General features: G+C 49.8%; 1 protein-coding gene across 1 annotated transcript; it reads right to left on the reverse strand.

The window, feature by feature from the left end:
* Positions 1 to 15,662: 15,662 nt before the first annotated feature.
* Positions 15,663 to 83,414, reverse strand: CDK18 (cyclin dependent kinase 18). Its single transcript, XM_077839177.1, has 16 exons — positions 83,373 to 83,414; positions 45,756 to 45,911; positions 32,550 to 32,695; positions 32,193 to 32,318; positions 29,519 to 29,575; positions 28,053 to 28,167; positions 26,966 to 27,060; positions 25,912 to 25,974; positions 23,722 to 23,845; positions 23,104 to 23,224; positions 22,562 to 22,659; positions 21,712 to 21,817; positions 21,125 to 21,167; positions 19,963 to 20,053; positions 18,431 to 18,508; positions 15,663 to 15,697 (listed from the first exon to the last, which is right to left on the reverse strand). The coding sequence occupies exons 2-16, from the start codon at positions 45,877 to 45,879 to the stop codon at positions 15,663 to 15,665; spliced, it is 1,422 nt and encodes a 473-aa protein (XP_077695303.1). The 5' UTR covers positions 45,880 to 45,911; positions 83,373 to 83,414.
* Positions 83,415 to 144,179: the final 60,765 nt, after the last annotated feature.

Genomic DNA, 144,179 nt, shown 5'->3' on the forward strand with positions numbered 1-144,179 from the left:
GTCAGTGGCAGAGCCAAAAATCGAATTGCACCCTAATGATTTATCCAACACTCACATTTTTTTTTACTAGGCAGGTCAGGTAACCTACCCATGTCACAGAGGAAGGGTGGTCAGAAGCTCTGGGTTCAGGTCCTGATTCTGCCACATCATAACTTTTCACTGTAGACAAAACTTTTCCTCTCTCTACCTTAGTTTCCCGATCTGTAAAATGGGGATAATGATTCTTATTGACAGCATGGAGGGAAGTTTGTCAGGATGTTTGTAAAAGGGCTGAGAAGAGAGATTTGAAAGCCAGAAGGGATTGTTAGACATGCATTGTCTGCTGTCTCAGTTACTTTTCTCTAGCCTTGCCTCACTCATATCCCTTCAGAACGCTGCTGTGCAGATCTTTTCTTAGCCTGTCTTGTTGACCATGTCACCTCTTCTTTAGCACATCAAACATAAGCTCCTTGTCCTCCATACCCTTCACAGCCTGTCTCCACCCTACTGCTCTTCTCTCCTCCACTATCAAAAGGTCCACTCCTGCCTCCTATTGGCCAATGAGCATCTGTCATCCACTTGTTACATTTTCAAACAAGCCCCTTTGTGCTTTGCTTTCGCTCATGGTGCCCTGCCCGCTTGGGAGGCGCTCCCGTAAACTGCCACACAGCTACCTCCTTATCCACCTTCAACTCCCTCCTTAAGATCCCCAAGAATGCTGATAAAAAATCTGACCACAGTTAGGCTGCTGGTGAACTGAGACCACTGTTTGTCATGCTGACCAATATAATCTCAAGGTTTTCTTGTACTTCCTGTTGGTCTGTATCTATCTGTTGTCTCTTGCTTTATGTTAGATGGTAAGCTCCATGGGGCAGGTCTTTTTGTTCTGTGTTTGTACAGCACCTGGCACAATAAATAAATAACAGTCTGACCACCTGTATAATGCAGGCTATTGAATTTCACCTGGTTATCCTGTATTCAGCCCCATGACTTGTGTTTGGCTAAAGCATCTCTTCCAGAAAGGCATCCCAGCTTGATCTGAAAACCTCAAGAGATGGAGAATCTACCACTTCCCGTGGTAGTCTGTTCCAGTGGTTAACCACCGCTCTGTTAAAAGTTTGTTATTTCTAGTTTGAAGTAGAATCATAGAATATTCGGGTTGGAAGAGACTTCAGGAGGTCATCTAGTCCAATCCCCTGCTCAAAGCAGGACCAACCCCAACTAAATCATCTCAGCCAGGGCTTTGGCAAGCTAGGCCTTAAAAACCTCTAAGGATGGAGATTCTACCACCTCCCTAGGTAACCCAGTCCAGTGCTTCACCACCCTCCTCATGAAATAGTTTTTCTTAATATATAACCTAGACCTATCCCACTGCAACTTGAGACCATTGCTTCTTGTTCTGTCATCTGGTACCACTGAGAACAGTCTAGATCCATCCTCTTTGGAACCCCCCTTCAGGTAGTTGAAGGTTGCTATCAAATCCCCCCTCACTCTTCTCTTCTGCCGACTAAATAACCCCAGTTCCCTCAGTCTCTCCTCATAAGTCATGTGCCTCAGCCCCCTAATCATTTTCACTGCCCTCTGCTGGACTCTCTCCAATTTGTCCACATCCCTTCTGTAGTGGGGGGCCCAAAACTGGACGCAATACTCCAGATGTGGCCCCACCAGTGCCGAATAGAGGGGAATAATCACTTCCCTCGATCTGCTGGCAATGCTCCTACTAATGCAGCCCAATATGCCGTTGGCCTTCTTGGCAACAAGGGCACACTGCTGACTCATATCTAGCTTCTCATCCACTGTAACCCCCAGGTCCTTTCTGCAGAACTGCCTCTCAGCCAATCGGTCCCCAGCCTGTAGCGGTGCATGGGATTCTTCCTTCCTAAGTGCAGGATTCTGCACTTTGGCTGCTTGTCAAGTATTAAGTTATAGCAATATTTTCCAAAGTTGCCAGTCATTTTACACACACTACGCAAACCCCGTGGGAAAAGCTTGGAGATTGTTTTCTGAGAGACCTGAAGTGACATAGTGCTTGGAAGAAGAAAAGCGCTATAGACATTTTTTGTATGGACGCTGAACTGGTATGAACAATGATGGATTTCAGCTATTTTGCTTTTAATCACACCAGATGGTGAATGAGGAAACAAATCTATTCGTTTTATATCTGTCCTGTATCTTACGCCAGGATCAGTTCTGTATTTGATCCAATTTTATTGAACCAGTGGACGGGGAGCTAGACTGGGCATGTGTTCTCTTCCCAGCTTTGAATTAGTGCACCACCTTAAGCAATGCCGTGCCTCAGTTTCTCCAGCTGGAAAATGGAGATAACAACCCTTTGGCGCTTCAAATGGAAAGCAATGTCTAAGCTCGGTGTCACGGTTAGCACATTTCAAATTCCAGCTACATCTGACATGGCCTTAGCAAGTAAGGATTTAAATACCAGCACTGGTCCTGGGAATGTCAGGCCATTTTAAGCAATACTGATAAGGGAGGTGACAGAAGATATGTTTGTAAAGGCTTGTCTGCATACGAACACACAAACCCCCTAGTGTCCCCAGTGGGCTGAGTCCCTGTACTGAGTAACTCATAGTACATATAATGGTAGCCCCAGGGCCTGCATCTAATAGCAGAACTAGTTTTACAAAGAGACACTTTCGCTGATTTTCAAATCCTGGGATCAATTTTGTACGGATAGTGAATGAACAGCCACGTTTCTAGGCCTGCTGCAAACTGCATGGTAAAACCAAGAATGAATTATTAATAGCAGCAGACCTACAGCCAACAACATTATCTGATGTTTGCTAACATGGCTCAAAGAGAGCTGAGTATTTAAGCAACATTGTCTCTTCACTTTCTGCTGCCCTCGGCCCCTCTTGTTTGGGGAGCATGAGGCATGAAAGCCTGTTTCAGCCTCCCCTATCCAGACATGGTCCTCTTTGTGGCGGATGGGGTGATGGCTGGCTTACTGTGACGGGCCATGGTTTGTCATGACTGTATTTTAATATAGCTCCAAGCAGGAAGCTGGCTGTCATCATTCAATCTAATATTGTTATGGTGCTGGTGCTGCTTCCCTCAGCCGAATCTCTGGAGGAGAGGGGAAATCACTGCTTACGTAAGGGGTTGATGAAGGCGGGGCTCTGTGGGGCAGTATGTTTCAGCTTTTCACTTGGGAAGACACCAGGGCAAACCGTGAAAACAAACAGCAGCGTTGGCTGGACTCTCCTCCCAGGCCCAGTTGCAGGATTGGTAGGTCTCTTGCTCACAAACCCAGCAGCAGTGGGACAGAACAGCCTGTCTTCAGACAGCGGAGTAGGGAGGGATGCCGCAGGTCAGGACATGGGGACTACTGGCAGAGCTGACTAGCGTCCCAGCACTGGGACAGAGACCCCGAATGGAGAAGCTCCTGCCAACACTGGCCAAAACATTCAGAAATGGCCAGTGGTTCGGGATGCCTGGCACTTGTTTTTTTTCAGAATTGCTGAGCGAGCATCGACGTCATCTGGAGTTGTGGGTTCCCAGCACAGTACCGCAGCCTGGGAACCACCCAGAATCACTGGCAACTTCTGAACATTCTGGCCACTCCAGGCAGCAGGTCCCAGCCCTCACCTGCCCGAGGACCAGCTGCAAGATAGGTGCCTCTGCAAGGGAGGGTGCTTGTTCACTCGGAGTTCCCATTAGCTTTTGGGCTCGGCTGAGGCCCAGCTCAGAAAAGGTATTTAAATACCAAATTCCTATTGAAATCAATGGGAGTTAGGTGCCTAAATACCTTTACGGATGAAGGCTGCAAGGCTTTGGGGCAGTACATCCTCAGGAGCAGGACTAGGGTGCTCACCGGGCATTCTACTTCCCGTCTGACGCTCCTGGCTGAGGAACCCTATCCCTCTTTATGAATTCACAGGCACAAGAGCATGTGGCCTGCAAAGCCTGTGCTTCTATGGGGTACAGCACGCCCTCCCCCAGCTCTGCTGCCCTTCCTTTGTCCTTTCCCTTCAACCCTTTTCAGGGATCCACAGATCCAGGCCCAGTCAGGGCCAATATCCTTGCAAGTACTCCTACACTGATGCATTGCGCCTGCAGCCAGATACAGTGGCACAGCGGGAAGAACAAGAGATGTGTGTGCTTCCCCCATGCCCACTGAGCGTGAACTTCAAACCCTTTCAACTTCTGCAATGGCCAACCTAAGAACCTTTAAGCGAATTTGTGTGGAAATGGAAACACCCAGCCAGAGTCATCGAAACTTAATGAGAAAAGACTTTGTGTTTCTTTTACCCACAATACAATGGAAACTCTCAAACAATGGGTCGAATTCCTCCAGAATGCACACGTTCGGTATCCGTGCTTGTACTCTGGGAATGAATGGTCATGGGCAGCTAGGACTGCCGCACGTTAATGTCATATTCTGGAGAAATTATCAGCCAGATTTTCAGAACAGTTCAGCACATTGGGTGCTAGACGCTCTGAAAATCTGGTCCAATTGTGGGTGCTGAGTACTTTGATGTCTGGCCCTAGATTATACCTTCCTGGTTAAAGGTAACACTAAAATCGTGGTCCGGTCATTAAAGATCCCATGACTCTTGTCTCCCGGCCATCCAATTTGAATAATTCCTCTCATCTAAATTCCCTCTGCAGTTTCAGATGCATTAAAAATTCTTCCTCATTTACCAACCTGAAACTGTTCTGCATTATTGCTTTGTGCTGTTAAAGAGCTACCATGCTCCTTCCCAGGGGTGGCTGCATTTTAATGGGGGGGGGGGAAGGGAAAATAGTCTCAATACCTCATTCAGGATGGTAAATATCATCCCCATTTTACAGATGGATAAACTGAGACACAGAGAGTGAAGTGGTTTGCTCAACCCATATGAACAGATCCTTGGTCAAGCTGGGTGGATCATGCTGTGTAGAATCACTGGCAGGCAGCTGTTTAGAAAATGGCATTTCTATCCCATGGGAAAGTCCAATGTTTCTATGTTTGTTTTCATCCCCAAAAGTCAAAATACCAAAAAGCTTGGGAAAATTCCAGTTCAGAAACATCAGAGTGAAACATTGCAACATCTTCAACCAAGACTAAACATTTTACTTTGAATTTTCCCAGTGACAAATCAGAAAATTTAGTCAAGATTAAACATTGTCCCTTGAAAACTAAATCCCATAGTTTGTCAGAAAAATTCCAGTGGGCTCTATTGGTGTGTTATCTGGGGATGGACAGCAGAAGATCGCACCCAAGGGGAGAGCCATCAGTTAAAAAAGGAAACAAAAATAGATCTGCTAATGAGGCTCAGCTCATTAGAAGAAGTCAGAGTTGTTTGGGTAACTCGTACACCAAACTCCCATTAGTCCCCCAGGGGAAAGACCCAGATTCAGGACCACATTCCAACAGTACCCTGCCAGCCACTGCCACAGCCGTGTGACTGGAGCAATTAGGAAACAAAGACAGAACAGAACCAGTTTGACAAACAAAACATCATCGTACAGCACCTGACCATGCGTCACACCTGTGTCAGCTGCAACCTTGTTTGAACATGAGTGAAGCTGGCTGGGCTCCAGTATGGGATCCCTCAGCACTGCACTGGGGACTGGGATTTCTTTTCAGCGGCATATTATAGTCCCCAAATTAGTCCAGGACCTGGGTCAAAACCCGGCCAGCAGTGGTGTTTAAAAACGGCTGTGGCTCACACAGCTCTGAGCGCCAGGAATAAGCACTGTTTAGTGGTCAGGGCTCCCAGGGCAATGGCAGCCAGGATACCTGGGTTCTAGTCCCAGTTCTGCCCTCTACTTGCAGGGTAGTCATGGGTGAGCCATATCTGTGCTTTGCCTCAGTTAAACCATCTCAGTTCATCACCCCCCTCACAGGGTTTTTGTGAGGCTTAGTGAACTATCTGGGAGGCGCTTTGAGATCCTCAGACAAGAGGGGCTCTGGAATTGCCTGTGGTTTCTATTGTGGGCAAGCCCCTCTATCCTTGTGTCTCAATCCAGGTTGGGTAAAGGCACCTGAAGCCTCACCCCACAGCAAAGCATTGTGTCTGACCTGAGCTTTCACCACGGGGAAAAAAACGGGAAGTCCTGCGACAATGCCTTGTACGAAAGGTTGCCTCTCCCACAGGGCCTATTGCATTTTTGAGTCTCTCTAGGAGGACCATGCAAAAGTAGAGATAAAGGAGAGAAACACAGTCACCTGTGCTAAGCAAAAACAAAGCAGGTCAGCTGCAAGGCTGTGGTCTCCAAGTGTCTGATCCAGGGATGATGAGATATGCTCCAGCTGGGAAAGCACCACATTTACTGCCTGCCCAGGCCCACTGCTCAGATATTAATGAAGGTAACACACCTCAAGGTAGGACAGCTCCGCACTGGGCATGAGCTAGCTCCAAGTGCCCTGAATGTGCACTGCTTTGCCTTGCTACAGCACCTCTAATCAGGGGAACTCTGTGCTTTACACACATCATGGACCCAATTCTCCGCTGCTATAAACTGGCACTGCTGTACAGATTTACACCAGTGGAGAATTTGGGCCAATTAATTCTCACACAGCCCCCCAGTGATGTGTCACTGTGTCCATTTGCAGCTCGGGGAACCTGATATGTCTAGCAACCTGAACGAGCAGCATATTTCTCTGCGGATGAACCCGGTACTCCTAGGTAACTAACAAATTGCTCTCCTCCCTTTAATCCGTATTCCTGCCAGGTGGTTTAGCTTGAAGTCTAGGGAACAAACATGTTAGCACGAAGTGGCACAAGATTATGGAGCAGGGGAAAGGTGAAAAAACAAAGGGTTCCAGGCCTGCATATCCTAGGAAATGAAATTATGGTGCTAAATTCCTGCAAATACATTGTCCTGTCCCTTTAAAGACCAGACGAATACAAGTAAAACAACAGTTCTCAAACTTCACTGCACTGCAACAGCCTTCTGACCACGAAAATTACTACATGACCCCAGGAGGGGGGACCAAAGCCTGAGCCTGCCCAGGCCCCACCACCCCAGGTGGGTGGGGGGCAAAGCCAAAGCCTGAGCCCCACTGCCTCGGGCAGGTGAGGGGCGAAGCTGAAGCCCAAGAGTTTCAGCCCTGGGTTGGGGGCCTGTAACCTGAGTCCCACTGCCCAGGGCTGAAGCCCAGGCCTGAGCCCGCCGCTCAGGGCTGAAGCCCTCGGGCTTTGGCCCTGGTCCCCTGTAAGTCTAATTCCAGCCCTGGCGACCCCATTAAAATAGGGTCCTGACCCACAGTTTGAGAACCCCTGCAGTAAAACTGTCTTCACATAGAGACCGGACAGCAAAGTGGCTCACCTTGGTTTTCTGCTCAGCTCTCATAGATCTTCCCTGTCCAAGTCAGCTCCAGGCAGCACAGTACAGGAAAATTAACCAATTACCCCCAGCTGGTCCAGCCCTCCAACTCCAGGCACTCAACGATCCTTTTTGACCAACAAAGTATTAACCTCTTCCCTGCCAACTCTTGGTGAGGTCCATCAGTGACCCACTATCAGATAGCAACATCTTTCAGGCCCTACACACTTGGGCCTGATCCTGTAGCTGGCACCAGGTGGCTGGGTCCTTAAACATGTGGGGAATCCCACTGATTTGAAGGCTATGTAGACTTGATCGCAGAATTGGGCCCTTGGTCTGGATTTAAACTGGGAACCTAAGGCCAGATCCTCCAAGTTATTTAGGTGCCTAAACATGTTTGAGGATCTGGGCCCTAGGACCAGATTTTCAAAGGTACTGAAGCACCTAAACACACAGATAGGCACCTAGGGGGATTTTCAAAAGCACCAAGCTACCACTGAAATCCTAGTTGTAAGGGGAAAAACTTCAACCAGCTCTAGTGAAGGGACTGCACTAGCCAACCTCACTGATTCAAAACTACACACCAAAGCAGACATTTAACCCTTCCAAACAGATAAAGCCCCAAACAAAACTACCATCTACTCAATAAAGTTTATTTTCCAATCTTGGCTTCATAGCATTCACAATACATTTGTAATATAAGCCTTAGCAAGAAAACAAACACATTCTCAAAACAGTCCATGGCATATCTGAAATACAAAAATTGCAGGATCTTTATAAAACATTCCGACACAAGGATACCATCTTTTATTTATTTTTGTACCTTTCGATTAATTCCAGAGAAACTTTCCATACAAAAAATCATTGCAGCTTTTGGAATAAACCTTTAAAATGATTCCTTTTAAAATTCATCTTCTGTTTTTACAATAATAGTTAAATATATTATTTGTATTTGCAAATGAATCACACCAGAGAACATTCACAGTATGGGTACCCTTGGTGGCTGGCGCACATGGGTGTGTGTATTTCCCCTTCCAGGAAAAGCAAGATGCTGAGGACGAAGAAGGTGATGAATAAACCAGAAAGCGGGCTTCTTACTATTTGCACCTGTTAACACAGGACACCACTAGCAAGAAATTCTGAAGGGACAGCAAGGTGCATTCAACAACAAGACTCAAGAGTACAGGAGAAGAACAGGTAAAGTACAGCTAAAGCAATATTTTCAGGCAAAGATCCGTGGCTCTTGGCACGAGGGGCCTTGTTAGTTTCAACCCCAATTCGCACAAAGACCGAACTGCATGTGTTGAACCCCCTGGGCGAATATTTTGCTCTGAGTTAGACCAGTGTAAATCCAGACTTTAGCAGAGGGATGCCAGATTTGCACTGGTGAAACTGAGCAGACTCTGGCCAGCTAGGGCTAGAAAATGGTGGTAGTGTGGGGTGCGATGGTTTCAGTTCTCTGGGGACTTCACCTCCCTGGGGGCTGTGCAGGCCCCTCGGGATTAAGATGTTAGAGGCATAGCAGCATGCCTACTGAAGGCAATGGGAGACTTTCCACAGACCTCAGTGAGCAGTGGATCAGGCCCTATGGACTGAGAGATCTCACTAGGAGCCAGTTGGTTGAACTGATATGAATTATGCTGTAGCATTTGGTTATGGCCTGGTTCTAGGACTCCACTGAGGATGCTCCCCTTGAGTAGGGATCACTCCAATGAGTGAGGTTTGCAGGCATCAAAAATTTGCAGCTGCACCTGACATGGGATCTTCCTATCAGAGGCCACAGTGACAGTGTCCTAATTAAGATAAAGGGATCTATTTCTGCTTTCAGTTCCACCAGTGTAATACCCACATGAGAGCAGAATCAAACCCATGGGGGTCCTGGACTCCACTCCACACGCAGATATTAAGGCACAAAGCCCACTGAGATGCGAATCTGTAGGGCTCAGCCATTTCCACCTTCCTGCTGTTTCTCCACCTGTCTGCTTTTACCCCGAGCCTTAGTGACTCAAGGTTCTTGCATCACTGGGGCCTTGTCCTCATTCAAAAATGAGGCTGTTAGAACATGACCTTGAAGAGGCATATTAACTAAAGTGATGTTAAATACACCTTTGCAGTCAGTGCAGACAGAAATCTGTGTGTGTTAATATATGGTGCCAGCTGGACCCCTAGGTTTAACCCCAACCAGCTGGTCTGATCTTAAGCACCATTTCCCCCTACAAGATGACATGGACTGCAAAGTCATGTTAAACATTGTGTTAGTTAAATCAACTCCTCAAGATCATGTTCTAACAATGACCTCATTTCTGAGTGAAGCCAAGTCATGAGAAAACACACACACAGCTCGGAAGCAAGGAGAAAATGGTTCCTCTAATTATCCACCTTAAAGGAGAGGGAGCAAAATGCTTATTTCCTCGTTACCATGAGAACAGACACACTGCAGTTTTGCTATTTAAAATCGCAACAAAAATCTGCAAATGTGTCAAGCCAGGAAAGGTGCATGGGGAGTCGGAAATAAAATGACAAAGTTTTATTGTTGCCCTGTAACACAGACGTTGTTATTGACACGAGCGTTCTCGGCATTACTGGAGCTAGAGATCAGCTGTTGGGACGGAAGAATACAGCGTTTTAAAGGAGTACTACCTAGATTTGAAAGAAAAATCCAACTCACATTTTTTCTAGAGCTGGTCAAGAAACTTAAAGAAGTCTACCAAAAAACCAAGAAATTAAAAAAAAAATGTGCAGAAAAGTTTCCTTGAAATTCCAGTTGTTGGAAAAATTTCAACCACACTGAAGGCTGGTCAAAACACACTCAAACCTGTGAACATTAAAAAAATAAAACCATACCAACCTCCAGTTTTTCAACCAGCTCTACTTTTAATTCCATGTATGTGCTTCATCAGGCGATATTAGACTGATCAGTTTCACTTCCTGGTCTTAGTGCTGTTGTTCTGGAGAATGTTTAAATCCACCAATTTAAATGTATTGAGTTAATGAAAGTCATGGCCATTTTTCTATTAGGTTTTATAAAAAGCATTTTTAAATGCGGGGGAGGTCCTATTATTAGCCAAGGTGGCCAGAGATGCAACCTCATGTTCTGGGTGTTCCTAAACCTCCAACTGCCAGAAGCCAGGATTGGACGACAGGGGACGGATCACTCAAAATTGCCCTGTTCTGTTCATTCCCTCTGAAGCATCTGGCTTTGGCCAGTGTCAGAGACAGGACTGTGGGCTAGATGGACCCATGGTCTGACCCAGTATAGCTGTTCTTATGTCCTTTTAATTCTACTTGCTGGCCATGAGGGGGGGAAAGGTTCACATATCACTGGGGATAGAGCAGGTTTCGGGTAAGACTCTCTCCAAGCCTTGCCTGAACTGGCTGTCAGACTGGGACAGAGCTAAACGAAACCCAGTTTCCAGCAAGGAACTACTTGTGCTCACAAACCTAATACTGGATTAGCCTTGAAGACAGAGCTGGATCAGCCTTGAAGTGTGCCAGCTCATGGCAATACCATATTACAGTATAATGCAAGCTTCTTGTCAAACAGACGAGGTAGGTCAGCGATTCCTGGCTGAATCTCTATTCTAGTTCTTGAATCTATGAAATTATCAATTGCATTTGCCATCTCCCTTCTGCAAACAGCTCAGCTGCACCAAGCAATTACCAAATAATGCCCATGAAACTCTAGGAAACAAAATACAACCAATGCTTCAGCCTTGAAAACATTCAAATTAATGCAACACTCTACATACACAGTGGAACAGAACTGGATTCATTTGCCATAGGAGACAGAGCTGAATGCTCAGCAGATGCAAATCTGCAGAGGGGCCAGATTTATAAACATATTGTGGCACCTAAGCATGCGGATAGGTGCCTAGTTGGATTTACCAGCGAGTTGGATACTTATCGCCTACTGGCTTTCAATGGGAGTTTGGCACCTAACCTGCTTAGAAGCTTTTGTAAACCCCAGTAGGAGCCTATCTGCCTCTTCAGGCACCTAAATACCATTGTATATCTGGCCCTAGCTCCACTGGCTTCAGTGGGGCTATGGCAATTTACATTTGCTCCAGATCTGACCAGTGTCCTCATGCCACTGTACTAAAAGCTTCTGCTCCGATGTAGGTGTCTGGAAGGCATTTACCGGCAGAGCATGTGCAGGAACCCAGAGATCACACAACTAGGACTCAGCCTGCCAAGCCCTGCCAGGGAGTGAGTCCTGGGGGCTTATAAATCAAACCCTGCTCAGAGGGCTGCCAAATATTTACATGCGCTATCGCTCTCCTGAATAGGAATAATGCAAAAAGAAAAGGAGTCCTTGTGGCACCTTAGAGACTAAAACATTTATTTGAGCATAAGCTTTTGTGCTACTCTGAAACCTGTCATTATGCAAGGAATAATGCAGTGGAACAAAAGGTGTTATCTTAAACTCACCCTGATAGCAGCTCAATAGGCTAATAAATAACAGTATCCCGCCCAAGAGATCTCCTTCAGGAAGGGTGTGTGGGGGAACGGACAGAGCTACGCAGGAGTAAAGAGCATACATATCACAGGCTTGGAGATAACTTTCTCGTTCACTGGAGAAAACAGTCCCGGCTGCACGGTCACGGTCATTCGATACCCTTCTGTCCCAGTCTGCAGCCCTGGATGACTCCACTCGTCGGTGACATTGCCTCCCTTGCTCTCCTCTCCCTAGTAGTTCCATGGTGGGCCTCTCTCGAGTGGACAGTGGTGGGGAAAGGGGCAGGCTTCCAGAGGCACTGAACACCCACTGATTCAGCTTAAGCCAACAGGCGCCTCAGATGCTCAGCAACACCTTTGAAAATCAGCCCTATTGGCACTGGCGTGGGAGGCAGGGTACGCACTATGCTGACGTGTTTGTCCATGAGACTGGTGGCGCTCTCCAGAGACCAAGTGCCTGCTACTGATGCCAGGTAAGGGAGCTCTCCTTTAGCATCAGTGCGAGAAGCCTGTGTTGTTAGAGCCAAAAGACTAAGGGGGATGGATGAGCTGACTTAATAACATCTTTTCCCACCTTTAATTTCTTTGATTCTATTGACCCTACCAAGCCACTGGCCCTCGCTCCCCTGTAAGCCTTCTTAAAGTCTGGTCTGTCCTTTATCTGAAGATCTGGTCCCTAGGCTTGGAAGGATTTAAGCTGAGTCAGACAGGGCCTGATTTTCAGAGGCACTGTGCACTTCCGACAAAAGTTAATTTCAGTGGGCGCTGCGGGTGCTCAGAAAACAGACTGCAAGCACCAGTAGACCACTGTTTCCTCTTCTGCCCCAAAGTCAATGAAAACATCGCTGTCGTTAACAGTGTAACAAATCGTTAGCTGCCCCAGAACCTCACTATGTTGGACATCAAGAATTTCTAGGGCAACTTCTACAGGATGGAACTAGACCTGCCTACCTGGGCTTCATAGGTTCTATACTCAGAAAGTTCAGTGGGGATCCCCCTTTTGCTCAGGTGGCAGGAGCCTGTGACTTTGGAGCAGGAAGCGCTGAGTTCTATCCTTGCTGTGGCCAGGAAATTCCAAACAGACTTCAAGCACAGAATTGTAGCAATTGTGATTCAGAGATGGCCACAGATGTTACAACATAACTGATCATGACTTACATGACTAGATGAGTCCTCAGAGCCTGGGGCTGATGAGAGCAGGAAGAACACAGACAAGGTATGTAGGAGAATAAGCAAGAGACATTGGCACTGGGTATGAGTGCTCTACATTCCAGTGATGAGGAGCATTGTCCCAGGCTAGTGATGGACTTGGCCCTATAACTCACAAGGGGGCAGATGGATTAGGTCCATATTCACCCCTAGGCTGGGACATTACTGGACCCAATTTAGCACAGCTCCTTAAACAAGTGCCTAACTTGTAACACGTGAGTAGGCCCACTAACATCAATGGGATTACTCAGGTGCTTAAAACTGAGCCAACACTTAAGTCCCTTGCTGAATCAGAGCCCACAGGAGAAGTTTCATCGATGGGGTAAACAGTCAATTGAGTTACTCACCCACAAATAGAGGTGTCTGCAATGGAAAGAGTAAGCCCATGGCACAGATTCCTGCTCTACCTAGGAAATGCTCATGCAAAAAGCTTTGTTAAGGGATAGCTAAAGGGGAACAGGGGTTAAAACTTACTCTAGCTAACACCAACCAAATATTGTAAACCTTCCTCTTACACGTCAAAAGAAAACCCCTGATACAGCTGACACAGAGAACACTTTTTCTATGTGCATGCAGAAAGGCTGGCCGCATCACTCACGTGCGACCCAGTGAAGTGCTGAATGCGTTAATGGATGGAAACAAAGTGTTTTCCCCAACTTGCTGTATACTGGACACACACCGAAAGAAACCTACCAGGGATGGGCAAATCTCAAACAATACAGAGGTCTGGATGCTTATCTGGGATGAGCCTAACTTGGTCCAACCTGCTTTGGTGTCTAGAGTGGGCTGGGAATCTCATGGGGATGATCAAGCTGAGCATTTAGAGTCTGACCTGCATTGGAACCTTGGATCCAAACCTCCTCAAGCTTTGGGAAAGTTCAGATCCAGGCCCATTTCTAACTTATGCTTTGCCTCACAGTGAGGCAGCTAATGATTATTAGCCCCATTTGACAGATGAGGAAACTGAGGCACAGAAGAGTGCCATCATCTGCCCAAGGCTACTCGGTGTGTGAGTGGGAGAGTCTGGATTAGAACTCAGGACTTCCTGCCTACCAGTCCCACAGCCAGTCTACCAGCCCATGATCCATGCTCTCTAGAGCAATGCCCCATCATTTCCTGGTGCTAGCTGGGCCATGATGGGTATCGGAGAGGATGAGGTAGCCGGACGGGGAATGAAAACTTAAAAAAATAAATAAAAAAATCCCCAAATCAACCAACCAATCAAAAAATTCTGACAAATTTTTCAAACTTCAAAAAAAAAAAAAAAGTTTCAGGTTTGGTTTGAGCTTTGGAGGAAGGTTTGAGCAGGTCCTTCTTGTACCAGAACTGATTGAGCACGGCCTGGGAATAGAGGGGGAGGAACCTATGCAAAGCACACAAAGCACTTGAGTCCCATTGAGTGCAGTAGGTGTGCAATACACGGGGCGAAACCAATATGCTCAGTCCTAGGGAACCGGGTAGGTCGTGAAAGGTGGGTCTGTTTTCTGCTTAATAGGGTGTGTTGTGTTTGAGTTGGGTCATGATCCTGCAGCCTTGCAGAGGTAGGGTCGGCTCCTTTGCACGCCCACCACAAAGGTGGAATGACGCAACATTGTGCATTCACAGCTCATTTGCACCAACAGGTGAAACTACCTGTGCTTGTTCACCTTTTGCGGTGAGCTCAAAGATGGGCCCAACTGGCTGGACAATTTGCTGCAATTCCAGAGCCGCACGCTGGGAAATGGGTCCTTTTCCTAGTGGGAACGCACCTTTCCGCGCAAGGCAGATTAGAAACACAGCATGATTTTGATGTAGGAAACGGGACTTCACTGGTTTCTCGCTAAATCAGAGGGGCTGGGAACTGCTGCAAAACAGGTGTCAGAGCTTAGAAAATAAACTTGTGCGGGGGGGTGGGGGGGGCGGGTTGTTGGGGAAACTGAGGGGATCAGAGGAATCCAGCTAATCTGCATTTTCCCCTTAACAGCCTCTTTCCTCTGCACCTCCTGGGGCTGCCGTTCAGGCAATCCCAGGAACTGTGCATGAGACTCAAATTATGGGGTGGGGAAGAGGGATCCCTGGTTGATAACCATGGGGGGAGGGGCTGAAGGGGAGCGCTCCCTCGTTAAATGTTTCCGTCCCAACTCAATGTCTGATGTCAGGAAGCCCTGGATGGGGCTCACCGTAGGGCGCCCCCTGCTGGTGAGAGCATGTCCTTCATTCAGTGCAAAGCGTCTTGCCAGGTCTGACTTCCCCACCGGTGGGCATAGCAGGGTGCCCAAGCAGAGGCATGCCGTGCATTCACAGAAATGTCTTCTGCGATATGACCACCCAGCTGTCTGCCAATCCTTGGAGATTCTGCCCTCTGCCTGCAGCGCCCCTATTCACTCCAGATCACCGCCCTGTCCTGCAGCAAACAGGACTGTAACAAGGCCGGCACACAAGTCTCCTGAGTTCAGGGCTACTCCCAGGGTAGCTAGTCACTAGTTAAAGTACCTTACCCGGGTATAGAACGCAGTAGTTTACTCTTGGTGGTGTCACATGAAAAATGAGCAACTGGGGGCAGAGCTCCTTTGACAAGAACTACTGGTGGGATGACTGGTGTCAGAAGTGGGATTCTGGGGGGCAGACAGAGGGCACCCCATGGTAGAGGGGCGTTCCAGTATCTTCCTGTTAGAGTCAGCAATTCTGTGGATGGGTCCTGTGGGAGCATGAAGTCCTCTCCTTTCTCAGTGCTTTGATCTCCATGGTGACAAAGGGAACAAGAGCCAGGTTTAAAATATACTCTGTCTCCTGCTTTTCCCTCGGGCTGGAAGAGTAAAAGAGAGAGAGAGAGAGAGACAAAGACAGAGATCAGAAAGGCTAGAACAGGGGTGGACAAACTTTTTGGTCCGAGGGCCAAATCGGGGTGCAAAACTGTATGGAGGGCCGGGAAGGAAAGGCTGTGCCTCCCCAAACAGCCTGGTCCCCGCCCCCTATCCGCCCCCTCCCACTTCCCGCCCCCTGACTGCCCCCCTCAGAACCTCTGACCCATTCAACCCCCCTGTTCCTTGTCCCCTGACCGCCCCCTCCAGAGACCCCTGCCCCTAACCACCCCCCCCGGGACCCCACCCCCTATCTAATCCTCCCGCTCCCTGTCCCCTGACTGCCCCAATGCCTATCCACACCCCCACCCCTAGACAGGCCCCCTGGGACCCCACCCCCTATCCAATCCCCCCTGTTCCCTGTCCCCTGACCCCCCCTGAACCTCTGCCCTACCCAACCGCTCCCTGCTCCCTGTCCCCTGACTGCCCCCTGGGACCCCCTGCCCCATATCCAAGCCCCCGGCCCTGGCCCCCTTACCATGCCGCTGAGAGCAGATTGTCTGGAGCCGCGCCGCCCGGCCGGAACCAGACGTGCTGCCCTGCAAGCATGCGCAGTCCGGCAGCTCAGAGTGCTGCCCGCATGGCGAGCTGAGGCTGCGGGGGAGGGGGAACAGCCGGCCAGGAGCTCAGGGGCCAGGCAGGACTGTCCCGTGGGCCATAGTTTGCCCAACTCTGGACTAGAACAGAGATGCTTCTTGATGATATAACCCACTACCAGTCTGGTGCAATGTCTCCTTCTAGTGGCTAAGTCATGTGGAAAAATGTATGAGTCCGCTACAACCTTTGAGCCAAGGAAACAGAGTCTGGAGACCATGCAGCGTGGTTCAGGCCAAGACTGATCCCTGACATAACTGCATCCAAACCAGTGGACTTACGCCAGGGGGCCACTGGCCCCATTGTGCTTTTCTGGACACAGCTGAATATTAACAAATGTGTCAATAATATGAAGCTGGAGAAGAAGGGCCCCGCGTGTCAGGCTTTGGAGCCGAACTTGCCCTAAGCTCAGGGATGTTGTGATCTGATGTGTTTAGTTTGGTCCAGGGTCAGCCACAACATCTGAATCTTGATCCAAACTTCCCTGGTCATGAGCGCCCTAATCCAGGGTTCTGGTTTGGTCCACGACAAAGATCTGGATCTGAATCTTCTAAGGTGGGGTGTTGGGGAGCTAGGCCTGGGAGCTGTGTCTGGCGTGCTCAGTGGGTACCGTATTGCTTTTCTTCTGTGGAACTCCAAGTGCCAGCCTGAGAACCCACCCACTCCTGATATGGCAGGTCAGTAAATCTCCAGACGGGACATGACTTGTCCCTAAAGTCACACAGCAGGGCAGTGGCAGAGTTGGGAACAGAACGCAGGAGTCCTGACGCTTAGTCATGACACCATAATTAGGCCCAATCATTTCCCCTCACTAATAACCTCCTCCCAATCAGCTAGGGGACTCTGAGGTGTGTTCACCTGCATATGGGGAAGAGGATGGGGAGAGGCTGCTTTGAGGCATTTCCCACTAATCCAAACAGACTTTCCCCTGACATTAATCTGAGAAACAAACAATGGGACCCGCCTGGCTGCTTGGAAGAGAAGGTCACCGCAGCGCGGCGTACACATCACCCGCATGGCACTGCCTGGACCGTGTGGAAAGGCTGGCAGGATACCAGGTGCTTGAGGCGTTGCACATGGATGCAGTCCAGTGTTATCACTGCAGTGGGCATCAGCGTGATCACACCAGCGCGGGGCAGGCCAGGATCTCCCAAGGCCAGCAGGAGACAGGATCGGAGCGTGGGAGGCAGAGCTCCCCACACCGGCCTTGCTGCTTCTAGTGTCTGTCTCCACTGGGCTGGGGGCGTAATTGCCAGCTGAGGCAGACATCCCCTGTGATGGAGCCGGTGTGCGAAAACCAGCGGTGTAGCCGCGGAGGCAGGACGGGCTAGCCGCCCCATTACGTACCTACGGTTTCAGACAGGACTGGGCCCTAAGCTAATAGCGCCCCCTGCTGCCCATGTGGCTGAAGCACAGGTACGTCTGCCCGAGCTGGGACTCACCCCTCCCACTCCAGTGTGGGCAAAGCCTTGTCGTCTCACGGGGCCGCCCACAGGGGAGGGACTAGCTCTTGTGGGGAAAGCACAGCACTGACTCTGGAGACCTGGGGCCTGATTCAGCTCTCACTCACACTGGTGTCAATCTGCAGTAACTCTGCAGCCGATCGTGGTGTAAAACTGGTGTAAGCGAGAGGAGGAGCGGGCCCTTGAATTCTAGACCCACAGACCCAATGGGCCTGGGCACCTGCTGCCTGGCACCTCATGTTGTTATTCATGCTAGAGGGAAGTGGGTGTGAAACACAGCCACTGGTGAGGGCTCAGGGTTCTGACCTGGCAGTGTTTTACACCGGGAAGTAAATGACTCCCAAAGATGCAATGCAGTGGAGAATTAGGTTCACTGTGTGACCTTGGACAAGTTCCCTCTCTGTGCCTTAGTTTCCCCCATTTGTAAAGCAGGGATAGGACACTATCTCCCTCCTGGGGGGCTGTGCGGCTAATTGCACATGTGCTTGTTCTGCGCTTTGGGATCCTCAGATGGAAGGTGCTGCCGGAGAGCATGGTACCTTCCAGCTCTGAGCATTTCTAGAGTGCCTCTCCTCCCATGGGGCCCAGATTAGGGCTCTGTGCCCCACTGCAGCGTCCTACCTGACTGCTGAAAGGCTGAACCTCGGTAGCCAGGGTCCTTTTGAAGCTGTATTTCTTTCAGAGAGAAGATGGAGGCATCTGGGTGAAGGGAAAGAGAGAAGTTGAGAGTTAATGCAACTGGCTGGATGAGCTGCAATCTGAGCTTCCATAGGAAGCCAAACACCAATGAACCCTCAGAGCTTCTCCCATGGTGCTGACTCTGCGGCTCCCATGAATTCTTCATTTTGTCATGCCCAGATCCCCCACCCCACAGCACCCACAGGCCCAGAATTCCCCTGCCCCGATAGTGCCCAGAGTCCCCAGATAACTCACACTGTGGTGTCCCTGGACCCACAATTCCCCTCCCTAATATGCCACAGCTTCAAGCCGCCTGAGTACCTGGCTCCCTTTCTCTAATCGGGCACAGAGCCACGGAATGGGGCTCTCTAAAGAGCCGTGCTTAAGCACAATCCTTCGGGTGTTAATAAGGCTCTGCCTTTGCCTGTTAGGCCTACCGCCTGCTGTGGGGCAGGACGACTCAGCAGCTTCTCGTTCACACAGGAGCGGTGCCCCGTGCGCTCTGTCCTGATCGGCTTGGAACTGGGCAGCTAATGGGAATGTTTCCTGTGGGAATTTTTCACAGAAAAAATGCTCATTTGAAGTTTTCCCATAGGAAACCACAGTTTTCCCACGGGAAACATTTCAGAAATAAAGGAAGTGAGAAAACCTGCAAAACTCCCACTTTCTGACTGTCTTCCAACTTGTGCCAGTTGGAAAAGAGTCAGAAAGGGTTGAAAGTGTCTCTAACACTCTGAAAGGAATGCTCTTCTTGACCTTCTCCCTGGTTTTGTCAGGGGGAAAAGCAGGTTCCTCACACTAGCAACATGAACAATTTCAAAAATACTAAAAAAAACCTCTTCCCCCACCAGACATTTTTAATTTAGAAACTTTTTCAGACAACGAAAAACACTGTCAAAACAGAGATTTTTTCCACAAAAAAATTCATTTTTGATGAAACCTGGTTCTTTACCAGCTCCCCTCAGCACCTTCCCCGGGCCCTGACGTGAGACGTGCTCCCTGCCTGCCTAGTGCAGGACTGAGCCCGAATGCGGGGACGAGGGAGCCTAGATACATAGCCTGGCTGGGCCCAGTGCCCCTGGGTGCAGCATAGCCAAAGCACTAGACTGGAATTAGGAGACCTGGGTCCTCTTCTTGGCTCTGCCACGGGCCTGCTTGGGCAAGAAATTTCCTCTCTGTGTGCCTTGGTTTCCCTATCTGTACAAAGGGGATAACAATCCTGACCTTCTTTGTAAAGTGCTCTGAACCTACTAAGTATTGTTATTATTACGTGTCCGAATCTAGCTTAATACCGACGAGGGGACTTCACAGAGGCGCATGACTCAGACCACGGGGTTTTTCAGCAATGGGCAGGCGGGGGGAGGCTGTGCTACTTCCCAAAGGGTGTCAGTAAGAAATGTAACAACTGGCTGGGCAGCCCCTGAAGTGCTGTGTCCTGCCCTTGGACAGCCCAACAGGATAATCTGTGTGCTCACTGTCAGGGAGGAGCTGGACTCGGTCCCCCAGCGCCTTGAAGTAAGGGTGTCGCAGGGCCTCTTCCGCGGAGATCCGGCATTTGGCTTCGTACTGTAAAAACCACAGAAAACGGCGTGTAGGGCGACATAAGCTCTGAGTGTGTGCGTGAACGATGACATAGGCAGTGTGGGTGTGTGCAGGTGTTTACCTGTGCTCTGTGTGTGTCACCACATAGAGTGTGTGTGTTTGCGTGTTAGGTTCTGTGGGAGAAGAGAAGACGGGGAAGGGAAGGTGGAGACAAGCTCCCCAATTTTCAATCAGGGCCCCTAGGTAGGGTGTCCAAATCCCATGCTGGGGCACCTACGTGGGCACTGGGGAGTAATGCCGTGATGGAAATGGCATTCGTTTCTGGTCAGCAGCAGCTGCAGGGCAGCATTGTGTTTCTGGGCAAATCCAGGAAAGTGGAACCAGGAACTTGGCAGCAGAGAAAAGGTGAGCGACCAGATAACGCAGGTGAGATGCTGGGTTGGAGTTCGGGAGTTCCACTGACTTTAAATACAGGGACAAATGGGCTCGTCTCTAAAAGCTGAAGGGAAGGTAATGACAAGGGCTCTGATCAAGGAGGACATGAACCAGGAGAAGAAGGTAGAAGGACTTGTCCAGCCACAGAGGAGAGTTCAGGAGAGTTTCTGAGTGAACTCAGGGCAGTTAGCGGGTTGAAGTAATGGGAGTGGGTTGGTACTAAGCTCTACTGAGACCTTGGTGTTAGGGTCAGAGAAATGGCTTAGTTGGATCCATAACCCCTTGCCACTGCTCTATGGCACGAGGGCCTGATCCAGTGCCCAGGAAACTCTCTAGAGGACTCCAAAGGCCGCATGATCAGACACGAACATGCCTTCGTCAAGGCGGACGATAGCAGGACATATCCCAGTTGGCTCCTCCGATAGAAGCCCCTCCCTGTGTGCTTCCCAATGAAAAGCCTTGATCCCAAGTTAGCATCAGGTCGGCTGTTGTGTATGCAGTGTTCCCAGCTGCAGCTGGCCAGGCCCCATGTCCCAGCCCCCCCGAAGAGAAGGACGATGATAGGTAGCCAGGAAGGAAGACAGCAGCCCCGGAGCCCCATGGTGGCAGGTCCACCCAAGACATCCCCCTGCAGTCTGGCTAGACGGTCAGGCCACTTACCAGGAGGAGGCTCATCAGCAAGTCGATCCCTTCTGTGTCCAGCCTGAGAAAAGAAGGAGACTGTAACCACACCCCAGAGACTCTACACTGCTCAGGATCTCACTGCAGGGCGGTGAGAGCACAATGGGGGACAGTGCCTTGCCCTGCACATCTGGTGGGCGGGGTTCCAAGTCTTAATTGGCACCCCTTATAGAGTGACCAGACGTCCCAGTATTATCAGGACCGTCCCGATATTAGGAGCTTTGTCTTGTATAGGACCCTATTAGCCCCCTATTATTCACACTTGCTATCTGGTGTGGTGGCAGTCTCAGCAGAAAGGATGGAATAAGCCCAGCAGATGGGTACTTATCTGCGAGCCCCTGGAGGGGCATCCTTCCAGGGCAAGTTGTTTGCACATTAGCAGGGCACAGTGGAGGAGGCCTGCTCTGGTGCTGGCTTCACCCGCACCTGTTCTGGAGATTGGCGGAGATCCTTAAAATCCAGGGCTATCAGTCTAGCCCCTACCCCAACACTCATTGCCCTAGTCTCCCATTTGTGAATAGCCTGAAACCACAGTGCAAGTGTGGGTCTCTGCTCAAGGGAGATACCTGGGTGCATGATTTATCAAGGGCTGGGCTTGGTACCGGGTGAAATGATAACCCTTAAACTCCTCGTTGGATGTGATTCCAGGCCAGGAGTCTTCTGTAGGGGTGCCTGGGGGAGAAAGGCAGGTTTACACACATCACCCTGTGCATGGGCTATGGAAAGTTGCTCTTAACGACACTAGATGACACTAGAGAGAATAGCTCCCTGTGGAAAAGCCCCACTGTCTCTAGTAAAAAACAATGGCTATTCTATAGGTGGTGTGAACCATCCTCTGGAACTGAATAGAGAATTCTCTCTCTGTTACCAAATTCTACAAGAAGATTATAAAACCTTATAGAAAGGATCTGATTCTCCAGTACAATGGTTCTCAACCTTTCCAGACTACTGTACCCCTTTCAGTCTGATTTGTCTTGTGTATCCCAAGTTTCACCTCAATTAAAAACTACTAGCTTACAAAATCAGACATAAAAACACAAAAGTGTCACAGCACATTGGATCTGAAACATTGCTGACTTTCTCATTTTTAACATATTGTACTTACAGCTCAGTGGACAGTACATAGAGCAGTAGAAACAAGTCATTGTCTGCATGAAATGTTAGTGTGTACTGACTTCACTAGCGCTTTTTATGTAGCCTGTTGTAAAACTTGGCAAATATTTAGATGAATTGATGTACCCCCTGGAAGACCTCTGCCTACCCTGGTTGAGAACCACTGCTCTCATAAATCCTACCAGATTTACAGGATGGGAGTTAAAGGCCAGCCTAGCAGCACCAGGGAGGTTACAGTTTTCCCTCTCTGCTTAGCCAGCCACCCCCCTCTCGTGGAGACAAGGGAGAATGCAGAAGACTCACCAAGAAGCTTGAAGATTAAATGGAGCTCTTCTTTCACAGTGGAGCCTGGGAACATGGGCCGTCCCGTGACCATTTCGTAGTGTATGCAGCCCACACCCCTAAAGGAGCAGCAGAGACACTGGAATTAGAGATGGGAAAGCCGTCCTAGTCCGTCCCTGCCCTGTGTCCAACGTAGCCTGGTTTCTTCCAGTTCCAGCCCTTGGATGAGGCTCCCACCAGTTCCCTTGGAAGAGACATCAGTACCCAGAGCTACCACACTATTATTACAGCTAACCATGCACACAGCGCCGCACGTGTTCACGTGACACAGCGCCCCTGCTCCAAAGAGCTTGTGCCCTCCGAGATGCAGGACACGGCACAGAAACCGAAGCAGGCGGCAGCCCAGTGTTATTGTTGAACATTATTTAACTGGGCAGCAGGGTGCCCGGTGCTGTACAGACATACGGAGGACAATGAATTCCCCTGCCCCGAGAGCTTGGAATCTTAATGTGGGACTCTGATGGAGCCGTCCCACCCCGCCCTGCATGCAGATGCCAGCTCACCACATATCGATGGGTGTGGAGTACACAGTCGATCCCAGCAGGACATCGGGGGGCCGATACCACAGAGTGACCACCTCGTTGGAATATGTTTTCGTGGGGATTGATTTGGCTCTGGCTAGACCTAGGGACGAAAGGGATGTTAGCAAGACGGCTCCTGTTGTGTTTTGCGGCAGCAGTGCGCCCATCCCAGGGAGCTGCACGGCCAGGTTTGCAAAACAATTCAGCTCCCATCTAGGCACCTAAATGCAGCAAGACAGATTTGGAGCTGCCCGTCTGACAATCTGGCCCACTGCATTTAGGAGCTTAAATGGGAGCTGTTAGGTGCTGAAGCCGTGTTCCCAGAGGAGTCCTGCCCCCCTGCATTCCCAGACCAAGCCCGGCCCCTAACCTGTGCGCCTCAGAGGACAGGCACCAAGCTGAAACCTAGCTAAGTGAGCAAGCAGTTTCCATACAGAGGTGACCAAAGCACCAGCTTGAGAAGTGCAAGCAAGCTTGTGTCTGGGGCTGTCCCTGCCCGATGCTGCTCTGCAGCTCCAGGGATTGCATAACCGCTGTTGTCTGCACAGCCCGAACCTGGTCCAACCCAGGCCAGTGCTGTTCTCTCTCTGCCCTACTCACCGAAGTCAGCCAGCTTTAGCTCTCCCCTTTCGTTGATGAGCAGGTTCTGCGGTTTGAGGTCTCGATGCAGGATCTTGCTCTTGTGGCAGTAGGACAGGCCGCGGAGCAGCTGGAACAGGAAAATCTTGGGGGGAGGGGAGCAGAAGGGGTGAGAGCAGAGGGAAAGCAGGGTTTGGCATGTTGTTCAGCACGGAGCAGGGACAAGCAGAACCTGCAATGGGCTTGGGACCCTTCAGTGTGGATATAAATGCGAGCTGTAACAGTAATGATCACTAGCTGTAACGGGGAATAAAAATCACAGTGGACAGCTCTGGATTGATTTCAGACTTTGTACAGGTGCCACCCCTGGATGGAGCAATGTGCAAAGCCAGCACTGATGCGTCTCCAGCCTGGAGCACAAGAATAAGGGCCAGATTCACACCCACGCTAAGGCCCCTTTACACCAATGTGGCAGCGTACAGAGGCCTTAACATGGCTGCAGATTACACTGACTTCTAAATTACATTCATGTCCACTGTAAGGCCCCTCTACACAGCCAGGGCCTCTTTACACAGTCTGGCTTTCAGTGTGTCAATGCAAATCTGACCCGACGAATACATCTCCACTGCGTGGCCATGAGTCTCAGGGCCTGGCTCGACAGACTCAGACACGAGCTAAAAGTAGCCTCAGAGCTGTTCCGGCTCAGCCTGGGGCTCGGCCTCTCCCCTCCTCCGGCTTCGGAGCCCACGCTCCAGCCTGAGCCAGAACCGATACCTGGCTGCTTTTAACTCTGTAGCAGGAGCCCCGTGAACCCAAGTCTGCACACCCAAGCTCTGAGACTCACGGCCAGGGCCTTTTTATTTTTTTGGCAGCATAGCATGAGATCCTCTCTCTCTTTGACTCATTGGCAGAGCTTGCAAAGGCCGGGCGCTCCACTGGATGAAAAGCGTTTTGAGAGCTACTGATGAAAAGCACTCAGTAAGAGCTGGGTATAATTATTATGATCATTATTATTGATGGTATTTCTGTGTTTGTCTGGAACTTCCCTCTGCCACATGCAACCAATTCCAAACGTTCAGGGAATGTTCTAGGCATCCAGGGGCAGAACTTTACCGATTTTAGGGAAAACCGGAAGGGGGGAAATGAGGGATGCACAGCAACCCGGACATCTGTTTAGCGCGGCCACAGCTTCAAGCACCTCTGCAATTGTTTACAGATTAAATAACTGAATTGATGGCCCCTCCTATTGCTGCCCAGCATAACAATAGCCCTGCTCATCCTCCCAAGACAGTCTAACATGCTGACATCCTGAATAACTTCCCTCCCAGACAAAATTCAATGGTGGTGAGGAATGGGAGGCCCACACCTTTCCTGGTGGGAGGAGGGAAACCGGGGGACCTGATATGGTGAGGGATACACAGAGCCCTGAGGTGGGAATGTGAGGAAGGGGCGCAGACAGAGTCCATAACATGGGTGGGGGGAAGAATGGGGAACTCTGGTATGGTGGAGGGGACATGTGGGGCACACAGAACTCCTGGTGGGGGGAGATGAAGGAGTAGTTGCAGGGAGGCCCTGAAATAGAGGGGACTGGAGGGATGCAAGGAGCTCTTGGGGTGTTCAGTCAGCTCGGTCTCCAGAAGTTATGAAGTGTGCCCGCCCTCCCTCCCCCCAGTGTAGCTGCATTCTGTCCTTAATTAAGTCAGTTTCCTCATTTGCCACCAGACTAACACCAAACACCCCACTCTGCTAGGAACTGGACAAGGGGCGGAGTGTCTGTCTCGGGAACTTTCTAAAATCCGTTGACAAGGTCCTGCAGTAAGATGCTAGGAAGGAAATGAAATCGCCCTCGGATGAACGGTAATACAGACAACTAGTAAAACTACTGATTAATGGTTGAGGAAAGGGGATGAACAGCGTTTACAGATGACACCAACTTATTCAGGTTAGTCCAGGCCAGAGAAAATGGTGAGGAACTTCAGAGGCGTCTAACAATGCTAAGTGAATGGGCAGTGCGATGGCAGATTAATTCACTGTTGAGAAGAACATGATAATGCACACTGGATCGGATAAACTGAATAATCTGAGTGTGAATGTCTGAGTCCCCAACGACTGCAATGCAGCTTGCTTCAGTTCCCTGGGTCTTCAACATGGCCACCATAGAGCATCCCTTGAGAGTTTGTAAACCCCTTCCACAAGATAGTGGTCTCGTACCTTCACGTTGTGCATATTCATCAGGTTCCCGCAGTTATCCAGATATTGCTTTAGGTCACTGTCCTGCAATGACAAGCACATCCCGAAGGAACCTTCTAAGTGACCATGAATAATCATGTGCCCAGCAAGTTACTGACAACACATGGCGATGGTCAAGCTGAGCCTGGTGAGTGAGGTTTAACAAGGGCTGGGTGGCTAAATCTCACAGATAATTTTAACACGCCCTGAAACCTTTTTCACAGATTTACAGAGGTTATGGTCAGAAAGAACCATTACGATCATCCCAAACCCTCCCCCAAGTGGCTAGGGGGAATGGGTGGAGATGGAGGGCTAGGAAAACTTTGCCTCCCTCATTTCAAACACAAGTGAACAGGCTTGATACAGCAACCTCTGGGTGAAATTCTATGGCCCACGTTACACAGGAGCTCAGAGCAGACAATTGTTATTAGAAGTGAATAAATATTTTGTTAATTAAAAAAAACTGAGTGAAATCTCTGACTGGACATATTGAAGAGACCAGGCCTATCTATCAAATGTTAATATTGTGTGGGTGTTGTAATGATGCTCACTCTGCAATGTGGTAACTCCCTGGTTGGTACACAGAGCGATCTGATGTTTATATTCCTGCATAATGTCTCTTTAAACAAAATCTCATTGTTGTAATGTTGATTGTTTTGTATCTGATATTTACATGGCAAGGATTTATAAACCCTTCTATATACTTCTACAGAAACAGATAGTAATGTAAAAAAAATCAGGGAAATAGCTGATGAAATTACTGTGAAATGTTCCCTTTTTTGACCTATTACAAAGCAGGTCAGGGAATTCTCGAAGTCTGGAAATTTTCAGAATTTTGAAAAACAAAAAAATGTTGTTCCCCGTGATTCTCTCTGCTATTTTTTCTCTTTTGTTGCAACCAGCAGTTCTCATCATTCCATGAACCATTCCTGTGTCTGGAAGGAGCCCCCACCCCTCCCTCAGCAGGAGAAAAGCTGGGTGTCCAGACTGCCCCAGCACAAGACCAAGTGCCCAGGCAAGCAGCCCATGGACTCACCAGGTACTCAAAGACAAGGGTGAGGGAGCGCTCCGTGTGGATGAAATCATGGAGGGTCACAATGTTTGCATGTTTCAGGTTCTTCAGCAGGGAAACTGCAAGGCAAGAAGAAGACAGCGCTAGCCATGAGGACCCATTGGCGGCAAACTTTGTCATGAGGGGTGGCAACCTGCCCAGGCAGGGCTGATGGGTCCCAACATCTGTTCCTCATGGACCGGGTCAGTGTTTTGCAGATGGAAGAGTCAGTCCTTCAGGACTGAGTGGGTTTGGATTGGCTGGCTGAGCTGCCCATCAAGCCCTAAGGGAAGTCTGATTCGCTACTAACTTTCTATTGCAGGCAGCGTCCTCCTTTTCACACAGTCATGGGTGCTCTCCGGAAGCGACGGCATGTCCCAGCAGCTCCTGACCTAGGTGGAGGGGCCAGGGGGCTCTGCGCGCTGTCCTTGCTTGCAGGCACTGCCCCTGCAGCTCCCATTGGCTGCAGTTCCCAACCAATGGGAGCTGTGGAGCAGGAGCTCATGGCAGGGGCAGCACGTGGAGCCCCCTGGCATTCCCTCCCACTGGAGCTGCAGGGACACATGGAGTTGGGTAGGGAGCCTGCCAGCCCTCCCAACCCTCCCTGCCTGAGCACCAGCAGGGTGAGACCGCCCGGCCCCCATTCCCAGGACCAGCAGGGGTCCTGGACCGCGTGCCGCCACCTGGACCACCCCCAGCACCAGGGGCGCCCCCAGACCACCCCCCAGACCACCTGCAGCCCCTTTGCTCAATATTTAGTCAGGGGTATATAGTACAAGTTATGGACAGGTCACAGGCTGTGAATTTTTGTTTACTGCAAATGACCTGTCCAGGACTTTTACTAAAAACACCTGTGACTAAAACATAGCCTTAATTATGGGCTCATTTGAATCATAGAAATGTCAGGTTGGAAGGGATCTTGAGAAGGCATCAAGTTTAGCCCCATGCACTGAGGCAGCGCCATCTGGTAAGCGGATATAAATTGCTACCCTTTATACTCACGAGTTCCAGAGCTGTGGTCCATCCCTGTGTGTGTTGCCTTTTAGCACAAAAAGCATCTACTGCCCCTTACCCTCCCTTATAGCTGTGCAGGGTGCTCCTTCTTCATGCTCCAGGCGGATCTCCTTCAGAGCGACCAGGTTCCCAGTTAGCTTGCTGCGCCCCTTGAAGACAGTGGCATAGGTGCCCTGTGGGAAAGGGACAGAGAAATGCAGCTCATGAACTCACACTTGGATGACATGTGAGCAGGGCTGCTAAGGGGAGCACCTGACACCCTGCATGTACCACAAACCAATGTCCATGGGAGCCTTTTATCTTTGGATGGAAGGGATTGAAAAACAAGGGCAGGATAATTTTACAACACACTGGTGAGCAATGCAACTGTGCACACTGGCATAGGTGCCCTGTGGGAAAGGGACAGAGAAATGCAGCTCATGAACTCACACTTGGATGACATGTGAGCAGGGCTGCTAAGGGGAGCACCTGACACCCTGCATGTACCACAAACCAATGTCCATGGGAGCCTTTTATCTTTGGATGGAAGGGATTGAAAAACAAGGGCAGGATAATTTTACAACCACTGGTAGCAATGCAACTGTGCACACTGGCTAAATCCCTCTCCAGTGGCTGGTTAACGTAGAACGTAATAACCTACTACTGCTACCATCTAATGGAGCTGCTCCTTTAACTCAAGTGGGAGAGACCTATGCTGTCGATCCCGGCTGACGAAAGGTGGTCGGGATTGTTACATACAGTAAGATATTCATAGGACTCAATGTCATACTTTGGTAACCCAGTGGATCAGGTGGTAATTTCCCCTCCTGTAAATACAGTATTACCTTGCACAATTTAACACCTTTTGTAAACCCAGAGTTTTGGGAGGGGAGTCTGTGTTTTGGGCTTAAACCTTGAAGGCCAGATTTTCAAGGCTGGAGCTCAGAAGGCAACCTCTTAATTTGTCAGCATGGAAAATACAATCCTGCATTTAGAGTAGCCATCTAAGCAGCCAGATAACCTTTTGCCTGTTTAACCAAGGGCTTTGTGGGTGCATCTTAGGCACCATTCTTTGAAAATGGCCCTTTAAGAGTTTAGTTTGAGAGGGTGGGAATGATCTACTGGCGCGAGAACAATCCTGGGTAGCATGAACATCTGAGTTCTACACTGATTCCCTCTGTAGCCTTAGGCAAATCACTTAACCTCTCTGCCACTGTAAAATGAGAACAACACTTAACTACCCAAGACAGGGGGTGGGGCGGGGTTGTACAGAGTGTTTGTAAATTGCTTTGAAGATAAAAAGCCTGATCCAAAGCCCCTGAAAGTCAACTTCAAGATTCCTGTCAGCTTCAATGGTCTTTCGACTGGGCCCAAAAGAACTCTGCAAGTGCTACGTTTGAGTATTTCTTGTTACTTTTAACTCACACTGGGCCAGGACCAAACTCCCATATGCTGAGGAAGTTTGGCTCTGGGTTTGTCCTTTGCAGCTTGGGCTCTGTTCTTAACTTCATCTACAATGTTGAGTTGATTTCACGTTCTCCTTACCTCCCCCAGTTTTTCCAATTTAACATAGGTTTCCAGCTTCCCAAATCCGATGTCCGACTGCAAAGAAAAGGGAAGAACATCAGCAGGAAATATCCTTCCCGAGGAAAGATTAGCCCTGCGGCTGAAGGTCACATCAAGGAGGCTGGGCAGTATGAGCTTTGGGGGGAGATAAATCAAGGCAGGTAGCAGTTCTAGATACACAATGTTTATTGCTATCTGCAGGGGAGAGCAGCCAGGCAGCCAATCAATCACAGGGAAACCACAACTGACTGGTTGCTTAAAAGAAACAAATGATACCTGCTTTCTCCTTCCATGGAACTATGACGCAAGCTATTAACTTCATCACTGCGCTAAGTGTCTTCTTCTGCAAAATGACTGTGGCTTGAAATATTGCCCTCCACTGCTCCTATCGCTACGATTCCATGATCATTCTGTCCATCTGTCCCTTCCTCACCCGTCAGCCTGGTATTTGAGAAGTTAAGTCTGAATTTAAACATGAGCTTTTTTTTTTTTTTTAATGCAGTGATGCCGCTTTCATCAAAGACACCTACCCTAGGATCACATCAAGTAGGCAGCCCCTTCCTTGTGCTAAAAGTCAATTCCTACATATCTGATCTTCAGTAGAATGCCATTCCTTGATCACAGATACTTTTCAAACCAACCAGGAAAGAGACATTTCCTATTTGCAATGGTCACTCTTTCAAGTTATACTGAGAGATACACTATTACAGACACAACCACGGTAAGGGTAGTCTTGCGGTTAAGGCACTGGATGGAGACTCGGGAGACCTGGGTTGAGTTCCTACCACAGACTCTTTGTGTGACCGTCAGCAAGTCTGTTAACCTCTCTGTGCCTCAGTTTCCCAATGGGAAAATGACACCGCCTTTGTCTATTTAGATTTTAAACTTTTTGGGGGAGGGACTATCTCTGAGGCGTGGTCTACATTATAACGTTAAGTTGACCTAACTACATTGCTCAGGGCTGTGAAAAATTTCGCTCCCCATGCGATGTGGCTAAGCCAATCTAAGCCCCAGTGTACATACTGCTAGGTCGACGAAAGAATCCCATGGATAGGTGTTCCTGTGACATAACTAGCATGTCTCTCTCACACACCTGGTACGTGTTTACGTACAGGACAGTCACAAACACAACTCTTATCTCAGGGAAGTTCAGTGGGTTTCCACTTTTTGATATGTACCATAATAATCACTACAACACATGCCATATACATCTCTCCATCAGTAGGCGGTCCTAGAGAGACAGCTGTCACTCGACAGGGAGTTTTGGAACAGTGCAGTCACCATCCACGGAGCAGAGAAATAGTTTGTCATCGTCTACCAGAATAAAGAACATCATGGTCGTCTGATTGGAGTTGGACAGGAAAATGGTGGGTGAATTTTAAACCGGTGGCAAGTCCTGGAGACTATTCATCTACGGGCTGCAGCAGGGACACAATCCCCCTTACAAGTGGGATCCGGGAGGAACCGACCTACTACAGAACGGAGGTCAGTCTCTCTGGCTTCTCTGCCATTTTCCCTGCATTTTCCTCCCTGCATTTTCCAATCAGCACCCTTTCCATCCACTCATTTTACACAAGCCACCAAAACACAGAGGAGGGAAACTTACAGTCTAGCTGCTGACACGAGGTGGGTTTGAACTAGGGACTTGTGAGGTCAATGGTGTCAGTAGCTTCACTACCACTCCCCTGAACAATCTGCCTCCCACAGGAGCAGCGACATCAGTCTATTTTGCACCGTTGGTGGACCTAATACCGTGACTGTTGGAATGTGAGGGAGGCTGGACATGATCTGACAGCCTACGAATGGCACACTGCCACGTGGAGAGTTTTACAGAAACACTCATTATTCATTGACAGGGTTATTAATATTTATAGCACACTCGCTTCACCCAGGTATATGTTATTCAATAGACACAAGAGACTGCACAAGTAGGTGTGTGCTGTCAGTACACCAGCTTACACCATTCTTCCCACTTGGGGCTAGATATCTGTCCAAGGCTTGCCAAGGCCTTGGACCCAGTGACTGGGCAACACTGAGTGTTCCTGGTGCCTAGGAAGCATGCTGGCATATTCGTAAATAAGGCACCGTGTTGTAGTCATCATGCATGCTAATGCTGTGCTATACAGAAAGTGAAACTCCGAAATTAGTACGAAGACTAATTCATTATTTTCCAGCGTTCGCATTTTAACGAGAAGCGGCGGCCGCCAGTAGGTGCTTCTTAAATGCCAAGTGGCTTTCAGTCCCCATCCTTTCAAAGAATCAAACCTTAGTGTGGGCACGTGGGAGTGTACGAATGTGAGGGGCAGGCGTGGGGAGTTACACAGCTGGGTGTGGGCACATGTGGCGCAGGGGATTTGCACTGCACATGGACATGGGATTTGCACACATAGGTGCGAGGACTGACGCAAGTGTAGGCATGAGTGTGTGATGGTTTACGCTTGTGGTTGTGTGCAATAGCGATTTACTTGCATCAGTGTGTACACGTGGAGATGTGCACGTGTGGGAACGTGGGTGGATGGGCATTCACATGGGAATTTGCACACGAGTGCATGAGGATTTAAACACATAGCAGTGAGCAGTGGGATACGTGCACAGTGTGGTGGGCCTGACACAATTCCCCCCAGACCCAGACCCCCTGAGCTGAGGGACTCACGAGGGAAGCCCGTCGAGACATCCTGCTGAAGGTCTTGGGGAACTCTGGATTGTCCATCTGCAGCTTGTGCAGGAACTCCGGGGGCAGACGGATGTCCACGGGCAGGGAGAGCCGCTTGCTGACATCCTGCAGACAGGGCCAGCACAGAGTTAGTGTCTAAAGCACCTGACGCAGCTGAGAATCTTAAGCAGACATTCAGGGAGCAGTGCCTGACAGCTACTCACCTCAGCCTACATACTCCCCATGCCCCCCACCCCACGTCCTAGACAACTGCCTCCCACCTATGAGAACCACGGAGCTCCTCACCATGCACCTCCTCCTCACCCCACCACAGGTGCAGCCCCACCCAGTACTTGCCTCCATGGAGAAGCGGCGCTGATTGCTCCTTCGGTAGCACACAGCTTTCGGGGACTGGCCTTCCACCGCCGAGGGGGAAATGGAGGTTGGCTCTGCCCGGAAACCTCTGCCCAGGTGGCCCAGCTGCAGGTGCCCTTGTGCCAGGTCTGATGAGAGAGGAAGCAGAGACAGAGTGGATAGACTGGATGGCACCAAAAGGCCACTATTAATCAATACAAGGGACAATCACATTCCACTGATGAGTCTGAGTACAGGATGGGGAGCGAGGTGACTCCTGGACACTGATCCGTGCCCTAACACCGACCCCCTCTGTGGCCTTGGGCAAGTCCCTTCACCTTTTTGCAGCTCAGGTTTCCCTTCCAAAACACTGGGCCAACACTGCTACATCCCTGGGGGAGCTTGCAGGAGCTAATGTGTGTTTGCAAAGTGAATAGAAGTGCTAAGGATTTCTACTAACTATAGCACCTCTGCTGTTACAACTGAGGTGGTGCCTAGGGGCCCCAGTCAGGGAGCAGGGCTCCACTGTGCTAGGCACTGTATACACATGGATTGAAAAGACTGTTCCCTGCCCCACAGAGCTTGCAGTCTCAGGGGCAGGCTGTGATAGCCTTTCAGTACTAATTGCTAGTGCTTTACTCCCACTGTACAGATGAGGAGAACTGAAGCCCTGGGAGACGAAGTGACTTGCCCGAGGTCCTGCAGCAGGCCACTGGCAGAGCTAGGAATAGAACTGTGGTCTCCTGAGTCCCAGTCCAGTGCTTTATGCGGGAGGAAACACTACTTAGCACCCTACCCTACATGGAGCACCACCTGCTTCAACGAGGCCTACTCCTCACCACGAGCAAGGCTTTCTCTCTCTGGCGCTGAGCAGCTTCGGCTCATGTCACAAGCAGTATCATCATCATTATTCACTCCCAGGGACCTGAACGATTCTGAGCAAAGGGCCTATGGGATTAAAGGGGGGCAGACAGAGTGTCCTTTACTGCACAATAAAACCAGCAGACTCCTGAGGAAGGTACGAGTTCCCCAGCCCCAGCCCGTTACGTCTCAGCAGATTACGTAGTCCTGGGAAATGGTCCTAAAACACAGCAGCCCTCTTGAAGGCTGAAGAGATTCCGAATAATAACCCTTCTCTTAGGATTACAAGTCTGAAGCATCATCAAGTCCCAGGCGCCATGAAAGAAGCAGGAAATCAGAACAAAATAAGCCACAAAGCTCCCTCAGGACTCCAGTTTTAGGCTTGCACTTAATTCCTCCTTGGTCTGCAATTAATGTCTGGTTGCTAGGAAGCTCTGGAGCGCAGGGACCCAGACCCTGGCTCAGTAAAACGTTTAACGAGTTCAACACAGGTCACCAGAATCCCTGTGAGATGGATTCTCCAAATTCACAGGGGCATTATTTCCAAGAGAGCCATTCAAAACAAGGCCTCTGCTAATTAGATGTTTCTGAATGAAGTTTGGCTATTTAAAGAGGAGTCAAAACCGTCCTGCGAGGATTAGTGGAAGAAATTTGACTCCCTTACAAAAGACTTTCAGCAGACACATGACAATGTCTTCAGGCCCTTCCACAGTGAGGGCATGGATACAACACAAGGCGACTGTCTTTGGCACAGACAGCCTTTCACACAAGCCAGTCATTGATACAGAACTCAGCTCGCTGAGGAAACAGAGAGAGGGAGAAGAGAGGGGAAGAAAGGTCTGCACATTAGGTGACAGAGTTGATAGGAGAGTCGGACAGAGAGATACCAGGGTTCTATTCCCTGCTCTGTCCTTGACCTGCTGTGTGACCAATTCCCTCTCTGGGCCTCTGCATCCCCCCTACGCTTTGTTTACTTGGAGTGTACTGTCTTTGGGGCAGGGGCTGTCTCTCACTACGTGCATGTACAGCCCCTAACACAATGGGTCCCTGACCTCAGTTCGAGTCCCTAGGTTCTACTATCATACAATTAACAATAGTAACTTCCCACCAGCGTGAGTAATGGGTGCACAAGCCAGCCACAGGGATTGTCACCTTTAGCAAGAAGGAGCTGCAAGTGATCTTGGCATTTTAACAGATCAAGAAGAACAAAGAGGCCAGAAATGGGGGACCTGCTGTTCAAGCGTAAATGCCCTCTTCACAGACACAGCTTCCTTTCTGACCCGGTTCTTGAACTCCTCCAGCAGCCCAGCCCAAGCTCTCTAGCTGTTTAAGGATCCATTTCTTTCAGCCCAGGAAAATATTACAGCCCACAGCCTGTGACATGGACCCATGCCCCCCTTCGCTGGAAAAAGCTAGTGAAGAACAACTGTGCCCACTACTAATGGAAACAGTCAGGGTCTCCTTCAGAGAGACACACCTCCCAAACCCCTTGAAAAATGCCATAGTTGGCCCAATCCTCAAGAAGCCATCACACAACCCTGAAGATCTCTCGAACTACCCTCCCGTCACCCACCTCCCATTCCTAGGCAAAATAACTGAGCAAGTAGTAATCATCAAACTCCAGCAGCATGCAACGTCAGCCATGAACCTAGATGTCTCCCCATCAGAAGCCAGGGCACAGCCGAGACAGTTCTGGTGGCACTAGAAGACAACCTTCTTGTGGTCATGGACCATGGAGGTGAGATCCCAATGCTCGCAACGCTGGACCTCTCTGCAGCCTCTGACACAGTGGAACACAAGATACTGCTAACCTGTCTACATGACATGGCAGGAACAAGGACGCCAACTGTTCTTTGGCAGCAGAGCTCAGAGAGGGGTGACAGGTGACTGCTGCCACCAGAGACTTCACTACTGCTACTGATTTTACCTGGCAGGCGCCCAGATACTACAGGTACGGGTGGCAGCATAAAACCAACGAAACAGATCCATCCATCAACCTCCTTAACAACATTTTCCTGGGCCCAGACACACTGCCTTGGCCACTGTTAAAGCCTTTGCGGATGGGGCTTAGTTACATCACTCTGGAATAGGCTCAAGGGTTGGTTTCAACAACAGTTATAAAAAAAAAAAAAAAAAGACCGTGTCCCAAGCTCACCCTGCTTTCTTGGGGTTTTCCCTTATTCTTAAGAACAAAGCACATCCCTCAGCCCAAGCTTCCTCCTGAGGTTAGCCCTTCCTTTGTTTTTCGCCCTGCAGGGCCTCTGTCCCTTCCCTACTTCTCTCTGCTTTATGAGAGAGACACTCCAAGGTTTTTGTATTCCTTGGTTGAAGCTAGTAGGACGCACCTGGTCTGGCTGCTCGTGTGAATCAGCAGAAGAGCTCTGCGTTTCTATGCAGGGATCTACTGCCCTCTGACAGTTATCCTTAAGAGCCATTAGTGAATTTCACACCAGGGTTCAAATTCCAAACACCCTCACGTTGAGATCTGAGGTTTCAGCCTGGGCTCACCATTAATACTGATTATTATTACACTGCAATTTACCCTCTGCACAGGATAAACTGTTGACGCGACAAACACCAGGGTCAGTGCTGCGGGGGGTGGGATGAAGGGGCATGGCCATTAAGAGCACAGAGCACCACAGCATTAGGAAAATGCTATACATCAAGAGCAGGCACTGGCAAGCTGCTCCCTTCCCTGGGAGCTCCACTGGTTGTTTGCAGCATGAGTCAGGGAGACATCTCATGACCTGCCATGGTGTATCAGCCACAAGATCCCTCCCCTGTGAGCCCGGGGAACTACGAGTGTCCGGAAAGTGTCCTGCCATGCAAAGATGCCCTAACTCCCCTTAATATCTTCTTGCTGCTGCCACTGCTGCTGGGGGGCTGCATGTCACCACACTGGCCCTCTAACATGGTGCCAAGTGGTACTGAATCACAAATGTTTCTGCAGGGGCCCGGGTTCCACCAAACCGCTCCCTGTGTCTCCACAGGCTGAAGGCAGCTAGCTGCTCCAGGCTGAGAGTGTCTTGTCAACAGAAGTCATTGGAAAGCATTTGCCTGGCAAGCATTTTGTAATGCAGATGGAACAGGTCCACAACCACTATGCTACTGCAGCGTAAGGAGACTGTGGGCTTTCTCTCTCTCTGTTGTGCTGCATGACAGGGAAGCTTCACCTGCCAAGGAGTTCTCTGTACCAAGGGATATGGTAAATTGTCCATCGCTTGCAGTTTACATCAAGATTGAATGCCTTGTTTAAAGAGATGCCCCACGTCAACCACAAGTTACTGGTCCAGACGCAGGAATTACCAGGTGAAATTCTCTGGCCTGTGTTATGTAGGAGGTCAGGCTAGATAATCAGAACAGTCCCTTCTGGCCTTAACATCTAGCAATCTGTAGTCCACAGAAACAGAGCTGGGCCCAAACCCAATGGGGCTCTACCTAAACCCCCTCCCCCGATCTGAACGTGTGGCTTGCTCCTAGTACTAGAATGGGCCAAACTAGCACCCCAAATCCAAACGACCTGACATTAGGAGAAGTTAAGCTTCAGATTCAGGTTTTGATTCTGACCATAGCCAAAGTTGGAAGGAACAGGGGGGAGTTCAGATCTGGGTTCTAGTTCAGGACCCTCTGTATTAAACCGACTAACTGCTGAACCCACCGGGGATGTAACACTCGAAGTTACAGTGCCCACCCATACATAATAACTCAGCAAGAGAAGGCTAAATGTCAGCAGGAGAGTTCCTGACCAAAATACACTCGGCTCAGCTGCCCAGGGCACGTCCCTCGGCCATCCTCCTGCTGAGACACCGTTAGCCGAGAGCTGCACAGAAACAGCCCTCTGCTATTTCTAACGCGGCTTTCACTGCATTGACTTCAATCTACTTGGACAGCTCACCGCTGGGTATCAGCAAGAGAGCTACATTTGGAGGGCACTGATCAGAGCAGAGCACAGCCAAGGCTGGCTTCACTAGCCCATCTCCCGGATGAGATGCAGCAGACGAACGACCCGAAGAGAGAATGGCTTTGGGCAAATGTGGTTCCCTGCCACTGTCACTGGTGTAATAAGGGTGCCCAAGGGTTCAAGGGATTCTCGGCTCTTGTCTGGCCTCTGTCTGTTAGGATTCCTAATCAGAACCCACCATGAGGTGTGGAAGCACCTGAAGTGGTGCTGATTTGCATAAGTCTACTCAGGGGGATGAAGGTACCAAGAGACCCTTCCTCCCAAGTCCATCCAGAGGGACTTGGTTTCCATCTCACGCCCGAGTCCTTGCAAGTGAAGGGGACTGTCCCAGAAGGAAGCAGCCGGACCATTGTTGCATTCAGACTGTAGGGCCAGGAGGCTGCCTTAATCCAGCTCTGTTGTAGGATCCGCACGAATGCATGCCTGGGCAGTGGGCACTTGGCCACAGAGACACCACAGGTCATCAGCCAGGCTTGGGCCTGGGCTCTGAACACCTGGGCCCTACTGTTTCAGTTAAAAGAGAACTCCTGTTTCGGTCAGCAAGCGGCAGATCGCATTTGTCAGGGTACGTCTATACTGCAATAAAACACCCGTGGCTGGCCTGTGTTAGCTGATGCTGGCTCATTGCGGGGATATAAAATTGCAGTGTAGACATCTGGGCTTGGGTTTAAGCCCAGAGCTCGGGCTCTAGCCCGACCATCTACATTGCAGTTTTATAGCTCTGCAACCGGAGCCCCACAAGCCTGAGCCAGCTGACATAGGCTAGCCCTGGGTGCTTTACAGCAGTGCAGACATACATTTAGAGTCCCCGGGGCAGTCACTGAGGCAGGGGTGTTGAACATATGGCTTGCAGGTCGGACCTAACCTGCGCAATGTATCTATGTGGCCTGTGTGACATGCTCAGGGTCTCCAGGATCCAGGTAAGTTTCTATCCCCCATGGTTGAGAAGAAAACCTTCCAAATGGGAAGCGAGTGTAAAGTGACACACTGAAATCTGCCTGAGTCTGCAGATACCTGATACAACAGCTCTCTGGTGTGTGAGCTGCCCAGTTCCCCACTGATTTCACTGGAGTGACAACTCTAAAGCTCACTACAATGTCAAGAGGAACTATTTCCCGGATGGTCATTCAAGCAGAAGGAATGAGAAAGAAGGTGGGAGGGTGGGAAGGCCATGGGAAGGTGTGAATTGCAGCACGGAAGGAAGGACACGGAAAAGGAAGAGCAGAGAAGACTCACAGAGACAGGGGAAGAGGGAGAGAAAGAGAGAAAAGAGGATGGGGAAGGAAGAGAGCCGACTGCAGGAGCATTGGGCTAAAAGGGAGCAGATTTTGTCCTGGGGAGGGGCTGCACATGACGGCAAAGGACAGCGTCCTTTAAAATGCGGTTACTTCATCAAGGCTGCATTCGCCCCTTGCTCTCTGCGCAAACCGCCCACTGAAATTAGCGCGGGATCTGCCACGGATTGAGCCAAGTGTGACGACCTGGATCTGAATCTCAGCCCGCAGACCCTGCAATGAAGGCTGGAGTCTGGCCCTCTCCAAATGCCCCTGGGCTAGACAAAGTGGGTCACATGCACGCAGCCACTCCCTCCACCCCGAGGTGCCTGTGCAGCGTGGAAGTGAACTGCAGCCATAGGGAAAGGGGACGCTCCAACAGGGACATTTGCGGGCTCACCACCCTGCCTGGGTGTTGGTTGAAGATGATGTCAGGCTCTGGGTGAGTGAAAGCCAGGGCCGGTTTGATTCCGCTCTGCTTTTCATGTGGATTACAGCGGGCCCCGACATCCGGAGAATAATGAGGCTGCCTAGGATATCAAAGCAAATTAAAGCGAGACGGCAGACACTGCAGCTGCCTTAGACGAGTCTCTCTCTCTCTTTTTATAAATACATTTAAACATTGCCTCTGCCAAAACAAGCTTTGATCTCCCGGGGAAAGGGGCCAAAACCCTCCACTGCTTGCTTGAGTTACAACTTTTAATTACCTCGCTAAGTGTGAACTCTCCTCTTAAATCTCCATTAAGCTTGCAAGGCTGAGCCCCACTCAGATCTTGGATCATTCAGCCTCTTTCCACCCTCGATACATTGTTTCTTGGGAGGCAAGGCAAAGCAAAGGCCAGGTTTGCCTCTGATTAATGCCACTGCAAATCAGGAGTGACTCTGGATTTGCAACCAGAATGACAAGGCTTTCAGCCACGCGGGTAGCTGCGCTGTGCTAACCATGATTCTGACTTACACCAGTGCGGCATGATTTGTGCACAGTAAAAACCCGGGCCTGATTCCGTCCTGCTTTATATCTTGTGTTTCCATTTACAATGCAATGTGGGGTAAAGCCTGGTAGCCTGTTACATTCACTTTGCACTGGTGTACCTCACTGCACCAGGTGTAGGACAATGGGGAATCAGGCTCCCAGTGCAAACAAAATCCCACTAAAAGAACAGGAGTACTTGTGGCACCTTAGAGACTAACAAATTTTATTAATAATAAATTGGTTAGTCTCTAAGGTGCCACAAGTCCTCCTGTTCTTTTTGCGGATACAGACTAACACGGCTGCTCCTCTGAAACCTGTCAAAATCCCACTGCGATTAACTCCCAGGGGTAAGTAGCTGGAGAGGGAGAGAGCCGCCTAGCCACAGCCCTGTGTATAGCACTTAGCATTTTACAAATGTTAACTCAGCCTCACAACCCCACTGTGCATCACGCACATTGGATAGAGAGGGAAACTGGGGCACAGAGAGGTAAAGGGACATGCCCAAGGGCACACAAGAAGTCAAGCGTCAAAGCTAGGATTGGAAGCAAGGAGTTCCTGGCCGCCACTCTGCTCAGCCAGTGGGCTATATCATGCAGCACATGGATGCACGAACTGTTTCCTAGACTCCTTCCAGCCCCTCACCCCCATGTTCCCTCCCTTGCTTTTTTAACAACAGATAAATATTTTGCAACTGCATGCTCCTAAGCCGCTGAGGAAACAGGATTTGCTGCAGACATGGGGCCTTTGCAGCTGAGGGCTCCTGAGGGTCAGATACAAGCTGGCACCGAGACAGAGAGAAGGGGGGTGTCTCCTCTCTGAATCCTCATCTGAGCCACAAAGGTATCAGCTTGGCTGCATGGTGGCTTAAGGAGGATAGGAGTCTACAAGCAGCTGAAGTGTGCAAGGGCCACACAGAAGGGAATTATTTAAGGTGGTACAAAGGGGTTTAAAGCAGCCGGATTTTTAGACATGCTGAGCACCCCCAAATCCGATAAAAGCCAATGGGAGATGCAGGGGCTCAGCACCTCTGAAAACAAGGTCAACAATAACAGGGAGGACTCTGAGGAAAAAGGGGAAGCTTAAGTTGAATAGCAGGAACAGCTTCCAGAGGGTGAGATCTCCTAGACCGGGCAAGCCCATTGCTTGGGACACTGAATCTAGACTGGACAATGCACAAGGAACACAATGGGGGCAGGTTATCCCATAACTACAGGGTTCTCGCACCTTCCTCTACGGCAGCTGGTGCTGGCAACTGTCAGAGACAAGAGGCTGGGCGGGATGGACTCTAGGAGTTGCTGTGTTCCTATGAACACTGTGGGGCGTGGAGTGCATAACCCGATGGGTCTCTTCCACCTCTGAGTTCCATGACTGGGGGTGCCTGGAATGTCAAAGCCCCCGATATGGGAGTGAAGCAGCACCAGCATCAGGACAGAGACGTTTCAGGTGCGGCTTCTGCAGGACACAGAGGACTCACTATCTCATCATGCGTATATACCCAACTGCCCCCTCCCCTCCAGACTGTGAAATTCCCCGGGAACCACTGTACCTAGCCAGGGAGCTGTTTGCTTTTAGTTCTTGCCTCATCAGCCTCCGTGCGCAGCCTGAGCGAGGGAGAGAGACACTGGGATTTCATTTCCCATCACACAGGGCATGGTCCTGGGAGAATTTCACCCCAGGCAAGGAGGACCCTTCTGCCCCAAGACTAAGGGTAGCCCAGCTCTGTCTGGGCTACTGACTGTACTGAGAAAGAGCCCCTTGGCATCTTTCTGCCCCGGCATTTCATTAAATATCAGGGGTTCAAGCCTCAGCTATAGCTCACATTGGGAAGCAATGTGCCTCTAAGCCACTCTCTGTCTCCTCTGCTCCTGGGGCGGGGGCTGGGGGCCAAACTGGACCAAGTGAGGCCTGCTCCAGTTTACATTGGCTGGGATGGTCTCCTAGGGACCACTCTGCTGGATCGGGATGGACGGCGTGCACTGCACTCTGGCTTCTGTCACAGCCCCTCCAGCCCCCAGATGGGCCTGATACACCTCCAGTGCCAGGAGGAGTTGGCGTAAAGCTGGCTACACCGGCTGTACACCAGGCAAAGAATCCCCCATGCCAGCCCTTCAGGGCAGCTTGGGGGTCACACCAAGTGACCTTTAAGGGCCCTATGTTGCTTTTCACACCCTTGTTTTTGTTCTCTTCGGCCTTTCCCACAGCTGCTCTAGCAGGGCAGCAATGTTAGAAGCGCTCACACAGCCAGAGCATGGGTGTTTTTAATGGCTATAGGGCCAGGTTTCCCAAAGAGCTCAGGGCCAGACTTCCCAGGACTTAGCACCCACAGCTGGGGCTGGATTTTCCAAACAACTGGGCTCTCATTTAGGCCCCTAAATCAAAGCCAGATTCCCAAGCACTCAGCACGCCCGTTGCTTTCCTTACGATGCTCATGGCTGGATTTTCACAAGAGCTCAGCATCTAACTCACACCCAATGCGCTGAGTGCTTTTGAAAATCAGGCCCATGTCGCCTAACATCGCTCAGGGCCAGTCCAGGCAATAGGGAGGCAAAGCTGTTAGCAGCCTGTCTACACAAGTGCTATCCAGCTGTAAGCCCTAGTCCCCTGCAGGCTGCCATACGTGGGTCTCTCTTTGGTTGTTGAGTGAGTGGGCAGGTGCCTGGTGGTGGTGGTGGCCTGCTATAAAGGAGGTCAGAGCAGTTGATCTTGTGGTCCCCTCTGGCTTTAAACTCTCTGGGTATGTCTACACTGCAATACAAGCCCTGCGGCACTGAGTCTCAGAGCTTGGGTCAATTGATAAGTGATATGGCTCATAATAAAGGAAAACACCAGCGCTGAGATGGTAACACCCCCCCTTTAGGCTGCAGCATTCATTGGTTAAGTGACAGGTTATTGGGGGGGCCCCCCGCCCCCCACAGGATTTGCCATTCTACCTCTGTGTCTATCAGTTCCAATAACCTGCTGTCAGCAGCGGCCGAGGCTGGGAAAAATAATTAAATAATCCCCACGGCCAGCTCTGCAGCGCGATGAAAGGAAAATGATTTCCTGATCCCTGCAATGATTAGCTTTCTCCACGGTGCATGAAATTTGATTCCCTGCACGTGTTGTCCTTGAGCACACGTTCACCTGAGGAGACGCCAACGCACCCTGTTTTCAGGCCTGCCACGCAGAACGGGCAGAGAGAGCCCAGGAGGCTCGTTCAGAAATGCGGGCAGCAGGAATATTTAAACTGCACCATACGGGACAGTATCAAAAGGACACACCCGGTAATGGTTGGGCCTGGGCCGCACAGGGGGAAGCTTGGAGGAGTGACTGAAGCACAAGACCCAACATCATGATTTTGGGGTTCTGGTCCCAGCTCTGCCACTGACTCGCTGCATGACCATAGGCAAGTCCCTGCTCCATTCTGTGCAGCAATTTCTCCATCTGTAGAATCAGGATAATGAGAACGACCTCACAGAAGGCTTAGTGCATCCAGGTTTGTAAAACAGGGCCAGACATTTGCCAATGGTGCAGCTGCATGCAGCCAGCTGTATTAGCGCCCACAAGCTTCCCAGTCTCCCCTTAGAGAGATGAACTTGGGGAGCAAACCCGGCTCGATTCCCTTCCAGAAGAAAGCAAACCAACCCCTTTCCTGATGAACCCCAACCTGCAGTAACCATGGCCTCCTCCCTGATCCAAAGACCATTGAAATCTGTAGAAAGGTGTCCTTTGCCATCAGTGAGCTGTGGATCAAGCCCACACAGTGCTAGACAGCCTGGTACATCTGTATGCAGCATTCCCCTGCTGAGCCCGCCCCTGCCAATGCTGGATGGCACAATGCTGTGGGCAGGGAGCTCTGAGCAGCAAGGGGTTTATTAAATGCCATCCGTGCAGGGTTGAAGAGACACTTCAGACAAATGCAGCTGTCAGGCTGCTTAATAAATAACATCCGCAGCTTTCAGGGGAAGGAGATTAAGGGCAGCACAGAGGTGACTTCATAGGCTTGTTTACAATCTGTGAGAAACTTAATCAAGAGATCTCAGGCCAGAAGGAGCAGGCTGTATGGGAGTGAGGGAATGAAGCCGACGGAATGACGCAGAACTGGGGACAGTGGAGATGGGCACCATATCTGGGCTGTACCGCATGGGAAGGGCACAGGCTGCAGGGTGAGGAATTTACCACATACCATGGGAAGCAAACTGTAGCCTGGTGCCAGGCTCTTCTGCCTCTAACAGGGGGAAGGAAATACAGACAGGGCCTGCTACTGGGGGCTTCTGTTTCCTAGGGGGGCAGAAACACATCCCTGGGCCTGGTACTACGTTCTCCTGCCACATAGGGGACACAGACATATCCCTGGACTTGTACTAGGTTCTCCTGCCATGTAGGGGACAGAGACACCCCCCGGGCCTGGTTCAGGGATCCTCAAGAAGGTGAAAAGGAGTACTTGTGCAGTGGGAGCTAACTGTTTAATATTATAAAAAGAAAAGGAGGACTTGTGGCACCTTAGAGACTAACAAATTTATTTGAGCATAAGCTTTCGTGAGCTACAGTGAAAAATGTGTCCATTTTACAGTGTAAAATGTTTCCATTTTACAGTGGAAAATACAGTGGGGAGATTTTATATACACAGAGAACATGAAACAATGGGTGTTACCATACACACTGTAACAAGAGTGATCAGGTAAGGTGAGCTACCCATTGTTTTATGTTCTCTATGTATATAAATCTCCCCACTGTATTTTCCACTGAATGCATCCGATGAAGTGAGCTGTAGCTCACGAAAGCTTATGCTCAAATAAATTGGTTAGTCTTAAAGGTGCCACAAGTCCTCCTTTTCTTTTTGCGGATACAGACTAACACGGCTGCTACTCTGAAACCTGTCAAGAAGGTGACAGACTCAAGGCCCATGAAAGGGAGACAACTGCGTACTCAGCTCTGCCCTCGCTCCTATTCCATCCAGGTCACACGGGGAGAGGTGCTGACCAGCAGGGGTGGGCAGAACAAGTGGGCTGCTGCAGACTTTGGTTTGAAAAGTGAAGGGGAGGGGGCCAGGCACAAGCAGGCCTGAGAACTCATAAAGTAGCGGCCTTGTTATATGGCAGAGCCTGGGTTTGGTGCACACTGATAACGAGCCAAGGGCCAGAGAGCCCAGGGCTGATGTCCCCTGAGGAAGGTGCAGCCAGCTGCTGCTGTCAGCACCCAGCACTTTGTTAGCCTCGCACCGTTTCATTCCGGTAGCTTTCATGCCTGTAATTAAGGGTTTGTTCCTAATTATAGCCCCGTCAGCTTGCCAGGGTGGGGGGAGCAAACAGGCACCATGGCTTCTTCTGAGCATCGAGTGTGGCTGCTTGCTAAGGGGGGGTGCAGGTGCCGGCAGCTTGATGCAAGCGAAGGGATGCAATCTGTTCGCAGCGGCGGGCACTGCCGAGGGGCAGGGAGCTGGGCCAAGGAGGAAAGAAAGCCATCTCTAGAACGGGCTGCTGGGTCTCTTCTACACTTAGGTTAGAGAACAGACGGCTGGATGGAGGAGCCAGGTGATTACTTTAGGGTCTCAGCCTTGATTTTTTTTTTTTTAAAGGACGTTTCTAGCTGTTGTAGTTGCAGAGAAAGGCGTAAATGAGTGAAATGAGGAAGCGGTGTGTGGCTGAGTTTGCAGAAAGCCTGAGACAATTGCTGTGAGGAGAGAGAACTGCTGTGCATGTGAACAAAGCCTGAGCCCTGCCAAAGAGCCTGAGCCAATTGCTACTATTTCTGGGCAAGGAGAAGGGGGCCCCATGCTTTAACAAAGCGCAGGCCTTAAGCAGAAGAGCTGCTTCCTCCCCCACTTTTTGCTCTGGTCTTTAATGTGTATTGAGATGTAAAAATAATAATGCTTTGTTCTTTAACAGCACTTTCTACCCACGGCGCTCCCCATAAAGGAATGAATGTTGGGGAGGTATTACCCCTGTTTCACAGATGGGGAAACTGAGGCACAGAGTGGCCAGGGACTCGCCCAAGGTCACACACACTATTTGTGCTGCTTTTCTGGGCCCATTTGAGACAGTTAAAGGTCAAGTGGAGAGAAATCCTGACCCTGCACCAACTATCTGTGCCTGGAGGGAACCCTGGCCAAATCTGGACTGGTTTCCCCTGCTGGCACAATGAACCTGCCGGCCTCTCACCTTCATTCTTCTTGTTGTTGAGCTGGTTGAACTGCTCTGTGAACTCGGCTAGTGACTCCTCGATGGTCTCTGTCCGGGGAACGGAGAGGGAAAACCGCCGCTTGAAGTTTTTCATCTTGTTCATTGTATCCTGTGCTGCGGCAAAATGGCAGGGCCCTGAAAGGAAGGGGAAAGCAAGGAGAGTAGGCTGAAGGCCTTGGATTGCACGCAGGACCCGCCGCTTGGGGCTGCAGCCAGACGCACAGGGCCTGATTTGCAGAGGTGTTGGGCACCTGCAGCACTGACTGACTGGACTTGAGAGCACTCGGTGAAAATCAGGCCCGAGATACAGTCTGTGCTCCTGATGAGTTTACCAACAGGAGGCCTGATCCAGGGCTCACTGAAATCACTAGGAGCCTTTCTCTTGAACTCAGCAGGCCTTGGGTCAGACCCAAACCACTGATCCTATCATGAGATCCTCGCGGACGAACCCATGTGCCTATGCACAGCCCGACTGACTTCAGTGGGACTTGGCCTGGCTGCAGGGGTCTGTCCGGACGGCTCAGCTTGCAGGATCGGGGCCTAAGCGTGAATCCTCAATGCTAAGCCAAAGGAATGATTGCCTCTGCCTCCCTTCTTGGTGCTGCCTCACGGCAGTGAAGAGCAAATGCCTAAAATACTGACCCCCTCTTGCGCGCAGCACTGTCAGCTCGGCTGAGATGTGCTGCGAAGCCACTTGTGACTGAGCAGGGTAATTAGGATGGATTGTGGCACCTGTCTAATAACGTGAGACGAAGCAGCAGAATTCCACAGGGAATAACCACCACAGGCCAGTTCTACCTGTCAGCCTCAGCAGCTGCAGAACAGAATCAGGCCGGATCTGAAGGGTCTGGGAGTAGCTGGGGGACATGACCCAGACCCAGTGGATCTACGTTTGCCGGGTTTATTCCCGCGGAGCTGTACAGGGAGTGCATTGGACAAAGCAGGCAATAGGTGCTAGATGATAGCCTGTTCTCCTCCCCTCGCCCCCTGGCGTGGCAGCAGCGTGCCGACCTCAGTCACACTCTTTCCCCCTTAGCAAGTGAACGAGTCAGCGAAGGTATCGTTTGCACTACGAACACCCCTTCATTAGGGAACAGCCTGACACCTAGCAATGCTCTCCACTGTAGCCCATCATCAAACAGTTGTCAGACTGTAACAACTCTCGATTGATGCCAACCTCGACTGAATTCGAACCTGTGACCTAGCGATGAAAGGCTCCAGACTCTTTCCTGCATCTAACAAGCGCATTCAGGACTTCGCAAACCCTCCTACCATGACGTGCTCCTAAGCAGGGACTGTCAGGAGTGTGATCCCTTTGAGACAAGCACAGGCTCTGGAATAGGACCATGTTCATTTTCATTCACAGCCTGAGGTGCATTTGAACCCAAAACTCAAGAGGAGAAGCCTGTCCCCATTGATGTCAATGGGAGTTTTACCATTAGCTTCAGTGGGGACACAATTTTGCCCCATGTATTCTGGGGTTGGGCAGGAGCCTGCCCCAGCTCCCTGTGTGTACAATTAAAGCAGCCTTGGGGTTGCTCTTTTATATGTTCAGCTTCCCTGTGGGCCCTGGGAAGCAAATTGCCATAGATGCAGGGCACTCCAGCTACGCCCCTTGTGTGTCCTCTGTGCTGGGAGGAGGCCAGCATAGAGCCCTGAGGCCAGTGTGAAACCAGCCGGGGAGGCCCCAGTACACAGGATATTCTCAGGGTATGCCTTCCACCTGCTCCAAGGCCCCTTTCTGTTGTGAGAGCAGCATATGGGGCCTTACTGTAAGTCAGGGAACCAGGCCCCTTGTGTTTTCATTAGTTAACTGTGGTCTAACAGGCCCCCGATGGTTGCCTTTTCATTGTTCATTATCATGTGTGCCCAGGGACTGTGTTCTAGACACCTAAATACAGAAATATCGAAATAAATACATAGTCTCGCTCTGGCCTGCAACATGCTTGGACTCCCAGTCCTGGCTGGAAAGGGTGAGGCTCTGGTGTGGGGGAGAAAAGGAAGGAAAGAAAGACTGAGCATATAAAGAGAAAGAAGATCTAACTCCCACAGAGAAGAAAAGGAAAATCCTCTAAGCTTCCAGGCCGGTGTCTCTCCAGTTTCTATACTCTGCCTTTGCCAAAGAGACTTTCTGGGGCACCAGCGAACTCCCAAAGGGAGACAGGACAGAGGTTCTGACTGGGAGGAGACCCCTGAGATCGAGTAGAAGAAGTGAGGTGCTGAGAGCTCACCGTTCATTTACAGTCTCTTGACTAATTCAAATCCTGTATGGCCATGGAAATCCTCTTAGCCAGAGATCTGATTAAAGAATAAAACCCTTAAATGAGGAAAACCCCCAAGGGACAAAGAGCGAAGTTCATTGTTTCTCTGGCTGGCTAAATGAACACGTGCAGGGCACGGCTGCAACATTCTTAATTCCCAGTGCTTACAAGCAACTGCACTGGGTGCTGCAGCTTCCGTCCCTCAGCAATGCAGACAGGGCCCCAGCTCAGCAATGCAGACAGGGCCTGGCTGAGGAGCCGCTCACATTCTGCGCTTGGTGTTTGAAAACAGATGGGATGCATTCTGGTTACAGTAATTGTCTGGGGTGATAGTTTTAGGAAAAGGGTAACGCTCCTGAAACTGACAGGACAACAGCTGTGCCCTAAGCTAAACCTCATAAAGCTAAACCCCTGCACAGTTCTGCCAATGCCCCTTATTTCTGACCTGCTGCCCCCCGCCCTGCCATTTCTGTCCTGGACTCCCCCCACAGCTCTGCCAAAGCCCCTCAATCCTGGACAGCCCCCAGCTATTCCAGTCCCAGGTTGCCCACCCACAGAGATCAGCTGATGCCCTTCAATCCTGACCCATAGCACCTCCCACCCCCGCACTATTCCAGTCCTGGGTTCTCCCCAGACAGAAATCAGCTGATGCCTTTCAGTGGCAACTTGCAGCTCCCTACTAATCCAGCACTGCCACCCCCACCCCACTCTGCCAGTCCTCCTGTGCAGCCCCTCTACTCTTCCAGCCCTGAGCAGGTACTTTGCTTTACTATGGTCCAGCTGCAGCATGGTCCATGAAAGCGATGGAGCGATGAGGTGTGCTGGCAGGAGGGGGAAGGCTGCTGCCCAATCAATGAACCCTTCACCATAATGACCGGACAGAATCCCACTGACCCGGAACAGCCTGCCTCCTGCCTCCAGCCAGAGCTGGCGGTGCCCACTCCGCCCACCCTCCAACTGCGAGAGAAGCTATTTTTTCTTTTCTTTTTTTGCACAGCAGCGGAGTAAACGTAGCGGCTGTTGTTTAACAAGAAGGGGGGAAATAATCAATGGCTCAGCAGCACTTGGCAGCTACCCCCTGCTGGCCACAAGGCACTGGAAGGCAAAGCCATTGATCGGGCTCCCTCCCTGTTGCCCAGTGGCTATTTCACTCTGACCCTCACGGCCATGTGCCCTAGCAGGGGGCGGGACTGTAGCAGCTCTGGGACTGACTGCTTCAGCTCTGTGTCTTTCTTGCCAGCTGCCAGTCCACGGGATGGGGGGGAGATGCAGGGAAAGCCACATCAGGGTCCTGCTACCTTAGCACCTCTCTCTATATCACACCCACACTGCCCTAGTAGGCTGTGGGACAAGAGGCTGAAGTCAGATCCTCCATGTGCTTTGTCTCTGACTGCCTTGGGCCTTGTCTCCTGGCCCTGATGTTGATTGGAAGGGTGGTGGCTGTGCTGAGGGAATGTGGGGGCCTGAAAGGGACCCCCCCCAATGACGGGGAAGGAGGAATACCTTGGGCTCAGATGAGCTGCCCCTCCACCAGGCCCTTGTACCTGGCAGGGGACTGCCATTCAGGAGCACTGCATTCCTTTAAAGTCACTCATCCTGCAGCACAGAAGGAATATGAAAGGGCGTATCAGCCGCTGGCTCCCAGTTCACTGAATGCTACTTCAGGGGGTTCTGCCCCACACCTCAACCCCGTCTGGATCTTCAAAGAGGGAAGGGGTCTGCTGTGTTGCTGTCTGCTGGTAGCTCATTCCCTCCCCTGGCCGCCCCGTGATATCAGCACAAACAAACGGTGATCACATTCCAGACTGATGGGATCAGACACCACATCCAGGGAGCTAATGCATTGTGTCGCTGTGGCAACCAGCACACTTGGGTTGAAACGCTTGCATCTGAAACCTTAACAGATCATCTGCAGGGTCATCAGCCGCTGTCGCACCAGTGCCCACGGATCCCGGACCCAGCCTCCCAACGCTGATGCAATCTCTCACATTCAGCGCCTGGGAACCCCGGGAATTAGCCTTAGCTAAGGCTGCGCTCACCCAGATTTCCTGCAAACCCACTTCTCCGCACATCCCCCAGCCTAGCAAACCTCTCCATCTACAGACAAAAGGCCGACCGCAGCACGAGCACATTTGGAATCACAGCAGACAACTGGGTGGCTTGGGGGGTTGGGAACAGGGGAGGCAGGGGGCGTCCTCTTAATCCCACTATTTAATAAGGCCCGGCAGAGTGGTGACCAATATTTACTATCCTCTGAAGGCCTGAGTGATGAATCAGGCTGAGATCTCGCTCCATCTCGCAAGCCAAGCAAGATCTAACCTGAGCACATTAGACAGTGCCATTCGTGTCACGTGCATCAATGGACCTAAATGGATCCGATGTATCTCACTCCAGCTCTGTACACTCACTCCTGCTGTTAAAGCAGCACTGGGGGAAGCTACCAAGCTTTTGTGCCATGTGCCCATGCTGGGCTGCATCGACTGGGGCTCTAGTCGACAGACAGCGGATGGGAGAACTCTTGGGAAAATCCATCCCTGCATCCATGCCGGAATAGGAGGTGTTCTCTCCAAAGTAATGTTCAGCCACACCCCAGCAGGAGAAGCGGTCTTTCAACTGAGGCAGCAAGCAGGGTTCCTGACCATGTGATGGCCTGGCACTCTTTGAAAGACTAAGGGTATGTTGACACTTCGAGCTGCAGGGTAACTTCTGGCTCATGTAAACATACTCGTGCTAGCTCTGACCAAGTTAGTGCACTAAAAACAGAAAGGTGGCCATGGGGGCATAAGCAGCATGGGGGTTAGCTACCCCGAGTATGTATCTGTCCAAGATGCTAGGCACATACTTGGGTGGCTAACTCCTCCCGCAGCTCGCATTGGCGCAGCTACTTTTCATTAGCTGGATCAGAGCTAACGAGGGTATGTCTACATAGCTGGACATTACACTTTCCATCTCCAGTGTAGACCCTAAGAGGTTCTAACCCCAATTCCAATATGGGCAATTACATTCTTCCTTCCACCCTTGCACCCACTTTGAACTAACTGCAGTTTTCTTCTTCCCTTCCTGTCCTAAACGATTGTATAGCATGCTGTGAAACAGCTGCCGCATTTTGCTGCTGGATGCTGCCGAGGTGATTGCATCTCAGTAGCTAGGGCCAAATACACAGCATGTAAAGTGCTTTGGCATCCACAGCGCGATGAGAACAACAGATATCATTACTGTCATATTATTATGGGTAATGATGTGTTAAGGAAGATTACACACTAGCAGCACCAGACACTGCAATTACTTTGCTTCAAATCCTCCTGAAAGATGTCACTTGAAAATGACAGTCCTCGCTTCATTTCGCAGAGCAGGTAAAAGCATAGTGCAAGACTCCCCCAAGTCTAACAAGGTATGTCTACACTACGGTGCGCTATGGTATGTCTATGGTATGTCTACACTGCCTCCCAGCCCGCAGACAGACTCGTACTAGCGGAGCTCGATCTAGCTGTGTGGATATTCTGGTTCAAGCTGGGGATCAGGCTCTCAAGCCTAGGGGGTCAGGCAGGCTTCAGGGCCTGAGCCAGACCGTCCACACTGCTATCGTTAACACGCTAGCACCAGTCTGTCTACCTCAGCCCAACCCTGGAGAGCTTCAAAAGTGACTTAGGGTATGTGTACGCTGCAGTCAGAGGTGTGACTTCAGCACGTGTGATGTGTAGACGTACCCCAGCTCACTGTGGTCTAGCTAGCTGGGATACCCACAGCAGTGAAGCCGTGGCGATACAGGAAGTGGTACGGGCTGTGCAACCCCACCCAGGACCCTGGGAATGGACCTGAGCGGACAGCCCACGCTGCTGCAGCTTCACTTCTGTTGTTACTGGAGCTAGCTGGATGAAAACTAGCTGGGGTGTGTCCAGACATGCCGCAGTCGCACCTCTGATTTCAGTGTAGACAGACCCCCTTGAGCACCCAACGGGAGACATTTTAAAAGGGTCTGATTTCGAGAGTGGACGCTCAGCAATTTCTGACCCTCTTTCAACCCCTCGTTGGCAAAACTGCTCGAAACTGTTTTTGATGAACCAGTTTTTTATGGGAAAATGCAGTTTAGTCGAAAGAACGTTTCCATTTTGATGAAATTTTAGCTGGGAAGCTGTCAGAGCAAATCATTTTGACTTTCTCCTTTTGTTTATAATTGAAATGTTTCATTTATAAAGTAAAAGTGTTTTGTTTCGACCCGTTTCATTCCAACTTTTATATTATAATCATATTATATTTCAGATTACAGATCTATATTTTCTTTTATGTTATAACGTATTGACATTCTCAAAATGAAACATGTCAACATTATTGAAACTAAAAGTTTCAACGTTTCTGAATTGACATTTTTCAGAATTGCCAGGCTGTGAAAAAATTCCGACTTTTCAGCATGAACACAAATGTCGAAACTTTGGAGTTTCCCATGGAACAGAGACTGATTTCTGAGCAGCTTTGCTCCTTGGCCTCTCCGCTCAGATTGCCAATGATGGGGGTAGTTTTGTGGTCCGAGATTCCAAGGCCAGAGGGGAACACTGTGATCTAGTCTGGCCTCCTGTAGAACACAGGCCAGAGAACTTCCCCACAATCATTCCTAGAGCAGATCTGTGTGTTGTGCACTAGTCGATCCACTAGGAACCAGACTGAGACCCACTGAAAGGAAATAACAGTCAAACTCCGATCTGGGCCTGATCCCAATAGCAACCCAGCAGTGAAAAGCTCCATAGTCCATTGACCAAGCCTCTAAACCATCCTACTCCAGCCCTATTTTTTTTTTAACCTGGTTAATAATTCTGATTATTAGAGATCATCCCTGAAACCCTCTGACCACTGACCTGGCATGGGGCCCAGAACCTAGCCTCACTTAGAACAGCACCGTTCTGCTATTCATGTGTGTTACGATAGTGCCCAGAGGTCCCCTTATACTGCGTGCTCTATACACACATAGGGTAGGCTGATACTGCAGTCACAGGGTGTGATTACAGCTCGAGTAGACATACCTGAACTAGCTTTACTCTAGTGAGCTTGGGTACTGGCGCCAAGAAACTGCAGCAGAATGAGTTTCAGCACCGGCTAAACAGTACGAGTAATTACTCAGCTTCCAGATGGGCTTGTACAGCCTGCGCACAGTGCGTGCTGCCACTGCACCGCTGCTCTGGGGCCAGAGCTAGCTAGATTAAAGCTAGCTCGGGTATAGCTACTCACGCTTCAAAGGACACCCTGTAACTGCAGGGTAGACATACCCATAGTGAGAGGCAGCCCATGGGTAGAAGAGTTTACAGTCTATAGACCAGGCACACAAAAGGCAGGAGAAGGTGAGGCTTATTATCCCCATTTCACAGCTGGGACACTATGGCACACAGAGATGAAGTGATGTGTCCAAGGTCACACAGGCAGTCTGTGGCAGAACAGGGAACTGACCACTGATCTCCTGAATCCCAGTCTAGTGCCTTAACCACAAGACAAAGTCTCCCTTGCTCAGGAAGGATGTAAGAGAGCAGATCCCAGGCTCTGAGTAGAATCTCCGTTCTGGGACTTCAGCAGCATATTTGTCAAGCTTATTTGTTCTTCCCAGTGGCATCGGGAGGAAAGCTCTCCACACTCATTCTGCTTCGCTGCCAGCAATGAGCTACTCTGGAATCTGGTCTTGGATGATGCCAGCAGTAGGGAATGAGGCCGGGGGAGGTGCAGAGGTGGTATGGCTCGGGGAATTACGTCAAGGGCCGCACAGACACGAGGCCCAGGAACTTGTTTGATCTGGTGAAGCACGGAAGGAATCTGCATCTGTGGCAACGCTCAAGACTAGCACCACAGTGACAGCTGGCAAAAACAAGTATGGCCCTTTACCATGCAGACAGGCCTCTAAGGAGGCCAGAGTCCAATGCACAAGCAAGGGGCAATCAGAGAGCCCCTATAAAGCAGTGGTTTTAGGGACTGATTATTTAGCCCAGCCTAGCAAATTTATTATTACGGTGAAGGCACAGCAGATGACCTTGGGCTGCCTGGTGCCACGTTCACAAGGACCGCCCTCCCTCCAAGACAGGATTTCCTACAGCCCTCAGAGCTCAGATTTGCTCACATGATGGCAGAGCCAGCCCCGAAGCACCAGCTGCCAGGGGGCCATTCTTTTAGGAACCAGGACACAACAGCTGGTCATGATGCTATTATCTGGCCACGTAAGCTAGTCTTTTGGGTTAAGAATGAACATAAGAACAGCCATACTGAGCCAGACCAATGGTACCCTGTCAACAGTATCCTGTCTTCTGACAGTAGCCAGTGTCAGATGCTTCAGAGGGAATGAACAGAACAGGGCAGTTGTTGAGTGATCCGTCCAGTCCCAGCTGCTGGCAGTCAGAGGTTTAGGGACACACAGAGCACGGAGTCGTGTCCCTGACCATCTTGGCTAATGGCCATCGATGGATCTAGCCTCCATGAATGTAGCTAATTCTCTTTTGAACCCAATTATTTTTGGCCTTCATAACATCCCCTATCAATGAGTTCCACAGGTTGACTATGCATGGTGTGAAGAAATACTTCTTTTAGTTTGTTTTAAACCTACTGCCTTATGAATTTCGTTGGGTGACCCCGGGTTGTGGCAGAATGAGCTCACTGCAGGCAATAACACAACCCTGCTGCTGTTGCCCAATCTTGGTGCTTAGTACCCCGGACAGGGAATGGAGCAAGGCAGTGGTTCTCAGACTGGGCCCTGAGGGGCAGTAGAGGTCTCCAGAGCCCCTCCTTGTGATGCACAGAACAGAAGTTTTTTGAGAACCAAGCCATGGGGGTGTTTGTTGGGAGGTGAAATGGGTCCATGAAAGAATGCAGAATGTTGCAGAGCCACTGTTAGACTGGGTGGTCAGGCAATGGGCCCAACCTTCCACACCTAATGGTGCAGGAACTCAGCACGTGTTGTCTGTGGTACCTGACCCCTTTCATGGAAAAGGGTGCCTGGCCCTGGATAAGCTCCTGTTTTTCCTGGAGGCTGAAGAACCACATGGGCTGTTGCATCAACCGCCACCAGGCCTGCCATGACAAAAGGACAGCAGAAGTACTACACTGGATCAGACCATTAGCCCATCTAGTCCAGCATCAGATATTCAGATGAATGTGCCAGACACTCAGTCCCACAAGCTCAGATGAAGGTGCAAGAAACCCTTCAGTTAATCTGCCCACAAGGGAAAATTTCTTCCTGACCATCATCAGATAGCGGTTGGCTTGTACCCTGAAGCATGATAGTTGACATCACTTCAGAGCCCTTTTCTTTTCCCTTCACTATTACAATTCTATATTGTGCCATTGCCAGAAGGGGGCACTATGCAGGAGCCTGGATTCCAGAGGTAGAGAAACAAGGAAGAGTCAGGGAATAAAAAGATATTAAATCTGAAATGGCGAAACTGAGAATGGAGAAAAGGTGTGCCCCTTCCCCCACTCACTCCCAAAATGAATGCAAGTAACCAATGACTTAACAGAAACCAACTTCTGAGTGCTGAGAAAATCCTGAGCTGCATAAATTGCAGTCAGAATCTCTCTTCCTCTCATTGCCACCTACCAGAGCATTAGCTGCTATAAGCTACTAAATATAAACCTGCTCAGAGAGGAAGTGGGTTGGGGGTAAAAATAGCTGCAAAGAAATCACAAGGATATTGTTAGTTACCGCTCCTGCTATGTGCCTGGACTATTCGGTGTTCATTATCTTTATGGCTTTGTGCACTGTGTAACACGGGCTGCTTCTTCCAACGAAATCAAGATCAGACATGTGATGAAGGAGTTCACATTAAAATGTCCACAGGCTGTAATTTATGGGACGGTTATTGTTCCCCCCCCATTTCTCCGAAACAATAATTCATCCTACTTTGTACTGTATGGTCACGAGCTGCATTAAAACTGTGATGCCTCCACCCTGTCGTGATCAGTCCTGCCTAGCTGGGGCAAAATATCACTGACGCGGTCAAGTTTCAGCCCAAATGCATTACCTGACTGTTTCTAAGGCTCTGCACTGGGTTTTTAGCTGTACCAGGGCAACCCTCAGCGTAGATATGACTTACCCAGGGAGCCGAGTGACTAACATCAGTGCAGCATACCCCAGTTTCAAGCCAGGGTAACTTGCACCAGTGTAAACAACGTCGCACTGGTGGGAATCACGTCTACACTAGGGAGTTGATCCAGGACTGCTGCATCAATGATTGGGTCAAAGCCTAACTCTGGAGAGTTTCGGTTTCAGACATTTCACTTCAACAAAGCAGCTTCAGCCCAAACTTTCAAAAGTTTCCACTAACCTTCGGGTGCTTGATTTGAGACACCCATGGCCAAATTGTCAAAGGCAAAAGGGTGCCTCTATTTTTAGGTCTGATTTTGCAGAGGTCCTGAGCACCTGCAGATGGAAGAAGTCAGTGGGTGGGGCAGGTGCTCCTCAGCAATCTGAACATCCGGCACTTGGGGACGCGTTTTCAAAAGAGCTCTTCACCCAACCCGGCCAGAAGTGTTGCAATGGGTGGTGGATACTTCTGAAAATCTGGTCCCCTGTGTCTCAAGTTCAGTATCCAAAAACCAAAGCACCCTAGATTAGTGGCCACACTGGGAAATGTTGGCGTTAGTCTCTACCTCCCTAGCTAGGGTATCTTCAATATAGAGCTCCAACACTTCTTGCATCAGACCCTCTCCTCACTGCTTTGATCAAGAAGGTGGAGAGGAGACACTCCCTTAAACCTTTGGGAGCAGCAGGTTCAAGCGCTGAGTAGCTGGAAGGAACTATTGCTATGGGGAAAACAGAACCACTGAACAAGACAGACTAGCCTAAGGGCACCGTGGCTGTGGGTGTTCCTCACCCAGCAGAAGTGACAAAGGCTTTTTGGAATCAGCTGATGAAGAAGTCACTGGGGTTGCATTCTCAGCTGGCCCCTGGTAACCTGCAGATGACTGGCAACGTCACTGAAGGCGATAGCATCTGTGGTCTCTTGGATTGGGGAGGGGGTAATTTTGTCTGGGTTTCTTCTGAGATGTGGCATACACTGGTGTAACTACAAGGAGCAGACCCCATTAATGAGCCAGAGAGAGCCCAGTCTCCCACAGAATGGATTTCAAAATAATGACAGCTAGTTACCTTGTCTTGTATTAAATGACTTTTGGCTGCTGCTGCGAGAGGAAATAGAAGCGTGTATTGGCTCTGTCAATGCACTTTAGACCTTTCAATGCCACCTCTACAGAAGCAAAACAATAATACCAAGTGGGCAATGGGTTCATACAACTCTTTTACAGGGGCTGGCAGTGTGGTCTAGTGGGTAAAGCATTGGACTGGGATTCGGAAGACCTGGGCTCTATTTCCAGCTCTGCCATGGACTGGCTTGGTGACCTTGGGCAAGTGACGTCGCTCCCTGTGCCTCAGTTTCCCCAACTGTGAAAAATGGAGATGATAATGACTCCTTTCCTTTATAAAGTATCCTGAGGTCTACTGATGAAAAGTGCTATACAAGAGCTAGGTATTATATTATTGCAATTATTATGCCTTTGAGCTCAAAAGATCCCAAAGCACAAAGTGAATTATGACAACCACCACTGAAAGGCAGCCACCCCTGGGATGGAAAGAGTCAGCTGATTAGCATCACACAGCACTTTAGGACAGGAAGTGAAGAATCCCACTGAAATGGCAATGGGAAACTTAGGCCCCAGTAGACAAAATGAAAAATCATTCTCACTGGAATGCGGCTAAGAAATCGGGATTAAAACGAGTGATGTGAATGCTCTGCATTTACTGTAACAGTCAAATAGAAAATACTTGGATAAAACTGTCGACAGAATCCAAATCTAAATCCAGGCAAGAACGCGAATTACATGGACTGATGACCAGATACTTAGCTGCTTACTAAAGCTATAGTAGATGCACTAGCAATACCTCTTGCTCAATATTTCACAGCAAACTATTTCAACAGACACTTGGGCTGTAATTAGCCAGGCGAATCTCTCTTGTATTCAACCCAGAAAAACTCTCTGACGTACTGCTGTGGAATTCAAGAGACAGATATTCCAGAGGACTGCCAAAAAGTAACTTGCCATCACTATGCGCAACTGTCCCCTTTCCATTCCAGCAAGCCTTGTGGTTCAGTATTTATTTTTTAGGCTCACAGTTATTAGGTAGCATTGACTCGTTATTGTTGGCGTTGGAGACTTTTCAGAGCGGAGGTTCTTATTTGCTTGGCAAACATGCCCACTGCACAGGACCACATGCGCTTTCAGGGCTAAGTAAATAATGAATCAAGGCACTGGTTGATTAGGTGCCTATCCCTATGGAGACATGGGCATCAAACTGAACAAAAGCTAATCGATGTAACACATGGGATAAGTGTGTGGTGTCCCCTTCTAATGGCTGGACAATACACTGGATAACAGCCTACTACTGCTACTAGCTGTTGCAGTTACTCTTTAAGCTCAAATAGGAGAGGCCTGTGCCTTGGTGCTGGAGGTTTAGGGTTCTATCCTTGCTGAGAAGCAGCTGCAGAGGGTGTCGCATACCCATTGTGGGACAGATTCCATCCCTTGCCCCAGCCCCATCCCTCACTCTGGCATTGTAACGCGAAAGGTTAGGGGAGAATTCCTTCTGAGCAGGCACCGCTCTGAATTTCCCCAGCACAGCCCTACACTGGGCCCCTTACAGGAGGTCTGCCAGGATGGGGATGGGGGGAGGAGTTGGCACATACCACTGCAGAGTCTCTGGGATATTCTTGGGAGGCTGAGATAAATTAGAACACCCCTGTGGCTGCTCTAATTTATGCTGGTGGTGATTTTGACTCCCTCGGGTGGCTGAGAATCCTGAGGGAGCAAAGACTGCAAATCCCTTTGGCTCCATGAGGGGCGGCACCGAATTTCAACCCATGACCACAAACTGCACCACTTCCTGCCTTTCACCCCCACCCATACCGACAATAAATCTGCCAAATTAACAAGCCCCTTCTTCCCCCAGCCAACGGTACATCTCCTGCCGGCTAAAAAGCCAGGTTGAACAGATGCATCTTACACAGTATTCTAATAACATTCCAGTAACATGCTCAGAAACTACAGCGACAAGCACGATCAAATGCCTGGAGAGATTAGTTTAGATTGATAGAGGCAGGCAGTTTCTGAGCAGGAGGGCTCATATTGAAGAGCTGTGGTCCCTCCATTGGCCATGTCATTCCTCATGCCCTCAGGAATCCAACACTAGGGACAGACAGCAAACACATTCCTCGAACGTAACTTTCCAGGATCGGGTATAGAGGAAGAGACGAGCCTAGGCCCTAGAACATTGACTGCATTATAGCTGGTCATGAACATCAGTGCAAAGTGAGTGTGAAAACATGGTAGAGTTTTACACCCACAGGCACTGGTGTAAATGACTGCCCATGATGCAGGGCAGCAGGAAATTGGGAACAGCACCCAGACGTGAGTGGTAACCCAGAGCACTGCCATGCACTCAGTGAAAGAGACCATGCCAGGACTTGAACTTTTTCAAAGCTGAGATTGCTCAGATCAAGGGTCACTTCGAAAGCTACCACTAGCCTGCCGTGTTGCACTAGCAGATGGGGTGAATCATGATGGGGGTGCGGTGGAGGAAGTGGGTGTGGCTAGAGGAATGGGAGCAGAAGGGAGATTAAATCTAGTTAGCAGATGGGATTGAAATAACCAGAACATCCTTCGATGAAAACTGAGTGTGCATGGGGATTTCACAGTGACTCACCCAAACACATGGGAATCTCAAGTCTGGGGCCTATCCACAAGGTGGCACATCCCCCTCAACAGCCTGGGAGGTTGCTCCGGAGGATAAGCAGTGGTCCTTGGAACCTGACTCTGCCAACACCAGTTCATGTCCCACCTTACACAGAAAACGGAGGGGAAGGATGGTCCATAAGAACAGCCAAACTGCACCAGACCAAAGGTCCATCTAGCCCAGTATCCTGTCCTCCGACAGTGGTCAATGCCGGGTGCCACAGAGGGAATGAACAGAACAGGTAATTATCAAGTGATCCATCCCCTGTCAGGTGAACAGAGGTTAGGGACACCATCCCTGCCCATCCTGGCTAATAGCCATTGATGGACCTATCCTCCATGAACTTATCTAGTTCCTTTTGGAACTACAGTCTTGGCCTTCACAACATCCTCTGGCAAGGAGTTCCACAGGTTGACTGTGTGTTGTGTGAAAAAATACTTCCTTTTGTTTGTTTTAAACCTGCTGCCTATTGGTTTCATTTGGTGACCATTTTTGTGTTATGAGAAGGAGTAAATAACACTTATTTACTTTCTCCACAGCAGTCATGATTTTCCAGACCTCTATGATATCCCCCCTTAGTTGTTTCTTTTCCAAGCTGAAAAGTCCCAGTCTTATTAATCTCTCCTCATATGGAAGCCGTTCCATACCTTTAATAATTTTTGTTGCCCTTTTCTGAACCTTTTCCAATTCCAATACATCTTTTTGGAGATGGGGCGACCACATCTGCACGCAGTATTCTAGATGTGGGTGTACCATGGATTTCTAGGAAGGCAAGATGATATTTGCTGTGTTTTTATTTATCCCTTTCTTAATGATTCCCAACATTCTGTTCGCTTTTTTGACCTGCCGCTGCAGGTGGAGTGGATGTTTTCAGAGAACTCTCCACAATGACTCCAAGATCTCCTTCTTGAGTGGTAATAGTTAACAGTGGTTAGGTCACTGGCTTAGGATGTGGAGACCCAGGTGCAATTCCCAGCTACTGTCGTGCAATTACTGTGTGACCTTGGCCTCTCTGTGTCTCAGGTCCCCGTCTATAAAAACGAGGGCTAAGAGCCCTGCCCTACCTCATGGGGGCGCGGTGCGGATAAACACGCTAAACGATTGTGAAGGGCTTTGAGAGCGACTGACGAAATGCTCTAGGCCAGGAACAGGCATGATCATTCAGCCAGCTCACGCCACGTACGCCACCGGCCCTGGGCCTTTATGACTAAGTCTGCCCACCGGTGATGCACACTGCACAGCCATTTCCACAACAGATTCGGTAGCACCCGGTTGACAGAGATCTAAGGGTCTCATCCTCTTGGCTAAAATCCGCCCCCCCGCCCCGGGTTCCTAATGACCCTGTTTACTCACAGGAAACTCATTCAATCCAGCCCCGCTGGAGAGCTAGGAAGCCCCCCCACCCCGCCTTGCCTTCCCATGCAGCTGTCTGTGCCGATTGCTCTCCAGGAAGCGTGAGTGATGAGGGGAGAGAACAAGGCCATGGCCCTGCCTGACATGCAGTTCTCCGGCTGCTGAGCTTTGCCTGACATTTCACTCCTACGCAGGAAACAAAGACCCCTGCCAGGAGATCATGCTCCTGCAAGGAGGGGCGTGCAATCAACTCCTATTAATCTACGGGAGTCCCGCAGCAAAGAGCAGGAGCCCTGATCCCAGGGCAGGTTGTTTGCATCAAGCACTTGCTTGAAAGAAGAACTTCGCTCCTTGAGGAACTGACTCAACTTCCTGGGCTGCAGTTTTTCCCTCACATTGGCTTCAGCAACAGCAGCACATTTGCAATGGTCTTCAGCCCATTTCTGGAACAGAGAACTCCCTGAGCTTCCACATCCCCAGGCCCTGGTTAGAGAGGAAGTGGTGGGTTCAGTTCCCACCTCTTACTTACTCTCGCTGTGCCTCAGTTTCCCGATCTGTAAACCAGGGAGGATAAAACTTCCCTTCTCCCATCTTTCGTCTGTCTTTTGATTGTCAGCTCGGTGGGGCAGGGACTCTCAGTTGCTCTGTGCACGTACAGCACCTCGCGCACTGAGGTTTTGATCCCACGCCTGTACTCAACCCCCCTGACAACAATCCTCATTCATGGGACCCGTGAAGACAACGAGGTAACCCGGTGGGGTCCTGGTGAAGCACAGATGGTGATGCACGCGAACCAAAGCGACGGAAGCCATATTCAAACCCAGTGTCCAAAGCACCCACAGAGACCTTGCCAGGCCTCACCAGGCAAGCTTTACGGAAAGCTTTCTCCAGGTCCAGCCTCCGGCTGCCATAACCTGCACTTGGCACACTGCTGCACACGGGCAGGAGAGCTGTTTTGCTGGATAGGCAGTTCCATCCCGGTTCCCCTAAGTCCTGACAATGAGCCCAGTAACAGGATCACACAAAGGGGGCTTGTATTTCCTTTGTATCTCTGTCTCTCTATGGCCAGCAGCCCCAGGGCGGTGTAGTCAGCACTTCACACTAGGGCCCTCTGTCACAGCCTTGCAACGCTTGATGGCTCTGAGTGAAGGCACTAAAATGACAGTCATTATTTCGGCAACCAAAAACCACTAGGAGCTTATTCTTTGGCTGGGGTTAACCTGAGAGACTGTATCTCGTGTTTGGCCAGCTGGACAATAGGCCATTAATAGCCCGTTTGCCCAGTACAGACGGTCCTGTCGCACACAAGTGGCTGTAGCCTATTCAATACCCGTATTGTCTGCTAGTCTACCAGGGCTCTTGATGAGCGGTAGCGAAGGTGGTTCTGTCAGCATGTCCCCGGCACGCTCCTTATTTTCAGGGGATTATTGGGTCGGAGTCTCAGCTGACGGAAGTCAGCATAGCCCCTTTCAAACCAACAGAGCCCTGTCGTTTCTCACCAGCTGATGATCTGGCCCAGAATGGGCTTATAATAATATGAGAATCTCAGCTATGGTGAACATACCGATCTCATCCAAGGTCCCAACAAGTGCATTCGGTTTTGTGTTCATTTATTTCTTGGAACTGTTTAAATTACAAGTTTAATTTGCTGCCATTAAGTAGATGGGTCTTGAGCTCTTAGCTATCATTGTGGTGGCAGCATAGTTGAGCAGATATAGCACTCGACTGTGACTCAGGAGACCTGAGGTGAAATCTTGGCCCCATGGAAGTCAAGAGGAGTTTTGCTACTGACTTCTAGGGGGGCAGGAGTCAACCATTGAGCGACCTGGCTCTGTCACTGACCTGCAGAGTGACCATTGGCAAGTCTCTTCTCAGCTCTGTGACTCAGTTTCCCTCCCACCCTTTGTCTATTTCGATTGCAAGCTCTTTAGGGCAAGGATTGTCTCTTACTACCTGTATGGACAGGACCTGACACAATGAGGTCCTGATCAAAGCTGGGTCCTCGAAGTGCTACAATAATACAAATAACACCAGCGATAATGGGACACAGAGAAGGACAGAATCAGGAGCCCATACACACAGAAACCCAAAGTTTAGTGTTACATTGATCCAAGACCCATATTGACTCATAATGACAACAACCTTCCATTTCCATAGTGCCTCGCAACCTGAAAAACCCTAAAACATATTCCAAACTCTGTGAGGGGCTTTGGGGCCACTGAGTGACAATAAGCCCTATGTAAATGCAGCATGTTCTTGGGGGGGAGGGGAGCACGATTTACACACACAAACAACTTTGGTAGTTACTGTCCACAAACGTAATCCTCTCTGGGCTCTACCCAGCGGTGATCCCTGTACCCTGATCCTGATCCTGTCACCCGATTACATCCCAGCCTTTGTATTCTGCCCCCAGCACGCACGAGACCATCGCCATAGATTCGCAAGCCGATTAAGGGACCTTTCAGCTGGCCCTGGCTAGCAGGAAAGCAGTCGGTAGGCAGCTGCTGCTGTGGAAGGCTAGGAGAGCCATCTAGCACAGCTGAGTCTGAGCACCTCTACATCCAGCTAATTAACTGTGCGTGACCATTAAGACACCGTGCGGGGCTGAGACTGCATCTCAGCTGGGATCAGCTTACTCTGAAACAACCAGCACACTGGGGATGAAATATCTGTCGTTTCTCATATTAAAACCATTACTAGTGGGATGCATGTAAGGAGACAGAGATCTTGTACCTCACAGATCAGTATTCAGACATGATCTATTTTCACCTGCCACTAAAATGCAGCCACCTCTGGTGTAGAGGAAAGGAGTGGGCAGACAACTGGTACACGACAGCAGCAGCAAGAGAGGGAATTATGCCAGGCATACCAAGGCAAAGCTCTACCTGTTGCAAGAAGTGGCACAGAATCAAAGATCTTGCCTGGAGCTCCCTCCCCCGACCCCCACCCACTGGCCAGATCAATGGATGCAGACATGTGGGAGACCTCAGCAACAATCAATGTGGGCAGCATTGCACTAATGTTACTCTTCTTTAAAAGAGCTTGTTCTGTTGCATGGTTTTATGGAGAAAGGATGGGCAGGGATGCAAAACCATGCTCTGAAGCATTCCTAGCCTGTTTGCCAGAAGTTGGAATGGGCGATGGGCGATAGATCACTTCATGACCACCTGTTCTGTTAATTCCTTCCGAAGCACATGGCATTGGCCACTATCAGAAGACAGAATATGACCCAGTATGGCCATTCTTATGAAGGCACAGGACTGGGTGTCAGGATGCTGCTGCCACTGACTTGCTTGTGGCCTTGAGCAAGTCACTTTAGCCTCTCTTGCCACCTCAGTTTTCCCCTTCAGTAAAATGGTGACCGACAAGACAAACCTGCTGTACACAGGGACTGTGGGAGCTGGTGTATGTAAAGTACTTTGTGATCCTTGGATGCCAGAATCCTGGGCATTTAGGAGACAGAATCCTTTGTAAGGTGCCTCGAGCCCCAGGGATGTAAAGCTCTGTCATCCCCGCAGGTCCTGCTGGAGTTACCTGTTTCCCATTCCCACGAGATCAGGAAGCCTGACACTTCAGGATCAATTTCCACACCCCTCCCCTAATATGCATGGTATGGAAAAGAACATTTTTAGGGCACAGAAAAGGGTTCCCCCCAATAAACACAGCTATAAATTTTATAAACCCCAAACAAACCCCCCAGCAGCACAAAGGGCTAGTACGCTCTCTGCATCTTCCAGACTGGAGTGGACCTTTCCAAACAGCATCACATTTTGACCCTAGCCCCCTATGAAAGTGGCTGAATCTCTGCCAGTTTATGCTCCACAAAACTCTCTCTAATACCTGGATTTCGAAGCTATTCATCTCTCCCGTGAGACTGCCATGCCAGGTCAGCACTTATCAGATTACCTGAAACGCCATCATCTTGCACACCACTCTCAGGAAATGGGGGCGGAGTAGGAGAGATTCAATCCAAATAGATATGCACAAGACTAAAATCCCCTCCAGACTACAGCTCAGACCTAGGAGACAGGCCTCCTCAGGGCTGATCTGAGTCTAAAAACCAGCCCCAAGAACTCAGCCAGATCTTTCTGCAGCAGCACAAGAAGAAACTAATGAAAGAAGACACAGTTCCTGACCTATTTTCCCCCCTTCAGGACAATTTACAGAAGCGGTACTGACTAGGTTTCTGTCTGAGGCCATGTGCTGGGGCAGCAGTACTGTGTAGAATCAGGCATTAAAACCCTTTGCATCGGGGTTTCAAATCTGCTTTATTTAAAGCTCCAGGAGTCACATGATGGCAAGCGAATAAGCAAATACCACAATTCTGCCTCCTTGCCAAGGATTGAGCTAATCTGGCATTTAACCTTAAACCAGTTGTGCACCCATCCTGGGTTGGCCGTGTGTGTGTGCACATGTGTTTTGCTTAGCGGTGGAGGAAATGCAGTGGCTTGAAGATGTCTGAAAGCTGCATGGGAAGCAGTGTAACAATTCAACCCTTTTCCTCCAAGGATCTCAAAGCACAGCACAAACAATCATTAAGTTTGGCAGCCCCCCAGTAATAAAAACAATAACTTCATAATCCTGATCGGTCGATCTCAAGACACATGATTAGTTGTATTGCAATAATGCTTAGTGCTCCCAGTAAGGAACCAGGGCCCCACACACAGAGGCACAGAGAAGTTAAGGACTATATTTTTAAAGGCATTTAAGCACTTAAAGATGCAGATGGGTGCCTAGCGGGATTTTCAGAAGCACCTAAGTGCCAAACTCCCATTAATTTCAATAGGAGTTCCATGTGTCTGCATCTTTATGAGCCTAAATGCCTTTAAAAATCTGGCCCTAAGTGACTAGCCTAAAGATGCAGAGCAATACAGAGGCAGAATTGGGAATAGCATCCAGCTCTCTCAATTCCTAGCCCAGTTGCTTAGCTGCTGCCCATCCCACCTCTGGATGCATGCATGCGTGTGTGTAGGGAGAGATATTACCTTTCTGGAACAACATAACATTACCCAGATGCTATACAAAGTCAAAGGGGCACAGTTAAAATCCGGACCATCCCACACATGTAAACCTGCAGCCGAACGTTGGGAAAGTACCTGTGGGGAAGATGTCTGGAAACAAAGATGCCAACAGGCAGGGGGAAGGGAAAAAAACAGCAATTCATAGACCAAAATATTTCTCTGGCAAAGCTGAGGGGAGAGGGAGTTAGAGCCGGGGCAGGGGGGTGGGAAGAGAGAGTCAGAGCCCTCCACTGCCAACCCTGAGCTGAAAAACAGCCATTCTAAGTCTGAATGGGAAACCTGCTTCCAAGTGCTTCATTATGCGAGAGCCACCGATGAGCCACAGGTGAAGGTCTCAGGGTGGAATGAACAGCCTGCAGTCCTTCGGGTGAGAGTGCAAGAATCACAAGAATAGTGCCATGCAGGGGCAGCCTCCAAAGCGCAGGTGTGTGAGCAGGAAGAGGTCACCGTCACCATACACTTCTCAGTGAGGCCACCAGAGATCACGAGGCGCGTGGATTCGGAACTCCCATGGAGCAAGCTGTGGCGTTCCAGTGAGGGGGAGGCTGGCTTCCCGGTACGTGAGCGATGAGGCTCTGAGATTCAGTCTCGTCGCACGGGGAGTCAGAGCTGGGAGTAGACCCAGCAGCTCCTGCCTCCCAAAGCTATTATTAATCGTATCATTGCAGGAGTGCCTGAGGGCCACAACTGAGATTTGGGGCCCTGTTACTCTAAGTGCTGTGAGAGATGGTCCCTGCCCCACAGAGCTTGCAGTCTAAACAGAAAAGGCAGACCAAAGATAATGTTTTTATCTCCATTCGACAGATGGGAACTGAGGCACAGAGAGAGAGAGACATTAAGTGACTTGCCCAAGGTCACAGGGGGAGTCTGTGGCAGAGCTGGGAATTGAAGCCAAGTCTCCTGACTCCCAGCCTGATGCCAACAAGTCTATACAGCCAACCTGCTGCTAAGGCATTGGAATAGACCTCTGATAGACTGTATAAGCCTGCAGTTCCCTATCCAAATAATGACTGCCGTAATCGTATGTCAATGTTTAGATAAGAGTGGGCCTCTAAGTGGCCTTATCTGAAATCGTCTTGGTGGGATCTTTCAGACTTTGCTAGTAGAGCTACATTCCAAGACGCGCAACAGGTATTTTGCCCTGCTTGTGCAATCTCCCTTTTGCTGCACCTGTGCTGATGGGCAGCAGGAGACGGGGGAGCTGCTGCTGGCTTGCGATAGGGGAGACTGCTTGAGGATGCACTCCCAGCCGTCAGACAACAGGGAGCTTATGTCTATTAAAGTCCTGTAAAAAAAGAAAGGCAACGAGGGAAATAAAAGCCTCCTAGGCCGAGAGGCAGCTGCCTGGGATCCCCCTGTGATAAGGTGATTGTTTCGAGGCTGCAAGCTTGACAAGAGCTCAGATTTGTTACCTTGATGCCAGGCTGTTCAAAACATGATTGCTGCAAAATAAACAGCTTTCTCAGATGAACTCTGTGTGTTCTCATTTGCCCTCAGCCAGTGGACATTCCACAGGTCTGGCAGCCTTTGGCAGTGCTTACCTTGGCTCATCATACGCCTTATCTGTGCCCACTGTCATAACTGGTTCCAAGGAGCTCCTTTATGTGTCAGTTTCGCCTCCCCGCTTTCAGATGTCACCAGCCTCCGCAGCGCTCTGCCAAGCTAGTGACCTTTCCCCATCTATTGCAGGGAGCCAAATACTCTTGGATGCCTTTCTACCGGCTACCAACATTACTAAGCTTTCCTCCCCATGCACCTTCTCATGCACAAAGAATTTTGGCCTTGCAAGGGACCAGAGGCTGATCAACTGCATGAACAACAGACGTCGTTTTGGCTATAGGCCGGGAAGAGGTGTTGCAAAACCAAACACCAAGAGGTACTTTAAAAAAAAAAAAGGGTAAGAGCCAGATCATCGGCCAGGCTAGCTTCCTCCCTGACTTTGACTTTGACTGGTGCTATGTCAATTTATACCAGCTGAGGTGCTAGCCCAGGGTCTCTCGCTTCTGGTTCAAATCTGGCCCAGCTCAACAGTGATCTGGCAGATGCAAGGCAGCCCTTTGTGCAATGAGTTTTGTGGGCTGCAGTTCAGTGGACAAATGCCCAAGTTGCCAACAACATGGCAACCTACCCCCATCCCCAACACATGCATCTCCAACTCTTCTCTTGGCAAGAACGGAATAGGCCCCAGAGACTGAATGAACCTGTGATGCCTAGAGGTGACCTCGCCCATCTTCCGGGTCAGGACTGAGGTATATGGGCAGGGAAGCTTGCCCTGCAGCTGTCCACGCTGTACCTGTTCTACACATGGGGCTGTCTGTCTGGAACCTTTCACCGGCAATGCAATCCTCCTTAGGAGTGGAATGCGAACAGGAGGACGTGTGACAGCCAGAGAGGCTCACCCAGCAGCTCCCTGCTGGAATGTAAACGCCAGCTGGTTATCTGCCTTCTGTTAATACCCTGCACAAATGATAATGATGTACCCGGAATAAACCATTCCCAGGCAGCATGCTCTGTTAGCGGATCCTGCTCTACCATACCTGGAAGAATAAAGAAAACCCCACCAAAATGGGGTGTGAGCACACAAAGCACCAACATCCCTTTAGCAGTCGGGAAACCTCCTCCAGCCTCCAAATGGAGGGCCACCCTGCGGGCCTCTCTACACTCGGGGGACCCAGTTATAATACACAGTTTGGTTAAAAATGCTGTTCCACCTTAAAAAATAGACAAGATCCAGGACTCTGGACCATGCCACGGCTCTTTCACTATTCAAGGCTGCAGCACAGGGTACGGATACCCCATCCACGCGACAGGATGGAACAGCGTTGCAAGCTCACTACCAGGCAACTGTGGCGGCACAGGGCCCTCTCCCTTACACAGTAAACCTGCCTCAAAGCAGCTGTGCTGGTTATTAGAGCGGTAAACAAAACAGGGGTGGTTCTATGGAAAATAAACCCCCTTTCCGATGTATTCAGACTCTATCCCTTTTGCAGTCCAGTTCAATCCCGGCCACGCACCCTTTTCCCTCCCAGCCCCCTCCTCTCTTTGAAGTTATCAGCTCCTTTGTTGCAACCTGGTAGCGGATACAGACTAACACGGCTGCTACTCTGAAACCTGTCTGGTAGCTCAGTCTCTCACACGGGTCCCCATCTTTTCAGCATGCAGCCACAGCTCTGGTGCCCTGGACAAGTTAAAAGCATTTATGCCTGAGCCCTTGGAAAGTGGGGACAATAACGGAGCTCAGCATGAGATCGACACAGAGGGAAGGAGAGAGAGATCTGCTAGAGGAGCCTACAAGGCAAGGTAGGATGATGAAGTGCTGTAAGGAATCTGAATGGCAGATCAGTGGGAAAGAATTTGACACCAGCTCCAGGAAGGAAGGATGGTCAGGGGGGTAAGGCAGTTGCCTGGGACTCCAGAGATCTGGGCCTGATTTCTGGCTCTGTCACAGACTCCTTAGGGGAGACTATTCCTGTAGAATGGAGATGTTTCCCCTCTCCCATCCTTTGTCTTTTAGGCTCTCCAGGGCAAGGACTATGTATATGCATAGAGCCTCCCACAATGAGGCCCCCAGCACGGTTACAGCCTCTAGGCCCCACTGTAATAGAAACAATAAATGAGGACAACATCCTGGTGGTTTCAGTTTGTGACTTGAGTGCACAGTCATTGATACCACAAATGCTGACAGAGTTAACGCTGCCCTGAGCATCCCAAGGAGAGCTGTGGTGGAAAGGGATGATTGGGCTTGATGCCCTCTTTTTTGCTTCTTTATAAAGATGGCTTGAAAGGCTTGTGTCCTAAAAGATCTTTCCATGCGCTCTCTCATCTTTTGGTTGAACTTATTCAGGTCTGGTATATACTAGGAGGCTCTATGGATGACTGGAGAACTGCTGTAACTGCGACTTCACAGTGTCAAGATGACATAGATGAGCAAGTCAGAGAAGAGATTTTCTGCCACATTGTTTAAAATGTCCTTGTTTTGGTTAACACCTATTGAATTCCAATGGCTGATGGACACTTTGGAAAGAATATGTCTGTGGTAAAGACTGCACAACCTTTCAGTCCGGGAATGAGCGCTCACAATAAACATCTGAGACTCACAAGAGGTCCTCCAGCAAAACCAGTGAAGACCAGACTGGGCATTCCCAAAACCCTAAAAACTCAGCAGATAAAAGACAACTCAGAGGATGTCTTTGTACCTCAAGAAGCAGAAAATGGCAATTTTAAATGTTCCTTTGCAGGTCATCTTTGTGCCTCACAAAATCCCTGAAAGACAGGTGAGTATTACACCAATCTGACTGGCCCAAGTTCACTCAGCAAGCGTATCCTAAGTGATCTCCTCTAACCACTACACCGCACTCCCTTCTGGTTTGAAAGCCATCGAGTCGGCTGTGCACGTGGGAGTTAGCTGCACTCACCACACCATTATCACAGTGCCACTAATTATACAATTAACCGCTAATAAGAGGGGATTGGGATGGATTACGTGCTTAACCCGAAAACATACTGTTAATTTGAATTTATGAAATCATTCCCTCTCCCTTAGACACCGTATTCTGTTTTCATGGACTTAAAATGACTCCCAGGGATCCCTTTCTCCTAGCCCCTCTGCTGGAAAACTGAAGTCAAAGGGGCTTTGTTTGCTATCTTCTTTGACTCCTTCCTTCCTGGCAGAATAGCACCTTGGATTTGTCTGACAGCAATTCAATACAAAGGACTTGCTTGTGCAGTCAAAGCCTTTGAAATGCCACAATCACAGCTCTTTAGAAATGGTGCAACCATCAGGGCGGTTGATGGTACCAGGAATTCTCATCCTAGCAGGGAAAGTGCTGTCATTGTTCTTGCTGGGGGGTAGGGGGGAAAGAGGGGCTGGAGATTTACTGATAAAGGGGAGGGGCATGCGAGAAACAGGGTGTGGGGCAATCCTTGGGTGAGGGATTGGTTTACCTGGGAGACTGGATGTCACTGGGAAGTGGAGGCATTATCTGCATTTAACACGGTCTTTTGGAAAAGACCTAAGAAACCAGAGTCCTGGCCAAAAAGCTCCTGAAAGGTGGCATGGTGTAAATACATACATAAACGCGCGCACACAGTTTAAATTCTTTTCTTAAACCTCGTACAGTACAATGCAAGCCAGCTCAGGTATCCATCCATCCTTCCAAGGAGAGGCTCTGCAGTCTCTGTGCAGAGCAGAGGCATATGACCTGAAGAATGTCTTCAGAGCTGTAGGTCTCTCAGAACTCAGCCTTCCAGCTTTAATTTGCTGTGTCTCCGCTCTCCCTCCTGGCTTAAGGGCAGGGATTAAACGATCTCCATTCTAAGTTTTTCAGAAGGCCTGGTGAAACTCTGCACTGCCATCATCCTCCTCCTCAGGCTTTTGTCACAGAGTTTATCTGTGTCTCGTCTTTTTCGCTTCACAATAAAGAAATAATAAGTACAGTGGCTCCTCTTCCCAGAGCAGTCGGAGGAATCCCTTGGAGATTTCTGGCTCAGACCACGTGAGCCAAAAGTTAGACTTAGCCCTGCAGAATCTACCTCCGCACTGGACAGAATTTTACAATGCACCCCCACCACCTCCCTAAAAAGGGGGACTGGGTGACAATGCGATACCATGCTGCAGATGCTCGGTGGCACTGACTGTCTAATGGCTGCTTAGTGGCCTATGCAGCATGAAGTTTATGATTTTACTCCAGTTTCTGCGGACACGTGTCCAGGCTCAGCAGAGAGACCGGGGTCCAAACGGTCCGTGGAGGGTGAACCACGCTCCCGTGGAGAAGGGAGGTCCCTCCAGGGTGGTGCTGGAGACACTCGGGTGTGGCAGAGCTGGGGGGATGCATGCCTGCGCCGAACCTGCTTTCTGGGTAAACAGAGGCTTTGAGTCACCAGGGCTGTTCATTTACCACCTACCACCAGGGCTGAACGCACTGAAAAATTATCAATGCATTTATTGTAGAGACAAATACAGAGGGCAGCAGAGGTGGCGACCTCTCCCCTAGATGTGGTCTCCATACTGCAGGGCTTAGGGAACATTGGCAGGGCTACATTACAGAGCTGTTTCGTAGTCACCCCCCAGGCGGTGCCTGTTACCATGGACTGGACTAACAAGGCTTCAGTCTGCAGCGTGGTCAAACTGGAACCTTTCATGAACATTAAAAATAACATCTAAAGAAGTCCAGTCACAGGAATGGAGAATAAGCTGATTTGCTACGTCCATTCTAAGTGTCTGGCAGACAACACAGCAGGCCAGACTTCACTGTGATGGGCAAAATATAAGAAGCTGAATAGAACAGACTGGGTCCAATTTCTCACTCTGCTATATACTTTCTGTGTCACCTTGGGCAAGTCACTTAATCTGTCTGTGCTTCGGTTCCCATTTGCAGAACGGAGATAATGACCCTCCTTGCTCCCAGCCTTGTTCTGTCATGTCTATTCAAACTGCAAGACCTTTGGGGGAGGGATTGTCGTTCGTCGGTGTGTGGTCTTCAGTGGAACTACACCGGTTTGCACCAACTGAGAACTGGGCCCACTCCCCTTATTTAACAATTGCGGATAAGTGGAGATGTGTTCCTTCTCTCTACGGGATTTGGAGGGTTCTGTAATTATCAGAAAGGCCATGTAAAGCAACCATTTGATACTGGGACTAGACAAAAGATTCTGCCTGTGCTAAGGGCAGGGCAGATTCCTAAAAGGTCAGGAGCAGGAATCGGCCATTTATGCAATTACCACGTAATGATTCGGAGATAATTATGAGCTGGTTGCTTCTAGGGTATTTCTGTAGCAATAGGAGCATTAAATGTCTCAGGGTGGGTGGAAACTTCCCCAGAAAACACTTTGCTGCTGTTCCTTTGCATGTGAATTTACCCTTTCAGCTTGAAGAGTGAAGGACATTATGCAGGGAAAGGTTACTGTGCCCAGCCAGCCGATCCCTTTAATAATAGCCCTTCTACAGCGCCTTTCACTTGAGGATCTCCAGCTGTTCTACTGACATCGATAAAGCTGCAGCCCCGCGGTGAGAGAGGTAAGTATTATCCCCAGCACACAGATGGGGAACTGGAAAAATAGGCAGGAGATGCGACTTCTCCGAGGTCACGCAGCCAGTCCATGGCAGGGCCAGGAATAGACCCCAGGAGTCCTGACTTCAGATCCTGATCCACGCTTTGAATGAATCCTGCCAGAATTATTTATTTATATGCTCAACGAGGTCACTGATGAGGCTGATGATCCTGACATGAGACCCACAGTACCAGCCTGCAGTGTTTGTTGGTGAGGGCACAGGTACAGTAGGTCCTTCCATCAAATTCCAGTGGAGTGGTTACATTCTGCTCCGTTCGCAGTCTCAAAGGGCCAGCTCTCTCACTGGCGTACGTCAGCATAGATCCATTGACTCCAGCTGAGGATCTGGACCAAAACCCCTCACTGCCTTTCCTATTCCGTTTGTAAGAGTACTGGCTTTCTCCCACTAGGTGGTTATACTGCATTGGTGGGAAGAGATTCCTACCTCCATATTTTGAAATAAAGCACTGAGGGCTAGATTTTTTAAAGTATTCAGCTAGGTTCAGAAAGGCTACAACTTTCGCTGAAATCAACGGAAGTTGGGTACCTAAATACCTTTGAAAATCTGGCCCCTTTGTCAGTTGTCTGAATGAAGATCAGCAGCACTGGCCACACCACAGCTCCCTATCACCTGCCATTAAACAAATGATACTTTCCAACATATACCCGGCCACTGAGCAATCCACGACACACTAGATGGTACAAAGGCAGGGTTAAAGCTGACGTTTCAGGTGGAAATACAGCTATGTATCTTGGAATGGCTCATTTTAATGCTGCTGTGATTGTTAATGGTGTGTCAGAGAGCTTAGAGCTTTGGAGAGATGTCTTTTTCAATTATTATTTAATTCACAATAAATAACACAAATAAACAGAGATGTTGGAATTTTTCCCTGTTTTGCAGGAATCACATATTTAAATCTGTTTTAAGGCTGCGAAATTTAAGATTTGGAGGAGGGTGAGGGGGTGAGAGAACCTGGATTTGTGCAGGAAATGGCCCACCTTGATTATCATACACATTGTGAAGAGAGTGGTCACTTTGGATGGGCTATTACCAGCAGGAGAGTGAGTTTATGTGTGTGGGGGGGGGAGGGTGAGAAAACCTGGATTTGTGCTGGAAATGGCCCAACTTAATGATCACTTTAGATAAGCTATTACCAGCAGGAGAGTGAGTTTATGTGTGTGGGGGTGGGGGGGTGAGAAAACCTGGATTTGTGCTGGAAATGGCCCACCTTGATTATCATGCACATTGTAGGGAGAGTGGTCACTTTTGATAAGCTATTACCAGCAGGAGAGTGAGTGTGTGGTTTTTGGAGGGGGGTGAGGGAGTGAGAGAACCTGGATTTGTGCTGGAAATGACCCACCTTGATTATCATACACATTGTGAAGAGAGTGGTCACTTTGGATGGGCTATTACCAGCAGGAGAGTGAGTTTGTGTGGGGGGGGGCGGAGGGTGAGAAAACCTGGATTTGTGCTGGAAATGGCCCAACTTGATGATCACTTTAGATAAGCTATTACCAGCAGGACAGTGGGGTGGGAGGGGGTATTGTTTCATGGTCTCTGTGTGTATATAATGTCTACTGCAGTTTCCACGGTATGCATCCGATGAAGTGAGCTGTAGCTCACGAAAGCTCATGCTCAAATAAATTGGTTAGTCTCTAAGGTGCCACAAGTACTCCTTTTCTTTTTGCAAAGATCAGCCCAGCAATTCAATTCTTGTGGATTCAGAAATTCAATTTAAAAAATACCCCAATAATTGCAGCTCTCAAGTCTGCTGGGGAAACAGACCAAATTCCTCCCCCCTCCCCAACACACACACTTTACTCCAGCTCCAAAACTAGAAGAATTTGTTAGGAATTTCAAATGCCAGCTGTTTGTTTCAGGCTCCACAGAGAGGTGTTAGCAGCACATGAGAGCTGTGAGAGGAAGTTCAGGCTCTGGGACTGTGGAAGGGACGTTATCGGGGTTTGACTGTGTGACCAGTCCCATCAATACATCTGAACAGAAGGCAAGAGGCTGAGAAGTGGGAGATCACACCCCTTCATCCCTCCTTCCTATTCAGGATCACAAACTTCCCTGTGGCAGCTACAGCAATTGCCAGAGTAACTCATGGAAAACAACATACTCCGATACTTTTTAAGCTAACTATTAATATTATTTAGCAGTGGGGGGAAAAAGGAGAGCCAAACCCATGCAGCAATCTACAAACCACGGTCCGTGGATTACAGTTTGAGAACAACTGCCCTAAACCATTTGGAGCAGCTGTACCCTCAAGATTTTTTTTCTTTCCCCAAAAGAAGGGCATGGAAATCAGGTAAGGCCAAGGGGTGGTCTACACTACCGCTTAAATCGATGTAACTTACGTCACTCAGGGGTGTGAAAATGAGCCGATATAGCATGGTAGTGCCCTAAGCTACCTCGCTGAGAATGCTAAACTCACAGAACCCGAGGGCTTGAGAGAGAGACCTGAGATCATCCAACGCTCAGGATGAACGTTGCCCTCAATGATAAACATAGCATGGCAGACACTGAATAATAATTAAAAAAATCTCACATTATTCTTGCCCCAGGGGAGATGAAAAGGAGAAAGAGAGAACCACATGTTTCTGATGCCAGTTATGTTACTTAATGCACCTCTGGATGATGCTTAGAGACCACGATGATGGGCATGGTATAGACACTAGAACAGAATAGACTAGAACAGAACATGACCGAGTATTTCTTCCCAGACGCCCAGTCTTGCACAATAAATTAATTTTCTTCCAGAGGTTCTGTGCACTGAAAACGCACTCTTGACCCTCGGCCAATTTAAACACGTTTCAATCGGAAGCCAGGCTCTGAATATTCAGTGTGGTGGCTGGAGGAACATTTACCAGGCAGGAGAGAATCTATAATGGGAGCTTGTTTGACTGTGAACATCTCCAAGGCTGACCTTAACCCTTCCAGAGATAATTCCTCCTTGGGCCACTCCACCCATGTTATGCCCAAGACGACCACCTAAAAACACAGAGCAATGTGTTTCTTTGGCACCAGCCGGGTGCCTAGTCTCCAGCCAAAGACATCCTGACCGGAAACACGCTGCATGAACTGAATCTTCACTCCAAGAGATTCAGAGCCAGATTTTTAAAGGTATTCAAGCACCTAACTCCCACTGAACTCAATAAGAGTTAGGCACCTAAATTCCTTGACAAACCTGGCCCTAATTCCCTTAGTCTCCTAAAAAAAATCTCATCACTGAGCAATGGAAAGAATCCCCACCTCTCCCATGAGCCCCAGCACCCCACTGCTGTCATTAGTTATACAAGGATGTTGCTGCTGGTAACAGCATCTTCTATTTCCCAAGGGAACCCACTGCCCTGCAGCTAAAAAAACAGCTGAATTAAAGAGACACTAACAGCCACTTGCTTTGTTTTTCCAGGTTAATTTCATTGATAGATTTATTTGACTCTTACCCCAGCTTGCTCTTCTAAAAGCAGGAAAATAACAAACTGACAAGTGTCACATCAGGAGCTGGGAGCCAGGATGCCCGGGTCCCATGCCCAGCTCCGTCAATGACTCATTTTGAAACAGGAATAGGTCACTGTGCACAAGGGAGCTTTTAGCCACTCTGAGCCTTGATTTACCCATCTGTAAAATAGGGATAATAATACATATCTCAAGGGTGTTTTGAGAGTTAATGTTTGGAAGGTACTCACTAATTATTACTAATTAAGTATCTCCATTAGCAAGGCCATTCTTTATGTGGCTCGTGCAGAATCTCTGCCCTCACCCTCCACACACATTTTTGAAATTAACATCACTTCATCCTGTTTACTTCTTTCTTTGTGCATCAACAGCACTGATACTCCTGCTCTGGCAATCCTGTGTGTTCCCGAAATGCTGGGCAGAGGTGGTCAGCAGTCCATGCTGACAACGTTACATCAAAGAGCAGTCATTTTTAAAAATATTATGATTAATATTACATTAACGCCTACATGCCCCAACCAACAGCAAGGCCCCATTATGCGAGGCACTGCACACGCACTCAGTGAGCGATTGTCCCTGCTTCAAAGAGCTTACAAACAAATTAGGCGAGACACACAAAGAGGAAGAAGACGTGCAGAGTGGTGAAGTGACAGACCCAAGGTCTCTTGGCTGGTCAGTAGCAGAACCTAGACTAGAGTCCAGATCTCCTGGCTCCCTCCCAGTTCAGTGCACTATCTGCTATCCCATGCTGACCCTCTTGTTTCCTAGGATCAGAGTGGTGATTTCTCTCACTCAACCAGCTGCTTCCGTCAAATGAAAGTCTGAACCACCGGGCATTTCCCCATTAGCATAGTTGGAAAGGCAGGGCAGATTCAGGAACCAAATGATTTGATTGCAGCTGCAATGTTACTATTAGACAGTCTCTGGCAATACCATTGCTCCTTAAGCCATTTCAATTGTGCTGTGATAACATGACACTTGCTCTTGGCATTCAGAGCATGATTGCTACATTGATCCTTCCTCTCTACCAACCACAACCCCCGTTATCTAATCTAACCAATCCAGTCGCTCTAGTCTAAAGGGTTTTTCTGTAGCGCCTCTCCCCTGATGCCTAGAGCACGGCATGTGCCTTCCCCTGCACCTGCCTTACAATTCGTTTTCTGCCACTCGACATACTGGCTTCTCTACACAAACATTTAGGGCAGGTCTACACTTAAAATGCTGCCGCTTCAGTTAATCCACCTCCATGAAAGGTGGTAGCTATGTCGAGGGGAGAAGCCTGTTTACACAGGGGGTTAGGTCGGGATAGCTGCATAGCTCAGGAGCGTGGCTTTTTCACACCCCACAGCGTTGTAGTTATACTGATGTAAGTTGATAGTGTAGACCTGGCCTTAGTTCCCCGCAAGCTGGAGTGAGAATCTACCCTTCACTAGCATGCTGCACACTGACTGTCCATGTGGACCCTGCTGACGGGTTTGTTAACAGGCTTTGCTCTAGTCCTCTTTGAAACAGGAGTAGATTAAAGCCCATTAAGGAACTTTTAATGTGCGCCAGCAGGATCCGCCGAGATAGACAGTGCACGGCAGGTTAGATTCCCATCCCAGCTTGCCGCCAGCTAATTGTTCAGGAGAGACACCTTTGCTCATCTGAAAGTATACGACCCATGCCTCGGTCCCAAGCACCTACCTGCCTTAGAGCCAGCTGGCTCAGGGAGCCCTATAAATAGCCCATGCAAGATGCAGTTATGAAGAGAGCAGGTGACAAAGATACGTACAAACTGCTGCAGGGCTGTTTTATTTTTTCCTAATTATCACTCCTCATATTAGATTTTACAAATAAAACATTCACTGCCCCCTGAAGGCGTCGGAGGTTGGGAAATGGGTAGATGGAAGTGACGCACAAAGGTATCGCACAGAGCAGCAGGTAAAGACAGTTGTGTAACAGTTTCAGAAGAGGGTAGTCAGTGTCCCTCTTGCCTGGACTCCGTCGGGCTACTATATCACCTACCACCACGTTGTCCCTCTAAGCAGTGGCGAGCTAAGCGTTTTAAAACTCCGAAGTGATTCGTGATTTGGGCTGTCTCAATTGCTGGTGCACAACCTGAGATACTTTAAAGGGGCTTGATCTTCAGGACGTGCTGAGCACCCACACTCTGAAAACCAGCCCCTAAAGAGAGTGTCTCTCACTATTCTAGGTACTAATAGGTCCCCATTTTTTCTATAGCATCTGGACATCACACTGTCCTTTAAAGGTATTTATCCTCACAACAGCCCTGTGAGGTAGGGAAGTGCTACCATTCCCACTGTACAGAAGGGAGCCGGCACAGAAAGGCTCAGGGATGTACTCAAGGTAACACAGGCAGACTGTGGTGAAGCAGGGACTTGAACCCAAGTCCTAGGCTACTGCCTGAACCACTGGACCATCCCTGCTCTCTAGGAATCGTGCAGCCAAAAGCACTAGCCCCTTGTTAGAAGATGTGGACCACTATGCACGGTGCCCATAGGCCGGAACTTTCAAGAGAGCTCAGCTGCCTTTCAGGCACCTATCAAACGGGTGCAGGAGCATTCAGCACATTGGGTGTGCGTTGAGTGCTGGGTTCTTTTGAAAATCTGGACACAGAAGTGTCCCAATGGGTGCGGCTGGGTGCGGAGCACTTCTGAAAATCTGGTGCTTGCTTAGGTGCCTGAGAGGGAGCTGAGTTCTTTAGACAATCTGGCCCCAAGTGTGGTTGCTGATCACTTGCATATCTGCGTCTGAGCTGGTCTCTAAAAACAGCTAGAGAATGCAGAAGATAGCAGAATACGGATCTCAAATTGTGACCAGAAAATCTACAAGACTGGACTGCACAAAAGAAGGAGAGAGGAAAAAAAAAAAAAAAAAAACGAGAGACAGCAGAGACCTCAGCAGCAAGGAGGCATCAGTGTAGATTTACTTTACAGTCTAAAGCTTGGTCGCTTTTCACAGCTGTCTGAAAGTAATTTTCACTCCAGCTTCTGTTCCAGCAAGGATGGCAGGCCAGTGGTGTGGGCGGCTAAGCAACTTGATATCAGAGGAGCAACTTTTGCTGTAGGGAAAATGCTACCTTAAAAGGAACCTTGATTGGAAATGAAAGAGCGTGACCGGGATGCTGTATTTGGTAAGAGATTGTCTCTGCAGAGCTAACTGCCTGCAAGATTGCAATCCGGGCCTTTGCATCTGCAGCAACCAACAGGTGGTGTTTTGTTTTCTGTTTCTTTTCCAGCAGCAGTGAGTTAATCAGGAAGGGATAAGAAGACAAATTCAATGGGCAGATCCCCGCCTGGATGCCATTTGCTGAAAGGAGCCAACTGACCTCTAAAATTAGATGCCTATTAAACATGAGAGATGCTTGGATGCAAATCAAGGCAACGTCAGTTTGCAGGGTTTGGGCTGACTTTTGGCAGGGCGGCGGAGCTGATGCACCAGTAACTCAGAGCAAAACTGCGTTTCAGACCCTTTTGAGAGTTCTGTGTGGCCTGGAGCACTGAGCCCAGGGCTGGGAGTCAAGTGCCCAGGGTTCTTGCTCTACCATCAATTCCACTTCACTTCCATATCTCAGGTTCCTCATCTGTGAAATGGCAACCTTCCTCAAAGGGAGGTTGTGAGGATGCTATTGTACATACAGCACCATGGAAGCTCAAACGATTATTTGGTCACTTAGAGATTTTCTCAGACAACCTGCCCCAAGTTTCAGGTGTGTAATGAAGCCAGGAGAGTGTTTCAGAGTTTGTAATGAATGATTCATCTGTCTCCAGAAGGCCAGAGTGGGGACTGATGGACTCAGAAGTGTGCTGCAGCCTGAAAACTTTAATGCAAACAGGAGGTCTGTGAAGTGATTGCAGTCCACCCAGTGTCACATGTGCATATAAACTATAACTTTTGTTTTCAGCAGGTGGCCAGGGCTCTGCATGTGACACAGAAAGTGGAAGGACTGTCTGGGATTCAGGAGATCGGGTTTAATTCTCAGCTCTGCCACAGACTCCCTGAGTGACCCTGGGCAAATCACCTCACCTCTGTTCCTCAATCCGTAAAATAGGGCTAATAATCCTTCTCTTGTCTATTTAGACTGTAAACAACTTCAGGCAAGGACTCTCTCACTGTGGGTATGTGCTTGACACAATATGGCCCCTTCTCAGAGGGAGTCTAACCATTGCCATCATAAATACATCTGGAATACATTAGCCAGATTTAAAACAGCCAACTCAGAAGCCAGGGTGCATGGCTACTGCACTGTCGTCACCCATAATATCTGAACAAGACACACAATAACTACGCACTTCATCCATTGAAGGGACCTACAAAAAGTGGCCAATTAGTGACAGTGGCCGTCACAAAAAATACAACACTAAAAATAATACTCTGTGCTTCCAAAGCACCTTCCATGCCAGCATCTCAATGCTCAGTGCAGACCCAATTGAGCAAACCTCATGGAGTGATGCAAGGTCACATTTCACAGATGGAGACACTGAGGAACAGAGGTTAAGTGAGTGACCAAAGGTCCCATGGGAAATCTGTGGCAGAGCCAAGAATAGACTTCAGATTGGTGAACTCCTGTTCTTTAGTCACAAGACCTTCCTATCTTTTCTAATGAGGGGACTTCCAGCCTTCGCTGGGGAGATTATTCCACTGTCTGATTTCACCCCGAGGAAATTCACCTGATATGGTGCCTACATTTCCCTATGCCCAAGTTGATCCTGTTACTCTCTGATCCTTCCCATATGCTGTCCCATCCCCCACCCCTCACATGCCTCTGTGGGGTTGGCTTTAGTGTCTGAAAGGCTCTTTGTGAAGTAAGATGTCTAGAGACCCATCCAGTTCCCTCCTCACCTGTCACTGGGCCTGTGATGTTGGAGCTGGGGAGGAGGCAACGTGGCACTCCTGGGTGTGTAGGCTAACACAAGCCTACAGTTGCTAGTGCAGAAGATAAACCCTCTATGTGACAACGAGTTGGTCAGTGGAGGCATGTCTGTGAAATCTCTAACCCCCTCCATCAAGGGGCAGCAGACCCTGGAAAGTACTTCTCCCTTACTGGCCAGGCGAGCTGGCACACAACCCTAGCTAGCAGCACCACCCCTCTCCCTCACACTGGCAAAACCCTCCAGCACGCAGACGGGAGCAGTGCCAAAGAGGCCTTCACTGTGCCAGTTGGCAGAACGACCTGTCTGGAGAGGGGATGCTTCTGATCTCTAGTCGTGCAGCAGGGAGGCAGGTATTGCCTAGTGGACAGAGCCTCAGCTTAGGGGTCAGGAGAGCTGGGATCTGTTCCCAGCTCTGCCACTTACTCGTTGCAAGCCCTTGGACATGTCACTTCCTATGTGCCTCACTTTCCTGTACTCAGGGAATGATGCTACTTACCCAGCTTGTAAACGTGCTTAGAGAGCTAAGAGTGGAAAGTGCCAATTATTATTAGAGAGTCTAAGTATCTGGCGTTTGCAGTGGGTAACTGTTTTCAAGCTAACTGGATTTCTTTGGTGGCCTCTCAGGAGCCTCTTCACAGCCACCTGAGGACGGAAAGCAGCCCCATTTCGCATTGATCCCACATTCAGTCTGTGGTTTGTTTTTCCGCTCTGCCCAAACTACATTGCCACTGGAAATGCCCAGCGGCCTAACTGCACCAGAACCACTGGTTACCCTGCAGCAGCCAGGGCTCCATTCATACGCACCACTTCTCAGCTTGAACCAAGCCCACTCCCATTCCATTAACCCTTTGCCTCCTGCCTGTGCAAAGTGCCATCCCCACCCCCTCACAGACACACACACAATGCCGGAGCCTCAGGCTGGAGGCTGATGTTTCTTCCCTTTCGGAGTTAATGCCACCATTGTGCCAATCCGTCAGCACCGCTCATTCTGGTTTGTTTGCATATAGGGAAGGGCCAGTTAGTTAAAGCATCACTGGCACCAATTCTAGTCCTGGCGTGGCAGAGATTTGGGTTGCAGGCATTAACCACCTGATCTAGGTAACTGCTCCCCACCAGCGATGAGGGCGGTGATGATGAGGGAGCTGAAGGAAGCAACACTTAGGGGTCAACTTCCCCACATACCAGGGAATGTGCCAGAGCTATAGCGAGATGCAAAGGACACTGGCAGCCACAAAAAGTGCAGCGTGAGGGGAATTCACACACGCAGGGAGAATAACCCAGCCTCAGCATGTGAACAGATGTCACACCGAGACTTCAGTGTCATCTCCTACTGACAGCAGCCTGGCAAAGTTTCATTCTGGAGGCAACAGATTTCCCCCTCCTCTCCCAGCTGGCCGGCTTCCTTCAAAGACGGGCCAATATCGTGCCCTGCGAGCAAACTCCTCAGGGTTTTGGAGAAAGGAGTGATGGAGGGGAGGGGGAACAAGGCTTCCTCAATGCCCTGCACCAAAACCAAAACACACATAGGAATCTCTTCTGCCGAGGAGGAGACCAGAATATCCTGCTGCTACATTTGGCATAAAGTTGATCTGCCTCCGTTTCGGATCTCCCACCCCCGGCCCCAACTACCCTCCCACAAAGTACAGCATGCCACCAAGAGATCAATAATTCCCGAAGAGGAAGCTGTGCTGGGAAGCCAGAGGGATATAAAAGGGGGACTGCTCCTTTAAAAGCAAACCCCACTCTGTCATACCTTTGCTCTGTTTACATTGCAATGTTGGTGAAATGTAACCGCACAAGGGGAAGAGCCAGTACTTACCCGCTGGAGAAAGAGGAGACTCTCCTTCTTTCTTTTTTTCAAATCAAGTCCACTTTTGCTTCCCCAAGTCTCTCCCGTCTCCGATCTTGCCCCTGCACCAGCTGGTCTCGTCTGCCCTGGGCACTTCACTCCCAGAAAAGGTAAGGAAAGAGTCTTCCCGCAGCAACCTGAGGCTGGGGCTGCAAGAGGCACTGAGCAAAGGGAGGAGAGAGAGAGAGAGAGAGAGAGAGAGAGAGAGAGAAATCCTCTCAGTAGGGCTGGAGTATTTCATGTGTGACACTGGCTCCTCCCCAAAGCTGACATCCCTGCAGGGCAACTGCCAATCCTGGGGGTGTAGCAAGCCCTGCTTGGCTTGGGCTCAGATGTCTTTTCACCAGCTGTCCCAGGCTTACAAGGATCATAGAATCATAGAAGATCAGGGTTGGAAGGGACCTCAGGAGGTCATCTAGTCCAACCCCCTGCTCAAAGCAGGACCAATCCCCAACTAAATCATCCCAGCCAGGGCTTTGTCAAGCCTGACGGTAAAAACCTCGAAGGAAGGTGATTCCATCACCTCCCTAGGTAGCCCATTCCAGTGCTTCACCACCCTCCCAGTGAAAAATTTTTTCCTAATATCCAACCTAAACCTCACCCACTGAGACCATTACTCCTTATTCTGTCAAGGAGTGAGATGGGTGGGGTGCACAGTGTACTTCTGGATGGCAGCAGCCACTTGCTCCTGCTCATTCGGAAAACAAATCTGGCCTCTGATCCCGCTTCCCACTCACCCAAACACCTGGTATGTCTTCACTGCAAAGTTTACTCAGGCTCTTACTAGGGGGCTGTCCACACACAAAACCCTCTCCCCCTGGGGTAGGGGTGCTTTCATCCCAGGCTAGCTGGACATGTTCCTCTTTCCCTCAGCAGGGCCCCCTGCAGAATTCTTCCAGCATAGTGGGGAAACCCCAGCAAGAGCAGCTGGCTTTATGCTGCCTCCCACAGGAGTTCCTGGCAAAAAGGCAGGAGCATTTCTTTGGGGGGAGGGAAATATGGCCATCACCCTGGCTATTCCCAGCTGCCTTGGGGGCACAAACCAGGGAAGCCCTGGAGGTTGCTCTAAGCTGCAGACGATGCAGAAGATGAACTGGACCCTAGCAGCCTCCACATAAAGCCAGTGTTGCCCACTCTCACTTCTCTGATCCCAACACCACGCTCATGTGGGATGAATCTGACTCCCAGCATGAAGACACCAACAACCAACCAACCTGTGGCAAGAAAACACAGGCTGGGGAATTGGCTGCCCACATCTTTTAGATTTCTACTTATCAGCCTAATGCATTTCCATTAGACTCTGTGTTTGCAGCATGATCATCTTCGCCAGTAACTATTTGCTGTATTATATTTAGCCAAACATATTCAGCTTTCCAAAAACAGGCACCCATGGAAATAAAACAGGTTTACAGAAGGTATCAACATCGTCTGTCTGTGACTAATTAATTTCTCACATAACTTGCGATACCATGCCCATCCCCTCTCCAACACCGTCTGGTGGTCACTAGAATTTCAGTAACGTATGTAATGTCAGGTTAAAATGTCTGCGTCATCCAAGAGGATTTGGGGGAGACGGGAGGGTTGGAATAAGATGGGGATGCTAGTAACACACCTCTGTGTGGCAGGGCATGGCATGCCTTTGAAAGAAGGCATGGAGAACAAGAGGCCAGAAGAAGGTGATGGAAAAGGGGAAGCGGATAGAAAGTGACTCTAAACCAGGAAGGGAAATGCAGTAGTTAGTCTCCATTCCCTCACTCTGCCTTTTTTCCCCCTCTCCTTTTTTCATTCTGGAGAAAATCCTGGGAGATTGTCCTGTCTGTTTTCATACAGAATTGTCTGTTTTCTGCTGGACAACTCCTTGGAGACCTGGAGAAATGACAACATCACAAGAGTGTGAAAGCTGAGCAATTGGGAGAGGAAGGGATTTTTAGTCAGGTTGTTTTGCTAGCTCATCTTAATACCTTTATAACTCTAACACCCAACCAAGACCTTGGGAGGGACTTGACCTTTGTGAAAGATTCAGCATCCTTACCACAATAACTGAGAAACTTCCCACCCCAACTCTCTAGTCTTCTAGAGGGCCCTCCAGCCAAAATGAGAAGTTAAGACCTTGTTGCACATCCCAGACAGACAGACCAAGAGTTGACCAGGCTTTGGAGGCTGAATTCTGCTCTCATCTTTAGAAGCTGTCCTTCCAGTTCATGTCTGAGGTATGTTAGGCAGGTGGGGTGTAAAGATAAGCTAGCAGGTGAGAACTGATGGCCTGTGGTTAAGGCAGCAAACTAGATCATGGCTGATCTCAGTTCAAGCCCAGCCCTGCCACAGACTCCCTGTGTGACCTCGGGAGAGTCACTTAGTCTCTCTGTGCCTCAGTTCCCCATCTGCCAAATGGGGACCATAATCCTTCCTTTGTCTGTTTTGTCTATTTAAGATGGTAAACTCTTTGGGCAGGAACAATCTCTTAACATGTTTACATGCAATGCCTTGCACGATAGGGTGATTTCAATAGAACGGCAATTCTTGCTGCTCACGTGACACCAAAAGGAACTTCAGTCTCCACTGCTGTCAACCTGGCACCTTAAAGTCATTTAGAACCAGGAAGCAGAGTAGCATCCCAGGCCAAACATATCCAGTTAGGGACTGTGAGCCCAGAACCAAAGACAGAAAGAGAACTCACTCGCAGAACCAGTTTCAGAAGCAGCACTGGACCTGCATGCAAGCAAAGACTTTTATAAGCAATTAGTGAGCACGGATGTAAGCTCAGTGCCTGCGTCACACCGGCTGCCTATTGGCCCATAATATTCCCCATAAAAATAAATCACATTAATCACCATGCCACGGAAGGGAGAGCTCTAATCCTGATGGGAATGACATGGAGTGGGGAAGCCAAAAATTCTGCTGGTGCAGCTGGAAGACAGGAAGATTTCCTCGTGCTAGCTGTTCAGAGACAGACTGGGAGAGAAACCACATCAGACAAACATGGCAGCAGCATGGGAGAGGTTGGGAGCATTACACTGAACGTTAGATGTTCATTAGGATGCAGGCCAGCAAAACAGTATCCCTAGTAGGGAGGCACTGAGCTCCATATTGTAACCCGTGGTTCATTCCCAACACTATCCCAAAGCAAAGTGTCCCCTAAGCAACAGTCTGTGGAGGACAGCAGAGTCTGATGGTCATTGGCCTTGAGTCAGGCACATGTCATCAGAAGCCTGTGCAATACAGAGTGGCACATTTAGGCTTGGAAGGGTTTAGACAATGTGACCTATGAGGAAAGGTTAAAAAAAACCCTGGCCATATTTAGTTTTGAGAAAAGAAGACTGCGGGGGGGACCTGACAACAGTCTTCAAATATGCTAAGGGCTGTTACGAAGAGGACAGTGATCAATGGTTCTCCACGGCCACTGGAGGTAGCACAAGAAATGGGCTTAATCTGCAGCATGGGAAATTTAGATTAGATATTAGGAAAACCTTTCTAACGCTATGGGTAGTTAAGCTCTGGAACAGGCTTCAAAGGGAGGCTCTAGAATCCCTGTATTTTGAGGTTTTTAAGCAAAGGTTGGACAAACACCTGTCAAGGCTGGCCCAGGTTTACCTGATCTGCAAGCCCAAGGGGCTGAACTTGATGAGCTCCTGAGGTCCCTTCCAGCCTGGCATTTCTCTGATTCAGTGATTTGCAAGGCAGTGTGGAAGGTGTTTTTCCAAAATGGCAGTTTAGCAGCTGGGTGGAATGGAGGCATGTTTGGGTTTTTTCCAAAGTCCTGCTGTGCCCACGAACTAGGGCTGCGAAATCAAGCAATCGTGTGAAATTTCAAATGCAAATTTTGCTGAAATGAGCTCGTTGCAGTGAGGAATATTTTTCAAAAATGGGTCTGGTTTGGAAGTCGCGACAGCTTGCTGAAGCCAATGATTGTGAGCATGGCAGCTTCTCCTGGGGATATTTTGCTCAGTGAATCTGTGGGGCTGGACAGGGAAGTGAACCCTGGAGCTGTTACAGAAATGCAATTCCTAGTGCACAGATTGGTCAAACTGCAGTCAATGGGTCAGATGTGGTCTGGGGAGCTCCACAGGGAAGCCCATGGCTGCTTTCATGTTGGATACAGGTTGCATCCCTTGGAGACATCAGACCTCCTCCTACCCAGCCTGGCTCCTTGTGCAGTCACTTACCCCTCCATAACATGAGTGCAGATGCTCACAGATCTGGACAGCAGTGTTTACATCCACTGCCCATTCATTTTAGTCAGGGGAAATGGCTACATAGGATGCCAGGCAGTGGAGAGTCAAGTCCAGCAGGTAACTCTCCATCTCGATCCAGATAGGCCTGGCATGCCGGGACCTGCACCAACATGGGCTGCACCTCCACATGAGCAATGACAGCCGCTGCAATCTGTTCTGTTTCATGCCAGTTAGGCCCAGCCCTGGGGCTCCTGTCAAGTTGCCAGCATGGCCCTTAAGTGGGCACCCCCAAGGACCGGTGGGTTAGGATTCTGCGGGAATGTCCATAGTAGCAGGTGAATTCCCTAGATGGGCATAGAGATATGGGCACGTCCACCCTCTACACAGAGAGCACCATGTTTCTCCCTTAAAGCCAGAGCACCTCCCCACCCCAAGGATGAGCCAACAGTAGAGAGATCCCAGATGACACTGCTGAGCTACGGGGGTGATGGGTCCTTTTGCTAGAGATGGGGAGGAGGTTTCCCTGCCAACAGTTTTCGAGGAGAGGCTGGTGAGTCCTGAGCAGCATTCTAATCACAGACTCCAGAAGGGATTTGCTCAGGCTGTTCTTCTCTACAGTGCTCTCCTTCAACTGGTGCATCTGCATTCTGCAGATCCATGCAAGCCCCGGCCCCAGAGGGAATCATAGAATCATAGAATATCAGGGTTGGAAGGGACCTCAGGAGGTCATCTAGTCCAACCCCCTGCTCAAAGCATGGAGCAGAACCTAGTGTTCCAGCATTCTGCGGGCAGGGGAGCAGGAGAGATCATTCACCATCATTCACCAAAAACAGGGGGTGCAACCCCACTGCTCCCACCCCATTCCTGGGTAACTTGTACTAGGTTGGAGATGAGGAAACAGCTGGGCACCACCTGGGCAGGGCAGCATGGGGAGGAACTGTGTTTACTGGCAGACCTTCCTGCTTCCCACTGGAGAATTTGTATTGGGTTATTTGTCATTTCAGATGCATGGCCTCAATTCTGTTGTATTTTGATGTCGGTTGGAGTGAGGGATTGATAAACTCTGAGGCAGGGACATCCCTCCCTATGTATACAAAAAGCATCTTGCACGTTGCAGCTTGTAGGTGCTATAGTGCTACAAATAAAAGAAGAGCCTGGCAAGTGAAGTAGGGAGGGGTTATTGTCCCAATTTAATAGATGGGGAAACTGAGGCACAGAGCATTGAAATGACTAAGAGGGGAGTTCAGTATTCATGATCCATTCAGCAGCTGGTCCCTCCGTGCTGAGATTAGCAGCGAGGGAACCAAATGCATGGCAGTTTTCGTACTACAGGCCCAGTCCGCTATAAATGCACCGAGACCCCAGCTCATTGCACACAAGCCACCAAACAGCAAGCACGATGACCTCTCCTAGCTACCAGGCTGGGCTGGAGGTGACCTGCTGGCAAGTTGACCAAACCCCTGAACCATCCATCCCAGAGATCTTTCGTTTTCAATCACCCTTTGGCCCTCCCTGGTCTCCCCTAACACCGATCTCAGCCTCCAAGCCTGGAAATGCAGCCCGGCCAATCTGCGCTAAAAGAGCTGGGCATTCCATGCTGGCAGGCTGCTAGCATCCCCGATGGAGCCACTCAGGTCCCGGGCACCAGCACCACCCTCTACGTAATTCCACACCCATCTAGAGCAACATCTGTCTGTGGAGCTCAATGCCCCGGTGCAGACCTTCAGGACTCAGACCCCGCAGCATCCCTGCGAGGCAGGGGAACATTCGCCTCGTTTGATTGCAGGGGATACTAAGGCACAAGGGAGGCTGAGCAAATTGTCAAAGGTGACAGGGAGTGAATGAAAGAGCTGGGAATAAAGCCCTGGTTCCCAGTCTGGTGTTCTAACCATTAGACCCCACTTCCTCTGAGAGGCAGGACTGGAACCCAGGAGCGTTGGTTCTCAGCCCACTGCTCTAACCACTAGGCATACCTATTAATAAAAAGTCATGACAATCCTATACTGAGCACTCTAACATGGGTGCATCTGACAGTCTAGACTGGACAAGTAAAGAATCTGCTGCAGGAAGTACATACTAACCCCATCTGCTAGTCTATGGAACAAGTGTCAGCACAAGGGGAAGTCACCTCTTTTCTTTAAGCAATCCCCCTGCCTTCACCTCACTTCCAAGTAGAGCAATACTGGAATGGCACAGCTGTCCCAGATCCCGGAGGATTCACAGTGGTGCAGTTACAGATGTTCACAGGCAGGTTTTCTCCCCGCTAACCTAAGACAGCTCACGTGCACAAACACGCTCCACTCAGACAGAAGCAGGCAGATTGTCCTGCTCCCTGAAGACCTTACAGTGTGTTTTAGAGTCTCTCCTTCCAGTGAGCACTTCACCTTCCCATCACCCTGCCACCCAGGAGCTACATAGGCACTGACTCCCGGAGCCAAAACATGTCAATCTCTGCTGCCCACATCACGTTAATCTCTTGCACACACCCCGAGGCACATGAAAATCATTGCCAGGAGGCCAACCACGGAAGCGTTCGGTCTGACCTTTAGACTCAAGATGGGCGACTTCATTGGCAAAATGTGCAACTGGCCACTGATTTTGGGTGCCCAATCTGAGTCACCTGGGACCTGGTGTTCACAGGGTACCAAGTGCCCCTGCAAATCCCACTGATTTCACCTGGTGCTGCGAGGGCTCCGCAGCCTCTGAAAACACACAAAACCAGCATCCGCTTTTGCAAAATTGGGGCCCGAGGCAGATGATTTTTGCTGCTGCCTTGAGTTAGAGCAGACAGCTGCGCATCAGGACTCCGGGGTTCTGCTCCTGACTGTGCGGGACCTTGGACAGGCTAAGACCTCTCTCCATACCTCCGTTTCCCCAGTTTGTAGGCTTACCTAACTTGTGTCGGGCACATTGAGATCTTCAGCTGAGGGGAATGTTAAACTGCTATTATCCTGTCATTTCCTCCCTTCCCCCCATCCTACATGTGCTAAGAGGGGTTTGTTGATCACCACGTTATCTAAATAACTTCTTATTGAAGTAGCTGTCACCACAGGCACAGCTTGTACCAGACATTCTTCGTGCCTCTGTTCCAGCATGTGGCAGTAAAGCTGCCCCACTCAAAGGCCAAGTACCATTCAGGTAACAGACCACGGATCGTTTGGAGGTTAGCTGAGCCTGTGTACCTAAAAATTCAAGCAGATCTGACCTCCGCTGGCTATTTCAAAATTGGCACTTTGCTTTTGTAGAGGCTAAAGCAGCAGCAGCTTCTTATTGCTGGTACCACAGGAGTGCCAGCAGCCCTGGTCAATATCAGGGCCCCGCGGTGCTAATACACAGAGCCAGAGAAAATCCCTGCCCCAAAGAGCTTACAGTCTAAATTGACAAGATGGATAAAGGGAATATTGTTATCTTCATTTTACAGGTGAGGAATTGAAGTACAGGAAAGAGTGGGCCAGATTTGGATACTCTTACACTGAGTAATACCTACTCCCACTGAGATGTGACTTGCCCATGTTCACAAAGGGAATCTGTGGCAGTGTCTAGAAATGAGCAGAATGTGTCCTACATCCCAGTACAGTGCACCAGCCACAAGACCATCCCACATGGGAATTAATCACCTGAGGGTACGTCTACACTGCACACTAAGCTGGGACTCTGACTCCGGTTTGAGCCCATGTCCCCGTTCTGTCCACATACAAATCAGTCTAACTCGGGTGAACAAGCAGGTCCTAGGACCCTGCTGGGGTGGGGAGTGCATCAGAGCCTGAGTCCTGCAGTGACCCAGGTCCAAACCCTGTCATTGTGGACTCAGGTCAAGCTGCAAACCTGAGTCAGGAAGTCTGCGCAGTGCAGTGTGGACGTGTTTGCATGGCTAAGAGAGCTGGGTCCAGCAACTGTAAACTCAGGTTCACAGTGCAGTGTGGATGCTCAAGCCCACACACTCAGTTTACAATTCAGTGTGGACATACCCTTAGACACACTTCAGCCAAAAAAAAAAAAATCCATCAACTAACCTCATTGCACTCAACTAAACTCACTGGACGTTACGCTACACACCTCACACACACTAAAAACATACAGTCAGCCAAAACACAGTTGACCATAGCAACCAACAGACCAATAGGAAAACAATAAATCCAGCAGCACCTAGTCTCAATTTTGCCCTTGCAGCATCACCATAACAACAGATCCACCAATCGGAGCCGGAGAACTGTGCACTTAGCAACCAGAGGCAGATGAATTACATGGGAATAAAAATTATGCAGAAAGTATTTTTTCCAAGCTTTTCATGTAAATCCATTCAAAAGGCCTTTGGACACTGCAAAGCCGGAGCCTGAAACGCAGGGCCATGTCAAATGAACAATAAGGTTGCAATCAATAGTTGCTCTTTTCCACCCAAGAGGCTCTTGGGGCCAAAGACACGGAGTTATCCTAGGGAGAAGTTTGGCCATCGGTTTGCACTACTTAACTCTTGGCTGTGTGGTTCAGAATGGCTCCTTTCTGCCCCTTACGCAGCCAGCATATAGGAGAACGGGCATCACTTACCTGGAAACCTCTGAGAGATGGGGCAGGCATCCAGAACTTGCTAACACTAGGGCTGAAGCAGGACTTAAGTAGTGCATTGGTCTGGGCTTAGCCCTCTGCACTGTGGGAATAGTCACCCTCTCCAAAGAGCAGTGGGTCTTTGGGGGAAGCAAGCAGGAGTGTTTGGCTGGAGTTGCTCAGGGAAGATTTGCTAGGGGCTGCTGAGAGACAGGTGTGGCCCGGCTCTAAGGAAAGGAGCAACAGTTCCTGACAGAGGGATAGATTACAGTCACATTTGCTACTCTGGCATCTGTGCTCCAAGTCTGAAATTGAGGCTTCTGGGCTCAGTGAGCTCAAATGGGTTTCCCCTGCCTGCCTCCCTGGCCCACGTTCCTGGGATTGCGGAGGTTGGGAAGATGTTCTAGACCTCGTGCTGCAAAGAGGCTCCCAAGCAGGGAAAAACTGGTGGAACTTTCCTCACATTCAACTCGCCTTGCTCCTCCCTGCCATCTCACTTTCCCCTCTGATTCCTAGAAGAGACACAGGCTCAATTAATCCGCATATTTGCTGCTAATTATTTACAGAGCCACAAATTGGGGAAGTGGCTCTTGCATGGATGTGGCTAACAAATGCTTACTGACCAGGAGTCAAAGGCTGCCCGTTGCTGCCTAACTTCACTCCCAGGGTTTGAAGAGAACATGGAAGTCAATGGTGTAGTGGCTGGGGAAGAGGAATGCAAAGGGACTGGATATTCAGGCAACTCCCTTCTGGGTCAGCTATCCCAGGTATACTGAGGTTAAGAGAGGAACACACTGAAGCACCTAATTATAAGCTTAGCTGGGAGCAATCTGAGTTATCACACAGGAACTGGCACTCCCCATGCTGAGGCAAATTGCTCTCTTCTAATGGCTGCTTATCACTAGGATAAATCCATGGACAATACTGGGGAAGCATTTGGCCCACAGAGTATCCTGGGGGGAGAAGGTCAGATATTAGATACTATGTGAGATGAGTTTGGAGAGGGACTCAGCCCACTTCCCCTTCCACAGCTGGCCCACAGGGTTGGCAGCTTCAACAGAGAAGCCAGGTCTGAGGAGGACGCTCGCCCCTGTGCAGGACAGCACCCCAAAACCTACCATTTAAGGAGGGCGGAGGGCAGATGTGGTGCCTAGGCCATGTGCTGGGCCTCTGCACGCGGGCGGACTTCGCTCTGACTCAACGGGCTAAGGAGACTCAGCTCCCGTCCAGTCTCTAGCAGAGGTGGGACACGTTAGCAGGATAGCACGGCGGATGTCTGCACTGTCACTGCCCGTTGATTTCGACGGAAGCTGGGTGCCCACCTTTCTTAGGCTTGGCTAAAAGACCCAGCTGGTGTGCTGATTTGTCCCACACACAAGGCTGGGGATGGCAGGGAGTTGGGGCTCACTCACAGGACAGAGTCGAAAGCAACACCCTGGAGCATTTAGGGGTTCATAAAGACCACCCCCTTGTCTAGAAAAGGGTTAGATGTTAAGGACAAAACTCTCCTCACTCCTCTGCTCTATGGGTGGCCAACTTGAGATGTTTTAAAGGAGTCTGACTTTTCAGAGGTGCTGAGCACCCTCAATTTAATGGGAGCTGCAGCTGCCGCACCTCTGAAAAACAGGCCCCTTTAAGATGTCTCAAGCTGGGCAGCCGAACATTGAAACATCAGAACCAAAGACCATTTCGGGGAGTTTGGGTCCTTAATTCTGAAGGAGGAAATCATCTGGTGAAGGCACTGGATTAGGAGCCAGGACTCCCGGGTTCTATTCTTTTCTCTACCACAGCCTTGCTGGGTAGCCTTGGTCAAGCCACTTATGGTGTGATCTCCAGAAGTGCTGAGAACCCACAACTCATGATTAAATCAACAGGAGCTGCCATGGCTCAGGATCTCTGAAAATCAGTCCACTGATTGCTCTATGCCTCAGTTTCCTCATCCAAAAAGTGTGTGTGTGGGGGGTTAGTTACACTTGCTCACACAAGGGTGTTCTGAGGCTTAATCTGTCGATGTCAGTAAGATCCTTGGGTTGGAATAAGCTAGAGAAGGGCAGATCTTTGTTATTATTATTTGTTCTTTGGAGAAGGAAAATGAAGCCCGGCTCCACATAGATGTGGGAAATGCAACGGGTGGCAAAAGCAACGTACATGTAATATGCAACTCCCTGGGTCTCCTTCTCTCTCTCAGGCAGAGCAGTCAAATGCCAATGCCAAAGGAATTTGCTCCCAGCCGTGGACCCTGTCCTCTACGGCGCCGTGTGAACTGAGCACAGACAGAGATGAGATAAATTGGTGGAACAATCCATCTCCCTCCACTGTGGACTCATTGACAAGCTTCCCTTTTTCCAAGCCAAGGGATCCGTCCCGCTGGCTTAGTCCTGGGCCAGGAACAAACCTCTCTCCTGCCACAGGTGAGCGAGGGCATGGAGCCAGGACTTGGCTGCCTTCGCAGGAGCTGGGTTAAAGAGCTACAGGGAAGGGTCTGCCTGCAGGAAGGAGCACGAGCAAACAGGCAGCTCAGGTGCGTGAACAGCAGGTCAAACCCTTCCCTTGCAGAGCATTGCTGTGGCTAATTCATTTGCGTGTCTGCAGAAGCACCTGCCCAGTGCTCGGTCCTCTCCAGACAGACGAGAAGGGGCGGTCACTGCCCCAAGTATGTCACAGCCTAAGGACAGCCAGAGGTCAAGGAAGGGGGTGAACACAAGGGCCTTTCTAGCCACATCAACAAGATTCCCCAGGAGCTGCGCAGACGGGTCACTTTTCGAGGGGGGAGGGCTTAGCAGATGAGTTCAGGGAGGGCGAGTGTGCCTGGGGGGAAGGCATGGAGGTGACTGTCCAAGAGACTGACAAAGGGGAGGACCAGGGTGGGAATGCTGGTGGAGCGGAGGGGGCAGGGGGAAGCTCGAGTGATGCGAATCACACCCCACTGACTGCTGTCCAGTGCTCCGCTTAGAGACCAACCGTACCAGTTACAGCTGGGTGAAGAGCACCTGCAAGTGGCTGATTCAGCAGGTCAGATGAGAGGATCCCTGTGGCCCCTCCTGGCCGTATAACAGGGCTTTCTGGAAAGAAAGGGTCGCAGCAATGCACATGGCTGGCTCGCCCCAGGGAGAAGAGCTTTGATGGCACAGAGAGGGGAATGGCAGGGGCCACTCACACACTCGCTGCTGCATCTGCCATCACCAGGACACCGTGCTGGGTCTGCTCCCCGCAGCTCAGCCCATTTGCTATTTTCAGCCCGAGCAGGGGACCCAGCACAGCCCTTGCCTTCCGCAAACACTGGTGCAGCCGGAGGGTTTGTCAGCTCCACGGCAACAGGTGGGAGAGGGGAGCAGGAAAGCATTTCTGAGAGGGAAAGCAAAAGGAGCTAGTCACGGCACATACAGCGCCCGGCGCAGAGCCCCCTGAGGCTGACCAATGGCTGGGCCTGTCCACCGCACCCATGCACCACGCTGGGGTTAGAGGGGCGTGGAGAGGGCACGGCCCCACATCTGGGATCCGCTGCAGGTAACCCTGTGTTCCAGATCCCCTCTGGACCAGACTGCTCCATCCAGGGCATTGGAGCACACTGTCCCGTCCCTTTCCCTCCCGTCACACAACGCCTGCTAACAGACCCGACATCCACTGCTCTCTGCTGTTATAATTAGGGAGGCAAAGCAGATGGCAAAAACTGTAGTCGAAAGAAGGAAAACCAAATGAAGCTGTCTACCACTGCAGGCCAATCTGCCCTCTCAGAGCAATCCGGGGGCTCAGGAATGCCGGGGCTGCTCTTGGGTGATCTGCCAGCGCACACGGGATCAGGTGCGGCAAAGACTATGCCTGCAAGGGCTTCACCCTCATTTCAAATGGCATTTGGAAACTGCCAGGCTCGCAATGTGCTCCAGATGGAAACACTGCTGGCATGTGCCACTCGGCAGAGGCCCAAGAAGCAGCATGGTCTAGTGGTTAGGGCTCAGGAGTCCTGGGTTCTAGTCCCAAGTCTGCCACTGACCTGTTGTGTGATCACGGGCAAGTTTGCTTGTGAGGAGAATCACCATCTAGCCATCGCATGGGGAGGAACTCCAGCCCTGTGCACAAAGCCAGCAGAAAACCCCACTTCAGCCCCCGGGGACAGAGTTTGAAGAGAGGGATTCAAGCCTCCTACACTGCAGAAAATCTGGTTTGGGGACAGATCCGTAGAACCTGATTCAGATGGGACTTACGTGATGCACCGGCCTTGAGTTGGCCATTGGCATGGGGAGAATGGCAGCCATGGTTAGCAGAAGCTCCTGGCCAGTGATGTCAAATGACACACAGCTCTCAGTTCCCTAGGTAAATCTACAGCAGGATTTTTTCCCTAGCTGAAGACCCCTAATATTTCATTAGCAGTGTCATTCTCAAGCTATTAAGTGGTCCAATGGTATCTGGAGCCTTTTATTCCCCACACTCTATGAATACATCCTGAAAGCCTTTGTACTGCCATGGTGCAGACAGGCTTGCTTCCCTTTTAGATAGTAGGGGCTGAAGATTCACCCTGCAACCCCAGCTCTGGCAGAGGCATGGTACTCCATGGAAGGGATAACTGTCCTCCAGTGGACTACACAGAAGCCTAGGACTCCAGGCACCTGGATTCTAGTCCTGACCCTGCCACTAAATTATATATGACACTTGAGCAAATCAAGTTCGAGTTTAATTTCCAGAAGTGCAGAGCACCCACAACACCCGCTGAAATCAATACGACCTGCAGGCGCTCAGCATCTCTGAAAATCAGCCCCTAAAAAAACCAAAACAAAACAAAAAAAACCCAAACGCTCCTTGCCTCAGTTTCCCCATCTATTAAACAGGGCTGAGCCAGCTCTGAGGTCTCGGAACGAAAAGCCTCCATAGACGCACCAAAGAATGATCATTACTATTAACTCCATGCCGTTCATCTCCGACAGGGAACCAGCTCCCCAAAACAACCAGGGGAACATACAACGTGCAGTATTTTAGCAAATCTTTAGACTGCTCCCCTGCACATGTCTCCAGCTGTGCTTATCCATCATGGGAAAAGCCCTACTTGAATTGCAGGATGATCTTTAAATAATTGCAGTTGAGTTGCAGATAAGACATGGAAAAGTAATAACGGACCTTTATCGATAGCGGTAATTTGGAAAAGCCAGAGTAGAGCAATGTTTTTAAAGAAAAATTTGCTGGAACAATGTAAACATTCTGGTATTGTTATGCATGATGATTTTTTTTTATATAATCAGGCATTTTGCTGCAACTATGTTACGTTCATTAAAAAAAAAGCCACTGGTCCAATATAAAATCCAGAAGACTACAGAAGTCTTAACACAACTGCTGTAGATTCCGAGTTAGGGCAGCACTAATGTATACTCAAAAGGTCTGAAAAATTGTGGATTGTGCAAGGTAAGCGCATTTAAAAAACTGCAGTGGACGCCTAATGTTGCGGGATCTACAATTTTCGCAATATTGCGAATGAAATAGGGCCTGGATCACGGGACAGGAAATAAGCGAGCTGGCGCATTTCAAAACCCGGTTGGTGAAGCAGCACAAAAGGGAATTTTGGGTACTTGCAGAATCATCCTGCCTTGTAAGACCCAGATGTTCTGAACAAATGCAGCCAAGCTCGGATACATGCTGGTTCGATCTGTAACTTAAAGCCCAGGGGAACTGTCCCTTTAGAATGCAGATAGCACTCTCCCCACTACCCTGGCCTCTATGGCTGGGGCAGAATTCCCCTGGCACCAGAGCATTACAGGACCAGTGTAACTGACCCTGCCCTGCTCCCCTGGCTAGGCCCAGTGTAGGGCGCATAAGGGATGAGACAGGGAGTTTCTGCAATGCATAACACTCCGGGCACTGTGGGCTATGACAGCCCTTGGGCAGCCCTTAGGAGGCTGCCATAAATGATAGCATCACCCCGAGTTGCTCTCAGTCATGTTAGGTACCAAACTGGTCCTCATCTGGGCCAGAATCTGGGGATCTTAAAGGCATCTTTGCCCACCCCTCCCTGTGCCGTGCCTCCAAGAAGGGCAGCACAGAACCGGACTTGTAATCTACAAAACACCCACCAACCACAGCTCAAATCCAAAGTAGCAAATCCTAATGCAGATAATTAAACAGCGCAATTCTAGCACTGCTTTGATGAATGAAGCAGCTTTCCCTGCACTTGCAGAGCTGCCAAAGCAATGGCTGAAGGTTCTGTCAGGACTGGTCTCTATGAAGCTTCTCTCTACACTGTCGAGAGCCTTATAAATTACATCCAGAAACTCCACAGAAGAGCACCTGCATTTGCAGGAGCTGGATGTGACCCTCCTAGCATTCACATGGTGTACATCGGGAATAATGCCATTACGTCAATGAAGCTACATTTGTGTAGAACTGAGAGCAATGAGTACAAGGTTAGAACAACTGTTTATGGCTTTAAATCTTTTGGTTCACAAGCCTTCGGATATAACCAACATATTTTTAGCTGCTTACTCGTTAAGCAAACATAAGGGAAATGTCAGGGTGATTTTGCATATTGTGCTGGACTTTGCACATTTACCCTGTCATGCTGAAGATTCTGGATCCAAACCAAACCCCAGATCCAAACAGCTCCCAACTTTGTGGGGGGTGGCGTGGGAATGGGGCTAGTATATGAAGGCAGATCCTACTCACAATTTTGCAGCTGGTTCCATTTAGACAACAGGCCTCCCCAAACTCCTGGAATCCAACATCCCCAAAGTTTGGGGTGCTTGGGATACGGATCTAAACATTGGGTGCTCATGCCCCTATTTAACACTGATCTGGTTTGGGATGATTCTGCAGATCGGCTTTCGGAGACCACATTTGGTGGCTTCACTTTAGTCCTGCACAAAATGACGGTTCACACGACAGACTTAAATCCATCAAACTATCAGAAACCCTTGAAAACTGCTACAGGATGCACAGAGCTTAAACGGAGAGGCCAATTCTGTTTGGAGGTTCATTGTAAGTTGCCAGGAACACAAACCTGAAAGCAAAGCTCAAGAGGAGGAAGAAACCATATGAAGCAAAAGGAATGGAAAAAAAAAAAAAAAAAGCAAACTCAAATGAACCAGCCAAAGATGCTGAGTGGTGTGTGGCTCTAGACACAGCTTCAAACTTGCTGACGTAAATGAGACGCTGACCTGAAGCGCTGAGTCTGCATCTGATGGAGGGTGGACTTCCAGTTAAACAGCTGAGACTCCAGGGAGGCAGTATGGATAAGGAACCGGTCTGGAAGTGGGGAGATCTGGTTCTAATCTCTCTGCTGCTGGGTGAAGATTGGGCAAGTTGCTTCTGCTCTCTGTGCTTCAGCTTTCTCCTCTAGAAAATATTTCATAGATAGGTATCACGGGGCACAATTCAGGAACACACAGGGAGGATGCTAGCGAAGGGCACAGGGTTATTCTACGGGTCTGGTTCTGAGCTTTTTGACTGGGGACTCATGACTTAGACATGACATTACCAGGAGGAAGACATTTATGGGCCAGATTTTTAAGGGCTCAGCACCCAACCTGCTTACAGCTGATCACTGCGTCGGTGGGAGCTGAGCTCTTCTGAACATCTGACCCTGACTGTGGGGGTCTGAGCCCTTTTGAAAATTCTAGCCTGTGTCATCATGTCCCACAGTAGCCGCTCCGCATGGCGGCCAGCACGCTGGGACAGCCACCTCAAAGGATGTGAGCAAGTCCCAGATGCACTTCCTGGACTGCGGAAGAGACCAGCCGCAATAGGTTTGTTATCAGTCACCTGGTTAGATAAGGCACAGCTGATCCGCTGTGACTCTGCTGCAGGGAGCCAGCCCAGGTCCCTCCCTGTCTCCCTCCAACGCCCTGCAAATGAGAATTAAGTGCCATCTCCTGCCCTCTGCCACCTCCGTTTACCTGCCCTCTGCTGTGGCTGGATCTGAACCCGGGTCCCTCTCGTGCGTTGCCATGAGCAGACCCTGCTGCTGCTCCTGTCATAGCTGCTTCCCTGTTAGCTGAGAGATCAGAGACAAAGTGAGGCAGAGCGCAGAGCCCTGTTGGATCTGCTAGCTTCACATGGCAGAGGTTTGGGGGGAGCAGACACACCTGCACAAAGACACTGATATCAGGAAAAAGAAAAGGAGTACTTGTGGCACCTTAGAGACTAACCAATTTATTTGAGCATGAGCTTTCGTGAGCTACAGCATCCGATGAAGTGAGCTGTAGCTCACGAAAGCTCATGCTCAAATAAATTGGTTAGTCTCTAAGGTGCCACAAGTACTCCTTTTCTTTTTGCGAATACAGACTAACACGGCTGTTACTCTGAAAACTGATATCAGGGCAGCTCTTATGTTTAAAGGGTTTGTGGGGTGCAAAGCCCTGGAGAATGACATCCTGGTTAGCCACCGGACAGGTGCAGCCTGGGAACAAGGCAAGCTTCCCCACACACTCTCAGCCTGGCCCGGGAGGGACCCTTTGCAGCGGGAAAACAAGCCAGCTCGCTCCTTGGCCTCTCTGCTTCCGCGCGCCAAGGAGGGAGCCAATTAGTGCCAGTTGATTGGTGCCGTGGAAAGCCAGGCTCTCAGGCCGTGAGCACCACCTGGTTTCCCAGAGGGCAGCATGAAGCCAGCTGACCCAGGCTGGATTCAGGCTGGCGACCAAAGGGGAGAATCAGCTCTGGAGCCCATCACCAACCTCACTGAGCTACCAGCATGAGATGGGCTGCTTCATTGTTCTGGTTAAAAACAGTATAATGAACTGGCTAGTGTGTCTGAGCGCCCCCTACTGGATGGGATCACAACTAAACAGGTGTGTGTCACACACCCCTTACCGCTAATGGTAAGATTCTCCTCTACTTCAAGTGCAGTCTGAACCCTGTCCCCTTGTACCGCTGACAGTCCCTGTGATATCTCTCTCTGAACTCTTGTCCTCAGAGCACAACAGCTCTGCAGTGCCCTGCCAGCTCCTCTGGTATCCCCAGAGTCCCTGGGCTGGCAGCATCACCCGTGCTCAAGTCAGATGAAGAACAGAACCAGCCCCCCAAACCCCGCCCTGGTTGGGCATTGCATTAATTTTTGGACATGCTGCCACCTTGTGGCAGTTCAGAAATATGACTGGCTGCCAAAAGGCCAGCTGGTTTGGCCTAACCCCAGCCTAGGCCAAACCAGTGCAGACACAAGGTGGTGTGAATCCGCCCAACCCACCCGCGCCGGGCAGCCTACCGAACTTTCCTTCATCCGGGCCAAATTAAAGCACCCCTGTGTAGATCCAGCAGTCGCCCTTCCCGTAGCTGGCTATGGCACCGGCTCCGTTCTCACGGGCACTGATGTGAGCACAAGCCAGCCTGGTGACTGATAAAAGCATTGACCAGGCAACCAAGTTGTGGCCCCTCCTGTACCTGAACAGAGCATTGACTCCCCTGATCACACAGAGAGGGCACAGATCTGTACCGGGCATTATGCTGCAGTAGGGCAGGGGTTAATCAGGTGGAGAGGAGGGCTCAAGCAGCTCTCCAGAACGGCATCGCCAGCAGGTATTTTGCATCCCTTGGCCCCCAATACACACACACACACACACACACATGCTGCTGCCTTTTAAATATTAACCCAGGGGCAAGCTCCGGCTATAAGACCTGTTCTACCAGGGAGGCAGCCCCATGGCTGCCAGCCCCCTCCCAGGAATCTCTCTGCACCGCTGCTCTTGACATAAGGGCAGAGAAGGGTCACAGAGACCTCAAGCAAAAAGCCATGAACTCCACGCTGCATACAGTATTGATATTGATATATATATATATATATATATATATATATATATATATATATATATATATATATATTTATTTGCTGGGCTTCCTTGCCCTGGCCTACCGGGAGCCATTGACTGAAAGAGAAGAGCATTGCCCAATGTTTAGAGTAGGTGGGGACTAGGAGCAGACAGAAATCGGGTTTGGTTTTGGCTTAATTGGCTGGTGAGCTGCTTGTTGGCTAGCTTTTGGCTTGTAGCTTGTTTGGCTTGCAGCTTGTTGCTTTTTTTTGATTGGCTCCCGGCAAGCAGGGGAGAGAGTCAGGGGTGCACAGTGGGCCCCCCACAGTTCCAGACTGTGTTCCGGGTGGATCTAGTCACATAGAGTGTTGAGGTTCTTAGGAATTGGCTTGTTCTGGCCTTATTTTGAAATGGGATTAGCTTGATTTTTGGCTTATTGTGAAAGTCGGGGTGCTTATTTGCCACGTGAAAGTTGCCAGCTGGGACTGGGAGTCCGGGCTCCGGCATTCCAGGCCTGGCTCTGCCACTGAATCAGTGTGACACTGGGAGAGTCACTGCTTCAGGTCCCCCTCAGTCCAACCAGAAGGACACTGGCTGTTTCGCAAGGTTGTTGTGCATTAGGGTTTGGAACAAGCCTCGAGTCTCCTCAGAGGAAGGGAATTACAGAAGTGCTGAGCATGGTTTTTTCCCCGATACAAGGAGCAACCAAAGTGCATTTGGTCTGAATGACGAGTTTCAGAATAAGGAAAACAGTGACAAGAAAGAAGAACAGTAAAGTCTCCAGGAGACTTCCTATATTTCAGTCCATTTTTTAAATTTAAGACAGATGAAGTCAGGGCTTTTAAAAATGTTGAGGAAAAATCTTTTCCCTGCATTAGGATTTGCTTTGGAGACGTGCGAGTTTATGCTACTCATTGCAGAGTCAGGATACATACCTGGGGGTCTGGCCTATGTCACAACTGTTAAGCTTAATCTTAAATATGTTCAAGGCAAAGAAGCTATCTCTCAAAGTTCCAGTCTCTACGTATGTTGGTTCCTCTTCCCTCTAGTGGAGGGATTTTGGAAAGACACCTGTCAGATGTAAAACCTACAATCATGACAGAGCTTTCTTACTATAGCAGAACCTCAGAGTTACGAACTGACCGGTCGACCACACACCTCATTTGGAACCGGAAGTACACAAGCAGGCAGCAGCAAAGACACACACACCCAAAAAAGCAAATACAGCACAGTACTGTGTTAAACGTAAACTACTAAAAGAATAAAGGGAATGTTGGAAAAAAAAAAAGATTTGACAAGGTAAGGAAACTGTTTCTGGGCTTGTTTAATTGAAATTAAGATAGTTAAAAGCAGCATTTCCCCTCTGTATAGTAAAGTTTCAAAGTTGTATTAAGTCAATGTTCAGTCATTGTAAACGTTTGAAAGAACGATAATGTTTTGTTCAGAGTTACAAATGTTTCAGTTACGAACAACCTTCATTCCCGAGGTGTTTGCAACTCTGAGGTTCTACTGGATTGCAACAAGCAGCTGATTCTGTAAACATGTTTTTAAGGGGTACTAAATCTCATGAACCGCTTGCTCAGATGACCCCAAATTTGGAGCACTAACCCTACCCCTCAGCATGTGCATTTTTAGAATAGTCGTCTTTAAACAGTGATTCTCAACCTTAACTATGGTTGACCGTTACTATTTGCTTTTTATGTTACAATAGCACCCAAGGCCGTAAACCTCCAAAGCCGGGCGCTGTTTTGTATAAGTTTGTCCACAATGGGGCCAAACTCTGATGGGGACCTGCTCAAAAAAACTCACTTACCCCGGAGAATCTAGTTTGTGGCATGGTAATAAATTACTGACATTGTTTATATTACAGTAGACTTTAGAGGTGCCAGCCAGTGATCAGGGCCCCATTGTGCCAGGCGCTGTATCATCCGTACTGTCAGAACCAGAGCCCTCTCATTTAACAGGCACTGAGATGGGGCTGTGGGGGTGTATTTAAATGTATGTAGAAAGAATAGGAGTACTTGTGGCACCTTAGAGACTAACCAATTTATTTGAGCATAAGCTTTTGTGAGCTACAGCTCACTTCATCGGATGCATACTGTAAGTGAGCTGTAGCTCACGAAAGCTTATGCTCAAATAAATGTGTTAGTCTCTAAGGTGCCACAAGTCCTCCTTTTCTTTTTGCGAATACAGACTAACACGGCTGCTACTCTGAAACCTTAAATGTATGTGTTTGTTTCTATGCATGCACACTGTTTGTGTCCATCTGTGTACATTCACATGTCTACATGTGTATGAGTGTCCATGTGTGTGCACGTGCACCCTCTCTTCCTCACTAGTGAACTCACTCAACTTTGATCAGTCTCTCCTTGGAGCACAAGTACAGTGCCCACAAGAGTCCCCAATCTCTGCGTCTCTGGCTCTGTTCCTCCTGTTGCCCCTCAATCCACATCCCCGGGGCTGGTCATTTCTCCTTGATTTCTGCAGTGCTGGGAACTCCATGTGTACACATTTCCCTGCAGAGAACTCCATGTGTACACATTTCCCTGCAGAGAACCAGTCTATGCAGAGACCCGACCGACAGGAGACTTGCTGCTGAAAATGCACCTGGAACTATTCCTAGAGAAGGATGTGTACAAGTTCAGGAAATTGAATGCTAAATAAATAGCCTTTCCCTGCCAGTACTTCATGTTCAGAAGATAACAGGATAACAAGTCTGTTCTGTTCCTCTACCTTGCCAGGGCAATTGTACCAGAAACTTCTGAGAAGCCATGAGGAGCTCTTTTGGAGAAGGACTAACCGGCCCAGGGGCTTGGTATTGGTATTCTGCTACAAAATCATAGAACTGGAAGGGACCTCGAGAGGTCATCTAGTCCACTCCCCTGCACTCAAGGCAGGTCTAAGCATAAAGCCTTTCAATCTCTAGCTTGGCTGGTCTAAGCCCTATCCAGGTCGGTAGCAGCTGAAAGCTGTTAACATCTGACAGCTGTTTGATTTGATCCCACAAACACTCATTTTCACTGCCAATAACCCACAAAACCCCGTGCTTCTTGCCTGCTGCTCAAAAATAACTCCCTGCAGCAGCTGGCTCCGAGAATTCCTCTTCACTCTTCAACAGTGCAAAGATTTGCAATAATCTTCACAGAGTGTTGCGCTTAATTGGATTAGGCAGATGCAAACCACTGCCCTCTAGTGGATAGAATCAGAACTTCCCACCAGCAGGTGACAGGCCCTATACTGCTAAGCAGAGTCTCATTTAGCTCAAGCAGTAGAGGCCTTCGATTCTGCAGCTGGAGGATCTGGGTTCCATTCCTGGTTGGTTCTAAGTGGCCATTATGCATATCATAGGGACAACAGTGAAATCTGACGTTGCTGTGGATCTGTGAGAACGTAACTACAATTCTAGGCACTACTGAAGAATGAAATGAATGGAAGAATTCTTTGTTTGCATCTGCTATCCTAATCATCCTTACAAAACACTCTTTAGGCAGAGCAAGACAATGGGTACGTGATTAAAATTGCTTGCCAGCCTTTGTATTGCTTTGTAACTGCAGCAGCATGAAGTGATTAATTTTTTTTCCCTTTTGTTAAAAAAAACCGAGTCTGAGAAAACAGCAAATCCATTTGCTATGCCCCAAGCACACTAACGGGATCATTTTTGTGCTTTTCAATGCCTGAGAGAGGACGAGAGCTCCAGTGAGACACCGCCGGGATCAGCACGTGGGAACAGGAATAGATTAGCCAGAAATAGGAAATATCTATACATACTCCAGGCACTGACTCCATGGGTGCTCCAGGGCTGGAGCACCCATGGGGAAAAAATGGCGGGTGCTGAGCACTCACCGGCAGCCCCCCATCAGCTGCTCCTCACCACCCGCAGTGCCTCCCGCCTGCCGCAATCAGCTGTTTTGCAGCGTGCAGGAGGCTCAGGGCATAGAGGCGGAGTGAGGATGCAGTGTGCCCAGGGGAGGGGGAGGAACTGGGAGGGAAGAGGTGGGGCTGAGAGAGAGCGGGGGCTGAAAGAGGCGGGGCAGGGCGGGGTCTTGGGGGAAGGGGTGGAGTGGGCGCGGGGCCCGGCGCAGTCTTTGGAAAGTCGGCACCTGTGCATTCGGAGCCTCGATTTTACAGTGAGGAACAGGTCGGCATGGCTTCCCATTCCGCTGCCTTCAGTGCAAGGGGAACCCCATTGCAGTGAGGTGAAGGACAAGAAAAAAGCCACACAGTTCACCAAGCCCTGCACCTGTGGGGTTCAATTTTAAGAACATTTTGATTTTATGAAATAGGGGGTTTACTGTACGGGCTGATCTTGTATTACTTCCCCTGCAATACTGTACTAGGCAGAATGAAGCAGGGTGGGGGCTTGTCTAGACACAGAAGTTGCCCCACTTTAACTATACCTATGCTTGGCAGAATTTGGTTTTTATTTTTTTATAATTTCAACAGATAATATTGATGTTTAGTTGTAATTATTTTTTCAATTGTAATCAATTTATATTCCCCCTGTGGCAGGAAATTATGGGAGGTTCAGACTGTAGGAGGGTCAAGCAATTATTAATGACAATCGATGAAGAGATTCAAAAAATTTAAGCTTTATAACCATTAAAACACAAACTGTAAACATCATGTGTCAAAAGATATGAAGTCAATAGCCTTAAATCAAACTCTAATAAGTCCTCATGCATTTCTTACTTTGCCTGTCTGTACAGTCTGATTATTATTGAGGGAAATATCTTTTCATCGGTTTGGGCGTTTACAGGGAAATTGGCATTTACCAAACAAAAGCTAATGCTTTCAATGCCTAACTCCACACACAGCACAGCGATTGTCATCAAACCTCTGCCCATGTTCAAGAGTTATAAATAAGGAGGAGGAAACTAGCAATCTCTTTTAACTCCACTGAACTATGTTCGATGGAACCAGAGTTCAAGTGATAAAGTTCCCATAAAGTTCCTTAAACAAACGTTTCACAAAAGTACAGGGGCATGTCCCCCCGTACTTGTCAGCTGGGGTGGCAGACTTCTCAAACTGTTCTCCAGAGCCTCAGCTTTCATGTTTAAAAAAAAAAGTAAGTTTTTAGCTGTTATGGTTGCAAAAAACACTTCAAAGCGTGACAAGCGTAACCCATTCAGCGACTCTGCCTGACTTTGCAGAGAGCCTGGAACAACACCCTCAGTGGTTGCTAAATCAGATGCCAATGACAATACTTTAAATGTTAACTACCTTGATCACATTGTGAAGATCTATGCAATCGACTCAGCGACAGCTCATTTGGGGTTTGCATTTAACACCACGTGGCAGGGTGGAAGAAGGGGCATGACTGGTTTAATTTCCCCCAAAGCTGGGGAAATGCTGCCTTAAAGGCACAATACAGATCTCATTGCACTGGTTGGGACTCAAATCCCGGAGACAAGAATTCTGCTGAGGACTTGGCAAGGCACGGGAAGCACCGAGCAGTAAAAGGGGAAGCGCTTTGCTCAGCCAACGGGGACAGTTGGCCTGTATGGATCCAGCAGGGGGTTAATAAAAGGCCTGATAAAGAGCAATGAGAAACCTGCTAGTTGCCATAAGAAGTGTCATGCCCAGGAAATTAAAAACCATGCACCATATGCTGCACTGTGCAGGGCGGGAACTGGGGACGGCAGAATAGGTGGCTTTGCTAGACTGGTCTCTGCCTCTAGCAGCATTTGCATCTGCTCTAGTGCACACACTAGGCGGCAGGCTTGACTCGCGCCGCCTTGTTAATCTCCCCGCCCCCCCATACACACACAGCAATAACTTAACCTCCCCCTCCTCCCTTCTAGCACCAAGCGGGGAAGGACAGTGACACAGGAATATGAGGAACAGAGGAGAGGGATGACATGCGTAACCTAACCTACTGGCACGGCAGCTGGAAAGGCAGAGCCAATGGCTGCCTTGCATGCACAATGAGTCCATCCAGCCCTCCCCAGTCTGTCAAGTCCTTAAGTTGCAGCTTTTGACTACCTCGGTGTTCAGAGAAAAGATGATGCTCAGCACGAGGGGAAGGAAGATCCCGCTGCCAGGCAGACGGCATGGACACTGATCCCGACAGGGCTGGCTGCTGAGAGGTACGTGCTTTCCAAGGCGCTGCAAGGCAGGGTTCCGAAAGCCATTGGTTAGTCTCTAAGGTGCCACAAGTCCTCCTTTTCTTTTTACGGTTACAGACTAACACGGCTGCTCCTCTGAAACTAAGATCAGACTTTAATTTTCCAGCAGGGGAGATATGGAAATTTGGCTTCCTCTAAAATGATTCATCCTGCTTCCCCTCAAACCCTCCCACCCCCCAAAACCCCATATCCCTCCCAGCACAAAACACTTCGCTGCAATCTCTCCCTCTGGGTCTCTCAACGTTCTGCTCGCGTTCGCAGAGAAGTCAGGAGCGGAGGCTGGACAAGACGCAGGGAAAGCAGCAGGACAGAGTGGGTTGGTACCTGTTGGGCCGGTGGGCTGCTAACTCGGGCACTGGGATGCTAGCCAGGCAGGCAATGCCAGACAGCGAGCAGGGGCCAAGGGACAGGCGGACTCCTTGTGGGAGTGCAACGCACTGCGCTGCTCGGGATTTGCGGGTCGGGATTTAATGAGCAGCAGCAGGCTCATTGACAAGGACGGCACTTCCTCGTCCAGCGTTAGGCTTGCAGGTGCTCAGATGGGCAGAGGGGATTACAGAGAAGCAGGGGCTGGGGTTCACCCCTGAATTTCCACTGGAAGGCAGGCTTTTGACCCACCTCTCTGTTCATTCGCCCTTAAGGCTTAGCAAACAGCCCTGATGAGTGTCCAGCACTGATCCTGCTTCTTTAAAACAGTAGCAGAAAGCCAGGCAGATGGGGGTATGGGAAGGGTCTAGACAGCAGCTCTGCAGTGAAGTAGAGGGAGAAAGTGCTTTAGGGAATCACCTTGTCTTCTTTATTATACAAAGTTCCTTATTCAGTGTTAGAAGAAAGTGGCTCCCTATGCCAGGAGGAATCAATAAGCAGCCTGCAGGTCAAATCCGGACTGCCAAATGCTTTGGATCGGATCCTGAAATCTTTTTATTTACTTATTATCATTATTGTTATTATTTTCTCTGGAGTCTGGACCTTGACCACCCCTGCCCTGCCCTGCCATTGTCACCTGACAGCCCCAGGGCTTGATGTTTTGGGGACGGGTAACTCCCGTAGGGAAAAGGTAGCTTTAAGTCATTTTTGCATTCCCATAGTCCAGGGTCCTGTCTGGCCCCTGGTATAAATTAGAGCAGCCTCAGGCTGCTCTATGTTATATACTGCTGACCATGGCCCCCTAGAGGTCTTGAGAAGAAGAGACTAACCATAGTGCCGTGTGCTCTGGCCATGCCCCAGACATACCCCCACTCTGCCCCCTATGCTAGGGGCTGGGAACAGTGCTGACACAGAGCCCTTTTGACAGCTCTACATCACCCGAGCAGACAGGGTGTATTTTCCAACCAATCCAATGCCCCTCTACGCTGTAAAGGCGACGGATGTTATGGGAGTGCCCTGTAGCTGTATATATGCAAATGAGTTAATAAATAAGGTGCCAGTAGATGGCACTTAAGAATACCTAGCGTAGTTGCTGGGGTTTGTAGGACAAACAAAATTTGCTGCTGTGCACTGAAAATGGTTTCCGTTGTGTAGTGCTTTACTCCAGCTCTTAGCAATGCAAAGAGGCCTCGGAGTTCTCAGAGCCCACACCACCGCCAGCGCCCGCCTACCGGCAGGAGGAAGGTATAAACAGCGTGATCTTTTGGTGCAGATGCCAGAACTGGATAATGCAAAGGGCAACAGTTGCTGTTCAGGAAGAGGGAAAATAAACCCTTCCTCCCACTCCCTTGCATCGAGAAACAGGCCTTGAACTATTTAACATTTCTTAGGAGGCTCCTGAGACATGATGCCACTGCCCTGTGCCCCAGCCTTCCCTCATATGAGTCGTTGACTGGACATAGTACAGAAGTGGTCTCTCAAAGGGTGCTGTCCAATAAGAGATTTAATATGCTGTCCAAGAGGCAGAAGTTCTCAAAGCAGTCTAGGAGACTGAGAAACACCTGTTCACTTCAGTGTGTGGAAACCCCCTAGGCTGCTGTGAAAATCTTGCCCCACATTGCTCCCTGAGGTGCTGTCACCTTGCAGTAAATTTCCAGTGAGTCTTCTGCAGACGGATTACCCAGCTGTCTGTAACGGAGCTATGCTACTGAGGCAAGGCAGAGCAGACACTGCGGTGGCTGTGGGGCCTTCCTTTCCTTTTCCTGTGACGTCTCTGTCCCCAGGGAGCTCTGGAGTTGAATGGCTTCCACGTGTCACAGGACAAAGGACGAATAACATGTAGACAGACGACAAAAGTCAAATCTGTGTCAAAGTCACAGGTGTTAAGGCCAGAATGGACCATTCTGACCATCTAGTCTGACTTGCATAGCAAAGGCCAGGGAACATCACCCTGCATCCAGCCCCTATCTTGTGGCTGAGCTAGAATGCACCTCTTGCTGACAATCGCCTATGTAATTATGCATGTGTACTTGGGAATCGTAACACAGTGTTACGGGGGAATTAAGAGAGGAGTGTGATCCAACTCCGGTAAAGCCAAGGGCAACAATCCCCTGGGCTTCCATGATCCTGCAGCAGGGCCTTGGGTGTTCTGGGAACAAAAGAACACCGGCTGAGGTTTAAGCCATTGTTATTGGGGGTATTAAGCTAGCAGCCAGAGGCACATACATTCAGGGTATCTGCATGAGGAAGCAGCACTGCTCTAGGTATAATCTTAAACCAGTGCAAGAGGCTGTGTGGACATTCATTTTGGTCTGCAACAGGTTTATTGCAGTTTAGCTGAAGTCGATGGGGAACAGGTTCAAGCTGAGGTAAAATGAGCTGCTCTTAAGCCGAAAGAAGAGCATCCGCACAAGGGCTTGCACTGGTTTAATACTCATTTCAGTTAAACCAGTGCAACGTCTGCATGTAGACAATATAGCAGTGAGAGAGCGCCCCAGCCCCAAAGAGCTCGCTGTCTAATGAGCCGCAACAAAGGGTGGGAGGGGAAACGAGAGCACAAGAAGGGGAAGTGATTTGGGCAAGGTCATACGGCAGCTCAGTGGCAGGAGCAGAACCCAGGTCTCCTGATTCCCAGCTCAGTGCCCTAGCCATGAGACCACACTCTCTCCTGAGGGCTCCCCACTCCCCCACCGCCCCTTTGAACCAGATAGTTTATCCCCCAAGGACGAGAGGAAGTGAGAGCCGAACGCCCCAGTTCTCGGAGCAGCCTGATGTTAACGGCAGCAGCCCTGTTCCAGCGCGAGGGAGCGCGTCCCCAGTTAATCAGCATTTAATTAAAGGACATGCTGACATTTGGAAACTAGAAACAACTCTCCTGTGTGGGCTGCCTCTCTCTGCCGCTCGCCTTCTCTCTGAATCACTCCCTGACATTTTGCCAGATGAGGATGTGACGCTCTCCCTCCCTTTGTAAGAACTCATTGAAAAGGAGACCAAAAGCCACCGCCTCTCCAGGGGGAGAGGATGGCACGGGGCCCCAGGTTTTGGTAGCGGAAGGGAAGAGCCACTTACCACCCCCTTGGCCAGCACGAAGGAAAGAACCAACAGGTGGCATCCCTGTTGCCTACCTATCCCTGCCAGAAAGCCCGAGAGGTGACAGCACGCGGCAGGGGAGATTCCAGTGGTATCCTGCTGCCTCTTCTGTGCCCAACTGACATGCCGCAGGGTCCTTGTTCTGCTGGGAATCCTGCTTGCATAGAACATGCCTGGCTGGCAGCCCAGTGCACACATCGATACCCTGCGGGGATTCCCCACTGGCTGGCCAAGCCTGCTGTTCCCACCACCCCCTTCAGCCACGACCTGCCCTGAGCCCCAGGCCAGGACCTCTCTAGCCTTCACTCACTCTCTGGGCAAGCGCTGACTGACACCCTCTGCTCCATGCATCCGCCTTTCTACTCCAGCCAGTCGCATACTCCCCATATCTGAACCAGCACCTGCCCGGGCACCTGCGCTGGCCCTGGGAGCTAGAGGAAGAACTGAGGTTGTTCCCCGTTTTGTTTGCTTTTGGTAGAGCTAGGTCCAAGCTGCCAAGTTCTGATGCAAGGTTTGAGGCTGTTTGGATCCAGAGTTTTGATTTGGCCCATTAGAAGACAGGGGGCCAGCCCCACATCTCAGATCTGGGTCTGAACTAGCTCACATTGCACAGGTGTCTAGATTCTGCAGCTGGTTCAGAGCCCAGTTTAGATTGGGGAGCTCTCTCCTCCCCCAACAATCCCTCCTCTCATACTCTTGTCTAAACCCAACCTGTTCATCCTTGTTCTCAGGTCGGTTTCCAATCCTCCTCTCTCCAGCCTGAGACCGGGGTGTGGTGAGCTGGGCAGGTCCAGCACAAAACCCCCCTGGTCTGATTCAGGGCAGGGGGCTGCAGTGTCAGTGGCTCTGGAGTCTTGGAACTTCCTTCCACCACAATCCATTTCCAACCGCACAGCACCTCCGCATTGCACTTAGAACTCACCGCCGGAGACCCTGAGCAACCTGTGGGCTGAGACACTCCGGCCCCGTCTGCACTAGACACTGGTACCTTACAATCCCATACTGCTGATAGTCCTAGTGTAGATGGGCTCCTGATATTTCCACGATCCTGTCATCTAGACCTACTCTGAGCGGGTTGGTCAAAACACCAGCAGCCTGTCTACACTAGGGCTCCTGTTGTTGCTATAACTGGTGGGAAAATTCAGAGGCTGAAGACTTGCACAGACAATCGGGTTCAGCGTGGATGTCTCAGGGTACAACCGCGGGGATAGGCAGCACCACCCACATGTTGTTATTAATTATGTTATGGTAGAACCTAGAGGTCTTGCCTGAGATCAAGGCTCCATTGCACTAGGTGCCGTACTGACATGTAGCAAGGCATGTTCCGCGCCTCAGGGAGCTTGCAGTCTATACAAACACAACAGATGAAGGGTAGGAGGGGAAACTGAGGGCACAGAGAAGTGCAGGGACTTACCTGCGGTCACGCAATTGTTTGGTGGCGGAGGCGGGAACAGAACACAGGTCTCCTGACTCCCAGCCCAGTGCGCAGGCCACCACACACTCCCTGAGCAGCACCCAGCCCTGCAAGGAGAGGAGAGAACGTTTCAGAGCCTCCCAGCACTGAAATCTGATCCCCACGCACACTGGCATGTCCCCTTCCTCTCCACCCCATTCATGCTCCAGCCCCGTTTCTCCATACTCTTGACCCCCCAGGCACACCTCAGCCCTGCCACCATCACAAGCCCTCACACTCACCCCCCCCTCCACCATCCATGGGCACAGCCTGCCAACTGCACCCTTGTGCCCACCCGCTCACCCCCCTTACACGCTCTCCTCTGGCTCCACCATGCACCCCACTGACACAGACATGGTGGGGGAGGGCACATGGGGACGGGGGTTAAAAGGCTTGTGCCCCTGCTGGGTATCTTAGGTCACGACAGAGGGGGGGGGATGGAGGGGAGACGCGCAGAATTAGGTGCCGGGGGTGCTGAGAGCCACTGAACCAAACTGTAAACGCTGGATCAGATGGAAACCACCTCACGCCGGGGGTGTGAGAATTCCAGCACCCGGGCCAGCTGCAGGCTGCCAGCCCCTCTGACAGGGCACTCCTCAAAGCCAGAGCCACAAGAGGCTTAGGAAACCGCGCCCAGCCCCGAGGTGTCTGCACCCAACCCGGTGGAGCAGGCAGCCCCAGGCTTCCTCGCCGAGCCCCCGGGACCTGCACGGCACACAGACAACAGCTCTGGGATTAGCAGGGAGTCCACACTCCAGGGCGCACCAGCCAGAGTCTGGCACACACATCCAGCCCCCCGGCTTAGCCAGCAGCTGCTGTGAATGGGGCTGAGGGAGCAGCCTGATTTGCTGGGAGCCTGTGTTTCTCGGGGTGCGTGTGTGCCACAGACAGCAGGGCAGTGTGTGGGCGTGTGCACGTGCCGGGGGCAGCAGAAGGTGTGTGCCTGTGTGTGTCAGGGAGAGCAGGGCAGTGTGGGGGGGTGCCTGTGTGTGTCAGGGAGAGCAGGGCAGTGTGGGGGGTGCCGGGGGCAGCAGGAGGTGTGCGCCTGTGTGTGTCAGGGAGAGCAGGGCAGTGTGGGGGGTGCTGGGGGCAGCAGGAGGTGTGTGCCTGTGTGTGCCAGGGAGAGCAGGGCAGTGTGGGGGGGTGCTGGGGGCAGCAGGAGGTGTGTGCCTGTGTGTGTCAGGGAGAGCAGGGCAGTGTGGGGGGGTGCTGGGGGCAGCAGGAGGTGTGTGCCTGTGTGTGTCAGGGAGAGCAGGGCAGTGTGGGGGGTGCCGGGGGCAGCAGGAGGTGTGTGCCTGTGTGTGTCAGGGAGAGCAGGGCAGTGTGGGGGGGTGCCTGTGTGTGTCAGGGAGAGCAGGGCAGTGTGGGGGGTGTCAGAGGCAGCAGGAGGTGTGTGCCTGTGTGTGTCAGGGAGAGCAGGGCAGTGTGGGGGGTGCTGGGGGCAGCAGGAGGTGTGTGCCTGTGTGTGTCAGGGAGAGCAGGGCAGTGTGGGGGGTGTCAGAGGCAGCAGGAGGTGTGTGCCTGTGTGTGTCAGGGAGAGCAGGGCAGTGTGGGGGGTGCTGGGGGCAGCAGGAGGTGTGTGCCTGTGTGTGCCAGGGAGAGCAGGGCAGTGTGGAGGTTTATGTGCACGCCAGGAGCAGCTGTGTGTGTGTGTGCAAACGTGTGTCAGAGGGAGCAGAGCAGAAGTGTGAACGGGTGTGTGCACCTGCCGGGCGGGGGGGAGAAGAGGGAGGGCGGAGCGGTGTGCACTGGGCAGCTGGGTGCGTGCACGGGTTTGTGTGTGCACATAGGCACACCCATGTGCCAGGACAGCAGAGCCGTGTGTCTCTGAATCCGTGTGCGCCCACGCGTGGGGAAGCCGAGCTGAGTGGGCGTCAGGGACTATCCACCAGGGGAGGGTGGTGCACGCGTGGGGGGGGGCAAGTCACAGGATTATCAACCCCATTTTGCAGAGGGGGAAACTGAGGCCACCTGCACACGGTCCCACGGGGACTCCTTGGGGAAGCGGGGGACGTGTCCTCACCCCCCAGACCAGACCAGACCCTTCCCTGGCTGAGAGACCCCAACTCCCCAGCCCACACACCTGCTGCTGGGCCTGGAGAAGCAGCTGCAGACGCCCCTCACCCCGCCTCTGGCCCTCGCACGGAGCCGGCTCCTCAGCGGCCCGCTCCGCCTCCCACGCGCGGCAGCGCCCCCTGCTGGGGCTGACGCGCCCTCCGCTGGCACGCAGCGGTATTGCAGCCGCGGGAGACGCCCACGCCCCAGCAGGGGTCCCCCCAGCGGCAGCAGGGGGTAGTGCACCCTGCTGTATCGAAGCCACACTTCTCTGTAACTTCTGCATGGTGTTTCGCGGGGGTGGGGGCCAAATTGGGGGGCCGATTGCAACGTGCCCATCAGCCGGCCCTGGCTGCTGCGTAAATTGGATCTCAGAGGCCCAATCTCACTTTGCTCCATAATCTTCTTTGGTGTCAGCAGGGAGTCTGTCTGAGTGGAGTCTGGGCACAACACGAAAAGTTCTTCTTGTGCCCTTGGAAGATAGGCAGCAGCGGGAACTCCTTCTCAATACTGTACGGAGCTAAGGCTAGGCCAACGAGGGGTCGGGTGGCCCAGAAGATAACACATGGGGTTGGGACTCTAGCCTACCTCTGACATTAACCTATTGTGCCACTTCGCAATTCACGTCTCCTCTCCAGGCCTCAGTTTCCCCCGCTGTGAAGTGGGGATAATGATGCTGACTTCCTTTGTCAGGTATTTGGCGATCTGGGGCTCAAAAGTGCTATAGAAGAGTGAGTTACTGGTAGTAACTGGAGTCAGGACTGTTGGATTCTGTTCCTGGCTCTGCTCATTGGCATGTTCCGTGATGTGGGACAAGTCATTTCACCTCTGGGGCTTAGTATCTCCATCCATAACATGGGCCATCAACACTTCGCTGCTTCCCAGGCGCTGTGTGGATCTGTTCATTGTTTGTAAAATGCTGGAAGGAGCTATAGACACAAAAACCAGTACACTGTGCCAGCTGGGGTATTCATGCACCCCTGCCTGCCACTGGACAGGCTGCTCACCTGTGTGTCACAGCCCCTATAGAGCTGCAGAAGATTCTCCTTTATCTTAGGGGCAGGGGCATGTGCTTTAGAAGGATCTGAGTTCTCTCCCTGCCATTACTGTGAGGGTCAGAGGGATCATGGAATATAGGGAATTCCCAGATAGCTGCTGATTAAATATGATATGGCTGGGCTTGATCCATAGGTCCAGTAGCTAATTTCGGGGGGAGGGGCAGGCATCAGGTAGAGGCTGATGGATAAATATACCATATCTCTTCCCTTTTATAAACCAAACGAGCACAACAGCATCCGAGCATCCTCGGAGATGCCCGCCTGCCTCCCGCGCCTTCTGCTACTCTTGAAACTGGTCCAGCATTTTTGTTTATCTGTTAGTCCATGCCAGGGATGGTAAAATGAAAACAGCAGAGAGGGATAGGGAGGGAGGGGAACCCTCACTGCTTGCTTCCCCTTAGCTGCTCATTTCAACCCTCTTTCGAGCAGAAATTACTCACATTAATCAAGAGTGAGAATGTGTTTGCAGCCCTGCAAATCTGGCAGCACAGAATCAAATTCCATCAGTCATAGCAGGAGGACAAGAGTCTGTATCTCCACTGTGCGTGGCCTAATAGAGCCGTTGCCAGAGGAAACTGGATTTGAGAACTCCCCTAAATTAATCTCCCCTTTTTAAAAAATGCCTGGAGATCTGCATGACAAGTGGGTGTTTGTAACGGAAACTGATGCAAATATCCATCACATCAAATCAGTATGGCTCTCCCTCCCAGCACATATCTGCACAGAGAGGGACAACTAACTCAGTCATTTTTGGAGGCACTATCCTCCAGGGCCTAGAGCAGAGGACGGTCATTCAGGATGCCTGGGTTCTCGCCCAGCCTGTGGGAAGGATTTTATCCGGTCGTTAGAGCAGAGGACTGAGAGTCAAGACTCCTGGGCTCTGTTCCCAGTTCTGCCACTGATTTGCCCTGTGACCTTGGACAAGTCACTTAACTACTCTGTACTTCAGTTGGTCCTGCTATATAATGGGGCAGAATAAGAATTATCCCCCACCTGGGGTGTTGTGAGGGACCCGTGTATGCGCTCAGGTGTAAATACATTCAGTACGCTGGTACACAGGAATAAGAGCTTTCATTGCTCCTCTTCTGACTGGTTCCCCAGCAGGACTAGGTCCCTCCTAGGATCCCACTGCTCCCTGGTTTGTTCTTTACATCGCCCCTCCAGTCCCGGCAATGCCAGGTGCAGACATGTAGGATGGGGCAGAGTAGGGAAGATATCGCTGGACGAAACAAGGAGGGAGCCAAGAATTCTCTAAGCAGATTTTGCTTCTTAGGCGTTAGAACATTCCAGGGAGTCTCATTTCCCTGAACTCCTGGCTACTGGTACTTTTGATCTTGCATAAACTTCTCACCCGGCCTTGGTCACTAACTCTGTTGGTTTTGATGGGAGGCAGTGTGGGTCCATGGATCGGGAGCCAAGAGAACTGGGTTTTAATCCCAGCACTACTTAAAAACTGGCAGCTCCCTGGGGCTGTCTCTGTGTTATATGTTTGTGTAGGTTCGGTAGTGCAATGGAGCTAGGGTCTCTCGGCACTACCGTAGTACAAATGGAAAATGACAACTAGCAATTATGAAGGAATAACCAGTAACTAGTACTGATCATTAAAAATGGTCACAGTATCCAGCGTTTATTTATTAATTAATAATCCCTTGAACAGGTAATCCTAGGAAAGTTTACCTTCTCCCCGCCAGATGCTCAGCTCCCCAGTCCCTGGGCCGGGGGATGAGGCTGGGGTTGGTTAGAGAGCTGGCATCTCCCTTGTGTCTGTGCTGAGAGCTGGGGCCGGGCTAAATGCTTCAGTTCAGTCAGGTAGAGCAGCTCTCTGGAAGGACAGCCAGGCCGCCCAGGAATGCCAGACCTTATCTGGGAAGAGCCAGCAGCTGATAAGCTGCAGCCCAAGGCTCCAATTAAGAAGGATGACAGAATGGCAGAGCTGCCCCTGACAGGTGCAAGCTTATCAAGTTCCTGGCCTGTACGCACGGAGGAGCCTGGACACAGATGCCTGGTGCTTTAACAGAGCTGCTGCTGCTCAGAGGTGATTGCTACTTCGTTGGCTTATTTTTAGCAGCGCGGCTGGGAGTAAGATGGATGGGTTTTGTCTTGGGCGAGACTTTTGCCATCAATAGGAAGCCAGGCTTCTGGGTTGAGGCATGGGGTGTCTCACATTCTGTGCCTCCTCAATATACCAGGCCAAATCCGGAGTAGTCCTATCGACTTCAGTGGCACTAGGCTGCTTTACATCAGCTGAACATCTGGCCCCTGTCCTGTTTTGGGGTTGGAAAAGGAAGGGGCGAGGCACATCAACTCAGAGGTTCTCTATTCGATCCCTCCGGAAACATGGGGCAGCTGCACAGATGAGAAAGGCCCTACGGAATCCAGGTGAAGCTTTCGTTGCAAAACAAAAGCCGTTCATGGTGATAGAAAGAGAGGAACCGCCCTGGCCCATGATCTGTATCAGCTATGGAGCTAAGGACAGACAGACAACGAGACAAAGCTTGGAGGAAGAGAGGCAATGGGCAGTTTATATACCAGTCAGATCAGCTCAGTGGAGCTGGCCTGGTCCGTGGGGTAAAGCACAGGGCAGGGAGTCAGGAGATCTGGGCTTTGCCACTGACCTGATGAATGTCCTTGCTCAAGTCACCTACTCACTTCTGTTTCTCCTCCTGTGCCTTTGTCTGCCACGGCCATTTAGCATATAATCTCCCAAGGGCATCAGGCATGTCTTTGGGTATGGACAGCCCATAGCTCCTGGGCCCCTGGACTCAGGTGGGGCCTCTGGGTGCTAAGATAAGTCGCAGAAGTGAGTCTGTAAGAGGGACTTAAATCTGGGCTGTTTTGGGAGCTTGCGGATGAGCTTTGGCCAGTTGTATTGGGTATAGGGGGCTGTAGGGATGAAATATATAAACCAAAACCAGGGGCTGGGTCTTGCAGGCAAGGCACTGAAGTGGGGCTTGGGGGAGAGCTGTGTTCCATTCCCTGCTGTGCCCCGGGGTCCCTCTGTGACCTTTGTGCGAGCCACTTCTCTCCATGTGCCAGCTCCCCATCTGTAACCTGGGGATAATCATCCTTTCTTTGTCTATTTCAGTAGTGAACTCTTTGAGGCGGGACTGTCTCCTGTGTGTATGTACAGAACCCTAGTACAACAAAGCCCTGATCTCAGACAGCACCTCCAGACTCCCCTGTCATTAATAACCAATATGATAGCTAGAACATGGGCCTCACTGCTGATTTTAACTAACCCTGTATTCAAACACGCCCCCCCCCAAAAGCTTCTTATTAGCTAGTGAAAATAAGACTTGTTCCCTTGGCCACTTTCTCTTCTCTTGGATTCTTCACATCTGGAATCAGCTTGGTCACTTTGCCAAGATCAACAGCTGTAAACAAAAGGCCTTGAAAAACGAAGTAAGTGAAGAACAACAAAACCACAGTCACTTCTTGGGGCCCTGGGGAGCACAGAATTAAAGTTGAGCTACGCGGGTATGAATTGATTCAGGAGGATCGCTGTTAAGTAATTACATTCAGTTAGAGGCTGCCAATACAGTTTGCTATCAGTTGTCACTTTATATCAAGTCTAATGGTTCTGAGCATACAGATTCCTTGTCAGAGGGAATACTTTGTGTGTGATTATTCAAATGGAGCATAGCAGCAGCATGGTGAGAAGCCAGGAACTAGGCAAAAGTCCTGGATTCCAGCCATCGGCAGCCAGGTACCAGTGCAAAGCGCAGGTGTAGACAGGCTAAGCTGCTCTAAGCCACAGTGTGCACCCGTGCAAATCACTTAGGTTCCAAGCAGTGATGGTTCCCCAACAGGGCACATAATGACTTTGCATCTCTGCACTGGTGCAGCTGTGTCGGTGGCAGGAATCGGGGCTAATCCCCAGGACTTGAGCGAGGGGGATTTAGGGTGTTCACCTTGCATAGGGAGTTAGTGGGATCCCTAGGCAGGGAAATCCAGGGCGCTGTGAGGAAAAGCGGTTGTGGTAACAAGTACAAGGACCTGAATCTGAAAGGGACTGAGATTCTGGGGGAGCTGCCAGCTGCTTGGTGGGATGGAGGACACTTGCCACCTGGCAGGAGTGAACCCCCATCTCCACAGCAAGGGGAATAGGAAGGAACTAGCCAGGTGCTGGCAGCAAAGCTCAACCCAGCCAAGGCGGAGGGGCATGGTGAGCAAGGAGCAAGCCTTCGCCCTCCACACCATAGGTGGCAGGGCCATTCCAAATCCCCTTGAGCTGGGAGATTCCTCTTCACCAACCCTCTGTGAGAAATGGACATTGGGCAGCCTGGTAAAGCCCACGGGGCTGTGGATGCAGAAGTGAAAGTCTAGCTGGCATTCAGTGGCAAAGGGGTGAGGGCTGAACGGGGCTGAAGGCCTGGTCCTGCTCTTAGGCAAAGCTTGGAGGATACCCACTGACCGTTTGGGCTGTGTCCAGAGTTGGGGTCGGAAACATTAAGGGGGTTGAAGAATCGAAGGATAAACCCCAGTGGCCTGGTTCTCTGCTCTGTGGCATAGTTTGGAAGGCCAGGAGGGACCTTTCGGATCAGCTGATCTGTTACCTGGCAAAACCCAGGCCAGACAGCCTCAGCCAGTGATCTCTGCATCCAGCCCATACCTCGTGGCTGACCCAGAGCACATCTGCCTCGTGCAGTCGCGTACGCCTCTGCAAAGCATGGGCACTTCGACGTGGTGCCGTTTCACAGCCCCTGTGCACAGGCAGAAAGGAGCCAGGCAGAAGAACCAGGCTCAATGTCTCTCGAACATCTGCCTGAGTCATTGATTCTGGGGATAACCAGGAAAGTTCCAGACGGAAACGACCTAATGAGGTCACTGAGCCGGCCCCCCCTCCCAACGAGTGCAGCAGAATGGCCTGGGGCAGTCTTCCAGAATGGCCTGGGGCAGTCTTCCAGACTGCCTGGTTATTAAACAAAAAGGAGAAGCTACTCGTATTAATGCTTTGGATCAAATCCTCCCGTTACACCAGTATAGCTGTGTCACGCCACTGATTTCTGGGGAGTTACTCTGGATTTACACTGGTGTAACGTTTGGCTTCTTACACTTCCCTAGCACGCTCAGGATGTGAATCCCGAGCCTACTGAAGTCAGTGGAAAGATGCCCATTGATTTCAACAGGCCCTAAATCTTAGAAGCCCTCTGCAAACTAGAAATAGTTAAGCCCCCTAACACTCCTGTGATGGAAAGCAGTATCCAGCCGCTCCCTTCATTTTGATGGGTATCCCTTTGCAAACATCCCACCAGGCCAAAAGCCTTTTCCGGGAGCGCTGAAGGGGTTAACCCCTTTGCACCACACACCCCTGCAAACTCCTGTGGCAGTTCCCCACCGTGCCCCTCCATCATTGTTCAGTCAGGCCCATGCCTGCCAAGCAATTGAAAGCCTCAGTGTCTTTGCTTCACATCCAGCAGCACCGGATGATTGAATCTTGAACTTTATGGGTCAGGTTTATTATCTCCCTGTCCCTATACGTGAGGATTGAGCATGCAGAGGCACAGAGGAGACAAAGAGAATTTCCAGTGCACAGCCAGGGATTGTGGTGAGCTGAAATTTGCAACGTGGAAGAATAATTCCAGGCTGGGTTAATGTTGGAGTGTCTCTGCCGCTAGAGCTGAACAAATAGTGGGCAGCTCACAATTTATTCTACGAACATGGGCCCAGATTTTTGACCAGGAGCTTTGCACCTAGCAACTCCCTTATGCAGGACAGTGGCAGCTACTGGCTACTGAGCATTTTTGGCATTCCAGGCAGAACTTAGTGGAGGGTAGGGTGACCTGATGTCCCAGTTTTATAGGGACAGTCCCGATTTTGGGGTCTTTTTCTTAGATAGGCTCCTATTACCCCCCACCCCCATCCCGATTTTTCACACTTGCTGTCTGGTCACCGTAGTGGAGGTGCCTACACGGAAGCTGAACTCTTCTGATAATTTAGCCCAGCTTCATTCTCCGCTGGTGGAATGTCCACAGGCCGATCATGATTTTCCCAAATGTGTTTGTTCTTTGCATTTATGCAATGACTATCCTATTGGATTGTTTTTACCTGACAGTTCTGTGGGAGAATAGTAGTATTCTGAACTGTCCTTACATTTGCAACCAGTCAGATAAGCCATTTAGTGTGGCTTTTTGCTTCCTGACTGGATCAACTCGTGCAACTTGTACATGCAGTTTGCTTGGGATGTTTGTGGAAAGCAAACAGCAAGGTGCTTGGATATGATGGTGAAGGGGGCCCATGAAGTACCTAGATAGATAGATACATAGATAGATAGATAGATAGATAATGTCTATGGGGAAAGCAAGCAAGAAAGAAAAAAAGGGTGTGAACATGGCCAAAGCAAATTCATTAAGAAACCTTACATGAACATTTGCAGACAATGCCTTGCAATAGTTTACCCAGATCTGTCCACCCCTAAATCACAGACCTTCTTGCTGGAAAGGAAAAAGTCAGGGCTCTGTGTGTGAGAAAAACACACCAAGAGGTGTGTGTAAATCTATCTAGGGGTTCACAGCCCTTCAGAACCCCCACCCCCCGCCATTTCGCTCCCAACCTGCACCCCCAGAGGTAGAAGCTGCCTACTAAAGCATGACGGGGGGCCAGCAGTCTGCAAGGTCTGCAGGGGGATATTGATTAGTTTTACAGTGTAAACTGACAGAGCCTATTTGGATGATGTAATGAAGACAGATGATCCCGGTCTCTCGCTGCTCAGCTTCAGGGAGGGAGGAAAATCATAAATCGGATGCTGGAGATATACACTATTGCTCTCCGTGTCTCGCCCCCATTGCTCATCTGGTCTCCTTCACTCTGCCTGTCTCTAGTCCTCTCTCTGTTCCTCTCTTTCTCCCTTATTCCTCTTCTTGCCCTCTCTGCCCCTGACTGTCTCATCTAGGTCCGTGTTTTCTATAGTGCCTCTCACCACTGTGTCTGGTCTCCAAACTGGCAAATGGGCTCAGCTCACACACCGCTTTATTCCTTGGCCTTCTCTATGTGCCCCATCCAGATGCCCTTACCCACATGCCCAGCCCCAGTGAAGGCAATGGGTTGAGGCATGCTGATCTCCCTGCTGGGAGCTGTGCCTGCTCATAGCCAGACCAACCTCGCCTTCCAACTGGCTCCTTTCTCCATCTCGTTCCAACTCACTCGCTTGTCTCATTTGCTCTCTCACCTTCTCCTGCTCTGCTTCACTTGCCCGGCTCATTATTTCTTAAGTTCCCTAATATCAGGAGTTGAACTGGGCATTTCCTTTCCCCCTGTGGTTTATAGACAGCCATCTCCTCTTCTGCACCTCAGGGATCCTGCTAATGAAAAGACAACACAACAGCCAAAATGTGTCCTACCTGCTAGCCTAACGCGCTACACAACACACACCCTCGCCATCCTTGGGCTCATTCAGTGTCCACTAAGTCCAGGTTTTAGAAGCTGATCAGTTCTTTTCACAGGACAGTTTGACTGTTTTAGTAACTAGTGGATGGTGGGTTTCTTTCCCAGTATAAACCAGTTCTACGTAATTGAATTCAAGCTTGCAGTGTTGCCTACCTCAAGTGTCCAAATAGCATATGTCAGTCCCATAAAATCACAAGAGTGGCTTGAAATTCACACCATTTTTAAAAAGGAGATAATACATTTTTGATCCTTTTAGTTTTGGACCCTTTAGGACATCATGTTTTCAAGCTTTTCTCCACAACCATGAAGACTGGAAATTTACTTTTTAACTTATATTAATGTGAGATTCTCCCATCATCACAGAACTGCAAGGGCTGGGGCTTGAAGAAAAGCACCAAATATCACACGACTTGAGATAAAATCACAAGAACTGGTGAAACTGTTAAAATAATAACATCCGATCAAATCTACAAAATGTCATGAGAGCAATTCTCTTCTCACACTGACTTTCATAGACATTAAGGTCAGAAGGGATCCCTCTGATCATCCCAGGCCAGAGGATTTCACATAGTAATTCCTGCGCCAAACCCAATAACTTGTGGGCCAGGTAGAGCGTATCTCTGGGAAAGTTGGTCCAATGGTTAGTTACCCTGGCTGTTAAAAATTTACATCAGTTACTCCTGATTCACTGTGTATTACTCATCCTGAGATCATTAAGACCTCATGACTTGGAGGTAATTGGTAAAATCTTGCAAAATCTAGGGGAAATTGCTTTCAGTGGCACAATCCCCGGCTCCCAGCTGCCAAGCAGAAAGGCACTCGTGTCCATTTGGACATTAATGCAAAATAAGATTGTTTCTTTCTGAGCTAATGGAGCTAATTTCATAAATGAAGCCAACTCCTGCCATCACAGTGCGTGGAGAGCTGCCAGTGATGTTAATGAGAGCAGTGTGAGAGGACAGAAGGTCCTACGCGGCCCACAATTTGGAAGAAAATAAATCTAAAAATAGAACACTCCAGGTAACATCGATTGCTATTATTGGACGCAAATGTGTTGTAATCACAGCAGTGAACCTCTTTAAAACCTGCAGAAGAATATCTCACACATCATAACAACAATTCACAAGCGTGCAATCAATTGCAAGGATATTTTTCTGGCTCTTCTGGGCATTGCAAGAACCTCATTCCTTAAATACAAACTGTAGCTCCTCATTGGGGTGTCTGGTCTCTGAATGGCATTGAGTTGGTGGCTGTTCGTGAGCCAGTTTTAGAGGTTCTTTTTCAGGTAGACTATTGGATTTGCCTGTTTAAGGGCACTTGGTCACAGCTGAGTAAGGAGCATAGGATGTGATCCTTTGTGAGTTAACTTTTAAATAAGAGCATGATTGTGCCACTCTTACTCTGGGATTAGCCTCATGTATTTCAGTGGGGCTGAGGTACTACATAACATGAGTGAATGGGATCCGAATATAACCCTGAGTGACCAATTACTCTGTAGTTGGTTGTCAATTTGCAAACTGCCTTGGGCCAAATTGTGACCCCCTTCCTCACTTGTGTGACGCATTCTTCACCTATTAAAGCCAATGGGGCTACTCTTGTGCGTTACTGCTCCCCAACGGCAGAGAAGCATTCGCAGGCTAGCCCTGTGTGTATTAAAGGTATTATTTCCAACTCATGCTCTCTGCCACCGTCCATCAGTCTATCGTTCCTGGCTCCGGCAATGTTGTGCATTATGGGCAAAACAAACACCTCCTGTGTCTGGCAGACCAGTCTGACTATTCCCACAAACTTGACCCTCGTAGCAAATCATTTCTTGATGGCAGTTCACTTATGGAAAAATATAAACAAATCTTATATAACATGTTTATTTTTGCCATCTCTTCATTAGCTCAGAGCAAAAATCCTGCCGAGCTGCATTGTTGGGAATGATGGAAATTCAGGACATCAAGACAATTAAAAAAAAAATCCTACAAATGAGGACAATGTCTGGTGCCTGAAGATGGCACAACTCTCACGTTGCTACTGGTTTGGGTTTACACAGCTCATCTATCTATCTATCTATCTATCTATCTATCTATCTATCTAAGGGTTTTATACTGCAGCTCATTACTATAGTATACAAGCATCTTCTACATAAAATCAATTAGCAATAGCAAAGTTCCTGGTGGACTCCATAGATTCTCTGCCATTTCTCACTTTCCGGATGCATCCGATGAAGTGAGCTGTAGCTCACGAAAGCTTATGCTCAAATAAATTTGTTAGTCTCTAAGGTGCCACAAGTCCTCTTTTTCTTATTACAGAGCTAGAATCACGGGTAAGGCTGAGGGAAGAAAGATTTGCAGGGGCGTGGATGGATGTGTGTGGAGAGGAGAACAGTCATTTCCATAGGACACTCATGCCCAAGCAATTCTTGGAAGTGGAAAAATGATGTTTCCCAATCACATTTGAATTGTGCAGACTAGCGTTAAGAAAAACACCGAGGGAGGCAGAAAACAGCGGGGAATACACACTTCCACCCTCACTTTGCTAATTACATTCATTAGAGAAAGAACCCTGCCTCAGATTTAGAACTATGTTGGCTATTTTTAATTTCCCTGCCTGTTGAAAGCAGAATTTAGAGCATTGTGAATTTTTTTCCCCTTGGGCCAGATTCTCTTTTTTCATCTGTCATGCTATAAAGGGAAAGGGGGGAAAATAACCCAAAGAGAGAAGGATTATAGTGAAGGGGTAGGGGGCAGAGAAAGAGAGCAAGCAAATTAATTCTCTGCTTCTTTCCCTGGGAATGATTTAGGGTCTTAATTGAGCTTTCTAACTGGGTAGAATGCACAGATCTGTGCGCTGCTTAGCAGAAGGTAACAGTGTGAGATTGTGCAGAGAATGCAAAGGTTTCATCATAACATCATTGATGCAGAAGTGTTCCCTGCTCCCTGGCCCAATGAGGAGAGAGCGAGAGACGGAGGATAATTTATTCAATAACCTCACATTCAGGTTGCAGGCTCCCTTCCACTGCCTGTATGAGAGGGAGGTCTCTTCATATCTCCCCTTCTACCCGCCTCCCTCCCACCCTGCTACCGCACACACACACATCCATACAATTCCCTTACAATTAGGAAGACACCTATTCAGCACCGCTCTTATTGCTGGGCTTTTGTTCCTCCTCGTCTTTGCTGGCAAAGCCATTCCCTCTGCAAGTCTGTGTTCAGTGCTCAGTGGTTTGTTATATTGCTTTTCATAATCTCTACCAAAGAATTCCACTCCCACTGAAGTCCTGAAATTAAGGCTGCAGGGAGGAGAGGGGGGAAAAAAAGAAGGAAAAAGTAAGACAGCATTTTCTCTTCCTTTCTTTGTTAAAAAGTCTTGCATCATGGAAGTGTGTGTGTGAGGGATGGTGAATGGGAGTGTGTACATATATATATATATATGTACATATACCTACATAATATGTATTGCACAGGTAATATATATGTGCATCTCTATGTGATCAGCTAAAAGAAATTTAAGCTCTTTATCTGTTTTTGTTAAGTATTGTATGTGTGGGTGTGGGTGGGTGTGTGAGTATGCAGTCACACTGCATACCATGCATGCAGTTTATGTATGTACTTGAAATACTTATGTTCATGTATATATATGTGTGATCTGCTGCAATAAAAGTTCTCTTTGTTTTATTCAGGTATCAATGAAATACATGTATGCGTGTAAATTTGAGTGTGTATATACCTATGTGTATCTATGTAACACATATACATGTACACTGCACTGTGTACTATGCATGAAGTTTACACACAATTCTTAAGCCAGTGCATGTGTGCGTTTAGCTAAATTAAATATAAATTCTTTATCTGATAGTCAAGTTTCAGAAGCGCAACTGTGTGAATGTGTTTGAATATGCATGTGTGCGTATATCTATCTATACATCATATACTGTATATGAAATGTATACGTTCAGTTGTATATATGTGTGATCAGCTAAAATATAAGTTCTTCTTCAGTTGTAGTCAACTATCGTGAGCGTGAATGTTTGTATATATACGCACTGTCTAGTATATACAAAATATAGCTAATGCATATATTCATGTATATGTGTGTTCAACTAAAATAGATTTAAGTTCTTCTATCTGTTTCAGTCAGTATCAATCCTTGGTTGTAGGCAAAGAGGAAAGATAAACTCCCTGGTTAGTTCAGAAGTATATTTTTCCTCATGAGTGTGAACTGAAGGATGAAGAACTGAAATTTGTTCGTGAGTGAGTGTGTTTTGCTGGACATCCTTAAGTCCTTTAAGAAAATAATTGTTACTGGGATAGGTGGAGACCAGTGTTTCCATAAGAGATTCCCCTAAGAAATCTTTATCTGAAAACTTACAGTTCAAATACTAGTGCTAAAAAAAGAAACCCATTGTGTGTGAGAGTCTCTGGATTTCCTACAATGAGGCAATCCCTAGTTTAACAAACCAAAAAAAAAGAAAGAAAGAACATGGTGCATTTATTAATCAGAATGGTCATGGTGACTTCTGCACAAGGAAAGGGAGAATTAACTCCTTTAAAATAGGAATTTGTCTTGATTTCATTGTCATTTCATTTCTGTTGTTATTTTGTATGTGCATGTACATTTCCACCAAAGTGGTCCTGAATATTGACTTCCAATGGCTGGTCTGGTCCGAAGAGGTTAAGAGGTCTCCTGTGGTTTGTGCATTGATTTGGGTGCAAATGCTAAAGTGTGTGCTCTGTGTGTGTGCATGGACTGTGTTAGCCCTTTGAGAAGAATAATTATTTTTCTCTACTGGAAGCTACAGCAGAGGCAACAAGGAGGGAGAGAGGGGGAGAGAAAGACAAAGGGAATGAGAGAGGGAGAGAGAGAAACCCCTGAATCCAGACCTGTAAGTACTGTCTTAAAAAAATAACCCCCATAAGGCCATTACCTAAGGATAGTCCAGCCCGTGCATTCAATCGGTGACAAGGCAGGTCGGACAGGGGTTGCTTTCTTTCCGAATTCTCAGGGCATCTGCAAATTCTCCAGGGAGAAGAAAGGGGTGGCAATTTGGAGCCTGTTCCTGCTCCCCTTGGCTTCTCTTTCTTTGTCCGTTCCCCCCAGCCCCAAGGAGCTGTGAATTTGCTCTATTAAAGGAAAGCTAACTGGAGATGTGGCTGCCTTGCACAGACGCGGTTAATGAAAGTCTTGCTGGGACGTGCAGGCTTCTCCCTAGGTCCCCATTGTTCCCTCTGCAATGCTGCGCTGATCAGCGAGCGCCAAGCCATGGCCATCATGCTGGCCATGGAGTCTGGATGGATCCGTCGCGTCTCCACGCCACTCTCAGTGATCACCTCACAGACACGGATAGGTCTCGTTTCCGAATGCACATTTCACTTGCTGCCCAACACAGAATTAAGCAGGCTTTGATCCTCGGTTTTGCTGGGAGGCTGGGAGGGAATGACATGAAGTTGAAGCCAACTCAGCCTTCAGATGAACCTACATCAGCCCCGGTTATTTCCTTCCGGGCTTCAATGCCAGGGAGATGGGCGCATTTGAAGTACCTCAATTAGACAGGCAGAGCAGATTCAGACACAGCACAGAGAGCTCACAGCTCTGAGCTCTCTTGGAGCTGGGTTCTCCTCTTACTGGTACTGGCGGCCGTCAGGAGCAATGCCAACCAAGTCTGTGGGCCTGATGCCCCTGTCACTGACACTGCTGTAAATCAGGAGGAGCTGCATTGCAGGCAGTGGGGTTTCACAGATGTAAAACTGACAGGAGAAAAGAAGTGGGTCCTTCACCTCCAAAGGGATGGAGCTAACTTGAAAACCTGCTGGAGAAGTAGGTTCATCTCCACGACCAGCTGCCCTGCTGTTAGGGGGTTTTAAGTAGGACCAGAATAAGAAATACTGTAGTGAGCTCTCAACAAAATGGAGCTGTTCTTCCAGGGGGCGGGGAGGACTTCATGTCCCCAAAGGGGGAGCCGTGTGCATGTGGGGTGGGGGTGCCTTAAAGTAGGAGAGCTGCTTCTTCGGGAGGGAAGGGCAAAGTCTTATACCAGGAGAACTGATGTGTGGTGTCTACAGGTAAAGGTACAGCTGGGTAAGAGGGTCCTTGGCATCTTCAAACTGGGAGAAAGTTGTTCATGAGAGAAGGAGTCTCCAGCAGACTTCATCCCTCCACTCCTCTTCCCCCCACAGCAATCCTCCTCTCTCCAGGGGGCTGGGGAGAAACAGCAGCTGCAGCCACCTCCATAATCCTCTCTGGAAAACCTAATTAATGCACCCATCTCTCCGTTCACCCATTTAATCCATCTCCTGGCAAGAGCGTCACTAATCTTGTCTTCCACAGACGAGGAGCCGGCTGGGTGCCAGCTGGGATTCTCATTACAGGTGTGCAGGGAGAGGGGGGTAGGTGCTAATAATGGAGCGTGGTTGCTTCCTCGCCCATCTGACCTTCTCCCCCACCACCAGAGATCACTGTTGGCACAAGCAACCACCTCCCTCCTTCCAACCCCTCTTGGGGGAAGTGCCTTTGTCCACTGGCTGAAGACCCACCCGAGCTTGTCCACAATGACTTAAGCCAATATTGACCTAAGCTTGGGCTGATATAGAAACCTCTTGCTGCTTCAGCGGCCAGCAAATCTCCATTGAGAAGTATCTCTGTGGGGATAGCACGATACACTATGGACCCTTATTAGCTCTTAAAGGGCCTCTGTTTTTATTCCCTCCTCACTTCTCTTCCCAGGTGCATTTCCGTTAATGGTGGGAACATTCAGAAGTGGAGCCAAACTTTGAGACTCACTCCCAGATTCTCCAGGTCTCTCTCTCTCTCAGGACTCTCCAGGTTTTATACACCCAGGGTAGGGTCCTAGCAAAACCTTGTGTGGTAAAGCGTTAGGCACAGCAGTGGTGTCATAGGACTCATGACAGTGGCCATGTGGAGGACAGGGTTTCAGGCATGGCCAGAGTGGAGAGACCACCAGGCCATGAGAGGAGGCAACAGGACTGCTGAAATGACCCAAACTCCAGGTGTTGTTACATTATTGTAGGTCTCTGGGGCATCCCTGCAGAAGCAGAATGGTCCTGTTAAACCAGAACACCAGACCTCCCCGAGTGTGAAATAATCATTCACTGTGTGCGTGGCTAGAGAAGGTGACCTAGCAGGGCTTTGCCAACACCAGCTTTTGTGGCCCATGTTCTGCATTGGTTTACCCTCGGGTCAGTGAGGATTCAGAGAGGAGCTGTAAATCAATGGCCCTAGGAGTCTAATCCAGGCTCACCCAGTCCTGGGGGTGTGTGCAAACTAGTGCAAGGCCTAGCACAAGGCCTCTCTCTCTCTCACACCCACACACCTACATGCCATCTCACACACACATACACAGAGCTTCCTCTTCCCATGGGGACTGTGGGTGGGTGCAAAACTACACCAGTGAGAGCACAGAGGTGGGGGAGTGAGAGAGACCAAGTGCAAGTGAATCCAAACAAATGAACTCCAGCAAGGATCTTTTTAATCCAACTTGTTCCAGCAGCTGCCTCAGCTAATTATTCTCCAGCCCGCAATGGTGGAATGTCAGCAGGGGGCATCCCCACCTCGCTTCACCGGAGATTGGGCTGGTGTTCCTGGGTGTGATTTACTTTCATTCCCCCACCGCCCCCCTCCACACACACGCCTTGCAGGAAAATATTAAAAAATAATAATATCAAGCCCTGAGTAACAGAGCCTGAGGCGAATGCAAGGGGAAGTCCAAAGCACAGCTGTCCTCTGGGAGTCTCCTCTCTTCCACCCTAGTGGAAATCAGGAGGACCTCCCTGGGGCTGAATGGAGTAAGGCACTGGTGAAAGGCAGAGGGCTATCAGCCACTTGGCTTTATAAAGAGGACTCCTGGTCAGGTGCTTCCTTCACTTACTCTAGCGTGACTCCAGCCACGGCGGGGTCAATGAGAAGAGAATTGGGCCCTATTTCTTTACTAGATGCCCCTGACACAAATCCCTGTGTCCAAGCACTACTCCATCCCAAACGATGGTGGAATCTGGATTCCAGATTCAAATTTCAAGCCTACCCACCTTCTCTTCAGTGGGTCAAATCAAAGCCCAGTATCCGATCAGGCAGCAGCTCTGGGGAGGAGGTGGGAGAAACCGGATCTGAAGTCCATGGCTTGGGCCCATGTATATTGTGAACCCTGATTAGTTCCCTGCTGTGTGGCCGTGAAGCTACACGCGATGGCATTTCAGATCTGGTGTGATTATCTCTTTCGAGGGCAGGGGGGGAGGCTCGGATCGTGTTTGGACTGGAGTTCAGCTGCTGATATTGGAGGGACCAAAACAACCAACCCTGCATTCTATAAAATTAATTCTGGCAGGACTCCTCACTGAAGTCAATGGAGAGATTTGCAGGAGTGATGGCCACAGGTCTGGGACTTTTCTTCTCTGCCCCCCTCTCTCTTCAGTTCTGTCACATTCCACAGACCAGGGATCTCCTCTGCCGAAAAGGATGGACAAAGGCAGGTGGGGACAAGAGCTGTGGGACTGGCGCCGTCCAGTCCTCAGGCTCCATCACTGGAAACCCCAATGCAAACAGTGGTAGCTGTCTCCTGCCCGCGGTGGTTTGTGCATGCCATGGGTTGGTGATGGGGGTCTGGCTAAGTCTTGTCTTGCCTGTGCCAGGGATGAGTGGGGCAGATCAGACTTGGAGGGGCGGTACACCCCACGCAGCAGGCAGAGGGACGGCTGGGTCAGGATGGAGGAAGTGCAGCTGGCTACTGAGTAGGCTGGATTGGAAGCAGCAGCCCAGGGGCTATGGGTGTCTGCTCCTCTCCATTCCGAACAGGCTGGATTGCCATGTGCAGTGGGGGCAATGCGCTCCCTCTCGCAGCTGGACACCCAGGGAGATTAAATTCCCTGTCCTCTTTCCCTGTTCCCTGTTGGGGGTCAGAGGCTTATATCGGCAGCTGAACTGAAATCTCAGGGGCCCGATTCTCCTTCTGCAGACGTCAGGCATTGATGAGACACATCTGCTGCAGCTGGCCAAGTCGCTCCTGCTGGAAGTGAGAGCAGGATCGAGCCCTTTCCCTCCCAACGAGGGACACGGTTACCCTCTGTGTAAAGCCGCTGAAGTCAGCGGAGTTACCCCCACACTGGACTGGGATTCCCGGAGCTCTGGGGGCAGAGGTGGCGCAAAAGGGGGTGTGAGTTACAGAGCGGTAAGTGGGGCCAAGCCAGGCTGAGTTGCTGTAACCTACACCCTGGGAAGGTGTCAGTTAGACCAGACCTCTCTGAATCTGTCTCTCAGCACACTCCCCCCCCTTTTTTTCTTTAACTCCCCTCTCTAATTTTCTGTCTCTCTTTGCCCCACCCCTCTCCTCACATCCAGCTCGCTGAGGCATCACTTACAGTCTGGCAGTTTTCCTCTCTCCCTATTACCAAGTCAAAGTTGCTGGGGATTAAGCAGGGATCCAGAGGCTTAGACCTTCCCTGAGTCTCCCTTTGTATATCTCTGGGCGCAGCGTCCTTCATCCCTCTTGCTTTAACCTACCCCCACAAGACCTCATCTTGAACTCTCCACCCCCGTGTCAGGGGCCCCTTCCTCCCCCATTCTCGCACTCGGTGAGGATGAGAGTATTGTGGGGTTTCAGCCCCACTCCCCTTTGCAGAGAAACCCAGCTCGGTTGTTGAGATACAACTTGCTCTGCTGAGTTCTTGTTGGGGGTGAAATCGGGGTGGGAGCCAGTTGTTGAGGGTGGGAGCCAGTTGCAGGGGTCACATGCTCTGCTCAGCCACATCCCAGTGCCGGGGGGGGGGGGGGGGAAGGGGAGGAGGGGAAATAAGCCAGCATGGCTTTGTCTCAAGCTATGGAGAGTGTGTCTGGCAGACTGAATGACTTTGCAACCTGGGCACCTGGTCGCAGCACCACTCAGGTTTGGACCAGCCAAACAGTGGGCGGCCCACAGCCTGAGTGGCCCCCTCCCCAGCTGGGCCGACCAATGTCGAAGAGCCTTCCTCCACATCTTTCTCCCCTCTTGGCAGTCCAGCTCATCAACAGCCGCGTGGGTGCCTGCCACCTTCCAATTCAAATCTCTGAGTAACTCAGCTCCGTCATGGTGGAGAGCGTCAGCGGCATGTAGGGAGTACTGGTGGGTGCGGGGAAGGGGGTGCGCAGGAGTGAAGGCAGCATTTCCATTCAGTCCTAATACTGACTCCGCTGTGTAGGTGGTCTGCTCCAGAGACAGCCTACCACACTGATTGCTCAAAGCACTCTTCAATGAGGGGAGCTTACATCACCTCCTTGCTCCAACTTCTTGCGCTAGAGTGAGGAAGTTCATGTGAGTGTGTTACTCCTCTGCACCCCTTAGGGACCGTAGACTCTGGCTGCAGCTGGTGTCTCATTCTCAGTGACAGAGCCCATTGCTCATTCGGCCCCCCGTGCTTCTGCAGATCTAGGCAAAATCCCCATTGGCTAAATCACCTGCTACTACATCTCCTAACTCGTAGCCTAGACTTAATTACAGCTGTTACTGCTGGAGCTGAAATATCTGAGTCAGGGAGCGGTGCAAAATGGCACCGGAGGATCTTGTTAATTAGTGAGTTACCTAGATTCCAGAGGGATGTTTTCTCTCTTTTAATGTTCCATGCAGTAATTTGATGGGCACTTTGCTGGAAGAGTTCTGGCCCATTGTCTTACCCCTACTCCCTGAGAAACAGCCAGAGGAAGTCTCTCAGCTTTGCAATGAAGTTTAGCAAAATTGGAGGTGATGTATGTGGGGGTGAGCAGGGTCTGTATTGTGACGCTCCAACACACCTCATCATGAACTTGGTATAGTAACACCTACCTTCGCCAGGCTTTTGGAGATCAGAAACTCTCCTCGCAGCTGTCTGATTATCCTTAGCAGCCTAAATTAATCCGTAGTGGGCCAGATTTTCTGATGATGTAAATTGGTGTCATTGCTTCCATGGAGCAACGCCCATTTACACCAGCAGCGATTCTGGCCCTGGTATGTTTTTACAGCTTCCAACGTGATTTAGCTTAAGGTGAGCAAATCAGGCAGCCTCCTTTACCCCTCTAGTCTGTGTTATAACAGAACAGTGGCTGCTTTTCCGTGTTATTATTATTGTTGTTGTCATGCCTAGAGGCCCCATGATGCTATGTGTGCCATTGTGCTAGGCACGGTACACATATGTACTGAAAAGACAGTCACTGCCCCAAAGACCTCTCAGTCTGGACGAGCCTGGAGGAGCCAGTATGGCGCGTGTGAGTGTAAGCAACAGGACTGTTTTTGAGTGAAATTGGGCATGTGGCTTTTTTTTTTGTAAAGGCTAAAGGGGACGCAGAGGTTCTGTCTGATCCACGAGCATCCAGCTGATAGTGTCTCTGGTTAATACTTTGCTGCTGCATTTGTGCTGGGCCTCAGTCATTTTGGTGCTACATGAGCCGTTTGAGTGGAGACAACACCCTGGCAGAGAACCTGTAATTAATGCAGACACATGAACATCATCATCATCATGTTCCTGTTACACCTCTGGCGTTTAGGGCAGTGATGAAGCTCCTCCACTCCTGTCTGTTTCTGGCAGGCCTTCCAATGGTTCTCAGTTGTGCCCCAGGTTTCTCAGCTCAGCTTCCACAGCGCTTCGCCATGTTGTTTTCGGGCGGCTCCGTTTTCACTTGCCTTCAGGTGTCCATCTTATTGCTACTCTGGTGATGGAATCAGTTTCCATCCGAAGCACATGGCCACCCCATCTTCAGCGCTTCCTGGCAACGATGGGGCTCAGATCCTCTTGGCTGCACTGTGTCAATAGATCTTGGTTTGAGATTGTTCTGGGCCAAAAGATATGGAGGATTTTTCTGAGGCAGGTTGTATGGAATGAAGACACTTTGGAAGTGTCAGACTTTCTCATTCCCCAGCATTCTGCACTATAAAGTAGTGTTGAAAGTACACAGCTCTGATAAATCTTGAGTTTGGTTTTGGTGTTGTATTTTGATGATTTCCAGACTGTATTTAAGTTCCTGAAGGTGTTCCTGGCTTTACTGAATTTGTTCCGGATGTCCTGGCTTGTTCCACCATCCTGGCTGATGGTGCTGTCCAAGTATGTGAACTTTTCTACAAACACAGGTCTCTCTAAGTAAACTCTAAGGCGGTGTCTTAGAGAATGTTAGCGGCAGTGTTGTCTAATGGTTAGACCAAGGCACTGATAGAACTCCTGCATTCAGTTCCTGGTTCCTGACAGCAATGTGATTACAGCAGGTGAATCTGGGAGCCAACACTTCTGCTCTGAATCCCCCAGCTCTGGGGGCATTCTTTTAATGACTCACCGTGTGACCTTGGTCAAGTCATTAAATGTACCTGTCCCTCCTTTTCTCCATCCTTAAAAGGAGGGGTGTTGTGAAGTTTATTAGGGGTTATTATGAAGCTAATATATTTTTTTAAATTCTTTTTATTAAAGCAGATGTGGATACAAAATAGGTGGGAGAAGGTGGTAATTCATAAAGGATCAGAAAATATTGCATATGACACAGGAGGGACAAACAGTATACAATGTGCATAGTAAAGAAAAGTATATAATAGTATTAAATACAAAAGGGTTAACATCATGAACCTATTTTGAGATCCCCAGTTAGAAGGTGCTGCATTATGTAGCCAAGTCCCAATATAACTCATTGACTAGGACATAGTGAGGCAGGTTGGGGGTAAGGAAATGACTTTGTTACAAGGAAAGATACTCTCCAAATACTCAATTCATAGTACAGGTGGCCTTATAAATGTGATTGGATAGCTCTAATCTATCTCTCTGAGCTGAAGCCAAGATAGCTACTGTCAGCTTGATATTGTCAAGATAGCTGGGAAATGGATTGTTGCCCAAGTCTCATAAACTCATGGACTTTAAGACCAGAAGGGACCATCACGATTATGTAGTCTGACCTGCACATCACAGGCCACAGAACCTCACCCACCCGCTCCTGCAGTAGGTCCATAAACTCTGGCTGAGTTACTGAAGTCCTCAAACCTTGATTTAAAAAACTTCAAGTTAGAGAGAATCTACCACTCATTCTAGTTCAAACCAGCAAGTGATTCGTTTCCCCCCATTGTAGAGGAAGGCAAAAAAACCCCCCAAGAATCTGACCTGGGTGGAAATTCCTTTCCAAACCCAAATATGGCGATCAGTTAGACCCTGAGCATGTGGGCAAGACCGACCAGCCAGACACCTGGGAAAGAATTCTCTGTAGTAACTCAGAGACCTCCCCATCCAGTGTCCCATCTCCAGCCATTGGAGATATTTGCTACTAGCAGTCGCAGATGGGCCATATGCCGTTGCAGGCAACCTCATCATACCATCCCCTGCACAAATAAATCATGTTCACTCTTGAAACAAGTTAGGTTTCTCTGCCCCACTATCTCCCAGCTCACTGATCTCCGCTGCTCTCTTGAGTTATAACAGTGAATAGTTAAAAAATAAGCAAGACTTTCGGAAGGGCCCGCCTGCATCAAGGCACGAGCCAGCTGCTAGGTGATGGGGGTCAGGAGGAAACTTTGCCTGGGGGTAGGTTATGCCATACATGCAGGGTTTCTTGCAACTTCCACTTATACATCTAGCACTAGCCATTGTGGGAGACAGGATACCAGATTAGATGGGCCCTAGGTCTGATCCAGTCTGGCAGTTCCTGGATATCTATCTATCTATCTATCTATCTATCTATCTATCCTTTTATTTGTATTTATTTTTGCTATAATGCTATTTCTCTCTCCCTCCCCCTCATAAGACGGAAATGGCAACGTGGCTCTCATTAGAGGCTCAAGAATGTGTGTAGTCATGGTGAACAATGAGAGCACAGAGGGGACAGAGGCAGGAGAAGAATGGGGCCTCTGTGGCACCTGGGAAGAGACTCTTTTGAATGTCTCAGCTCTTTGGAGGCCCAGGGCAGCAGTGGAATGAAAGCACCTGAGGAATGGGGGAGAGGGCTAGTGAAGGAAGAGCGAAGCGGCTGGAGTGGGGGAGGCAGCACTGAAAGCCCTTGGCTATACTAAGGCCTAAATTTGTAGATTAGGGCTCACTAATTGGGTATGTAATTTGAGACACCCCTTAAAGACTGAGGTTCAGAAGGTGCTGAGCACCCACAGCTAGCTGAAGTCACTGGGAACAGCTGGGTGCTGACACTTTCTGAAAATCGTACATTGAGGCAAGAAGGTACAATTTCCAAAGGGGCCTGAGTGACTCAGGGACTTTAGTTCTATTGCCTTTCAAGTAACTCCTAGACAGATTTTCAAAGGCATTTCGGTGCCTAAAGATGCAAATAAACGTTTGATGTCAATGGGAGTTAGGCACCCACCCTGCTTAGGCGCGTTGAAAATCCCACTTTGCATCTTTAGGCACCTGAATGCCTCTGAAAATCTGGTCAGAAGTGACCCAAGGAACTTGCAGGCTTTTGAAAATGTTGCCCAGAATTTTCAGAAGGGTCCAGTTCCCAGTACTGGGACCAGATATTCTGAACAGCTCAGGCAGCTAAACAAGTGGCTGGATTCTCAGAAGAGCTCAGCTCGGTGGGAGCTTTTAGGAATAGCCACCCACTGGCGTCATGGTCCAAGCTGCTGGGCTCCGAGAGCTTCTGAACATCTGTCCCCTAAGCAGAAGACAGTGGGAGCTCAGCACGCTCAGCACCATCAGATCAGGGTGTGAGCCCAGCGATCCAACAACAAACTTGCTGCATGCCCCCTCTCCACCCCACTCCTCCAAAGAGTCCCCAGAGCTAAGCATGCCCCACAGGGGAACAGCACAAGGGGAAAATATTGTGTGTTCAAGACTCAGAAGACTTGGGCCCCCCCCCAGTCAGATGTTTTCATTGTTTGCCTCTTGCCCAGATGCCAGTAAAAGCCTTTTTGACAAACAAAATCTTCGTCCCTGCTCCACCAGGTTCAGTGTTCTCAGGGTGAGAGAGGAACGGTGGACCCAAGACTCTGTCATTTCAGTGGCCAGGCCAGTGATAAAAGGCATGCGTAGCTCATCCCTTGAGACTGTGGGGGTGACCTGTTTTGGGCTAGGGGGAGAGAACTGGCAGGGTGGGGAAGAAGAGAGAGAGCGAGAAAGTGGAAAAGCTGGTGTGAGAGGCTAGGGCCGGGTGATCCCTTGCAGGCTTACCGGCAGGGTGCTTTCCAAAACAGGGGTGATGAGGGGAGGAGAGGCTTATTCCTCCCCACCCCCACTCCCCATCCTGGCAGCAATACCCCAGCACTGGGACGTGAGTAATACGCATCCCACTGTGGGAGTTAGATCAAAGCCAGTGAAGTAGATACAAGAGGTTTCTGCTTCACAGACCAGAGAGGCAGGAGTTCAATAGAGCCTTTGTTACCCAGGCTCTTGAGAATTAAGGATGGAGAAATACCTGACCACCACCACCCCCACTCCCCGCCCGCCAGCCCCAGCCCCGGGGTGATGAACCATCTCAAGTGTGCAGTGGAACAGCGACCACTTGGCGACCGGTGGAGAGATGGAGAGGGAAGGCAGAGAGGGGACGGCAGGCAGGGGAGGGGTCAACGGCTTCAAAAATGAGTCAAGTTTAGTTGGATGCCGCTCAGATTTCTGTGGCGGGACGGCAGCAGGAGGTGTGGAGTGGGAGTCGGGGTGTACAGCGCTCACGGCCGGATCCCCGGGAGGCTGGTGTGGCCGGGAGCATTGTCCCCCCGCACCAGAAAGCCTGTGACTCAAGAGCCATGGACGGGGGGCTGGGAAGGAGACAGCAACGCAGATCTCATCTCTCCTAGCCAGCGGGGTGGGTGGCGGGAGCTGTTGCCATTTTTCAGGCCTATATCTGGGTCGGCTGGTTCGGCACGCCAGCCCCGCCGTGACGATGTCGCGCTGCCAAAGGTGAGATCATCTGTGCCCAGCCGTCGGTGCCGAGACTTTGAAAACGATGCGTCCCTTCAATCCTCTCCCTGCTGGGGGCTGGCGAGTCTGATTAGGGCTTAGTGCAGCCAGCAGGGGGGCGAGGTGGAGAGGAAAGAGGGGGGAAGCAGTGGAGGGTGCTCATGAAAGATCCGGGATGGCGTTTAACCTGACACGGTGTGTGTGCATCTCCCTTTTCCCTCTTGACGGCTGTGTGGTGCTCTCCAAGGGTAGAGAGCAGTCTTTCCCTGGGGCGAGACTGAGGGAGCAGGACGGGGCTGGAGGCTGCACTGGAGGTTTGCAGCAGAGATGGGCTGGGTTGTTTTGGTGTCATGGAGGGGGGGGTTTAAAAGCACAACAGGTTCCTCCTATATCCTCCCAGCCCTGGGTGCTGGAGCAAGGAGACAGTGCAAAGCACCATGCTGCTCTATTAAGAGGAGGGTGCACGGGCAATCGGTGCTGACCCCACAGAGGCACCTGGCTTTGATGCTGAAGGCACCAGGCTCCTTGGAAAGCTGGGGCTGTGCTTTATGTCCAGCAATGGGATACCATGGCATATAGCATGCATGTCCGCACAGGAGCAGTTGGGGATAGGGTGCATGGGACTGTCTAGGAGCACATAGGCATATGTGTACAGATATGTCTATAGGAGCAGGTTGTTGTATAGCACCAGTGGATACCTAACAGGTGAGCACTATGTGCACCAACACAGGACCATACAGGTGGCCACACAGCCCACACACAATACACGACAGTGTAGGACAATGTAGCCATGCTCAGAGTATGTCTGCGCAGTGCCCATTTAAGCCCATGCAGGTGGCATTCACAATGCAAGTTCCATTGCCTAGATAAAGACTATGTTGCCAAAAAGCAAATGTGTCCACATAGGACCATATGGAGCAGGTGGTGCCTTTTTCCTGACATTCAGGTTTGATTGTTAAAGGAGAACGGATGTGGGCAAGCAACATTTCAGAGCCATCCACGTGCTTCAGAAGCTCAGCTAGTCAGTGAAAAGCCTGTGTACTATTCTATACTGCAGGGTTTAAGATTTCACCAAACCTGCTGACTGTACCGTTTTAGAGAAACTGAATTTCCCAAAGACTTTTACCGAGGCCACAGAGGGGAATTTCTTAGACTGGCCTCATCAGCACCTGGTAATTAGCAATCACTATTGCTGAACAAGTGTGAGCGACAGCAGGGTATGTAAGGGAAGAGAATAACGGCAGAGGGCCAGATCTTTAGCTGTATAAATCTGCGTAGCTTCATTGACTGCGGCAGGCTTCCCTGGTTTATACTGCACACAGGGTGCAGAGGCACTTGCTAGCGAGCGGGGACTGTTCCTGTGTCTAGACAAAGCTGCTGGGAGTATCTCTTGTGTTCCTCTCCTCTGAACACACTTTACCTTGTCCAGACGAGCTTGTTTCGTGGCTGCCTCTGATTCTGCAGAAAGAAAGGTTTCTTGGAAGAGGCACCCAAGGAAACCATCAACCTGGGAAGCGGAGTGGGAGGGAGTGGGAAAGATACTCTCAGCAAAAGTCTTTCTTTCTCCAGCAGCCTACAGAGAAAGTTTTGTTTCGTGCACCTTTTGCAGCTGTGTCTTATTATGCATTCAGTTATTGTAGTAGCCAGTGCCATTACAATAGCTGCTAGAGAAGAAATGTAGACTAGTCCTTGGAAATGGGAGGCAGGACTCATGGGTTCTATTCCAAACTCTGCTGTTGACTTGCTGTGTGACCTTGGACAAGTCCCTTACCAGCTGTGGGGCCAGATTTTCAAAGCTCAGTGCCTTCATTTCCTTGTTTATAAAGGAGATGTAATAACACTAAACCACCTTTGTAAACTCCTCAAATGAAAGTGGCTTTATAAGTGCAAACTATTACTGTACTTAATGGACCAGGTCCTCAGCGGGTATACACTGCAGCTACACTGATTTACACTCAGCTGAGGATCTGATCCAATGTTTATCACATGCTTTGAGATCCTTAAAAGCAACATAAAATGCTGTCATATGGGATGCCAATGGCAGGCATTTAGCAGAACAGGCAGGAAATAATGCAGGTGCAGTTATGGCCAGAAAATGGACTATGTAAAAATCAGCTCCTTCGTGCTTTACACAACTGCTCCCTGGAAGTTTTGCCATTGGTTTCAATAGGAGCAGGATTGGAGCAGGTAAGTTCTTTAAGATTCATCGCTGCTGGAAGACAGTGCTGCCCCTAGAACTACAATGCTACAGTGCAGCTTGTAAAATACAACTTGGATGAGAAGGGCGCAGGGCTTTCTAGCTGCCTGTTTTATACAATTCCCTTTGCAAATCAACGCTAAGGGAATTAGAAACGATGGGCCTCGTTCTTTTCTCATTTACACTGGAGCAAATGAGGAGTAACTACATTAAAATGCCTACGTAAGTGAGAGAAGAATTAGGCCTAATATACATAGGTGTCCTTAATAGGGAGTTTCCACATTCTCGCATATTTTGACCCCAACCCTGTGAAGTGCTGAGCACCTCATTTCACACTGCAGTCAATGATAGATGTGGGTGCTGAGCATCTTGCAGGGTAGGGCTCTAAGGACCAAGTCCTGCTGCTCTTGAAGTTGATGGTAAAATTCCCAAAGGGTCCAAAGGGATCAGGATCTGCCCTTTAAAGATGTCTTTGTAAGCGAGGAATAATGCAGCAACCTTAACATAAAAACTCAGAGCCCTATTGTACAGCTTGCAGGGATGACTGACCCAAACTCAGCGTTACTCCCTTAGCCCTGCAGGAGTCTGTGTGGCAGGGGGAGGGTGTGGTGCATGCTATTTCCCTGACCCTCCTCTCCCTCACTCTCATTTTAAACCAGAGGAATGGCACTGACTAGGCAGTGAAGCTACTCGCGATTTACACTGGTGTGAGAGGAGAATCAATCCATTGCGGTGTTTGCACCACCAGCTGCCTTGCCAGCAAAGCTCTGACTGCAAAACCTGTATTGCTGAAAAAGAGACAAGAGGCAGAAGGAGAAAAGCTGGGATTTTAGAGCTTTTGATCTGTAAACTGTGCAAACTGCTGGACATAAACGCACACCCTCAAGATATCCCCTTTACTGTCACTCTTCCGACCACAACAGCACTTTGAAATGTTAAGGGCCAGATTCTGCTCTCAGTCACTGCACTGTCGATCTGGAGTAACGCCACTGACTTCAGTTACTCTGGATTTACATGGTGTAGCTAAAATCAGAATATGGCCTTTCCAGGCACCCACTGCCGTTAGTGTACTTCATCCAGACAGGTGGGTATTCATGTACACTGCAAGTCAGGTCCTGCCAGTGAAACTCCTAGGTGTTCGGCTAGGTTTAGCCCTCTAGTGAGAGCAGCAACCAGCTCATTGTAGGCTCCCAGCCGGACTACGACAGGCTTTAGCTAATTAATGGAGGCGACGCATGGTAAAGACCCCATAGTGGCCTTCATTAGACAGCATGTCCTGTTCTGTAAAAGCAGCTAAGCGGAGGCCACCAAACTCATTTCAAGGATGGCCCAAGAAAAATTCACAGATTCATAGATATTAAGGTCAGAAGGGACCATTATGATCATCTAGTCTGACCTCCTGCACAACGCAGGCCACAGAATCTCACCCTCCCACTCCTGCGATAAACCTCTCACCTATGTCTGAGCTATTGAAGTCCTCAGACCATGGCTTAAAGACTTCAAGGTGCAGAGACTCCTCCAGTAAGTGACCCGTGCCCCATGCTACAGAGGAAGACGAAAAAACCCCAGGGCCTCTGCCAATCTGCTCTGGAGGAAAATTCCTTCCCAGCCCCAAATCTGGCGATCAGCTGAACCCTGAGCATATGGGCAAGACTCACCAGTCAGACACCCAGGAAAGAATTCTCTATAGTAACTCAGATCCCACCCCATCGAACATCCCAGTAATGACAGTGGGGAGGGATCACATGATAGGCCGGTGACTTTATTTAGAAGTGGAGCAAATTACTCCAGGGCCTAGCTCCAGTTAAATTAAATTTTCTTCGGGAACCTGTGAACTCTGGGGAGTCAGACATGGAGTCCAGGTGGCCACAGTTCAGAGGGATTAAGAGGGGTTTCATTTTTTTTTTATTTCCCTTTCCCTTTTTTTTTATTTCCCTAAAGACGGCTGGCTTATCCTCGGTAAGCCCTCTGCTGTGGTCTATGGCTTTTTATTCCTATGTGATTGCGTTTCCTAACTCATGTAGGGCTAAAAGCCATGGGCTACATAGAGGACGACTCCACCTTCTCAGGCACCTCTACAGTCTGCATGGATTCCTGATCCCTTTTTAATCACCCATATTTATTTGGTAACAAATAGCAAGTGAAAGGGGGCATTGAAGCCTTGCACGACCTTGAAGTTTTAGCCGGACAAATAGGGTAGGGGGTGGTTAGCAAAGGGACAGACAAAGGAGGGGTGGGGGGTGATGTCGGCCTTTCAGAGCCCTTCCTCCCCATTCAGAGCTGAAAGGCAGCTTTGGTGTGTCCAGGCTGCACAACTGCTGTAAGAAGTCTTTGGGAGGGAGGCTTTGAGTTTCTTTTTTAGTGCCGGGCTTTTCTCACACAGTTCAAAGCTCCCCCACCTGCCGCTCTCCTGAACAAAAGGTTCATGCACAAATGAAGGCTATTTCCTACGGAGACAGAGTGCCAGTTAACTAGAGCCACAGAAAGTAGCCACCAGGTAATTATAAAAGCCCTTTCTCTTCTATAGTCTCCTTTCTCTAGCGGGATCGCACAGGTGTCCAAGAAAGGGACAGGCCCCTCCAATCACTTTTACTCTGATTCCATCCTGCACTCCCAGTCTCCCCTACCCTCTGTGCACTTCGAGGCCACGGCGGGTGCAGTAAACTCGGTTGCCCTCAGTGGAGCCACATCAATGGGCACCAGCCAAGGATTTGTCCCAGTGTCTTCTGTGAGGCTGTGCTGTGAGATCAGTTGGGGGTGGGGGAAACCGGGGCATGATTGGAGAAAGATGAAAATCAT

Source organism: Eretmochelys imbricata, chromosome 21 (assembly GCF_965152235.1).
Source record: "Eretmochelys imbricata isolate rEreImb1 chromosome 21, rEreImb1.hap1, whole genome shotgun sequence".
NCBI lineage: Eukaryota > Metazoa > Chordata > Testudines > Cheloniidae > Eretmochelys > Eretmochelys imbricata.

Bases quoted from the DNA above. Each gene is read 5' to 3' on its own strand.
- CDK18 (XM_077839177.1), bottom strand. From the start codon at position 45,879: ATGAACAAGATGAAAAACTTCAAGCGGCGGTTTTCCCTCTCCGTTCCC. The intron at 27,061-28,052 runs GTAAGGGGCAGT...CTTGCCTTGCAG, and splicing joins CTGCACAGCTATAAGGGAGG to TTTCCCTGCTGAAGAACCTG. The intron at 22,660-23,103 runs GTGAGCTGGCAT...CTGCTCCTTTAG, and splicing joins TCCACACCCATCGATATGTG to GGGTGTGGGCTGCATACACT.